General features: G+C 39.6%; 2 protein-coding genes and 1 non-coding gene across 5 annotated transcripts in view; 1 reads left to right on the top strand and 2 right to left on the bottom strand.

Annotated features, from left to right (window-relative positions):
- Nucleotides 1–378: 378 nt before the first annotated feature.
- Nucleotides 379–69,560, bottom strand: FANCC (FA complementation group C). The gene is made up of 14 exons (XM_051642958.1): nucleotides 69,396–69,560; nucleotides 67,737–67,821; nucleotides 62,101–62,195; nucleotides 29,224–29,343; nucleotides 28,364–28,428; nucleotides 27,110–27,274; nucleotides 24,170–24,326; nucleotides 20,893–20,945; nucleotides 17,923–18,022; nucleotides 12,101–12,176; nucleotides 11,218–11,299; nucleotides 4,965–5,133; nucleotides 1,708–1,908; nucleotides 379–883 (listed from the first exon to the last, which is right to left on the bottom strand). Exons 1-14 carry the CDS (start codon nucleotides 69,558–69,560, stop codon nucleotides 740–742), a joined length of 1,677 nt encoding a protein of 558 aa, XP_051498918.1. The 3' UTR covers nucleotides 379–739.
- TRNAC-GCA (transfer RNA cysteine (anticodon GCA)) lies at nucleotides 49,738–49,809 on the top strand. Its single transcript has one exon. It is a non-coding gene; the product is annotated as a tRNA-Cys (tRNA).
- Nucleotides 69,561–114,314: 44,754 nt separating the features above from the next.
- The window catches only part of PTCH1 (patched 1), a 71,423-nt gene continuing 63,841 nt past the window's right edge, over nucleotides 114,315–121,896 (bottom strand). For all 3 annotated transcript variants that reach the window (XM_051642938.1, XM_051642940.1, XM_051642941.1), the window contains 3 exons: nucleotides 120,649–120,903; nucleotides 119,128–119,653; nucleotides 114,315–117,482 (listed from right to left, as the gene is read on the bottom strand). In XM_051642938.1, the coding sequence (XP_051498898.1) occupies nucleotides 119,129–119,653; nucleotides 120,649–120,903 (780 nt within the window). In that variant the 3' untranslated portion in view covers nucleotides 114,315–117,482; nucleotide 119,128. The remainder of the gene's footprint in view (nucleotides 117,483–119,127; nucleotides 119,654–120,648; nucleotides 120,904–121,896) is intronic.

Below are 121,896 nucleotides of genomic sequence, written 5' to 3'. Positions count from 1 at the left end.
ACCTGTGTTATGCTTCCCCTATTTTGCCTGAATGAAAAAATATTTCTTAAATTAATAATGAGTAGCATCAGTCACAGACTGAAAATAGCTTGCATTGCAAACAACCTTCTACCTGCAGTATCTTTTGACAGAGATCAGCTATTGGTACAACATTCTGCAGATTAAACTGTCCTGTGAAAAAAATTAATTTAGAAAATCTAAGAAGAGTTTCATTTTGGAAATATTTTCAAATAGAACTAAAGAGCTCAAGAAATACTGTGGATTTCCTGAGAACACAGAGTGCCTTCACCATGAATCACTAACTCTCACTTGAGATCATTTTTATTTTCATAAAAGCAGAATTATAGAACAAAACATTTTAGGAATAACTTAGCAACCAAGAAATTGAGTATAATTTACTAATAAGACTATGTGTAACTTGAGAGGAAAATCGATCCTCAGCCAGATAATCAACAAGGAGATGAGTGAACTACTTTAAATGATGTAGGTCTCTTGTTAAAGAAGGTGCTTGGAGCAAAATTTTCAACCGTCTTTAGTATTTAATGTTATGTTCTAAAAGGTTAACATTTCCAAACAAAGGATTATTTTCAAATATATATGAGGGAACACAAAGTTGTGGGATATCTGTAAGTAGGCATTTTTCTACCCTTGGCAACCTGCAGTGCAAGACATGCATTAAAGTCTGACACTTGGATAAAGATCTGATTTGTTGGCTTGATAAATACATGATATTAACAATCTAAATGTTCAGTGTCAGTTTTTTAACAAGTTCATTCAGCAGCTTCACAGTCCTTTGGTTTTCTTCTCCATTCTGGTTAATTCTGTATGCTGTACGGATAAGAAGGCTATGAACTTCTTTGCTTGTATCAGTTGCCTCAGCAATCTGAAAGGAAACAGAGAAGATAGAAAATAAATACATATAAACCCCTTAATATTCTTCTTACATTCTTATACTAAGAAGAAATAGATAATTTATGAACTTTCACCTAAAATGCTAGAAATATCTTAGCCCTTCTTAAAAAAAAAAGTTATGTTTGTTTAGTCAGTCAAAAGGAATAACCACTAAAATAGGTTTCCAGTTTGCTGTGTCATAAAGTCAAGAGTCTTTTTACATGCCATATACCCTAGACAAATGGAAGGACACACTCCGCTGAAAGGAGAAACCTCTGAAGTGCTAAAACCCTCTCCAGTCTGTTTTTTTCCTCTCAGTTATCACAACATCTTCCTATCTGGCTTTGCTGAAGCACCAAGCTTCTGCCTCATCCATGCCAATGTTTAGTGACTACCTGTTTCACCTAATGGAAAACAGAGAGAAGACAGTTCCATCATCTCTGCAGAAGCTGGATAATTAAGGGAGTGATTTATAACTTGGAAAAGCAAAATGTCTGCACTTGCTATCTATGCCAGGTGACAACATACTGTAAATATCCTTTACTTGTAAGCTACTACTCAAAATATTTCTGCCACTGTATAGTCAGAATAGCAACCTTTTCAATGAGACCTTGTCAAGAAGTATCAAGAAGGAAAATATTTTTACTGTAGCTGAAATAGATATGTTGCTGGTTAAGTGTAGTTGCTGTTGAAGTGTATTCATTATCTTCTTTAATTGTTTTTTATGTGTTCACTTTATTAAGAGGTAGGAACTTAAGTCCAAAACAGTAAAAAAAAATATTTTACTTAAACTGAAAAAACAGAAGAAACACTTACATGGTAAATCAATTCCTGGGCAACAGTACGTCCACAAGAAGAAAAGAGCAAAAAGTTGGTAAGAAGATGTGTGGCAAGATGCAGGTTACAACACTGCTCTATATCCTTTACACATTGTACAGCAGCCTCCAGATCTTTGACAGAAAGGACTTCACAGCTGAAGAGCATCATTAGATCTTTGTAGACTGCTTGAGCCTCTACCTGTAGAAAACAATTTCAAAGGATGCAGGATCAAAGAAGAGTATGGCATTTTTCCTTTGGATGTATTCATTAACAGGAAAGTGAATCCTTGGCAGAAACTACCCAAACACGAAAAGAGTTTGAATTTAAGCAGCAGGGAGAAGAGGGAAGGAAGGGCTGTACACGTTTCTCTTTATAGAGATTCACACACACTGAAGTGGACAGAATGGATTTTTTTGCCTTTCTTTGCTCTTGCAAATTAAGTAGGCAGGGAACCAAGCCAGGATTTGACCTTTTTTAATAATAAAAGGAAATGGAGAAAGTCCCTCAGCAGAACATGGTCAGATTTTTGCATTGTGAGAAAAAGAACAGAGGTTCCTCATGCGCTCATTTCAGTATTGCTGCTACAAATCAATTAAATCCCCATGCAACCTGACCTCAGCTGATAAAATGTTCTGATAAGAATAGAGGTTTTTTTCCTTCTTCCTGTGTTGTTTGCAACTTATGTTTTTACCTTTTAAGTTAGCCAATAAAACCTAATTTTTACTGGGAGTAGAAAACAGAAGACTTTGGCACATAAACAATGGAAAAAGAACTATAAGCAACTATTGCAAAAAACCCTAACAATAATTCTGTTCACTATACTAAAAATAAGCTTAACAAACAGGCAGGAAAAACCCAAGTGAGTAAGTGCAGGAACAGTGGAAAAATATTCCACTGCAGACCCAAAGGAAAACAACATTTATCAACCATGTTCATTAGGACAATCTGTTTCAGTCATTTATCTGACGTCACGTTTCTCATCCATGCCCTGTTAACAATTGCACATAAAATAAACTGAAAAATATGCTATTCTTGAATTTTGTCCACCATCACATGGGAGGCAAGAAATTATACCAGAACCTAAAGAAAGGTAACTGGAATTCAACAAGATCCTTTTTCCCTCTGTGCATCCTGTTCTTGGTCTGCCTCCAGACCGGAGACTGATAGCAGCAGGCTCTGCTCCATGAGATCATGTACCCTAGGAGGCCCATTCTTAGTGTGAAATTTTCTGTGACCAACCTCCAAGTTTTGTGTTTTAAAGTCTAAAGGCATGACAGGTCTCCAACAAATAAATACTGAGGAGAATAATATTCAGTCTTGTACATAGGAGTGAAGTCTAGTGAACAGCAAAAATAGCTTTTTTCTTCTTTAAATAATTTTAACCTTATGTATTCCATTCTAGCTGATATATAAGCTGCTATCTTAAGTCAGTAGCAAGAAGGCAAAATCTTAAGTCATGAGTTCACACCTTTCCACACAAAAAAATGCTGAATGAAAAGTCCTAGAGCTTGGCATCTGCCAGAAGCTCCTGTCCCACCTTAATTCTTAATTGGTGAAAGGTGGAAAGGTTGAGGAAGAAACCCTTCCATATGACAGAGCTGAGAGCTAACCTGCCAAAGGACAAATCAAAAGAAAAAACAAAAATGTAACTAAAGGCAGAAGATCAGCATGAACTATATGAATGCTCTTTGGTGGGAAATGTTTAGTTTGCCGGGAATGTTTAGTTTGAGGAAGAGGAGGCTGAGGGGAGACCTCATCAGTCGCTCTACAACTCCCTGAAAGGTCATTGTAGAGAGGCTGGTGCTGGTCTCTTCTCACAGGTAAATAGCAATAGAACAAGAGGGAATGGCTTCAAGCTGCAACAGGGCAGGTTTAAACTGGACATTACGAAAAAAAAATTTCACAGAAAGAGTGGTTAGACACTGGAATAGGTTGCCCAGGGAGGTGGTTGAATCACCATCCCTGGATGTGTTTATAGGTCATTTGGATATGGTGTTGGTGGATATGGTTTAGGGGAGAACTTTGTAGAGTAGGGATGATGGTTGGACTCAGTGATCCCAAGGGTCTTTTCCAACCTGAATAGTTCTATGATTCTATGATTTTATATATGGGACAATATGATTTCATTCTGTGGTGCTGGAGTTAAGAACAATATTCCATACATAGATTTGCTCCTATAGTCTTTCAGTTTCATTCACTCGTGTCTATTGCTTGGGTACTGCCTTCTGTCCCCAAATAGCATTCTAACACCAACTCCTCTTTCCTTACTCCACTGCAGTTCTAAGCTAACTCTTCTCAGCCAACATCCCACCCCTCACCTCCTCAGGACTATAAGAAATTAGAGAGAAAAAAAAATTTAAAGGGATTGGGATGTGAGCTTGCTTTTGTAGTGCTATTTAAGTAGCAGGAGGGGAAGGGAAGGAAATAAAATATTGCACAACACACTGTTGTAGATGGTCTATTAAACAAAAAATGAAAGCATGAAGTTTTACTAGCATGGTATATACTGAGCTGCATTTTTGAAAGCAAACAGAATCCATTTACAAATTAAGGAAAAATACAGATGTTAAAGCCAGATTTTTAATCTGGGCTTTGTGTGGTTTTGATGGCCTAGTTCAAACTTGCTCAATAGGTCTTAATTAGGGGCTTTCATGTATTGTAGACATACACAGACACACTGCACTATTCATGAAGTTCAGTGCATGAAATTAGAACATTGCCCCCTTCTGTTAGAAACCTAGTATGTGGGAATATAATGTTACAATCTCATATGTGCCAAAAATCAGTAAAGATACATAAGAGAAATCAGAATAGATAGGCAAGGTTCAGATTCAGGGCTGTGTCTGGTAAGTGTCTTAAATGCTTGGACTGATGTTGCGATTTCTCTTTCGTTTCCTTCTCTGAAGATTCCGTAACAGAGGAATGCTGAATTCTGCCACAGTGATTTTAAAAATACTAGAGTAGTTTTCTGATTAAAAGCATTCAAGTTATCCAAAAGAAAGCCAAGAAGGTTCTAATCTATATAATATACTTTAAAAACAGGAAAAATGTTTTCTAAATGTCACTAAGAAAATCCACAAAACTTAGTTTTTAACTTCTCCACTGCAACACACTTCCCAGGAGACCCAGTAAAGCCAATTCTTTCTCCAGCATAGACCTTCCATTTTCCTGGTATGCACTATTTGTTTTATAGCAATATGGTATAAACAGACTATTGACCGATTATTGTTGCTTACTATCGGTACATTACCCACCATTGTTTGAGTCCTTTGATTTCCACTATGAGGACTATAGTAAAATGCCAGCAGCCACAGCAAGGCATTTGGTTCTGCAGCAGCCTTCAGCAATTGTTCTGCTGCAATATCCAGCCATTCTCCAAAACGACCAACCAAAAACCAGATTTCAAAAAGGTCACCAAGAGACCTGGAAAATAACAAAGATACAATTAAATATTTGTTTTTATTTAGCATTTTTAAATGTCTTAACTGCAAAGGATGCTGGCATGAAAATGTAAGTCATTAAACTGCTCCTCAACAGATAGTGCCTTACTTGCTAAGCTTACAGCCATGTCTTACTCTATTATCTGAAGTCACAATCAAGTGAGACACACCCAGTGCTACTGACAGATTCCTTTTGTCAGTAGAACAGATGATCCTTCCAGAACACAGGCAGAGAGTTGGGTATCTTGTTTTCCATGTCTATCTGGCCTAGGCATTCTGTATTTCTATTGAAATATTTCAGATTTTAAATAAAAATGAAATTGGTTTCTTTGAATTACAAAGCTGTGCAAACTCTCTTGGAAAGCTCACTCTCCAAGCAGAACCACCAATGTGCTAGTGCAGCCCAGAAGGCCAACTGCATCCTGCACTGCATCAAATCAAGTGTGGCCAGCAGATAGAGAGAGGTGATTCTGCCCCTCTACTCTGCCCTGGTGAGACCTCACCTGGCATCCTGCATCAGCCCTTGGAGCCCCCAACACAAGAAGGATGTGGACCTGTTGGAGCGTGTCCACAGGAGTGCAACAAAAATGATCCGAGGGCCGGAGCACCTGTCTTATGAAGACAAGCTAAGGAAGTTGGGGTTTTTCAGCTTGGAGAAGACTCTTGGGGGACATTATCGTGACCTTCCAATACCTAAAAGGGGCCTATAAGAAGGCTGGGGAATATCTGTTCACAAGGGCACATAATGATAGGACAAGGGGTAATGGTTTTAAAGCTAGAGAAGGATAGATTTAGGCTGGACATTAGGAAAAAGTTCTTTAATATGAGGGTGTTGGATCACTGGAACAGGTTGCCTAGAGAGGTGATGGAGACCCCATCCCTGGAGACATTCATGGTCAGGCTTGATGGGGCCCTGAGCAATCTGTTCTAGGTGGAGACATCCCTGCTTATTGTAGGGGGGTTGGACTAGATGACCTTTAGAGGGCCCTTCTAACCCAATACATTCTATGCTTCTATGATCTAACCAGATTCCTATCCAAGCTTTAGCCAAGCCAAGTCTCATTGCACACCTGGAAGGAAAGAATTACCGAGGAGCAGCAGGTAAAGACAGAACTTTCTTCCTTCTTCTCATATAGTCCCAGAGGATGTGCTACCAAAGCAGAATTCATGTAGACAAACACTAGCACTATAGCAACTATCTGGACAACAAAAGCTAAGGACAACAGGTCAGAAACCTGGGGTGTCAACTCAATGAGCAATAATCATAGAATCATACAATCATACGGGTTGGAAGGGACCTCGAAAGATCATCTAGTCCAACCCCCCTGCCAGAGCAGGGTCATTTAGAGCACGTCACACAGGAAGGCGTCCAGGCGGGTTTTGAATGTCTCCAGAGAAGGAGACTCCACAACCTCTCTGGGCAGCCTGTTCCAGTGCTCTGTCACTCTCACAGTAAAAAAACTTTTTCTGATATTCACCTTAAACCTCCTGTGCTCCAATTTGTATCCATTACTCCTTGTCCTATCACCTGTCATCACCGAAAAAAGCTTAACTCCAACTTCTTGACACTCACCCTTTAAGTATTTGTAAACATTGATGAGGTCACCCCTCAGTCTCCTTTTCTCCAGAGAGACCCAGCTCCCTCAGCCTCTCCTCATAAGGGAGATGTTCCACTCCCTTAATCATCTTTATGGCTCTGCGCTGGACTCTTTCAAGCACTTCCCTGTCCTTCTTGAACTGAGGGGCCCAGAACTGGACACAATACTCCAGATGTGGCCTCACCAATGCAGAATAGAGGGGGAGGAGAACCTCTCTTGACCTACTAACCACACCCTTTCTAATACACCCCAGGATGCCATTGGCCTTCTTAGCCACAAGGGCACACTGCTGGCTCATGGTCATCCTCCTGTCTACCAGGACCCCCAGATCCCTTTCACCCACACTGCTCTCCAGCAGGTCAGCCCCCAACCTGTACTGGTGCATGACATTTTTCTTCCCCAAATGCAAAACTCTACACTTGCCCTTGTTAAACTTCATCAGGTTTTTCCCCGCCCAAGTCTCCAGCCTGTCTAGGTCTCTCTGAATGGCAGCACAGCCTTCTGGTGTGTCAGCCACTCCTCCCAGCTTGGTGTCATCAGCAAACTTGCTGAGGGTACATTCTGTACCCTCATCCAGGTCGTTGATGAAGATGTTGAACAACACTGGTCCCAGTACCGACCCCTGAGGGACTCCAATAGTCACAGGCCTCCAACTAGATTCTGCCCCATTGACTACAAGTCTCTGACTTCTTCCTTGCAACCAGTTCTTGATCCACCTCACTGCCTGATCATCAAACCCATACTTGATCAACTTATCTACAAGGATGCTGTGGGAGACGGTGTCAAATGCTTTACTGAAATCAAGATAGACCACATCCACCGCTCTACCATCATCTATCCACCTAGTAATTTCCTCATAGAAGGCTATGAGGTTAGTCAAACATGACTTGCCCTTGGTAAAACCATGTTGACTGCTCTTGATGACCCCCATCTCCTTGATATGTCTAGAGATAGTGCCAAGGACAAGTTGTTCCATCACCTTTCCAGGGATGGAGGTGAGGCTGACCGGTCTATAGTTACCCGGGTCCTCCTTCTTGCCCTTCTTGTAAACTGGAGTGACATTTGCTATCCTCCAGTCCTCAGGCACCTCTCCTGTTACCCATGACTTACCGAAGATGATGGAGAGTGGACTAGCAATGACCTCTGCCAGCTCCCTCAGCACCCTTGGATGCATTTCATCTGGACCCATCGATTTATGGATGTCCAGATTACGCAACTGATCCCTAACCCAATCCTCATCTACCTGGGCAAACTCCTCCTTTATCTTGACTTCTACTGGGGCTATATGAAACTGGGGCTCATGGGGAAAGCCTGCAGGAGTAAAGACAGAGGCAAAGAAGGCATTCAGCACCTCTGCCTTCTTTATATCCTCTGTCACCAGGGCCCCCACCTCATTCAGCAGTGGGCCTATATTGCCTCTGGTATTAGTTTTGTTGGCTATGTATTTGAAAAAGCCCTTTCTATTGTCCTTAACCCAACTTGCAAGGTTAAGTTCCAAGGAGGCCTTAGCTTTCCTAGTTGCCTCTCTGCATTTTCTGAGAACAGTCCTATATTCCTCCCAAGTAACCAGCCCCTCCTTTCATGGATTTTCCTTTTCCATTTGAGTTTGCCCAGCAGTTCCTTTTTTAACCACGCTGGTCTCCTAGCTCCCTTACTAGATTTTCTACCCATTGGGACACACTGATCCTGTGCTTGCAAGAAGTGGTCCTTGAATGTTGACCAGCTATCTTGAGCCCCTTTACCTTCTAGCACTCTGTCCCATGGGACTTCCCTTAACAATTGATTGAGGAGGCCGAAGTTTGCTCTGTGGAAGTCCAGGGTTCTGGTCCTGCTGGGTATTCTGTTCCTCCCACACAGGATCCTGAACTCCACCATCTCGTGGTCACTGCAGCCAAGGCTGCCATTGACCACCACTGCTTCAACAAGGCCCTCCTTGTTGGTGAGCACAAGATCCAGTAGCGCTCCTCTTCTAGTCGGCTTGTCCACCATTTGCATTAAGAAGTTGTCATCAATGCACTGGAGGAACCTCCTAGACTGTAAAAGGCTGGCTGTGTAAGTCTTCCAGCAGATATCGGGGTAGTTAAAATCTCCCATGAGGACCAAGGACTGTAGTTGTGAGGCTGCTTTCAGCTGCCTGTAGAAAGCCTCATCAACTTCCTCATCTTGATCAGGAGGTCTGCAGTAGACCCCCACAACTGCATCACCCATACCACCCTGCCCTTTAATTCTTACCCACAGACTTTCAACTTGTCCCTCATCAGCCCCTGCACAAAACTCAATACATTCTAGCTGCTCTCTCACATAAAGAGCAACTCCACCACCTCGCTTCACCAACCGATCTTTCCTAAAAAGCACACAGCCATCCATGGCCACATTCCAGTCGTGTGAGCTGTCCCACCATGTCTCTGTTATTGCTACCAGATCATAACCCTTAGACGGCACACAGACCTCTAACTCTTCCTGTTTATTGCCCATGCTGCGTGCATTGGTGTACAGGCATTTCAGGAAGCAAGCAGAGCACACTGGTGGGACCAAATCCTCCTTAGACCACCCCCCTTCAGGCCCTGGTATGTTTATCTTGGGCTTGTCCCTAACAGACCCAGTTTTCTCCCCTTCCCCCTTCACATCTAGTTTAAAGCTCTCTCAATGAGGCCTGCTAAGTCCTGCCCCAAAAGCCTTTTCCCCCTCTGGGACAGGTGCATCCCACCTGCCACCATCAGGCCAGGTGTCTCATAGAGCAGCCCATGATCAAAAAAACCAAAGCCCTGCCTTTGGCACCAGTCTCGTAGCCATTCATTGATAAGTAAACTCTTCCTGTTTATCTCTCCACCCATTCTTGCAGGAGGTATGGAGGCAAACACGACTTGTGCTCCAGACCCCCTAACTAGCCGTCCCAGGGCCTTGAAGTCTCTTCATTGCCCTTACATTTCTTGTAATAATTTTGTCACTACCAACCTGAAAAATCAGCAGTGGGTAGTAATCAGATGGATTTACCATACTAGAGAGTTTCCTTTTAACATCTCTAATGCGAGCCCCAGGGAGGCAGCAGACCTCCCTGTGGAATGGGTCTGCTTGACAGATGGGCCCTTCAGTTCCCCTCAGAAGGGAGTCTCCCACCACAATTACCCTCCTTTCCTTTTTAGTTGAAGAAGTCCTAATTCGTGGAGCTGAGCGACAAATCCTAGGTGGTTCACTAGACAAATCTGTCACTCCAGCTTCATTTTCCTGTCCCTGAAGTACCAAGGCTTCATACCTATTCTTCAAGGGCAATTCGGAGGGTGGAGGGGGTTGGGAGGGTTTTTTCTTGCCTCTCCGAGGACGGACCTCCCTCCATTCCTCCATGTCCCTAACGTTCTCTCCTTCTGTCTGAGGACAGGAGGGGAGGGGATCCGTCACTTCTTCTAGCACCTCTTCCTTCTGCCCTTGCCTCAGGGTTTGGCTCCACCAATCTATTTCGCTCTCACATTCTCTGATGATTCTAAGTCTTTCAACCTCCTCTGTCAGTCTAACCACCTGCCTGAGGAGATCATTGATTTGCTCACACCGCACACACGCGGTGCCACTGGCTCCCTCTGGTACCAGTGCCAGGCTCAGGCACTCGCTGCAGCCAGAGACCTGCACAGCTGCGTGCCTGCTCAGAACCTCCGTCTGAGTTCCCATATCCTTTTTCAATACGGTTTTAGGGCGTGTTGTCACCATGCTAGAGAAAGCTACCGGTGTTCTCTGCTTCCTGCCTGCCCTCGCGCCACTCCCTGCTCCTGCCGCTGCCGCTCTCCGCTCTGCGCTGCCGCGCGCTCTGAGGGAGCTGCCGAGATGGCCGCTGTTAAACCTGCCGCCGTTCTCAGCCACACCCCTGCACGTCAGCCTTCCTGTTCCTCTCAGGATTCCCGCTCAGACTCGGGTCTCCTAGCTCTGCACCGGCTTCGCCGTCTCCGGGAAGCCCGGCCCCTTCTCTAATCCTCAGTAATTAAAGGAGCAGCTCTCACCGCTGCCGGTGCCGCTGCCGCTCTCCGCTCTGCGCTGCCACGTGATACTGCAGTCTAGCAGTCGTATCTTTATGAAAAAAATATAGAAGTTTGGATGTTTGCACAAGCCTGCAGAAAGCCAGCACAATCCCCTTCATAAAACAGTACTGGTCACAACAGAATCTTTCCAATACCAGTTGCTTTTCTGGTTGGAAAAGCTCTCTAACTATTCAATTTATAATCAGCTTTTAAGGTTTTGTGTGAGAAAACTGAGAGTAGACAAGTAAACATTTTCTATTATACAGTTAGCTATTTGCTGAAAATAAAAGAATTACAAGAGTTTGCTTTCTCAGATGCTTACTGACCAGGTCTCTAAGTGCTACTAAGTTCAGTATCATCCTTCTAAAGAGACAATGATGAAATGTAGGCACTAAAGACCTCAAGTGGCAGGAATTTTCACAAAGTAACATATGCAAAGGACAAGTTAGCAAATATACTACTGACCTGATGTTTGTATCTTCTACTAATGCTTTGAGCATGTCCGAAATGTTTTTCAAGTGTTGAGACCAGTGTGCAGCTGGCAGTTCTGCGGAAGGAGGATGAAAATAGAACTCTTAGAAGTCTAGTCTGTCCGACCAGAACAGAACAGTGAAATTAGCAATATAAAGCTAGCATTAAGGATTTTGCAATTTGATTCAATTATCACAATTTAAAAGTTGTTTTTCAATTTTCCGAGCTTTCAACAATACCTATTAACTGTGTTTCTTCGAAGAGTTAATGGACAAAGCCATGTAAGGAAGTATAGCTATGAATATTCAAATGAGGCTGATGTATCCTTGTGTAAATGGTACCTCAATATTATATATTAATTAGCGGAATAATGTTCTCAGAGGATCCTGTACTGAGCTGCAATGAAAAGCTACATATTGAGCAGTAGTTTCTTGATCTATAAAAATGGGAAAGCTGAAAAACAGTATTAGGTTTGCAATCTAAAAGATCATCAGAATTCAACCTTCAGAGACAAACAGTAAGGCTGTTTCTTGTCATATACAGGTGAAAATGTTCATAATGGCAATTTCTAATATTGTAATATAATAGATAATATTTTTTCAATCTCAGTAACCTGTCTGAATTCCTCCAAAACTATGCAATCTTTCTTTGTTATGCACTTCCAGTTTTATTTAAAGTTACATGTGTATTATTGTTACATAAGAATTATATGTTACTGCAAGAAATACATTAGAAGAATATTATGAACATTGTTAAGACAGCACACCCTGTTTAGGAAATAGCAGCATTTTTTCTTCATCCTTTAAAAAAATATTTTAAGACAAATACAGACCATACAGGTTGGCTAATGCTGCAAATATTTAATGAAGAAACTTACCAAAAGGACGTGTGAGTAAAGCTGTTACAAGAGGCTGGTGATGGCAGGGGAAGTAGGCCTTCAGTGAAAATGTAAGCTAAGATACAAAATCATTATTTTAAAAGTTTTACGGTCAGTTTTCAAAACAAACCCACACTGAACCATCTCATCTGAGGTAAAGTTAACAATACAGAGTGAAGCAAGAGAAAACAAAAATAACTCTACACTTAATATTAGGATTTTGCATAAGGAAAGAAGGGGATATTTAGAAAAAGCTTGCTTAGAAAAAGTAATTATTTATGGATTTTAAAATACATGCATTAAAAAAGATTCAGAGTCTGAAGAAAATTGTATCTTTTCCTCTTTTGTCCTCTCGTTTATCTGTGATTTGTATGTGATTTTTATGTACTGTGAACATTGCTCTTTGTGTAATCCAGACTAGCAGGAGCATTCCCTTTTATCTTTTTATTTTGTAAACATGTACTACAGGCACCTCTAATGGGTAGAATGCCTGTGCAAATGCAATAGGAACTCCCTTTGAGTGGGACTGAAAACTGGCTGAATGGCAAGGAAGTCAAGCTGGAGGCCATTAAATAGTGGTGTACCCAGTGGTGCCAATACTGGGTCCAGTCCTGTTCAACATCTTCATTAATGATCTGAATGAACGGCTGAAGAGTTCCTTCAGCAAGTTCGCTGATGACACCTAACTGGGAGGAGGAGCTGGTATGCTGGAGGGCAGTGCTGCCATCAGAGAGGCCTTCACAGGCTGGAGAAATCCAGCAAGAAGAAAATATTAATTCCTCAGCCTGGGAAAAAAACACAACACCAGGCACTAGTACATGCTGGGAGCCAACCAGCAGTTTTGCAGAAAATGACCCAGAGATCCTGGTGGACAGCAAGTTGAATGTCAGCCGGAGAAGAGCCCTCACCACAAAGGCAGTGAATGCTATGCTGAGCTCCATTAGGCAAAGATAATTAGACATGAAAAACCTCAGCTAGAACTTAAACTAGCCATCTCTGCAAAGGATAATAAAAAATGCTTTTATAAATACATAAATAACAAAAGGAGGGTCAGGGAAAATCTTCATTCCTTATTGGATGAGAGGGAGAACTTAGTAACAGAGGACAAGGAAAAGGCTGAGGAACTTAACACCTTCTTTGCCTCAGTCTTTAGCAAAAAGAATACCTACCCTCAGGACAACTGGGCTCCTGAGCTGCTAGACAGGGAACAGAATTCCCCTCCTGTAATCCAGGAGGAATTAGTTAGGGACCTGCTGTGCCACTTAGATCCCAACAAGACCATGGGTCGGGGTGGGACTCATCCTAGGGTGCTGAGGGAGCCGGCAGAAGAACTGGCCAAGCCACTCTCCATCATTTATCACTGATCCTGGCTGAATGGGGAGGTCCCAGAGGACTGGAGGTTGGCCAGTGTGACCCCATCCACAGAAGGGCTGGAAGGAGGATCTGGGAAACTATAGGCCTGGCAGCCTGACCTCGGTGCCTGGTAAGATTATGGAACAGATCATCCTGAGTGCCATCAAGTGGCATGTAGAGGACAACCAGGGGATCAGGTCCAGGCAACATGGGTTTAAGAAAGGAAGGTCCTTCCTGGCAAATCTCATCTCCTTCTATGACTGGGTGACCTGCCCAGTAGATATGGGGAAGGCTGTGGATGTGGTCTACCTCAACTTCAGCAAGGCCTTTGACACATTCTCCTATAGCATCCTCCTGGAGAAGCAATCCTTGGCTTGGACAGGTGCGCCCTTCGCTGGGTCAAAAACTCACTGGATGACCAGATCCAGAGAGTGATGGTGAATGGAGCTCCATCCAGTTGGTGTCCAGTGACCAGCGGTGTCCCCCAGGGATCAGTGCTGGGCCCAGTCCTATTCAACATCTTTACTGATGACCTGGATGTGGGGATTGAGTCCACCCTCAGTAAATTCACAGATGACACCAAGTTGAGGGGGAGTGTTGATCTGCCAGAGGGTAGGAAGAAGCTGCAGGAGGACCTGGACAGGCTGGGTCGATGGGCCAAGACCAATGGTATGAAATTCAACAAGACCAAGTGCAGGGTCCTGCTCTTTGGCCACAATAACCCCAGGCAGTGCTACAGACTGGGGGAAGAGTGGCTGGAGAGCGGCTCAGCAGAGAGGGACCTGGGAGTTCTGGTTGACAACCAGTTGAACATGAGCCAGCAGTGTGCCCAGGTGGCCAATGGCATCCTAGCTTGTGTCAGGAATAGTCTGGCCAGCAGGAGTAGGGATGTAATTCTCCCCCTGTACACAGCACTGGTGAGGCCTCACCTCAAGCACTGTGTCCAGTTCTGGGCCCCTCAGTTCAAGAAGGATATTGAGGTGCTGGAGCAGGTCCAGAGGAGAGCAACAAGGCTGATGAAGGGACTACGAGGGAAAGTCTTATAGGGATAGGCTGAGGGAGCTGGGGGTGTTTAGCCTGGAGAAGAGGAGACTCAGGGGGAATCTTATCACTCTCTACAACTACCTGAAGGCAGGTTGTAGTCAGATGGGGGCTGGGCTCTTTTTCCAGGCAACTAGCAACAAGACAAGAGGGCATGGCCTCAAGCTGCTCCAGGGGAGGTTTAGATTGGATATTAGGAAGCACTTCCTCACAGAGAGGGTGATTAGACATCGGAATGGACTTCCTGGGCAAGTGGTGGAGGCACCTTCCCTGGATGTGTTCAAGGAAAGGCTGGATGAGGCATTTAGTGCCATGGTCTGGCTGATGTGGTGGTGTTATTCATAGGCTGGACTGGATGATCTTAAGGGTCTTTTTCAGCCTTGGAGATTCTGTGATGTGCTGATTCTGCAATTGCCCACATGTTGAGGGAGGTGATCTTTCCCCTCTTCTTAGTACTCGTGAGCTGTCACTCCAGCAGCCAAACCTGGATTACTATGTCTGATTCTAGGCTCCTTAGTACAAGAGAGACATGGACAAATTGGAGAGAATTCAACAAGGGCCACAAGGATGATTAAGTGAATGGAATGTCTCTCCTATGAAGAGAGGCTGTGAGAACCTGGAGAAGGCCCAAGAAGGATCTTAACAATGTATATAAATACCTGAAGGGAGGGTGTAAAGAAGATGGAGTCAGGCTCTCTTCAGTGGTGGCCAGGTGTTTTTGTGGTTTTTTTAAATGCTTACAGGGTCACCAAGCACTGGCTAAGGTTGCCCAGAGGGGTTGTAGTCTCAGTCCCTGGAGATACTCAAAAGCCACCTGGACATGGTCCTGGACAATTGGGTAGGGAGCTGTACAAGATGACCTCCAGAGGTCCCTTCCATTTCTTTTAATTTTCTGTCGTGTCAGTCTCCAAGTCTCCATAACAGTGATCTTAGAATTCTTCTGTCTCCTTTCTTTAGGAATAAGAGACTATATAGTAAATAGATAATCTCTTGAATCATAGACTGGGAACACAGACTCTAGAAAACGTGATACATTTCTAAATTCAATGAAGACCACATTTAGTAACTAATTTATTTTAGGATATACATGTATCTTGTAAACAAATTTAATGACTTATTCTCTCTCTCTACTATTTTTTTTTAATTCTGTAAACAACAGTTAATTTAAATTAAAGCACACTAACATATACAGTATTCTCAGAAAGTCTATATATCACAGGTGTGGTAAGACTCCAAAAGTCTACTTGTCAGGTAGAATTAGGTTAATTAAAAATTAATAATCCCTATAGTAAAGCATTTATGTAGCCAATTACCTTGCACCAAAATCCCAATGAAAAAGTAGCCCTTGACACAGTTAGTAGTATCCAAGATGACCCACAGCATGAAAACAGTATTGCAAAGCAAGTAAAAACCTGTTTTGAGTATACTGCTAATGCAAGGCAAAAAAAATTGCTTCCTTTCACACAAACACAGTATTTTAAGACAGTTATTCCTTGCATAAACCATCACAAAGTAAAAAAGAAGGTAAAAGAGGCAGAATTAATTTGGAAGTTGCTGGTTATAATTGCCATGATATGTAACAGGAAATAAAAATGGAACACCAGTTTAAACTATTTATACAGTAATCTAAAACAAAATTCCTAGGGAAAAATCACTGACAATTCTGAAATTATCAATGGAAAATAATGCCGGAGGAAATAATAATTTTTATCAAATAGAACTATGAACTTTAAGCTCATATACATTTACATGTAGCATGACCCAAATATCCTTAGATCAGCTTTTACTACCATCACAGACTCAAAGGAAATCTGCTTGTAGAAAACATGGAAAGGTTTATTCCAGCAGTACATCCTTTCTTACCTTTCTTATTTGATCACTACACAAATGGTCTTTTTTTCTAAGTAGGTTTAACCCCATGTTCCATTTATACCTTTTTCAGTTTCCCAAAACATGGAGAAAACAAAATTATTCCTAAACCTGGTAGCAGTGTTTTTTCACACTCTGCAGCTTTTTTTATGCTAAACCTTGTTCTCTCTAAATGGTCTACAAAGTTATTAGAAAAGGCAGCCATTTCCTACAACTGACACACTGCAATAGAGAATCATTATCCTCCTGCCTTGCTGTGGGTCTCCATTTGGCCATCGAGGTGTTGACCACAACTGTTTGACTGTAACCATCCAGCCAATTCCTTATTCACCATGTGGCCTATCCATCCAATCCACATCTTTCCAATTTAGAGATCAGGATGTCATGTGGGACAGTGTTAAACGTTAAACGTTTTGCACAAATCCAGGTAGATGATGTCAGTTGCTCTCCCCTTGTCCACTGTTGCTGTGACCCCATTGTAGAAGGCCACCAAATTTGTGAGGCATGATTTGCCATGAAACCATGTTGGTTGCCACCAACCACCTCTTTATTATCCATGGACCCTAACAGAGCCTGCAGGAGGATCTGCTCCATGATCTTTCTAGGCAGAGGTGAGACTGTCTGGCCTGTATTTAAGCAAGACAGCTGCAGTTTCATCCTTAATTCATACTGCCTGAAGCTAGAAGACAGTTTTGATCACACTGCTAATTAAAAGCCAGTACGTCACAAGTTCAGAGAAGTCCTGAAATTACTGTATCCCCAAAAAGATGCAAAAATCAAAGGAACTGGACATTTTCTTAAGTATACATTGCACAAACTGGAGCTAACCAAATAAAATTATAAGGATGCAAAATGACAATACTTTTTCATATAATCATTTTGAAATTTAAAAATGAGAAAATTATCCTGTTCTTGTTTAAATGAATAGATACAAAAGTAATTCTATTTAATTCAGTTCAGTAAGACCCATATATAAATCTGTGCAGAAGAAGAGACACTATGCTGGGAAATTTGAAGCTTTAGACTGAGGGCAATGTTGAAGACCAGAAACTTGAACCAGTATGTATTCTGTGTCTTCTACATTTTGAACAGAGAAATCTGACTATTCAGTGTCCTGCTTACAATTATTTGGAGGGAATGCGGATAGGTCTATTATGACAGTTTCATTTATTATCAGAAACCCTGCTACCGCAAAAGAAAAAGGCATCTACATTTTTCATCCTTTCTATCAAAGATGGATGATCGTGATCATGTTCACTATACAAGCAGACACTTCAGCACCAGGGGAATTGCTCCTGTGAAAATCACAGTTTAAGCTGCAGGATTACTCCAGGTTTAAGGCTAGGTAAATTGCTCTTACATACTGGTTTCACACTACAATGCTATTCACAGGTGAAAATATTCCAACTGAAATTTGGCATGCATATACAAGTGTAGAGAGATGGTATTATTCAGCTCAGTATATTCAGTCAGCATTTTTATTGGTAGCATTGTTATTTTCTTGTGAAATTTGTATCTTCTCACTGAAAAGAAACACTATGAAATAGATCTTGACTAACCTGTTTGTTTTCATTCTGATGAGCCTGAAGAAAGAGCTGCGTAAACACCTGTATTATGGTCATAACTTCTGGAGATCCATCAGTTTCCAGCACTGCATACCTAAGCATTGAAAAGTTAGATTATGGCAGATGAGATAAATAGTCTGCCTGTCACACCAGTGATAATTGAAATTAAGAAGTACATTCTTTGTATGCTTTAGATTCAAGTTGTGTTTGAGCTCATTATGCTCATTATGCTTAGAAATTTTATTTTCACTTTAAAAAAAACATACTCAGATCCAAGAAAAAACTAGATTTAGTAAGTATATACAATATACATTCACACACATGATTTACCCAATCAATAGGAGAAAAAAAAGTAAAATTGAAAAAGAGACTACCACAACTTCATTAGGCAAATCGAGCAGCTGAACAGTCTTACTGGATTCAGAGCAACTACTCCCTTGCGTACAGTTAAGCATACTTTAGAGTTCTGTGGGACTGCATCCCACAGGCCACTTCAAATTAGAGATGAAGTACAACCTAGTACAATCTCCTGGGATATTGTCACACTCCTACTGGAGCCAGTGAAAGAAACAAAAAAAAAGTTGTTGATCAAATTTAAAAGTTACATATTTTAAAAACTACACACTGAGACTGAACTGAAATAATATAGCTGCTATTCAGTCATTGTGATGCCTTAGTGATCTTGAAGCAATTAATCAGCAGCACAAACAGATATTACTGTATACCAAAGGACTACCTTAGATCAGTAACTGCTACAGATTTAATTAGGGACCAATGCATTCCAGTGTGCTTCCAGTGGTGAAATCATAAAGTCCACTCGGAAGGTTCAGGAACAGGTATGCTTTAACTGGCCTTCTATAAGGCACAAAGTAATCTTGAGCAAACAGAGCAGAAAAACATATGGGCAGCAACAAGTAATTTTCATTCTCTCATTTGAAAAACATGTGATCATAAGGAGAAAACAAGTTCAAAGTAAGCTGCCACTGAGATACTATTTTTTAGTATTTCATTCTTCCTGTAATGATTTTAAAGATAAGAACACATTATTGTAACAAAGAAATTTCACAAAACTACAGGCAAATATAATCACTAACACAAACACAAGAAGTAGCACATAGAAATTCAAGACAGTGTAGGCATGTGGACTTCCATTTAGCTACACACAGGAGCAAAATAAATTTGTACTTGGGAAATAAAAACACAAGTTAACATCCCTGAGCTAAAATAATTTAGCACAATCAACCTCAATAAAAAGAATGTAATAGCAGGCAAAGTTATTCCTGAAAGAGACACAATCATTAGGTCTGTGCTTCTAACAGAATATTAACCCCCAAAACAAAAGTTTTCTGCCAAGTGTAGAAACATAACAGAGTTCCCAAGCAATAAAGTACAAGCTATTTTTCAGCAGCTCTCTAAAATCTCACATGACTGTATCTGACATGGTATCTTAACCTCTGCACAAAACTCAATCATAGTTGGAGAGATCAGAGAAATTCAACAAAAATGAACACAAAGCTGCAGAAACCAAGTAGTCTGCAAAAGCCAGCTAACACATGCAACTTCATTCAATACCAACAGGACCTGAAATATAGTATTTTTAAAAGATATTAAGGGTTTAATAACAACAACGTAGAGGAACAAGCATACTAAGTAGAAATAATGGAAAGCAAAAAAAGGGAGCAGAAGTGTAGGCTGAGCAACAGGAAAACATGATGAATTTCTAATGTGATTTGTAACATTAATGCAAGGGTGAAATTTTATTAGGCAATACTCTCCTGGGCAAATTCCTGCATTATCTGAGAAACACTATATCTTCCAATCTACTGTCTACCAAATGTAAAGAGTGCAAAAGTGTTACGCAGTGTCCATCTTATTTTTAGAAAATATTTTACATATCATGACCCTAAATAAGCCAAGAAGCTTGAGCAAATTTTGTCTCCGTATATCATGACAATATACAGCTTCCAGTCTATGACATCAGCACAGGTCTGTAAAGTCACATCAATTTTCAAGTGCAGTTTGCTTTGGGAAAGTAACTTGTCTTGACTATTCAGAAAATACTAGCTGTGCTCAGACACTGGACCACAGCCACAGAAAGGACTGCCACAGCAGTAGCTGCCAACTGGTTCCCCACTCTCAGTACAGCCTATACAGTCTGTAGTTCCTCTTCTGTTAGTGCCTGCACAAACCTAAACATGCACACAGACACACAAATGCCCCCAAACACATGCACCTTGGAGCTCTTTTTTCTTAAAAAGGAAAACACTTGATGAATCATAGCGTCAATCATTAAATACACTATTTTTGTACAGAAGCTGTAATACTGATAACCCCAGCAGCCGACCTACTTAAAAAAACAATGCAATAATATGTCAAGTGAAGTGAAGAAAAAATCCCCCGAAAACTTAAGTACAAAGAACTGGAAGCCCTCATGTGGTAAATAATATCTATTTCTTCATAATAATCCTAATGCATTCAGAAACAAATTCATTACTAACAAACATATCAACAGTTTAATGCAATTAAGACCTTATCTGATATCAATCCTGAAGACTATTAGCATAATGTAAAAGAGGCTACACTGTTAAGTGCAAATGTTTTAGCTAAATTCAATCTTCACACTGGCATGGGCCAAGCCTTTTTTCAGCATTTATAATTTTCACCTCAAAATCAGATTTCAACCATAAATGCCTACTGGAGTACAAAATAAATTAAAAATTTTCATGGCTAAGATACTGTGTAGTCAACTGTATAAATGATAACAACAATATAACTTTTATGCAACATTCACAAGATTTTAAATGTTCTTCATTACTTACAGTACATTACACAGAAGGGGACACTAAGGCATATAGCTAAAGGAAAGGACATCCTGACATTATTATTTATCATTATGCTCCTTCTCATTAAGAAAACCTCAAAACTGATAATTTGAAGTACCTTCCACTATATTTCAAAACTTACTTGAAAATTTCATCCATAATTCTGAAAATGGCAGGATGGCTTGCTGCTTGTGGCTGTTGATAAACAAATGAAATAAAATTTACCATTTATAAGAAAAAACACAAACAACTGCCACAGTATAATTCACGTCTTATCTCATGGATGCTATTACACTGCAGTTATTAAACTTTAAATCTCAGATCAAGTCTTATGAAAGCATCAAATTTTCTCAGATTTAAGTTCTTCAAAATAACTACATCTAACTGATGGCAGGAGATCCACAGGAATACCAAGCAGGCTAAGCAGCTGATAAAGGCAAACAACTGGGATTCCAAACTGTTTATGACAATGATCCTTAAAAGTATTAAAGGTGTCAGAAAGAACAGGCTGTTGCATGCAATTGCTTGAGGCAAGCGGCACAGGGCAGATTTACAAAAAAAGGTTTTCTCTTCACAGACAATCCCTTTTGGATGCGCTTCAAAGTTAAAGTACAGAAATTAAATTTACTTCATCACTTTTGTCTTTAATACTACCAAACATATTTTGGTCCAAGACATTTTTTCACAGTATTACCTTCTGTGAATTTTGGAGTTGGTAGTACAAGCTGAGTATCTCAGTGAATAAAAATATATTTTTTTAAAAACTTATTAAGGTTTTTATCATGCTCCCATGCAAAATACTGTTTTAAGAAAGCTGTTATATTAAATGTGAACTAGTAAACACACTACTTTCTAATCCTGTATTATTAAATTCTAAAACTTATTAGGCTTCTATTGAGCACAAAGAATAAATAACTACTTATATATTCCTCAAAGTATGTTTGTCTAAGTTAAAAAATAAACTAATGCTTTGTGTTTCTCAAGTTAGCTCCTGATGATGAAAATACAGTTCTTGAACAATCCAGAGTAATGCATGTTTAATAAAATGCATTCTATAAAGTTCAAGATGGAAGGAATAGCATTTATAAAAGGCATTTATTGTAGCAGCTTTAAGTGCCTGATGCACTATTCCAAAGAAAACTTGTACGTATTTGTTTCATCCTAAAAAGTACCAAGAGGAATAGAATTTTTTTCTTTTTAATTGTACAGAGGCAGAATGAAGACTTTAGCCTTTATGGTCCCTCTATGATAATCTCATAAACCAGAGACAACCTTTAATACAAACTGTCTGAAAAAGCTCCTTGTTTCTCAAAGTTGCCATACTGGCAGGATTAGGTGGCACCTCATTTTCATGTTCTAGCAAACTTTCTCTCTGTCACACGGCTCTAGCTAAGCTGTGCTTAGAACGTGTGCCATCTAGTGTTGAGAGTGCTGACAGCCGCTGGTTTGGACGTGTGAAGATGAGCATGCAGCACCTTCCAACCCCGAGCGTTCTGCACTGCTGTGAAAACAGTGGAAAGTGAGAACACTGTACTTTAGTCCTCTGGGCTGTATGGTTGAATTCAGTAATTTCTCCGCTGCCTCTTCAGATACTCTACCTACCTCTGCACACATACTTCTATGACGACTTAGCAATCCACTGTTAACAGGTGTAAACTACAAAGGCACACTGCCACATGTATCAAGATCAAATTGCATTTATTTTGAACAAGGCCAAAATAAATGTGCTGTATGCAACAATGAAAAACACTCCACCCTTTCCTGCCAGACAGCAGCAATCTACAGTACTCACTACAATAAACCACAGTTAATAGCCCATAGTAATCTACACTGCTGAAATCAATATGAATTTCATGATTGGTATTCAAAGGAAAAACAACAAAAAAAACCCAAACCCCACCATTGTGAGCAGGAACTGAACAGGAAGCTTAGTTCTGCTGTGGCCAGCAGCCATTCTGGAGTTTGGGAGGGATTACCAATTTCAGCAGGAATTCCCATAGGGTTTTCATACCTTTAACATTATTGTCCTTTTTTAAATAAAAGGCATTTAAATACAAAGGCATTTTACATTTTATTAATCTCATCTGTGATGATGCAATATTTTTCACAGAAAGCTCAGAAATTCAAACTTGCTGTCTACCAGGAGCTTGTTCCATCACCTTTGAAACCTGCACAATATTTATGGCACAGCACACACTAAACCAAAAAGATCCCAACACTGGGAACAGGAGCTGCATGTGTGATATCACAATTAAACATTTCAAGAACGTATGCCTGTTGAGAAAAAGCCTCATATAAAAACACTGGGATTTTTTAAAGAAATAAAATGGAAAAAATACACTATAACATAGAGAATAACAAGTTGCATAGAATTACATTACTTTTGTTACTGTATTATCTGAAAGAAGAATTCCAAACAACTAATTTATAATAAAAAGCCAGAACTGAATAAAGAAATAAGAAAAATACTTTTTTTTTATCCACAGTTATGTAAAAAATGTATTTTTATCTGTATCTACAGATACAGATTTCTAATAAAAGAAATTAGGAACAGACTGTGTATATAGACTTGCCTTCTGAAATACCTAGACCCCCAGATGATATAGAAATGGTGGTAATGACAAGCACTTAGGAGATCTGCAAGTGTTAAAAAGGATCCCTAAAGTAGAAATCTGCAGATTCAATTAAAAAGGAAGAATATTTAAAGGTATGATTCTTTTTCTATTTAAAATACATACTCTATAAGCAGCTTCGTAGCCTGAAAATAAGATACGATGTGCCATTTTTTCGTTCTATCTATTTTATGAAATACAGACTTTAAGGATGTATCACACATGCTATTTCACATTGTAATTAACCAATTTACATCTAGTGTTACAAACTAGCTCATTATTTTAGAAACCCTATTGTGTCATATTTTCTCATAGGAAAGATTTTTGGTGCACTGCATAACACAGCATTTAAAAACAAACTTTCATTACAGTTCAGCAAATATTTTGTATTAAGGATTTTGTTCAGGCTTGCAAACAAAACCAACTAACTAAGCAATCCATAATAAAATATCTTATAAGATGTTTCAGTTGTTTAAACTGATAAACTTCCAAGGGTCCAGAGATTGAAGGAAAAACAAATTAAAATAATCTTAGCCAAAGTTCATAATTTTTTAAGACAGAGGTAGTATTCAGCACCCCCACCAGTCATATTCTCATCTCTTCATCCATTCTTCATCACCTAATGTTTTTTTTCTCTTCTATCAATTCAGTGTAAAAATTAGTGACATTTGTAAGACTCAAGATTTACCTTTGCATTAGCAAGTTACATGACAGCCATTTGGTCAAAGATGCTGAGGTATTTGAAAACCCTCTGTCACTTCTGAAGCAGGAAAGCACAGTATCACATGTACTACATGTTGCACATACCAATAATGAATCTTTTATGACACGAGCCACTTCTTCCAGTGAATTTAACTGAAGGGAAACCAACTGGTCTAAAAGATGTAATGTAGCTTTTTCAAGGCTTGGTAAGTGACGAAGCCAGAGGCTAAAGACAGCTGAATCAGAGAGAGAGATCTTCTTCCTGGTTTAGAGAGAAAAATACTTACTGTTGTCCCTAAGAAACTGGACAGAAAACAAAAACGTACCTTTTTTTAAAAAGAAAATAAAAATAAATTAAAAAATAGAAAAAAACCAAGCAGTCTGGAGAGAAAAAGACAAAAATGGTGAAGAATAACAGGGAATTACCATCATCTACAAATGAAACCTTACCATATGTCTTTAAAACCTACAAATTTGGTTATGATTGATCCCAGCAATTGGAAATGGAAGGTTTAATACTGGAGCTCCCATCTTCCTTAGAGAAAGGCCCTGCCTCACACTTCTGTTTTCTAAAACCCAAATGCTCTCTGCACACCTGTCTGTACACAAAATGTCAGCAACTCACAGATGTGCAGGAAAGTCCTCTGGGTAATTTTGTTGCTGGCTAAATCAAACCAATACCTGTCTTTGCAGACAAACATGAGAAAAAAAAATCCAAACAGAAAACCAAGGTAGAGGTAGGTAAGTCCTCAGCCCACCAACACTGACCAGAGCCTTTTGAAAGATAAATGGTTAAGAATGCAATTATCTCTTCGCCTGAACTTTTCAGCTATAGCTCAGCTGAGGTATAATTTTGCATCAGTAGGAAATAACAGGCACAGTTTATTTTGAGACAACACCATAATTTGTGTGGACCAGCACAAATAAAAAAATACTAAAGTAACCCCCCGCCCAAGAGGGAAATCACAGCACAAATCATTTTGGAGTATTCTTGCAGCTATCGTGACAGTCACAAATTAAAAGGTCAAAACCAACAAAAAATACATAAATAACAAGAAATATATGTCTTGGTCCTGAACAAATTCAAGTGTAAAAAGCCTAAAATTAGGCATGAGAGTACAGGCAAAATAAAGCTACTGTTAAGAAAGAAAACTATGAGCAGAAAGGAAGATCTAACACCATTTTAGGATCTATTTTCAACATGCCTATTCTACTATATGTTCATTTAAATACCAGCTTTCCAAAGTTTGATTTCCATTGGAAAAAAACCTTTTTTTTTTCCATTCAAAACTATGTAACAGCTTAATTTAAAAGAGCACATCCCTAGACAAGAAACACATTGAAGTACATGGAATTTAAACATTATAAAGCTGTGCTTCATTTCAATATGCTGTTTAATTAAGTATCACTATGAAAACACTATGCCCATCAGTAAATGAAGAATTACGGGAGATTATTTAATTTTGCCACAATCCTCTTTTTTCTTTTATTTTTTGTGGTAGCATGGCAGGTATTAAATACACCAGAAAAATAAATCTAATAAGCTTGCTTAGAGCTGTTCCAACTCTGAGATTTAAAAAACACATAGGAAGTAAACTGTACTTATTATCCTTCTGCAACTGAGCTTGCAAATAGTCCCCTGGCACAGTGCTGAATTCCATGGAGCACTCCAAATCACAGTACTTAGTAACCCTGTTTTCTGGAGCAGGCTTCACTCGTGTTCAGAAGGAAAAAAAGTGTTCAGAACACAGTGACAGGGCTAGGAAACACAGAATTCAGTTGTTAAAGTGGGAGAAAAAATACAAGCACACTCCTGTTAAGATCATCTGAGGCTGAGTGACAGGCCAGAAGTATACCATGCAAAGCACGTGTGGGCCTAAATCTGCTCTCAGGGAAACTATACGCTTTTGTCCAGGGCACTTCAAGAGTCATTTAGTCAAGAGCCACATGAACTGCATTATTTTTGCTCACTGTGATAAAAAATAGCTCAAAAGTTAAACAAAAGGATGTTTGTTTCAGTCAGAAGAGTATTTTATGACAATCTAAAAGATTCACACTCACAATTTGTACATCAGCAATTTAAAATTCTGCTTTTGCCTGCAGTCTGAGCTCTGCTATTCAAATGCAAGAGAAATATCTTACTAGATACTACCTAATGAGGTTCAACAAGAGCAACTGCAGAGTCCTGCACCTGGGAAGGAACAACAATGTGTACCAGTACAGGTAAGGAGGTGATCTGCTAGAGAGCAGCTCTGTGCAGAAGGACTTTAGAGTCCTGGTAGACAACAAGTTTATCCATGGGACAACAATGTGCCCTTGTGGCCAAGAAGGCCAATGGTATCTTGGGGTGCATTAAGAGGAGTGTCTCCAGCAGATCAAGGGAGGTTCTCCTCCCCCTCTACTCGGCCCTGGTGAGATCTCACTTGGAGTATTGTGTCCAGCTCTAGGCTCCCCAGGGCTCCCCAGTTCCAGAGGGACAGGGATCTACTTGAGAGAGTCCAACAGAGGGCTACGAGGATGATGAAGGGTCTGGAACACCTGTCTTATGAGAAAAGGCTAAGAGACCTGGGGCTTTGCAGTCTAGAGAGGAGAAGGCTGAGGGGGGATCTAATTAATGTCTATAAATTCATGAGGGCTGGGTATCAAGAAGGCAGGGACAACCTCTTTTCACTTATGCCCTGTGATAGGATGAGGGGCAATGAATTCAAACTCAAGCACAGGAAGGTCCAACTCAACGTGAGAAAGAACTTCATTACTGTGAGGGTTACAGAGCACTGGAACAGGGTCCCCAAGGAGGGTCTGGAGTCTCCTTCTCTGGAGATTTTCAAGACTTGTCTGGATGCCTTTCTGAGTGATCTGCTCTAGTTTTTGGTCCTGCTCTGGCAGGGGGTTGGACTCAATGATCTTCAGAGGACCCTTCCAACCCCTAACATTCTGTGATTCAGTGATAGTGTATTTAGCATACAAATCCAGAGAAAAGACATCTAATTGCATAAATAATCTTTATGAAAAGAGCACAAAAATCATACAGACAATACTACTTACTTTAAAAAGGCCTCATTCACAGCCTCCAGAAACTGTGAACTAAGAATTTCTTCTGATGCACCTCCATGGTAAAGAAGGAGAGTTTCCAACAATGGAGTTAGATCAGGCAAAGTAACGAGAGGGAGACAGAAAAGGGATACAGCATTCACACGACTGGCTGAAACTCTGAGGGAAAAGTAAATACAGTTCATATTTCAGAAAAGTCAAAATTTTAATTTCTAAACTGATACGGTAAAAGAAGATAAATTTATTGCAGAAGGTTAAAGGTAAGAAATGCATAATTATTGGCATCTGATAGTCTGGATTGGGCCAGAGAGCAGCCCACCCTTCCCACCCAGTTTATCAAACTTTAATCCACAGAAAACCAGGCCAAAGAAACAGTTAAAAGGTAGTACTTGGGTACATTTAAAATAGTTGTATATGAATGTGCAGTATTGCCACAATACTGTTTGGTACCAGATGAAGGAATTAATGGAAGGAAAATGAGAGGTTTTTTAAAATAAGCATGGACAAATTTTATCATTAATTACAAGTGGAAAGTAACTACTATTCTGTCATATTAAACTATCACTCACACAAATGGGGGGAAAAAAAAAATTGAACTTTTTTTGCTTTCTCTTATATTAACTGCCAGTTAACTTTGGTGATAAAGATGCATATAGCAGCCAACATTAAGATTATGAAGTTCACGAGGTTCGAAAAGGCCACGTGCAAGGTCCTGCACCTGGATCATGGCAATCCTCAGTATCAATACAGGCTGGGGACAAAGGGACTGAGAGCCTCCTTGTCAGGAATAACTTGGGGATACTGATAGATGAAAAATTGGACATAAACTGGCAATGTTTTAAGTTGAAAGAGAGTAAATTTAGATAAGATATAAGGAAGAAATTCTTCACTATGAGGGTGGTGAGACACTGGGACAGGTTGCTCAGAAAAGATGTGGATGTCACTTCTCTGGAAGAGTTCAAGGTTGGAAGGGGCTTTAAGCAACCTGGTCTAATGGGAGGTGTCCCTGCCTACAGCATGGGGGTTGGACTATTTGAAAGTCTCTTCCAACCCAAACCATTCTATGACTCTCAGGTTAAGTATAAACTCTTACGTGAAGCCCAGCTTAACAAGATTCCCCACATAGCTACATATATAACCCACAATTTCCAACTGAGGCCTAAGTTGGCCAAGACTGTATGAAGGTCCTCACTGAACTGTAAAGATCCAAACTAAAATATATCAAAATTATGGTTAGGTAAAACCTACCTGCCTTGAATGTTAAGTCCATTGAACTGGTTCCCTTTGAGTTCTGTAACTAACGAAAAAACCATCTGTTGAATAAAGTAAAATAAAATAAAAAATAAAATTAAATAGATTTCATAAGCTGCAAATAAGCAGACATTAGTTACATGGTTCTCTGTGTAATTGACATATTGTGGAGGTTAATAGCTTTCTTGGCTCATTCAGTTTGATTTTTTAATTTTTTTATTTACTGGTGTCAAATTAAATCTGTCTAGATCACTGAATAAACAATGCTGCAAAACATTTTTGAACACACATTATATGCCTTCCACACTTTAATACTGAGAAGATATTTAATGTAGCTCTGCTTCCCCAAGAGTTGTGGCAAAACTTTCAGAAGAACACTACTAATAATTTTTATATGCATTATCTAATTTAAGTCAATATACTATGAAATATTAATCCTATTCTTATATTTTAAATGTAGAAGACACTTTTCTAAGATTTAAGGCTCATCTACCATTTTAAATGCAGCAGTGCATACAGTTAAATAGAAGATTCCAAAAGTTAATTTTAATACACAAAATAATATATAAAATCTAAACTTCACAGGGAAAATAATGATAGAACAGGCATCTTTGTTATAACACAACAGCAACAGGAATTTTGTTTTTATGAACATCTATTACAGTATAATCTAATAATTTTTTTTCTCAGTTGCTCAGAGATCTCCCACTTCATTTTTTCCTTAAAATGCTGTAAAAGTAGCTGATGTAAGAAAAGATAAACAAAGTTCCATTCATGCCCCTTATAACAATGACAACTCCATGCTTAGAAACTGTTGATTTAATATTAACAAAATCTCAGTTGCACAAACTACTTACATTTTTAACTAAGTGACAATAATAATCTGCTGATGTGTAGCCAAGAGTTGATATGAATGTACTGGTTTCAGCTTCATTACTTTCACACTCAGAGGAAGAAACAAGGTGGCACAGCAAACTCTGCGAGTAATCAAAAGAAGAACAAATCAAAGTATTAGGCTACAACAGGCTGCGTAAAAAGAACTGACTGCTATTGAACTACATTTGGGATAAGATTTTTTGATTGGTTGTGGCCATTTTTACTCCATCAACACAGAACAGCAGGCAGCTCCCATCAACCAAAAGGTAAATGCTGCAGCTGCTACAATCAAACGTGGGTTCACATATTACACCATTTCAGTAACTGTGCAATAGCAATGGAAGCCATTCGTGTCAAAACCAGACAGATGATAGGTAGGTTTCGGTCTGGTATCCTCTGTACAGCAGTCATTATGTTGCTACACAGCAAAACCTCACCTGCAGTCTTGATCACTACCATGATCAAGAATAGACAAGACCAAGTTAACTTTCAGTTTTTCTTATCGCTCCCACAAGAGGCTCCAGTATTTTTTACAGGATTCATAATTGGATTCATAATTGAATTTGCTTAATATCCTCATTATCTTGAAAAGATAAAGTATTAAGTTTGACATTTACTTCTGTACCAATTTCACTGTGGAATGTTTTAAGTCACATTTAATAAAACCTTTAAAATATATCATATAAAAAAAATTGAAAGAATCCTTTGATGATAGATTCAGAGTAAAGACAGATTACCACATTTGATACACTGGTTCTGCAGGGAAGTACAGAGGGCTCTGAATATAGAATCATAGAATGATTCAAACATAGGGGTTGGAAGGGACCCCTGAAGATTGAGTCCAACCCCTCCTGATGCAGCAGGAATACCTAGGGCAGATCACACAGGAACACATTCAGACAAGTCTCCAGAGAAGGAGTGTCCTCAACCTCCCTGGACAACCTGTTCCAGTCCTCTGTCACCCTCACAGTAAAGAAGTTTTTCCTCATGTTGAGGTGGAAATTCCTGTGTTGTAACTTGGTGCTGTTCCCCCTCATCATATTACAGGGCACCACTGAAAAGAGACTGGCCCATTCATTACATCCACCCTTCAGATATTATAGACCTTAATAAGGTCCCCCAATCTTCTTTTCTCAAGACTAAACAGCCCCAGGTCTCTTTGCCTTTTCTCATATGATAGATGTCCCTTAATCATCCTTGTAGCCCTACTCTGGTTTTTTACTTTCCCAGTTCTTGAGTGCTATACTAGAGCTCTGCTGTCTTTTGGACAGATCTTACACTTCAGCACCTTTCCAAATGTATTAATTTATGAAAACTGCTGTGTGATATCTTGAGCAGGTTTTCACATCCTGCTGCCATAATTGAGCACAGGTAGTTTCATGTTTCTTAAAAAGTTATCTGCTCTGGCTTTGTGAAAAGTTTCTTTCCTTCCTGTCTTTTATTTCTACATGCTGATACAACAACTACATTCCCTTTCCAGAGCTTCATTTCAGGGCTTTATACAACATTAATGCTTAAATTACTAACCAAATTACACTTGGTGTGGCAGTAAAAGTATAAAAAGCCTTGAAACAGAGGGTCAGGATTAGCAAACACTGAAAATACATTCATTTTAAAAATACGTAATTAAAAGGAAAGTTCAGATGAAAGCTCTGTGACTTCCATTGTCTTAGGGGGTCTCACTCTATGTAGTCTTTTTAAAATAGGAAATGAAGAAAGATTTGAGACTAAAAAAATAAAAATCAGTTAGCTCGTTTTTTTGCTTTCAGAAATCTAGACAAAATATTTATGCACACTTTTTTTTAACATCTCTAAGCATGTCCTGCAGAACTCCTGGAATTAGATATGTTCTATGTTTAACTCATGTGAGAGAGAAGATACAATCAGCAGAAGCACACCAGAGGTCTAAGAAAATTCATTACTGTCAATATAATTACAAGCAGTTGGGACTCTATTTATTGTGCTTTTGTTTAGGATTAGGTTACTACGTAGCAGACTTAAGTTAAATGCCTAAATGCCCTTTTCATTCACTGCAAACCGTTTCCTGAAGAGCCTTCAGCAGGAGAAACCGCTGTTTTACCGCCATCTAGTGACTTCCCCAAAACTAACGAGGAAGGAAAATGCTGTTTCAGAGTAGTAATTTACATGCAACTTTTGCAATCTTAAGAAAAAGACATTTAAAGGTGGATTTTCAAAATGTACAAGCATCTAAATACGTCAAAAGTGAAGGGTAAAATCCTTTTAAATTGTACAATCTCTAAACACCCCTTAATCAATTTATTAATATGGAACCATAAATACATTTATTGCCCTTTGCAACTATTACTGAAGTTAAAATTTATTTTCAGAATACTGTCAAGGGTTCTGACAAGTAGCTCCTATAATATAGAATGGTTTGCAAAGCAGAACGAGATAAGGGATCAGATTGCAAGTTAAAAACAGAATGAAGAAGGAGTAAACAATAGCAAACCTGGGATGCCCATTTTGGTAGAAGGAGAGGTGCTTGAGAAATACAAAATTTGTTGAAAGTTTGCTGTGTTTGTTGCTCAGTGAAAGAACTGCACTAAGCTTCACCCATAACAAGAACATAAAAATCTCTGAAAAGGATTTGACAGGTTGACATGGAAGCTAATGACACATAAATGACAAAGCAGCCTAAAATCTCATATATTTACCTGTAACACTACAAAATACATTATCTAATCATCTTGCCTGTAATCAGAATTTTCCTAAGGACAAAACAAGTCAAATGCTCTTACTGTGAAGACTAATCTCAAAAGGACTTTCTCCTATCCTTGTTTAACAGTCACTGTTAACCAATCAAGAGAGAAAAATAGAAGACAAAATCACTACACACCAGCAAAAGTCTGCATATGGCCTGCAACACTTACCTGGGTGTTTCGGGGTGGGGGGTTTTTTGGTTGTTTTGTTGCTGTTGTTGTTTTTGTGAGTGTTTTAGTTCATTAGTGTTTTGTTTGTTTTTTCCTTTTCTGAGCACCTTACTATATCCGTGCTAGAACTGTATGGATCATTGATTTTTTGGAACACAAAAAAACTCTAAACAGCCAGAAGGGGGCAAGGGGAACAAGGAATAAGGAGATACTGCCATCAAGATGAAAGGAGGTATTAGGTATGCATGAAAGAAGGGTACTTATTAAAGGTGAAAACCATTTATAATTCAGCTCTTTCTTATGTATTTCATTTTACAGATGCTATTGCCAGTGGAAAGCCTGAGGCATAACTACATGCAACAAAGATAAGAAACTTGGTAACAATAATTTAAACACTTACCTTGTAAGGAAAGTTCTCCCTCTCTCTAGAAAATGTAAGTCCTTTACTGCATATAATTCTGGTTAAGGAACTGGCTAGATGGCTGTGTCCAAAGAGTTACAATAGCTCAATGCCCAAGTGGGAAACAGTAATGAGTGGTATCCCTCAGGGGTTCGCTATTTATTATCTTCACCAATGGGATGGGATTAAGTGGAACATGCACCCTCAGCATGTTTGCAGATGACACCAAACTATGTGTTGCTTAAGAAAAGGAAGGGATGGTATCCAAAGCAACCCTGATTGGCTTGAGGAATAGGCCTGTGCAAAGCTCACAAAGTTCAACAAGGCCAAGTGCAAGGTCCTGCATCTGAGTCAGGGCAATCCCTAGACTGGGGAATGAATGGATTGAGAGCAGCCCTGCAGAGGACTTGGGGATACTGGTGGATGGAAAACTGGACATGAGCCAGCAATGTGCACTTGTAACCAGGAAAGACAGAGACACTGGCACAGATTGCCCAGAGAAGCTGTGAATGCCCCCTGCCTGGAAGTGCTCAGAGCCAGGTTGGATGGGGCTCTGAGCAAGCTGGTCTACTGGGAGGTGCCCCTGCCCACGGCACAGGGTTGGACTAGACTGTAGTAGTTGAAGGTTCCTTCCAACCCAAACCATTCCATGATTCTATTATCTGTATAAGTTGAACAGTTTCTTGGGGAAAAAAAAAAAAGCTTTCAGCATAATCCTCTTATAATAGTACACTCTGTGTAAGTACACAAATGGTGTGGAAGGGAAAGCATAATTGCTAGAAATAAAGTTTATGCCTAATAAGCTCCAACTAAAGACAATTATTTTTTCATATGATTTTTTTCTGCCATTTAGCAGGTAAGCTGTGTAAGGCAAAAAACTGTTGCAAGATTCAGTTAGAACATGGAAAGGTAAAGCAAGCAAACCGTTCCAAGTTACACTCTCTAAAGAGACAAACTATGAACAAAAAGATCATCAGATAATTATTTTCCTTCCTCTTTCATTCTATACATCATTAACTTGATTATTGAAAATATAGTGAAAACCCAGAATGGCTAATTTTTAACCAAATGGCAGTGGAAACAGTTGTTTTTACCTCAAGCTTCAAAGTTCACAATGTTTAAATTCCAGTAGTTCTTACATATAAAGGGATTATATCAGTAGTTACTTCACATCATACTGCTGAACTTTGTTAGAACCAGCTCTGAGACCTAGTGTCAAACAATGTTTTCTTATATGTAAGTTTCTCCTTTTACTTTGGAATCAACTGTTTCAGAAAATACTGTAGAGAAATCTAGGTTTCAGGAGATTTTCTCACAGACATTATAGAGATATTCAAAACTAGAGAGAGATTCCATTATTGCATCATGAAGCCCCCACAAAGCATTGTGGACATGAAAAACCCATAATATTTTATATAGCCACAGTGTGGGTTCTAAGGGTCAGAGAGACCACTGATTTGAGACTTACGGCTTTTAAGGATCAAACCCAGCAGAAAGCATTCAAGAACATGATGAGAAAGTTGTAAATACTAAATATATTACATACATACTGTAATGATTATTTCAGTCATGAATCCTGGCAGTAAATCAATTACCACTCACTGTCTAATCCATTAGTGCCATATTCTACAAGACAGAAAGATGGGTAAGTCTGTGGACAAAGTGCTGAAATCAGAATGGAAAATAGCAAGGTGTAATGATTTTGGAAAATGAGCAGTAGTCAGGACTACTGTGATACCAGCAATTACATCTTTATTGATTTCCCTCACCATTGTTTAACTAGGAAGCATGAAGGAAACCACATTGGTTCTAATTGCAAGAGAATACATCCATCCCCATGGCCTTGAATTAAAGTTCTACGACATGGTCTCTTTTGCCCCGAAACTTTTCATAAACCTCTCACAATGACAAACTTCCTTGAACAATCTTGTCAGTAGTCATATTTTGTTGATGCAATTCATACTGAGGAATATTCTATTTAAGTCAAATTAAAATTCAATGCTACACAGAGGTTTCTAGCACCCTTAACAGACATATAATCCTGGCAGAATTTGCATGAAGCCATAAAATCATTTATTTTAGCAGCACAAACAGTAGTTTGTATCTATCAGGCTTTATAGTGAATGAGGCCTGACTGAACATTTACTTACTTGGCTTACAGATTGGCTATAAAGCTGTCCCTTGTTCATTCATTCAGGGAAAGTGGAAGGAATGAAAATGGTCTTGAAACTAAAAACTTTTGAGAATACAAATGGAGAAAACAAATAATTTTGTTTCCTGGTCACCATCCACCTGTATCTAAAGAGGACTAAGCAAATGAAAAACACTTCCTATATAAGTGAGGGACCAGCCCTCAGGACCAATACTTGCTGGAATTTGTGTCAAAACCCCATTGTAATCCCTAAACAAAGTCTCTTTTGCATCCCAAAAGGCCTGCTTGAGATGATGGAGACAAAACTGATGTCCTGCATATGGCCTGTGGCTGCATGTACAGAGATTGAGATAAGGATGGAGGGGTGGAGGTCCACTCCAGCTGCTCAGGCTTATGGCTCAATCAGCCTTACTCAGCCTAAAGAGCAGGCAGCTGCAATGGTGGGCTTCGAGAGCCTCACTGACACTAACTCTCCCCCATTGGCTGGCCCAACACTGGATCCAGAACTGGTGATTCTCTATTATCTATCTCTCTAAATTTTTATTCTCATATTCTCTCTCTCTCTCCCTCCCTATTATCATTAAGTAATGCAAGGCCTAACCACGATTTTTTTTCAGGTTATGCAGCTTAAACATATATGTATTGTAGTCCTGTGATCTAATTGTCAGCCTTTATGATCGTGCAGCCTAAGATTATAACTGATGTAACCGTATTCCTTATATCCTATAGATTTAATTAAACCTAATATTCAAATACAGACCTTGAGTGTTGTTTTACCTTAATCTGATCAAGGGATATTGGATGGTCGAGCATTTCCTTGAACCATGATATTTGAATCACTCTCAGTGGAAGGGCCAGGTCTGAGACAAAGGATGGATCCAGCTGCACCAAGGCTGTTCTCTGAGAAGGAGTTTAGAAAGCAAGGAGGTCTGATCTGAATATCCCTGGGTTGACCTACTTGAGTCGTGACAACATACCACCTTTCAGTTAAACTAAGCCAACTCATTTGATAATCCTCTTTAAATAATAAAGGTTGATTTTCATGTGTTACAAGGGATTTGTTGAGTTACTCCATGAAGTTTGTTTATCAGGGACAACCATCTTTCGAACCACATGCATCTATGAAAGCCTGGAAGTTATCTTCCTGGAGCAGAATTTGTCCTCCCACTGACATAAGAAGCACAGCACTGGGCAGATACATACTCAGCTAGTGTTCACAACTCCAGAAAGGAGAAAAAGGTGCTTTATTTGTTTTATATGGCCTTTACTAAGTAGGGATCCAAAAGCTCTAAGGCCTTTTTCCCCTTCTTTCTGTGGTAGGAAATACACTCCCACTCATGTCAATGGGGAAAAGTACAGAAGACTGAACTGAAGGTTCTGAAATTAGACATCAACACAGAAATAGCACCTGATTTTTATTACAGGACCACATGGCAAGCTTTATACTAGTAATGTATTTGTGTAGCAACTGCCCTGGAATTTATGACACAGTTTCAAAGACATTCCAGGGCATCCAGATAAACCAATTTGTTTCTGGGAACTTCTCAACACACTCTCTCCAAAGTACTTAAGATTCTGAATGTCCTCAGAAGCATATGTGAAAATCAACAGAGGCAATATATTTTGGAGAGAGGAGACAGATGGTTTTGCTGAGATGAACCTCTCAAAGCTGATACTGATTAAGACTTCCCAGTGACATTACTGAGCTCTTTTTCCAACTTGGATGAGTCAGTCAAAGAGACAGGTAGAGCAGGATGGAACAGAAGGATATATCATTCCTCCGAAACATTTCCCTTTAGTATATTCTTGAAATGCAGAGTGCTGTTATTTATTTGAGGAGATATCATTAATGACACTTTACTGAAAATTATTATCTATGTGAAGTGGTTGGAATTCATACAACACAGATACCCACGGGTAAATTTCTGATACCTGGTCAAGTTAACAGATTTATTTCTGATCTTTGCATTTGCTTCAATGGGAACTAGATTTCCTCAGCTCTAAGAAAAAGTAGGTTTAATAAAAAAGCTAAATCTTATTCAGAGAAAGCATTAGAAGTAAGTGCTATTTCCTCTTTCCATTTTATTAGATTTTGGAATTAGTATTTCTTGTATGGGGATTATTGCAAGAGTCTGTATGTTAATTTTGTTCTTAGGTGTTCCATGTGGTCATATAGCCCATTGCTTTCAACACAGGTCTAGAAGACAAGAGATCAAATTCTATTTCCAACCTAGCTTTAAAAAAATACTATGTAATCAATTACAACATTAATGAGGAATTAGATAATATTATTTCCAATCATTATTTTAAAAATAAAAATGCTACACCAAAGGTATTATTTCTTTCTTTAAATAGGCAGCACTCTAACATCCCAAATTACTTCATACATTATTCAAACAGAGTCCTCAGGAAGCAAGGTATGACCATTGCTCTGATTTGTTCAAATGTAAGTTAGTTTCCTAGCTTTCAGCAGCTCACTCCAAAACAAATTCTTGCAGGTATTTTTTAGTAATATTTTCTTTAAAATACTGCCTCTTTTACTGAGTTTTATTGTGTCCTATACTCTCCAGATTAAGTGATTGCAAATAAAACACCAGGTCTGGTATTTTTAGAACCTTTTTACTATGAAATAAACGGCCAGTTCTGGAGAACCCTAGCGGATAAGTTTGTAATGACAAGGCAGTACACTCATTCTGAGACTCAACACCAATTGTTTATGAAAGCAATACTGGAGTAGAATGCTGACACAATACCACTCATATAATTTCCACTCAGTTATCCAATCATTATTGTCCTGGTTTGAGCCAGGATTAAGCCAATTTTTCTTTTCACTGATTTTTTTTTCCTTCAGTAAGCTTTCTTTTAACTAGCAACTATGTGTTCTGCTAGGCTGATAAGACAGTGGAATGTCTTTCCAACTACTGAGGTTTCAAGGTTACACCTTCACTCTGCCGGCTCAGACACTATGGGGAGATCTCTGACCCCCCCGTGGGAGGCTGAGTTAGACAGACAGCAAAATTGGCCAAAGATATTCCATTCCATATATCTACGTAAGCTCAAAGGAAGGACAGAGATCATAGAGGACAACTTCCTTCCTTCTTCTTCTTCGCTTCTCTTCCGTCCATGGCCGGCATCCGGGGAGGACTCTGCTCATCCATCACCGTCGACCCTTAGGCTCGAGCTCTCCTGACCCTCATAACTCTCTGTTTTCTCCAGCAGCAGCTCCGGGATTCCTCGGGACTCTTCCCAGTTCAGGGGAGTGCTGTGGGAGTTGCTGGGGGTGGGGGGAGGTGAGAGGCTTTTGCCCATATCTGAATATATCTGTATATAATTGTATATATTTTCTGGTATGATTCATTAGTGTTTTAATTAAAGCTGTGTAGTTTAGTTTTCAATCCAGCCAAGTCTCTCTCTCTTTTTCTCTCTCTCCTTCCCTACCTGGGTGGGGGGGGGAGGGGATCGAGAGCATTGTTGTCAGACCTGAGTCAAACGGTGACAATTATAAAGTCTGTGACTTTAGATTTTGCTTATAAGACCTCTTCCTCACTTGCTGCTTAGTTCCAGGAAAAGACAGAAAATTAGTTTTCCACAAACAAAAACGAAAATGTAAAAAAAATGTAAGGTAGTAAAGCATCATATAGATTCAAGCATAGTGTAGTTTTCAAAGTACTGCTTTAGTCCAATTTTGTTTTCTCGACATTTTATTAAAATCTCAGGATATAAATTAGGGGAAATAAGATGGTGTCTATTTGTTAACAACTTAATTATTATCAATATGTGAGAGTGTATTTTATAAGCTAGTAAAAATATTTCTTTAACTACTTACCACTGATAACCTAAAGTCTCCAGTTTCTGCTTTAAAATTAAATGCATTTCAAATAGACAAAACATTAGACTACACACACACATATATTTCAGTGATTAGTTAGTCAAGACAATCTTCCACTTTACCAAATGATGTCTATTCCAGCAATCACTCAGAGGTTTTGCACAAAGGAATAATTTCAGTTTCCATTTAACTTTAAGCAAGCTTAGAATATTCTTCAGTAGTTCACTGGATCATTGCCAAAGTGCCCAAGTATAGTGTAGGGAAGCATTTTCCTCCTACATTTCTTTCTGACATTTACTGTCAGGAAATTTTTTTGTTTCAGCACAGTTTATGGATATATGCATTTATGGGATGGTTTTCATTAGCTAAATTCTATACCAGCACACTAAATGAAATTGTTGGCCACAAGTACATGTTTAGGATTTATTGAAGCGTCTCATTCTTCTTATTATTCACTTGGAATGACAATCTGACATCTGCCCCCATTTAAATCCCCACTGATAACCATGAAAGATGAGCTGATCATAAACAAATTGTTCTGCTAAACACTCCTACAAAGACAAGGGTCTTGCCATTTAAGCATGTGATCAAATTACAGAACATCTGTGGACAAATTACTAGAACGAGTTAATATTACCTTAAAGTTAAAAAGAATACCCGGGAATCATAGAGTCATAGAATCATAGAATCCTAGGGGTTGGAAGGGACCTCAAAAGATCATCTAGTCCAACCCCCCTGCCAGAGCAGGGTCATTTAGAGCACATCACACAGGAAGGCGTCCAGGCAGGTTTTGAATGTCTCCAGTGAAGGAGACTCCACAACCTCTCTGGGCAGCCTGTTCCAGTGCTCTGTCACTCTCACAGTAAAAAAATTTTTTCTAATATGCACCTTAAACCTCCTATGCTCCAATTTGTATCCATTACTCCTTGTCCTATCACCGGTCATCACTCAAAAAAACTTAACTCCACCTTCCTGACACTCACCCTTCACGTATTTGTAAACATTGATGAGGTCACCCCTCAGTCTCCTTTTCTCCAAACTAAAGAGACCCAGCTCCCTCAGCCTTTCCTCATAAGGGAGATGTTCCACTCCCTTAATCATCTTTGTGGCTCTGCACTGGACTCTTTCAAGCAGTTCCCTGTACTTGAACTGAGGGGCCCAGAACTGGACACAATACTCCAGATGTGGCCTCACCAATGCAGAATAGAGGGGGAGGAGAACCTCTCTTGACCTACTAACCACACCCTTTCTAATGCACCCCAGGATGTCATTGGCCTTCTTAGCCACAAGGGCACACTGCTGGCTCATGGTCACCCTCCTGTCTACCAGGACCCCCAGGTCCCTTTCACCTACACTGCTCTCCAGCAGGTCAGCCCCCAACGTGTACTGGTACATGGTGTTTTTCTTCCCCAAATGCAAAACTCTACACTTGCCCTTGTTAAACTTCATCAGGATTTTCCCCGCCCAAGTCTCCAGCCTGTCTAGGTCTCTCTGAATGGCAGCACAGCCTTCTGGTGTGTCAGCCACTCCTCCCAGCTTGGTGTCATCAGCAAACTTGCTGAGGGTACATTCTGTACCCTCATCCAGGTCGTTGATGAAGATGTTGAACAACACTGGTCCCAGTACCGACCCCTGAGGGACTCCACTAGTCACAGGCCTCCAACTAGATTCTGCCCCATTGACTACAAGTCTCTGACTTCTTCCTTGCAACCAGTTCTTGATCCACCTCACTGCCTGATCATCAAACCCATACTTGATCAACTTATCTACAAGGATGCTGTGGGAGACGGTGTCAAATGCTTTACTGAAATCAAGATAGACCACATCCACCGCTCTACCATCATCTATCCACCTAGTAATTTCCTCATAGAAGGCTGTAAGGTTAGTCAAACATGACTTGCCCTTGGTAAAACCATGTTGACTGCTCTTGATGACCCCCATCTCCTTGATATGCCTAGAGATAGTGCCAAGGACAAGTTGTTCCATCACCTTTCCAGGGATGGAGGTGAGGCTGACCGGTCTATAGTTACCCGGGTCCTCCTTCTTGCCCTTCTTGTAAACTGGAGTGACATTTGCTATCCTCCAGTCCTCAGGCACCTCTCCTGTTGCTCATGACTTACCGAAGATGATGGAGAGTGGACTAGCAATGACCTCTGCCAGCTCCCTCAGCACCCTTGGATGCATTTCATCTGGACCCATCGATTTATGGATATCCAGATTATGCAACTGATCCCTAACCCAATCCTCATCTACCTGGGCAAACTCCTCCTTTATCTTGACTTCTACTGGGGCTATATGAAACTGGGGCTCATGGGGAAAGCCTGCAGGAGTAAAGACAGAGGCAAAGAAGGCATTCAGCACCTCTGCCTTCTTTATATCCTCTGTCACCAGGGCACCCACTTCATTCAGCAGTGGGCCTATATTGCCTCTGGTGTTAGTTTTGTCGGCCATGTATTTGAAAAAGCCCTTTGTATTATCCTTAACCCAACTTGCAAGGTTAAGTTCCAAGGAGGCCTTAGCTTTCCTAGTTGCCTCCCTGTATCCTCTGACAACAGTCCTATATTCCTCCCAAGTAACCAGCCCCTCCTTCCATGATCTATAGATTTTCCTTGTCCACTTGAGTTTGCCCAGCAGTTCCTTTTTTAACCACGCAGGTCTCCTAGCTCCCTTACTAGATTTTCTACCCATTGGGACACACTGATCCTGTGCTTGCAAGAAGTCATCCTTGAATGTTGTCCAGCTATCTTGAGCCCCTTTACCTTCTAGCACCCTGTCCCATGGGACTTCCCTTAACAATTGATAGAGGAGGCCAAAGTTTGCTCTGTGGAAGTCCAGGGTTCTGGTCCTGCTGGGTATTCTGTTCCTCCCACACAGGATCCTGAAGTCCACTATCTCGTGGTCACTGCAGCCAAGGCTGCCATTGACCACCACTGCTTCAACAAGGCCCTCCTTGTTGGTGAGCACAAGATCCAGCAGCGCTCCTCTTCTAGTCGGCTTGTCCACCATTTGCATTAAGAAGTTGTCATCAATGCACTGGAGGAACCTCCTAGACTGTAAAAGGCTGGCTGTGTAAGTCTTCCAGCAGATATCGGGGTAGTTAAAATCTCCCATGAGGACCAAGGACTGTAATTGTGAGGCTGCTTTCAGCTGCCTGTAGAAAGCCTCATCAACTTCCTCATCTTGATCAGGAGGTCTGTAGTAGACCCCCACAGCGGTATCACCCATACCACCCCGCCCTTTAATTCTTACCCACAGACTTTCAACTTGCCCCTCATCAGCCTTTTTACAAAACTAATGTTCCCAGATGCACAGGTTTCATTGCTTTTCACATATTCCCAGACAGGAAAACATAGATTGTACAAAGTTCTCCACACTGTACCTGATGCAACACTGTTCTGTCCTCGAAGCATGTAAGCAGGCTTACCTTCAGTCACTGCTAGCAGTGCTCAAATGCTCTTATTAAGTCAAATTTCCTTAATTTTGCTGCAAATATCACAACTCCAAATTGCTTTTGAAAAGTAAAAAAAAAAAAAGAAAAAAAAAAAGAAAAAAAAGTAATAATGCCAAAAATACACAAAAGGACCAGGAAAACCCGCTAGAAAAACTTAACCAAAAGAACCTCAAATACCCATTCAGAGATATAGGCTTTTTCTTTAGAAATTAATGTATAATAGGAACTGCATTCATCTTGCTGATAAATGTAGCTTATTAAAAAGACTAGGTTCATATGCTACCTGTTTCTTAAAATGGAAGAAAAATGTTACATGCTTGAATACAATTCAAAATTAACCTGATTCTAGTTTCTAAATGATATGCAGGAAAGAAAATCATGGGAAGGGATGGGAGGGGGAAGCTGCATTGTTGTTCCCTCATCAATACAAGCTCAGTTAACTTCTGTGAAACTAGTATAGGAAAAATATGTTGCACTACTACTGTGGCTAAGACCACAAAACTTTTGAACGGATGAGTTTCAAAGCCTAAGCTCCATCTGCAAATCACTAACAAAACCCTAGGAAACTGTAAGAAAGAAGCTAAGGAATTGTGAGGCTGGCAAGCTTTGAGCCTACTCTTGGCTCACACAGGAAAAGCCATTTAAAATTTTCTTCTCTTTTCTTTCTTCTGTCTCTTTAAGAAACACCCACCTAGAAAGTGCCATTACTCTTTGTATTACAAAAGGGGAGACTTTTGGTGCTGAAGTAAAACACACATTTACACTAACTTACAAAAGGAAATTCAATAGCTTTACCAGACTCAATGGTTATTTATTTATTTATTTATTTATTTATTTATTTATTTATTAAAGTCCTCTGGTTTAGCTGGCCAGAGTGTTAGAATTAATTTTCCTCTTCTCTCCACAATTTTTAAAGGTCAAAATGTGAGTTTCTCACATCCTTCCTTAAATCCACAAAAAAAACCAAACACCACAAAAAAACCCCTACAACAACAACAACAACAACAACAAAAACAAAAACCAATAACAACAACAACAAAAAACCCACAAAAAACTAAACAAAAAAATAGAAAAAGTGGAAAAGAGGGATGAATAAATTTAACTTCAGAAACCGTGGATGCATCATAAAATTGTTTCACTGCTAGCTTAAATCTGGGAGTTCAGTAGTTTCTAGCAAAAAGTTAATCCCAAACTCAAGCTTTTTTCAATAAATGTACATGGCCAGTGTCACATGTTTATACTTCCAATTGGTACACATTGCAAATACACAAAGATCACCCAAACTAGAATGATATTCAGGAGATGTAACTTAATCACTTGGTTTTGGACTTCATAAGCATCAAGCTGCTAAAAGTTTAAGGGGAGAAAAATGTTCACTGCACTTCTTGGCAAAAAAGCACAAAATGCACCTATAATGGTGATGCAACAACTGCTGGGTCACTAATGATATTAGGCTGAGCAAAAATACCCAATGCCAGTAGAATTTCTTCTGCTTGTTTGTCAGTAACAAATCATTATTCTTTTCTAGAGCCACCTGGCACTACTAAAATGCTCTGAGAAATGTCAGCTGGCTAGCAAATTGTGACACTTGCTGTTAAAGCTCAAGTAGCCTTGCAGGAAAGCAGAATCCTTAGCTCCTCATTTTGTTCTTTGAGATGCTTAGCTTTTGTTTATTTTGGCCAAGCAGACAATAAATTATTTATATTCATGTTAGGTTGGCATTGTTAAAGAATCATCAATTTGAAGAAGACAGGTCTGTTTTCCCTTCAACCCTTTAATATTATCATACTACTATTAACCAGACAAATATGGTAATCTTTGCAAATTTGCAGACATTACAAATTCTCTTACATCCTACCAATGCAATTACCTATAGCTAGCTAGAGAAGGTCCAAATCAGCTTAGAAAATTGATTCAGAAAGGGGTTACTAAGAAGGCTAACAGCTTTGATGTATAATCTTCAATATATTAGAAATTACCAAAAACTTCCTCAGGCTGACCTTCCAAAAACTGATAGAAAAATACACTGTCAGTGAACTCAGTAAAACTTCAAGAAAATAAGCAACAGAAAATGAGTGCTGTGTTTGAAAACTCATCTTCATTTTTAAAGATTCTCTCACTACATTAAAAAGAGCTAGCCCTATTCTCTTCTTGTATGAAAGTCTCTTAACATCTTCAATTACCCTCCTTTCCTTTATGAATAAACTTGCATTAGAACATATTTTATTGGAATTCTTAAGTATATACTATTATCACTGTATGAACTACTTATTCCTCTTTGCTTCACTGGTCAATTCCAATTTTTGCTACAATCCTTCCTCTCCCACAGCAGTGACCCACACTAACCACACCTAAGAATCTTGCTTTTTAACCTACTAGAGACAGACCTGTACATTTAGAAGTTTAAGAGGCTGATACGTCACATCTTGAGCAAGTATTGCTGGGAGAAATGGGTTTCTGTGCTGTGTGTACCCAGCATAGTCACACACACTTCAACAGCTGGTGCAGCTGAACAAATGATTAAACAATGGTTCTGAAATCACTCCATCTCTGGCCCATATTCTGCATATGCACAGGGCATACACACCAAGGACTGGAATAAACATAGCCAGCAACTCTGAGAAGACCATTCCCCTTTCCAGGTTGGTATCTGGGAAACAAACAAATCACACATAGGATGGAGAAAATGCCTTTATCACTCATTACTCCCTTGGGAAACACTGCAAAGCAACAGGCTTGATTCTCGAAACTGAATTTCAACCAGTAGTTTAGAAGTTGAAAGTTCCCATATCACATAAGGAGTTCATTAAATCGTTGAGCTCTAATTAGTGATGTCAGATCTAAAATATACGTCTGATTAAACAGTCTTAGAAACTTTCTGTTTTGATTCAAAGGAAATTTGACTTTCAACTATCAACTACCCAATGAAAGTTAAGCTTAATTTACATAATTAATTATACATATGCTTAAATACAATGTAAAAACTCATCTATCAAAATCTATCCTTTCATGCGCATACACTTATGTAATTGAATTATGGTATCTGTCCTCACTGCAGGTGATTTATACATACTTCAAAAAGGTCTGTAAGTGCTGCCAGGTAAAAAAAATTGTAAGTTCTTCTTGATTTTAGTTGAGTAAAAGTGCCTTGCTAATGGCTAGAGTGAAAATACAACTTTTTAGAAAAAAAACTAAAACAACACTGAGAGTTGAAGCAAAAAATTGGAAGAATGAAAACAACAAAGATTAAAGGATTTTTTAAAAGGATTAAACATAATACAGTACTTAATGTAAGTGCAGAGGTTACTTCTTACTGCGAAAAAAACAATGAAACATTCACATTTTAAAGTAATATATATTTTAATAGAACAAAACAAAACAACTTCTTGAAGTCTCTCTATATATCACATTATATATACTTTAGTTCAAGCAGAACTAATTTGGTAGGAAACATGACTTTTATGGCTACGGCTATCAGACACAAGCAGCCAGAATGAGGAAAGAAGGGAAGCTACAGTTTCTCAAAATTAAAACCCCCTGAAATTCTGTGGAATGCTGTTTACTTCAGCTCTGTTTTACAACCATCACTGCAGGGAGAAGGGACTGACTGAAATGTCTGCAGTCCGTGGCCACCCACACTATGGGAAGCTCTATGATTAAAGAGATTGCTACATTCTTGTATCTGCCAGCAAAGTCTGCTCCATGCTGTAATTATTATACTTGCAGTCTTGTAATCTATTGCATCTGTTGCAGCAAGTTCCCTTATATTGTCCAACAAGAAAACCATTGAACATGAATAGCAAGTTATTATTAATGTGCACTAAAGGCTCAAAAGTGGATACTTTAAATACTTCTCTTTTAAGTTTATGAAAACATTTTGCCTTATAGTATAGCCAGTGCCATAGTGAAAGGAGATCTATCACTGGAACATTCACTTTAACCTATTTATCAAGATATAGCCTGACACACCACCCTTTTACCCCACATCTTTATAATGAAGTAATTGCTTTAGCCCTTTAAAGAACAAAAACTACACAAAGTGTGGATCAGACATTGTGGGAAACTGTTCTGCTTCTTCCCCACATAAGTCTAAACAAAATGTCTTTTAAGTCAGCAAGGGCCTTCTGCTGATTATACCCAGCTAACAGAAAAAAAAAAGGCTTGCTGCTCAAGGACAAACGAAAGCAAAACAACAGGTGTGGTACAAGGCAGGAAGGATGGGCAACAAGTTATGAATTGCCCCCAATAGTTACCACCGTAACTTGGGGCTCACAGATGCCAATTGGCTCTGGACATCAGTATGTTCATGCATTGCAGCAGTGACACTGACTGGACAGGGGGTCACTGGGGTATAAAAGGTGATGGGTTTGGCAGGTGAGAGGGGCCTGCTCAGACGCTTCTTGCATGGGACACCTCTCTGCTGCTCATCGGACTTGCTCGCTGAGGCTGGTGCCTGGACTCTGCCGGGCGTGCCTGCTGACCTGCCTGCCCTGGGGATGGAGCCTGAGACGTGACGGTGAGCGCCGGGTTCTGGCCCTGGGAACGCCGGGTCCTTCCCGCAGCCGTCGAGGCCGGGACCGGAGCCCCCCACTCCCGTTTTGCTGCGGGTTGCCGGGGAAACCAAACTGCTGCAGCTGCCCCCGTCCCCCGAAACCACAGACTTGGGGACCCTGCCGTAGCTGCCTGCCCAGGAGCGCAACCGCGGGGAGACGGGGGGCATCCACAGGCTGCCACCGCTGGGGAAGGCACCGGGGGCACACACACCCCACGCCCCAAGCCAGCCGCCGGGGGGAACCGCCTCGCCGCGGTAACGACTCCATACAGCCCCTCTTCCTCTCTCCATTCTTGCACCCACATCGCGACCTCTTTAAGGTCGGGCTTGCCCTCCTCCCTCCCTTTCCTTTGATCCACAACCCTCTCGGAGAGAACAACTTAAGGGCACAGCACTTGTGCATTACTTCCCTGAAGGGCACAGTACTACTACTGCATAGCATAGATACAGATTAGATACAGATCTCTGGTAGCCATTTGATTTTCCCTAAACCTCACCCCTCAGTTTGTGCTGACCCTTAATAAACCGGTTAATTCGCAAACTAACGCTGGTCTCAGCAGCAATGTGTGGGCGCGGTGGGGCTGCATTCTAACCTCCCCTCTAAGACACGGTCCCGCAGCGGCCGCTCCTCTGTGGGAGGCAGCGCCACGTGTGACCCTCGGGCTCATCCAACAGCCCCTCCAGACTGGGGGAAGTCGCGGAAGCACCTGACAGCCGGTAGCCCCCCGGAATCGGCTCGCGACAGACATGTATCTAGATGTTACCATAAAATTTGTTTGCCGAAAGAACCCTCTGACACTTGTCTTTTAAGTTTTATAAGGCAGGCATTCTTTATTACATGCAGTTCTGGACGCACGAGAGGTAGTTCTCGAGGTCGTGCATGCCGCAAGTGACAACACTTCCAATGGCCCTATGATTTAAATACATTCCTTCTCCCTTTCTCTTTAAGAATGTTTAATACTTCATAGTAACAGTAACTCTGAAAATTACAAAATAAGCCCTTAACATCAAGTAGCAGTCCTAGCAGAAAATTTTGTTTTAAATGTTTATTTCTCCAATAAGTTGTAAACAAGTTCAAAATTTACATGCAATGCATTCTCCTGATGTTGTTTGGTGCTCTATCATCAGGTGAAGCAGTACAACACTGTTGCTGGAAACAACACATAGCTGTTATTACCCTCTTCCCCACCAAATTCATGAGGCAGTCTGTACCTTTTCAACAACTTTGCCAGGAGTTGGCTGCACTGACACTACTGTGAAAAGCACAGATTGTCTACTGGCTATAAATATGAAGTGTTAAACTGACCAGTGTGCCACCACTGAGGAAATAAGAGGGAACTACCAAGACCAAGGCTGAATTAAAAAAATCAAGGACTGGGCAAAAGCCTACTGATCTCCACCCACTGCAGGCCACTTCTTGAGGAAATGTCTTTAGATCCTCTTTGATATAAACCTTTTATTAGAGCCAAGGATAAATTCCACATACAATGACTGAGGAAAAGTGTCACAATTACTTCTGAAGGACAAGAGAAACATTAAAAAAAAAATTAATAGGAGAGGTATAAGATACATACTTTAATCACCATCATATGTTTTTAATCTGAAGGAATACGCTGTGGTCTTTGCAGTGTTCAAAATTCCTGATGATAAACACTGATCTCACTCTTCCCACAACTTCTAGGCAAAACCAGATCCCCTGGTACATGCCCCACCCCTCCCCCTTACCTTGCCCCTTAAACTAGTGTTCCCTTCTAATTGTTTTGTATTTTATTTATGGTATAATATTATAGTTATATTATTAGAAAGATAAGAAATAGTTTAACATAAACACTTATCTTAGTCTGAATATTACTCAAGTGTTTTTCCCTTAGAAGGAAAAAAAGGAAAAAATTCAAATGTTGTATTTATAATAAAACCATGCTAAAACTTCTGCTCTGTGACACACATTCTTTCTCCTCTAACTTGCTCAATAATAAATAGCAGGTGAAGTATGTTCATAATTTTAACTGAAATATCTCAGTTTAGCTCTTAATCTCCCTCTTTCAAAACTGTCTAGATAAGAAGGGAAAAACACGTTTCTTGGTATGACCTTTAGCAACTGTTAAGCCTTTTCATAGACACATTACCCGTATCTGTCATTACTATAATATTCTTATGTCACAGAGACATCATTTATTGTAAATCCAACATTATTTTAATATTTTTCTGCATCACGTGGTCTTGGGAATCATATGCCCCTGTGGAATGACAAATGAAAATTTATTTAGGCTCTTCGTAACCTAATAAGCCAGATTGAAGAACAGATCTTGAGGTTCACTATAATTTGTGCACTAAATATCTGCTTTGTGTTACCTTAAATTCCCATCTTCCAGAAAAATGTGAACTTGTAGATTTGCTTTTATAAATACTGGAGAATACTTCATAACAAAAAACAAAAACAAAAACAAAGCTTTTTAAGTTATATTTGGATGATCCTTAGCATAGCATGTTCTTGCAAATAATTAATCCCATAAATTTCCTATTAAGGTCCAGTCATTTTTTCAACCTTGGAAATGTACATTTAGCCCTAGATTAATATCTGACAAAGTGTGCACACAAATAAAAATAGTATGTAGTGAGCTTTATTAAAATATGTCAAATATATTGGTCACAAATCAAATCAATGCCCTTAACCTAAGAATAGATTATTAAAATTTCAATGTACAACCTACATCTTTGTTGATCAATTAATCAGTATGAAAGTTGGTGATGTTAGAGAGAGAATAAAGAGATGGAACACTGTCTCCTTAAATCACAAAGATTAATTTGTATTAAACCAAGATTATAAGCAACAATACCAAGAGGTCCCTAGTTCAACTCCAGGTGCCCCATTCTTTTCTTCTCCCTCAACCTTCCTTTTACCAAAATTCAACTCAGAAAGAAGACAGAGAGAGCTCTTTGGGTCTGTGAGCTTCTGTCATTCAGTGAAGGTTTCTGAGCTTCAGCATCGAGGGTTCTGAGGCCCTGGCCACTAGGAATCTGGAAGGGTGTGAGAGGAACTACTCACTCTGTGTGCACTTCTGCCTGTTCTTGCTTCTCTGTAGCAATTCTCTGTATGGCCTTTGGCAGGGACACTGAAGTGTGCAGAGGGCTGTCAAGGAAAAGAATCTAACCAGTGGATATAGAAACTTGTTCTCTATATAAGTGTTTTAAAATACCCTTCAGAAAGCCAAACAGTGTGGGGGGTATAGCTCAGTGGCAGAGCATTTGACTGCAGATCAAGAGGTCCCTGGTTCAACTCCAGGTGCCCCCTGTTTTCTTCACTCCAAGCTTCCTTTTGCCAAAATTCATTTCAGAAAGAAGATGGAGATCTCTCCTGGGGTCTGTGAGAATGTTCTGTGCAGTGAGGGTTGATTTCTGAGCTTCAGAATAGAAGGTTCTGATGCTCTGACTACAAGAAACTGCAGGGCTTGTGCACTCACTTATCTGTTTTAACTCTCTGTGCAACCTTTGGCAGGGACACTGAGGTGTGCAGTGGGCTCTCAAGGAACCTAACCAGTGGATACGGAAACTTGAATGTTTTTCAATACTCTTCAGAAAAAGTGGAGCACCAGTGAGTATAGCTCAGTGGTAGAGCTTTTGACATCAAATGAAGAGGCACTTTGTTAAACTCCAGGTGCCACGTCTTTAGCTGCTTTTTCATCCTTTCTTCCATAATCCCCTCACAGATAGCAGAGAGGCTTTTTTACCTCTGAGTTGTGGAAACCACTCGGTGATCTGTAACCAAGCAATATTTCCCCCTCCCTTCTTCTGAATACTGTTTGTACATAGAAGTCAACAGGCTTACCAGAGGTGCTGCTGGTCTAGTTTTTCCTGTTTGAGTAATTGCCATTGATTTAAGCAGTGACCAAAAGGTGTGCTTAAGTCTCTCTCTAGAGAGTGGATTAAAAACAGTCTGGAGGAGAAGGACCTCAGTGATGGTGGACAAAAAGCTCAACATGAGTTGCCAACATGAACTAGCAGCCTGGAAACCAACTGTGTCCTGGGCTGCATCAAAAGCAGTGTAGACAGCAGGGCCAGAGAGTGGATTCTCCCCCTTTACTAAGCTCTCACGAGACCTCACCTGGAGTAATGTGCCCAGTTCTGAGGTCCTCAACACAAGAACACAAAGCTGTTGGAGCAAGTTCAGAGGAGGCCAATAAGATGATCCAAGGGCTTGAGCAGCTCTGCTCTGGAGACAGGCTGAGAGAGTTGGGGTTGTTCAGCCTGGAGAAGCAAAGGCTCTGGGGAGACCTTAGAGCACATTCCAGTGCCTGAAGTGGCTACAGGAAAGCTGGGATGGGGCTTTTACAAGGGCAGGGAGTGATGGGACAAGGGGTAATGGCTTTGAAAAGGATGAGGGGAGATACAGGTTAGACATTAGGAAGAAATTCTTTACTGTGACAGTGGTATAACACTGGAACAGGTTGTCCAGAGAAGCTGTGGCTGCCCAACCCTGGAAATGTTCAAGGCCAGGTTGGATGGGGCTTGGAGCCACCTGGTCCAGTGGGAGGTGTCCATGCCCATGCAGGGGGTTGGATCTAGATGATCATTAAGGTCCCTTCCAACCCAAATCATTCTATAATTCTATGATATTAAAAAAAAGGCAAATTCCTTTATCATGTTCATGCTCTCCGTTAATGTAATTTCTTCCAAAGAACATAGAACACAGTGCAGTTGCATCTATTTTAGATGTGCTGGCATGCAGACATCTATTCCATTAAAAAGGAATTTAAAAAAAAGGGAATGTTCTGCAAGAAAGTCATATCATAACCTGCCCTGTCTTGTGGCAGATGTGTGACCTCAGAGGATCACATGCCAATAAATGAAATTCCTACTAAAAAGAAGTTGTAACAAAGTTAATAAGTGTTTAACAGACAACAGCTCTTCAGATTGTAAAGAGAAAATCATCTCACTTTTCAGTACTTCCCTGTATGCAAATTCATACTGTGGGCAATTTCAGTCTAGCAGAAGATACTTGGAGTTATCTTAGAGAAAGACATTCTGCCAGGGATGGTTTTGTTTCAAGGAGCCCCCAAGATGACCAGTCGTTGGTGAAGGTATGAACAGAAATTCAGGTAAACACCCCACACATACTGGAAAGAAGTTCAACTTCTGGTGGAGTATGCCTGGAACCCTTGAATAATTTTGCACTTCTACAGTACATTCTAACAGATCTCACAATCTTTATGGATATTTTCATCAGATACACAGTATGCCATGTTTATTTCAGCAACTGAAATAAAACAAATGGGGAGAATAACAGAAGTGCTTCTTTTTTAAAAAAATCTAAATGTGTAGAAATAGTGAATGTGAGTTTTGGAGAGGAAAAGAGCTAAGTGAATCTGAGCCAAATATACAGACAGGAACTACAGCTGGACCCAAAGAGACCAAGGTATACAAACACTAAACAACCACTGACCCTGGGGAAAAAGAAGAGCAGTGTGGGAAGAAGGAATAATGGTTTGTGAGCAGCAGATGAGAACAGGAACAGTAAAAAAACACAAAATGTGGACAAGTCTTGGGCAAAACAATCTTTTGTTCATTATCGAAGCAAAGTATTTCACATCAGGTAATCCAGCCCGAGTTCATAATCTTAAAGATAACCTTCCTACAGTCAAGGAGAATTGAGAGAAAAGTGGGTTTGATGATTTACAGTATGAACTGCTTCTCACCTAAGACAAGATGGTGGTTTTTTTTTACTTAAACAAAATACTTAAAAATATTCCCCACTATCATCTGGTTAGGATAATCAACAGACACGGATTACAAACAGTATTGAACTCTCAAAAGTTAATATGCAAAGTTATTTTGGCAGGAGAACAAAAACATTAAACCTGACTAAAAGCAAGTCTCTATAACAACTATCAAGATTAAAGAGACAAAAAGTGACACAAGCTCCCTTGACAGATGTTAAAGGAATCACCAATACAGGAGAACAGATATTCACATAAGCAGAAAACCTAACTGGAGTGGATTAGACACTGGGAAACCAATTGTTTATTGAGGCTTAAAGGACCCCAGGGTGAAGTCTTGTATAAGAAGCATCATCTGTAAATCCAGGGGCCCCGATTGGATGCATCCGTGAGTTCTGAGTGAGCTGGCAGTTGTTATTCCTAGGCCACTCTCCATTATCTTTGAGAGGTCCTAGAGAACAGGAGAGGTGCCTGAAGACCGGAGAAGGGCCAATGTCACTCCAGTCTTCAAAAAGGGCAAGAAGGAGGACTCAGGGGACTACAGGCCAGTTAGTTTCACCTGTCCCTGGGAAGGTGTTGGAACAAATAGTTCTGGATGTCATCAAAAACATGTGAAAGCCAAGAATCTCAGCATGGAGAATTCAGCATGGATTCACCAAAGGGAAGTCATGCTTGACCACTATGCTAACCTTCTATGATGACATAACTGGTCGGCTAGATGAGGGGACAGCAGCAGATGTCATCTACCTTGACTTCAGCGAGGATTTTGACACTGTCTTCCATAGCATCCTCCTTAGGAAACTGAGGGAGCTTGCTGTGTGACAGAACTCAGAGGGTAGTGATCAACAGATCAGGGTTGAGTTGGAGGCTTGTAAACAGTGGTGTCCCTAAGGGGCCAAGATGCAGTCCAGTCTTATTCAACACATTCATCAATGACCTGGACGAGGAGATAGAGTGTATCCTCAGCAAGTTCACAAAACTGGGAGAAGTGGCTGACACTCCAGAGGGCTGTGCTGCCATCCAGTGTGACCTGGGCAGGCTGGAGAGCCGACCAGAGAGGAACCTAATGAGGTTCAACAAGGACAAGTGTAGGGTCCTGCACCTGGGGAGGAAAAACCCCATGCACCAATTTAGTTTAGGGGTGGACCTGCTGGAAGGCAGTTCTGAGGAGAAGGATCTAGGAGTCCTGGTAGACTGCACGTGATCCATGAGCCAGTAATGGCTCTTGCTGCCATGAGGGCCAACAGAATCCTGGGGCGCATAAGAAAGAGTGTGGCCAGGAGGTTGAAAGAGGTCATTCTGCCCCTCTACTCTGCCCTGGTGAGGCCACATCTGGAACACTGCATCCATCCAGTTCTGGGCTCCCCAGTTCTGGAGGGAGTCCAGAAGAGGGTGATGAAGATGACTGGGGGACTGAAGCATCTCTCTTATGAGGAAAGGCTATCTTTCAGGTAGTTGTAGAGGGTGATGAGGTCTACCCTTAGCCTCCCTTTCTTCCAGTGTCTTAAAGGAACTACCATGACAAGTTTTAAAGAAATCACCAGAGTGCTGCAATGCCCTCCCTTTGCTCTCTCAAACTGACAGCAAAAGCCATAACTATATTGTTGTGAGTCTCTGAACTAGTATTCCTGAATTACATTCTTTACTTTTAAATTACATTCCCTAATGCTGCTACTATGTAGCATTATGTGGTATGTTTGAAATTTGGTATGTTTGAAATGAGACAAGTTTAATTACACAGGAACAGAAATACCATAAAAACCAGCTTTCTATCCAGGTAGCATCCTACCTCTGACAAAAGTCAAATGCAGAAGCATTCAGGAAACCTGTATGAACAGAGCAGTTGTATCTTCCTTATCTCTCCTTTCTAGGGGTTTGGCTGCCAGTGCTGAAGGCCAGCTCTCATACAGTGCTGTGTGAGCACAAGCTGTATGAAGCTGAGTCCTTGACAGTTCACTTGAGAGTTGAGTCAGGAGCAAACCAGGCTTTTGGGCCTCACCTGAGCTATGTTGCAGCCGTGCCTGTGGCTGGTCATGCACTTTGCTGCTTTGGAGGCTGACCATGGCCAGGACTCCCAAGCTTGACCTCGGGCCACCTTCAGCACTGTGAACCTGGTCTGGACATCAATGGACACATGGCTGACCCTAGCGATTGTCACTGGCTTTGCTCTTCCTGAGTGACTGTGTCATTTATGTGCAAAGCAACAGCCTCACCTGCCTTCTAGTCCCTTGCGGATCCTGGCTCACCTTCTGCCATGGAGCCGCCTGCCCTCGGAGCTCCCTCACACCAGGTGTGCCAGTATCCATTTATCTACCCTCATCTTCCTCTATCATGTAATGGCCTCAATGTTCATCCCCACAAGGTGCCACTAACAAGTCTTTCTATCTAGCCTCTGTCTTTAATACTCTCAGATCTTACACAAATTAAAATAGTTGATCTATAGCTAAGTTTTGCCTCACTGAGGTTTTCCCAAATGCTTGCTGGATTTTCCAGTAATCTACAATTTTGTCCCAGGTCTGAATTTATCTTTGCAAATGTCACATTTAGAGGTGAAAAGTGTTTGATTACTAAATTATTCTCAGACAGTTTCCAGAATGGCCACAGTTATTTCATTATTATTTCGGCTGGAGCTCATCTTCCACAAAAAAAAAAAACCTCAAACTGAACTAAGACAAGTGAAAGAGCAGTTCTTCCTCTGGCTTTTGTTAGGCCCATGATACAAACAGCAGCATTTTCCTCTTTTAACTGACATGACTGCAATCATTCCATCTCTGCTTTTTTGCCGAGATGGTTACAAGAACTGAGGACTCCTTTCTTAAATTAAGCCATTCTGTTTCTCAAACTCTTTTCATGAACTGCACAGAATGCTTATTAAAGCTCTGCATAAAGACACACTCATAAAGGTGGTTCAGGTAGCTTGATTAAGTGCATAAACTGTATTCTGATTACTTTTTATACAGTCCATCCTTACATACGATACTCTTCAGTACAATCTGTCTTGCTATATTCTTCCCCATGGTACGTTGCATCAAGGCAAGGGCATTTTTGGTATTACTATTTTCTCCCAGACTCACAGAACTTTTAGAGTTTTAAACACATGTTGCTGCATTCTGAATGACAACCAAGGAAATAAAAGTTTTCCCTATGGAGAGGGCTGAACTTGAAAACATAAATTCTGTTTTTCTAAAAACAACTATTAAGCCCTGATATTACAGCAAGCTTAATATCTGGCACCAATCAGAGATGTCTCTCCTTGTGTGTCTTTATCAGATATTCTCTTAAAATATTGAATCCAGTAGTTCTTCAGTGGTTTTGGTTTGGATTGGTTTTGTACATGTCCAACAAATTATGCATATTTATTTAATAATTGCTCTTAGTTTTAACTAAGAACAGAAGATTTTTTTAACATAGAACAGCTTAAGTGAAATTATAATGCACAACAACTAATTCCTAGTTTTTATTTCTCATTACCTATTCCACTGAAAGGCTGTTCACACTTACTTGGTAACAGTTATTATTTTATACCCATTAATTTGGTTGCAGAAGTTCAACATGGTCCTTCTTTAGAAGAAGCACTCATCTTTACTTGTCATGCTCATGACAAATTTGAAAAAGGCAAACTACCACAGAATACTGTTTTTCAAAAAAACATCCAGATAGAACCACAAAAAGGCTGCATGTTACCGCCATTGGTTTAATCCCTAACATGTAAATAACCCCTACTCTTTGAAAAAAGTATGTGAGAATGCCTGTTCCCGTGTGTAGGCATGTTTGGGCGAGGTATGCACTGGCGACCACTTCATACAGAGAGTGCCATCTACTGCTATTTCCTGGTATAATTTTTTGCAGCTTGCCACACTTGCTAGAGTTGCTGTGCTAGCGCACGCTGCAAAAGGCTTACTCTTAACAAGACACCAGAAATAAAAGAATGGATGCTTTGTTGTACCTGATATTGTGGGGGGAGCCTCATGCCTACAGTAAATACACTTTTGAAACCATGCAACAGTGAAAAAGGAGGCAGAATAAATTCAAACATGGAAGCAGCAAACCAAGAGATACGATGACAGACATACTAAACAAACTCTGAAATGCATAGATTTCTCCTAAAAAATGTAGTGCATGACCATACATAAATCAATCACCATGAAACCATGTAATAATGTTTGCCTAGGGAAAACCAGAGGAAGGCCAATACACAAACACAGTTCTGAATACTACTTGTAATTTTTTTTTATTAGTGAGAAAGGAGGATTCTTGAGGAAAGGTATGGTTATTTCTTTTTGATTCTTTCTTCCAACTAATGAATCTTTCTTTGTAACCACTTTAGAACAAGAAATGTTTTTCAAACGGTTTGTGTACAGTGTTTAACACAACAGATCCTCACATACAAGGCCCCTATATACTTATAAAATATAACTATGAATAATTAGTCATTATCACAACAACAAGAGAAAACACAGGAAGAGTTCTTCCACATCTTTGGAGTAACTATGTGCAAGAAAATACAAAAATCCATTCAACTGCATACACTGTGCATACAGGAAATAGGAAGATTATTAAATTAATTTTCCTATTAGTGAGTATCCTAAATTGTTGTCAAAAATTTCAGGAATCTTAACTCAGAACTCTCACTAGTGCAAACATTATTAGACAGCTAAAACTCAAAATAATGTCACACAACCAAGGCAGCAGTGAAGATGTCTTCTAATTTAGAGACTATTCTTAAAATACAATGTTCATCCTCCCTATGAAGTGTATGCATTAGAATGATGTGAAATGGAAAGCTGTGTTCATATTAATATAAACCAAACATACATATACTTATATATTCTATGAAACATGCCATCTACTAGTATGTGAGAATACAAACCACTGTTAGTAAACAGCTATCATAATAAGCTATGAAGTTGTCATTACTGTGTACCACAAACAGCTGTGTGCAGTTTCAAGCTCATCCTCAGATACTCAGATGTGAGTCATATATCCTGCAAAATTAGCTTCTTTCCATAAAATAGACATGGGAAGAAAATATAATAAGAATTGCAGAGTCTACCTCCATTTTTCAACTTTCATTGCATATAAAAGTGATCTGGGTTACTTTACAAAGATAATCTGGTCCCTCTCAGTTCCTTTATGTGATGCCTCATTACAACAGAAATATTGAAACTGCTGTGGTAACTCATTCCAAATAAAGCCAAAGTACCTGGAAGCATGCACACTCTGAACTTTTCTTAACATGTCTTCTTTCATTTTTTTTCCCCAGCTATTCTCCACAACTTTCCTGTAGTTCCATCAATACCTATTTTCTTTTTTCCTTGTAATACTTATATTTTAATTTGTATGAGACTTCTTCAGAAGCAACTCTTTCCTGATGATAAAGTGGTAAGTCCATTTAAAACCTAAAATTTTGAGAAATTTCATTTTTATGAACTCCTGTTTTTATAGAAGTGTTGTTTTTCTTCTATTCCTGAATATTTTTGCCTAACCAAAGTATACATAAAAAATTCAAACTATTAAGAATGACAAATATGGTAACACCTGAGCAGACAGCTCAAAATACAAGTGAAGTGATTCAAAATAGAAGCGAAGAAGCACTGAACATCCAAGGAGGAAAGGAAAACAACACAAAAGTGCAAGTGTATAGTGAGGGGTAACTAAGCCTTGTAATGCAGGTGCATCTGTTCCAAGAAGTAAATCACAAACATTTCCATTTTGACCCATCACTTAGAGACCATCCTTTCAATGTTAATTTATCACAAAGCAAACATCTTCAAAACCCATTTTGCTGAATATTCTAACACAGATTCAGAAGTAGGGGTGCAAGGTCAGTGCTTCATTAACTGAACCAACTCAATTAAAATTGTAGTTTAATTAAAAAGTCAAGATGATAATGAAAAAAACAGGCCATCTGGAAAACATCACTGTAAGTCTCAAACAACCTGTGTTTAATTGGCAGTAAATTTCTTGATCTGGCCTATTTCAGGAGCAGCAATCCTCTGCAAAACACTTTAATACAATAGACAGAACTCCATTAAATTTTTTCTACAAGAATACAACTTCAGGGTACATCAAAAGGCTGGCAAGAGGAGGAAAGGTATATGCCTTTCATTCTCCTGGAAGTCAAGACTTCAGTTTAGGTATTTTAATTTGTCTTCCACAGGAGGCAAGTGTAGAACACTAAAGGGAAACCTCCCACATAAAGAGCCTTGACATTATATTTGTGGATTTATAACTCAGACTAAAACAAAACAGAAACAAAATAAACAAACATACACACAACAAAACAACCAAAAAACCCCACAAAACTCTTTTTGACCAGAAACATTCAAGCATCACTGTAGAAGGGGGGGTTCTATTAAACATGCACCATATTAAAATTAGCTGTTAAGAAAATAACAAGATGACACTGAAGTTCTGGTATACCTCTTAATTCCCTAAAAAGAAGAGAAACCCCAGCAAGCAAATGCTGCAGCTTTACTTCAAACACTAAATTTTACAAAATGGAAATCCTTTACCTGAAAAGACTAAGTTTGCATTCTCAAAGAACAGTTTTTGAAACAAAATCCAAATCCATAAATAATTAATAAACAGTTTACAAACTGAGAGCAGAGGAGGTATGGCTAAGCTAATAAAATTGAAATCTACTTCAGAAAGTAACATTCATTGAATAATGTAATTTTCCCATCAGACATAACTTTGCATTTTCAGAAGAAAATTTTCATGTAAGCCATATTTAAAACCATCAAATGAAGAAGCAATTTTAAAAAGGGTTGTTTTTGTTGTTGTTAAAATTAAACAGTTAATAGTAAGCAGACATAATTGTTTATCTCCATTACACACTAGTCTTCCCTCTTGGTTGGTTGACTGGTGTTTTTTGTGGTTTTTTTTTGTTTGGTTTACCTCTTTTACATTTTGTTTTTTCTACTGTCAACTAAATGTACACCCAAAGATCACAGTTCATAGGATGAATGCTGGCTTACACAGTGAACTACTTTACCTTTTATAAAACTAGAGTATTCCTCCTCAATGCATGCTGAAGCATTGAGCTGAGCAGATAACTCAGCTGCAGGACCAAAGGTCCTACTGTAAAGGTCACTTCAGCCAAAGCTGAACAGCAGTTCCTACATGTAAATCCCTTCTCCACGGCTTCTGTGTCAGTGTGCATCGACTTGACAGCCCTACCTATGTGGTCATGGATGGCTTTCCATGTGCACTGCCTACAGAGACCTTAAATAAGCTATGATTTCATTTCAAGTACAGGCAAGTTTTCCAGGATACTAATAAACTTTCTAATTAGCAAAGTTCAGAGCATTCTTTAGAGTTAACTTCTGGATTTCAATTCCCTTTACATCATATAGCCACAGAATTACCTTTCTTCCCACCCCCAAGAATTTGTTTCAACTACGTATTTTAGAATTTTGGCCATTTTTTCCATAGTGTATCACAATCTGCTTGGCACCTTAGTACCAGAGAGTGAATCTCAACTGCTATAAAGAGCTCCCACTGTATCACAAACAATTCTGAGGTCAGATCAAACCACCAGAGGGGGTGATCATTCACTCTGTATGAAAACAACCAATGCAGACTTCAAATTAGGGCTTTCATAGCAAATACGTCTTGATCCTTTTTTGTGACAGTCTTTTGACATACATATAATTCAGAAAACAAAGCTGTTCGGGGGAACAATAATAAGTATGCACTAGGTGGGTCAACTGACTTAATTGTATGTTTGGTTTTTTTCAAGTATAAATCATTATCACACATAGCAAAAGAAAGCCTCCAAGAGTAGCAAACCTATTTTACTTAGGTTGTTCCGTACAAACAAGCATGATAGTCCCTATTATGTCACAGCTGTTGGTGATCAAAATTACCATGCTGACTAGGAAAAAGAGATAAATTCACTCTCTTCAAAAGTTTTGTGATGATGCACACTGAATAGTAAGAAACTGAGAAAAAATTCTAATGAATATAGAAAAAAAATCAGTAATACCCTATTAATCTCAATTTCTGGATCCTTATAGTGTGAAATTTACCACTCCCTTACCTATCTTTCTAAATTTTCTTTTTTAATTCCAAGAGCTGATTGTTTCCCTCCAATCAAGATATCAATATATTAAGTTTCAGATCATATTATGCTACACCCACTTTAAGCAACGGAGGAAGTGCTGAATGATAAAAAAAAGGTAGTAAGATATGTTTGTGCTTTGAAATTCTCCATATCCTTTTCCTTATCACTTTTAGGTTAACTCTTGATCTGTCAAGTCACAATGACTATTAAGGTTGATTAAAACACACAATGTGTGGAGAAATTCCTGCAGTTTACAGTAAGGCTTAAATCAAATGCTTATATGTTAGTCCCAGTGCTGCCAAAAGCAGCAGTCCCACCTTCATCTATCCCCAGTTGTTTGTTACTGTTTACTTGATACTTTTCTTACATCAGCACCATCAGTTCAGTTATATCAATCAGATAAGGCAATTGATCTACACTAAATCAACTGTTTTTTCCCTCCCAGAAATGGAAGCTACCTGTGAAAGACTGGCTAAAATTCTCCCTCACCACTTAACATCACTAACACATATGCTGCTGCTAATAACAAATAACATAACAAATTTTGCTCTGTTTGATAACTAAATGCATGCTATTGCACATCTCCTGTGTCATTAGAAGAATATATCCAACCAGCAAGACTACAATAGAAAAAGCAGAAAAAAAATTTTATATCACTTTACTTCAGTATTCAAAGCATTGCTGCATCATGAATTCCAAGTACATTGATCTCAGGAAAAGCCTCTTGGAAAAGGATAAAGACACAAAGAAAATAAGGTTGATTTTAGTTAGAAAAGTTTAGATTGAAAACTTCATGGTGCATGGTTCAACCCACCAAATAGGTACACACAGGCACCCAAAGGCATCTGAATGTTTGTGAAAACTTACTGCTGAGAATTCCTGCATACACAGTTAAATATAGTTATTTCCCAACATAAACATCTGCAGTATCAATACCTATATTATAATAATTTATACATCCTAATATTACCTGCATACTCAGATAAACTGAGATGTACAAAGTAAAAGAGTAAGAAATAATTATCAGGTTGCTATATTCTCACTAGTGGTGTGGACAAGATATTTTAAAAATACATTAAACATTCAATTAATAATTTAAGCTATATTTTGATATGGACCCATGGAGAGTACAAGGATGCAAAATCAACAACACTGCACCCTCAAATTGCTATGCAGCAATATAGAGCATTAAGCATGAATGTGCTGCAAGTTATTAACATGCTAATGTGCTTTGCTAGTTCAGTGTGGAAATATATGAAGTGTGAACAGATGTGCCATACAAAACCCTATATTTGAGATTAAAGTTAAGGGCTCATTATTCCTTAAGTCACTAAATATAAATCCACATACAAGCACTATCCCTCCCCTCTCTGACTGTGTTTGCACGAAGTTTGGATACAATTAAATTCTTGAATAAAGAATAAAACTAAAGAGCAATCATAAACTGTTGTCAAAACAAACTATGATTGATATTATCCTAACTGAAAGGTTCTTCTTTTTTAATAACACTTGCTTCCCTTCCGGTTTGTGGTCATTGCTCACTATTCATAGTTACTAGGCTTAGTGAACTTATGAAGCTATGAAAACTATCTACATTAAGATGCTGCATCTTTTTTATATATAAAATTACAGACTAGTACTGCCTGTGTTATAATTAGAGTGATATATACTTCAACACAGTATGTATGCAACTTGTGTTTGGAGTAGTTTCCTAAATGACAGTGTCTTTATGCTACAGATGTAGCACCTTTAAATAATCAATTTAATTCAAAGCAGTCCTGGGAAAGATTCAGTCACTTACCCGTATCCAGCTGTTGGCCTTCAATTCCACAGGGTTCTGTGGTTCACTGCTGTATAGACAACATAAGCACCACATCAGAGTCTTCTGGCTTTCATCTGCAGGTGAAAAAAAAAAAAAAAAGAAAAAAAAAAAAAGAAAAAAAGGATACAGTTAGAGGGAAAAAAAAAAAGAAAAATCAAAACACAGAATTACACACCACAATCCCTATCCATCCACAAAACTAAAGCCCCAAATATCAGTCTCAAGTCATAATGCTTCTATTCTACCAGATTCACACTACACATTAAATATTATTCATATGAGTTTTTATGTAATCATTTCCTTCAATTGCAATTTAAAAGGTATCAGAGTTCAAAATCTGTACAACATTTAGATAGTCTTAGAAACATTCGTTAACATAAGTAACACTTGAACATATCATCAAGAAACTTTCAAATATGTATATAATTAATATAATTAATAATAAACAATAATCAACAATAGTCAAATAGTTCTTACATTGTGTGCAAAGCTTACACAACTAAAGAATGGCCACTTCTGAAAAATTTAAGTTTGTGAAGTATGAAATAATTAAAAAAAGAATGTAAACCGGTGAGTTTTCTGTAAGAATATATTAAGATTCTCCATGCTTCAGCAAAATGCCATTTCTGCAGACAGCAGAATAGCTACATGCTGATGGAAAAAAAAAACTACTGGGATCTTATGATCAGGATCATATCAGGTTTTACTTAATTCTAATCCAGTGTTGGAAATTACTTGCCTTCTCTAAAAATCTACCATACTGAGAAATACTGTCTCTGCTCAGATGCTCAGATAATATAGAGGAGCTAATCATCTGGAGTAAGTAGTTGAAGAACCATTTAGCTCATTATTATTTCCACAACTTTGTTTTGGAAAAAAATAGGCTGGTTTGTTTTTTTTTTCCCCAATGTCCTTTGGCAGATATCAAGAGTCTCTACACTACACTTCATCCCAGAATAAAATCACAATATTGTAATAAAAATTAAGAAAACTGGGCATAGTATTATAGCTGTGATATAATATTTACTTAGTAAGTTATACTATTCTTGTTTAAAATAATACAAATTAGTAAATACCACATGAGTTTCAGAAATTATATTAGAAGACTATTTGATTATCAAGCTCAACAAGTGATATCTTCTGTTTTCTGTGCATTTGTTATCCAGGAAGTAATAAACATTATTATTTAGAAGTGCTTTGTTGGAGAAGCCTGAATTAAAAATAAAAGCTCCATTAAGTAATGCCTCAATTTTCACTAGGTGATCAGAGAAGTGAATATTGATTTAAACCAGTATTCCTCAATAAATGTCCAACAAGCCTGTAGGCCATTACTGGCCTCCCACTGACTAACATCTCTGCACACAAATGGTTTCTCAAACATACACATTTAACTGACCGCAATTTGGGGTATTCTGCCATTGTGTGTTTGGGGATTATTTTTTTTTAATATGGATTTTTACAAGGCTAATAATTTCCTAGGCTGTTTAAGACTGGAGTTAAAGGAGACATCTTGCATACTCCTCAGCAGAAACTCAAACCTTATACTTTGATTGTAACAATATCCTACTAGCATTCAGATATCAGCACTAAGAGTCAACTCTATCTTCTAAAAAAGAACATTTCACCTAAACTCTGATACGAAAGTATATGGGAGGAAAAAAACCCACAAATACTGGTTTATTTATTTAAATTACTAAATGATCGCCATTTTCTTCTTGGAAAATTAATATTTTAAACTTTATTAATTACTAGTATTAAAATACTGTCTCTCCATAAAGTCTGGCTTTTGAGATAATTTTCAATGATATGTATTACATTTTTGAAAAAAATTTAATTATACAGAAAGACACAGGGAAAAAAAAGAAAAATCACATCCAAATCACCTATCCCTAAAAAAGTATACATAGTTCAGGTTCCTTCTTTTGACTCACCCTGCTTATAATGTATAACTACTATATATAATTTTGTAATTTTATTTGTTATAGTTTTCTTTTGACGAAAATATAAAGGAAAGAGTGAAAAAAATGCATGTAACTGCTTAACTAAACTTATAGATGGGAAGACTTTTTAGTAGAAGACTATACATGATGACTTGATGCTTAATATAAAGTAACCTACATATGTTTTTGCCTATCAGAAACATAGACCAGTATGATGAAAGCTAAAATAATGAAAACAAAGCTTAGATAAATGACATACAGGTGCATTTTGCTAGCATACTGAGTTTTCAGAGATTTTGCTAGATACATTCAATGCTCAACCTAAATGAAACCAACTTTTATTTGTGTATTAGCTACGCCAACAGCTCCCTAAAAATAAGGGAAGCTAAAATAAGCTTCACAATTTTGCCAGTTAAAATTATGTTTTGGCTACAACCAAAACCAAAGTAGCCTCCCAATAGATGTGTAAAAAGCAGGAATAGGGACCATACAGTCCTCTTGCTGAAGTACCCAAAGACACTCTGAGGGACACTCTCAGGTTCATATTCCTTTTAAAAATGCTTTGAACAGGGGATGAAAGATGAGAAGATTAAGAATAAGGAGGGACAGATCTTAAAATAATTATGGCAGCTGCAAAAGATAATCACATGAAAAGACCAAACACAGGCACAGAAAACTTGCTGGTGGGTTTTTTCCTCCCATTTTTCTAGTAACTGTGATACCCATGGGAAACATGCCATGATGGTATGCACTGAAAACTACCATCAGGATACGAACAAAGGCATTTGATCTTATTATGGCATGAAAGAATGTTTGCTGACGAAATAAATACCAAATTAATACATCCAGAGGACACAATTAGTAACTAAAAGGTGGAAATTACATCTCAAAAAAGGTCATAAACTATCTACTGTGCTTCTTAAGTAAATTAATGTTGTAACTCCAAGAAACAGAATTAAAATCTTCTGTATGAAATTTGAGACAGCTTGGAAGATGTTTTGAAAAATAATAATAATAAAAAACCTCACAACAACAAATAAAAACCAAACAAACCAAAGCCCTAACTTTTATGATTAATCAGATTGCCCCTCTTCCCTGTCAGTCACACATAATTTTTTTATTTTTTTTTTAAAAAGGCAATGTTTTCCTCATAACACAGTGTGGTCTCAGTCATCCTACAATACAGTTAATTTATAAATACCCTGCCATGAATGGGGTCAAATACAAGGAACTAATAAGAAAACCCTAATCTTACCTAATCTTACAGCAAGAAATTTCTTTTTAGAGCTTCTTGCAAAGTTTTATTGAAATATATCTGAAAATGTTATTAGCTAAAACAGAACTTTCTGTGGAAATGAATGCATATATAAGTATGCATGCTCACACACATACATTGACATACAGAGCTACCAAGAAATTTCCCAGCATTTATAGTATTAGTTTGGGATTGAAGCCATTGGGCTCAAAACTCAAACCAGGAGGGTCCTACTGAGCAGATAATCCTCCAGCCCACAGAAAAATCATTGGAATGTCTACCAAAACTGAATTCCTCATGTATCCCTCGTGGTTTAGGACCACAAGTACAGCCATGAGATTTTCTTAGGTCATGCTTCCTCCATGTAAGTGTTCTAAATAAGGCTAAGTTGGTCACCTCCTGCTCTGGAGTGTTTATGAGGAGATTATTTTCCCTTGGAGACCATGCTTCCTGCACTGAGTGATCAGCCATGTCAACTTCCAGCACCAGCTGACATTCATCTAATGTGACAGGTATTGTGGTTTGGCCATGATGCAAAAGTATCATGTTTTGCCCTCTCCATTTATTAGTATTAAAACCTGAATTGAACAAAATTAGTTCCTTCTACTGTGCGGGTGGCCTGATATCAGACACATGCCTGAATGAGCGATTTATGCAAACAAGAAATTACATCAAACCAACTTGAGAGTCAGCATCTGCTACAGCCAGTGCTATCTTAACCAGTATCTTAAGAAGCAGTGCCAAAAAAATTTAAATCTGCTGAATCTAAAATGCCAGCAGTCCAAAGAGCTCTCTGGTTGCTCTAAAAAGAGGAATTGGTGGGAATGTATAAGCAGACATCATCAGGTGTACTGATGTCGGAAAATCTCCTTGACTCATCTGTAAGCATGAAAGTGAAGAATTCCAATTTGAGCAAATGAAGTTCTTTGAATTGGCTTGCTTGCAACTTTGAGAAAAAAAAAAAAACAACCCTGTAGTAAAACTCCATACTTTTGCAGTCTTTGGAGGTAATGATCAACTTGAAGAAAAAATACTTTCCTTGTTTAGAAAATGCTGAGGGATAAGAAAGAAGAGGAAAGAAGTAGAGGAAACCAAGAACGTATTGGTGGGGTTATTGTAAAAAGGAGTGAAAACCAGAAACAGATGGCTTTCAACTTTGATGAAAAATATAGATGAAGTTACTTTCTATACCACAAAATATTCTCAGCTCAGAAAAACTGATGGTCTAAAGATCTGTACATTCCAAACAAAAACTCTGAAGCAAAGCATGTGTGTAATTGTAAATATCAACAGGTACCATTATTCTCAAAAACTGTAATTATGACTAAAAAGGGAACCATTGTAAAAATAAGGCTATAAAGTATGAAAAGTCCTTTCTCAAAAGGAACCACAAAAGCACACCTTTGCTGCTCTGTGAAGAAGATAAAGTCAAACCAAAAGAAACGTATGATCACTTGAGCTTAACTAATCAGAGTCACATGCTGTGCTTGCCTTATTAAGGCCCTCCAGTTCAACACAAAAATGTTTCACTCCTTTATTTCCCCAAAAAGAAGCATAAAGCACAAGAGAAAAAAAGTGACCTTTTTTGTTGTAGTAGTAGCAGAAGACTGCAAAAGGGTATTTTAAGGGGTCACAGAGAAACTCAGAATTAGTTTTCTGCTTAAAAGTAGATCCCCAGTCATATATCAACATATCAACATCTCAGCTGAAAAACATCCTGGAACTGCTGGTGAGGTAACACAATTACAGTATTCTCCATCCCAAGAGTTCTGTCCTCGGTTTTGTTGCTCTTTATTCTCACCACCAGATATACACACTACCAGCTAGAGGCTACATTTTTTTCCTGTGTCACTACTTCACAGTTTTGCTTTTGATTCTACGTTCATTTTCACTTTTTTGTAAGATGGGGAAAACACACATTCAGAATAAACTCAATAAAAACAACTTAGCACAGCTTTACACCAAGCAAGAAACAAACCAAGTATCAGAAAAATTAATTCCTCTATATTACCACATAGAATAGAATATTCTGATGTAGGACTGGAAGAAACATGTTGAAAGTAATCGGAAACATTACATTTTGTACATTTTGAGAACCTAACAAAAATGTAATTAATACAACACAAAAATAAGAGAAACAGAATCATAATGCATATGAGCACTCACTAGGTTTAAAACTTACTGCTCCCAAGTCAAGATTTTGTGACTAATCCATTAAATTAGCTCCAAAAAACAGATTTCTCAATGCCACATACTTTATATGACTTGGCTAACCTTTTCATCTTAAAATTTTCCTTAAGTAAAAAGAATGTTATGTTTTTATGGAAAAAAAATCACAGTACATAACAAGTTGTATTTTCCTAATTCCTATAGAATAAAGTTTATTGGGCTGCTGCAGAAATACCATTACATGTTCTTACCATATCCTATAACAAAAGGATTCCAGCAAAGCCGTCCTAGAAGTTGGCCAATTAAAGGGAATTGCTGAATTGCTACAATTGAATCCTGTTAAAACATTAGAAAAAAAACAAACAAAAAATTAATATACTGTACATCAAAAGTAGGTTAGGATAACTATTAATGTTACAGGTTGTTGTGAATTATAATCTCAATGGTTTTGCTCTGAAATGCTCTGGAAGCAAAATACCTGCAGGTATATAATAAAAGCAGAACTTCCTGAAATTTGCTATAATGTCATAATTCAAAAAAGTTAATATAAGTAATGTCCTCACATAATAATTATGGTAGAAAATGTGTTCATTTGCCTCATATCTAGTAATCAGAAAAATTTATTCCTAACCAAGATTTCATAATAATAAAAGTGCAATCAAACTATATTGCTTTACTATACGGTCTCATTAAGTTTCTGAGGAAATTAATACCTACTATGGCATAAAACTAAGTATCTGTCACTTTCACTTGCTTTCTTTAGATTAAATTACATCATGACTAGTCAGTAACAAACTCCAATTTAACTCCTAAACAAACAGAAAGCAGTTTCACTATAAAAGTAATAGACAATGTAGTTTATATACAATCCTGTGCAACTGGTCTTATTTTTCCATTTTTGTAACTTTACTGTCTCATAAATGAAGGCTTTTAAAAATTGTGCTGTGCTGAGATAACATGCAAGTAGCAGCAACAATAACCACCTCCTGCTGTTGCAATAAATTCCTTACATTTGCCTCACATTTGGGGCTAGCCCTAGACTTTCTGGGGCCATATTCACAAGGTCCATTTCAGGCCAAGCCTCAAATTACTTGAAGTAGCAAGTAATAATGTTGGGGTTTTTTCCCCTCTCTTAAAAAAAAGACACATATATAAATACGGGAAGAAACACCACCACCTAGAAATCTTTTATCTAAAAGTCAAATTCAGTTCAGAAGAAAATAACAACTCTGTAATCTTCATTTAATAAGAATATTTAAAAATAAGTACTTCCATAAGAATTCAGACTCATAATGCAATATTTCTAAAGCTAATTATTCTGAATGCATATACTGAAAATGCCACACTCAGAAAGACATTTACACAGCTAACCATATAAAAACCTGACTTTTTTAAAAAGCACTCTAATGAGTGCAGACAATAACGAAATTACTAAACAGAACAGCAATCAGCATATGCCAACAAGCTGACCATGCTGCTAGAATTCACTGTGTGCCACAACACTGGGGTTAACATGTCAACAGACTCTCTAAGATTTAAAGGATCAGTTACAGTTTTGCATGTTAAGGCCCTTAAATAATCCAATTTATGACCTGACAACCAGAATCAAATTCTTGTTTATTTTAAAGAGTTTTTTAAGAGGCTAGGCCTTTGGCTGGGAAATCTCACATGACAGCAACCAATCAAGATGAAAAAGCTCCTTTCACAATAAATCAGGGAAACAGGAAGCACACTCCTGTTTGCATTACCTGTGACTGTTCCCCCAATTTGCTTCTCTGATCCAGCAATACATAAGGTCAATAACACAAACCTCTTTGCTACTGTTAGCTTCTGGTTTTGTCAAAACATGGTACAGATTGTTTCTGATGGTGTCTTCAAAACAGGTCACTCTTCCTTTTAAAGTCACTTACTGTATGTTTTAAAGTTTCACAAATCTGACGTAGAAACTCCTGGAGCTGGGGCAAGTGAAGGCACACATCCTTCTGGGATTCCAGTGTGGTGGCTTGGCCCCATTTAATAGCTTTATCCAACCAATACTCAAAGTTCAGTTTGGGCACCATAGTGTCCTGAGCCATTCCACAACCCTGAAAAAAATAAGTTCTCATGAGGCAGCACTAAGCACTGGCTTCAAATCACGAACAAAAATGGGAAGAAGGATTTCCGCTAACTTTTTGTGTGTTCACATGTGAAAGGGATGTGGGGAGGTGTCTTTATATTTACATCTCATAAGGGTGCCAATTTCCTTTGTAGTAGTGAGAGAGTAAAATAAAAACCCTATTGTGACAAAGCAGCAAAGCACATTAATCAGTAAATTACCACCCACCTGTATCTCAGGCTTTTATTATCTGAATTTGTCATCACCAATATTTCACTCAAAAAATATTAGACTAACGTGAGAGTGCATTTCTTTAGAAAGCTTCACATGATGAAAACCTGAAAATGCCCATTTCAAAATAAACAAAAACATTAAGTTGCGCCAGGGGAGGTTTAGGTTAGATATTAGGAAGCATTTATTCACTGGAAGGGTTGTCAAGTATTGGAATAGTTTGCTCAGGGCAGTAGTGGAGTCACCATCTCTGGAGGCATTTAAACAGCATGTGGACCTGGTGCTTGGGGACATGGTTTAGAGGTGAGCTCGTGGTGTTAGGTCTAAAGCTGGACTGGATCATCTTAGAAGTCTCTTCCAGCCAGAGACATCCTGTGACTCTGTGATTAACATAAGACTCAATCAAAACAAAAGGGGCTAGGATCTTTGTTCGTTACAAGTCCTACATTTGTAATTCATCATTCGTTTTAAATGCAAAAAGAATACTCTCCTTAAAGGAAACCAATACATTTTGTTATTATAACTAATTATAACTAATAAACTTCATTATTATACAAAGGAGAGAGGAAAAATATGACCACATGCAGTCTTACATATAACTCAGTTCTGTATAAAAGTTGTACCATATATAATGTATATCCAATGGTATACTTCACTGTAAAAACTGGGTCTTAAATGAGCATGACTGTCAAGCCCGAATGTTAAAATCTAACCAAATTGCCCAAGTAAAAAACAACAAAAAAAATCCCACATTTTTCTCTGCTCAGCTATTATATTTTTTGTTGGCAGAAGGACAGAGGATAGCACAGCAGGCACTACACCAACCTTAAAACTATCTGAAAGAATCACTTGATAGACTGAAAGAGCAAATGAGCTCTTGCAGCCATTCAATCATTGCTCCTTCTGTCAAGACTGTAAAGACAACTGTCAACATAAATGTGGTGGCAGTTTGCAGAAATGAACTGTTGCCCACTTGGAGATAAATTCAAGACACTCATAGAAGCAACAGAAATTAGTGAATATTTATTTACCTTTGTAAACTACAGACATGGAGCTACAGATTAAAAAAAAACCCAAAAACTCTGAATCTGTGCAGCAGCCCTGCAAATCAAGCTTTTATTATACAGCTAACCCTTACAATCACATTTGGTATATATCATGATAATCTGAGCCAGATAAAACTTTGCAGACCATTAATAAACTTGTTTAATTTCTATGAGTAATAGATAAACAAATATCCCATAGTGAATCACAATTATTTGACTTTGAACCCTTTCCAATTTAAAAAAAAAAAAAAGGGCAAAGCTGTTGGCTTGCCAGAGTTCAATGCTTATTTGCCCTAAACATGTTCAAAGTAATATAAAGCAAAGCCAACGCTTTTATGTTCTTTACTACACTTCCATTTATACCTGGATCTGTTGCTGTCAGCAGAACTTGTAATGGACCTTTGCAGTGCAAAGATCTTGATCTCCTGTGAGAACCAAAAACAGGCTTTAAGAATTCATCATCATAGTGACATAGGTTAAGCACCCAGCAGTAAAAAACATCAAACATTCTTACCATCACTGCAACACAATGAAGACTTTAAGAACAAAGCAAAGCCAGAAACTGAATTTACATATTTAGTAAATTAATGAGCCTCTTTGATGTTCCCAGGTGAGCTTATTCCTCCCAAAAACCTGAAAATTAGCCCCCTAACAAAATGGTTCCTCAATCACACAGACACTCCAGCATTTTGGAGTCAGTCACGTGAGTTGACTATCTGCTAACAGAGGATTCAAGGTAAGAAAATCAAGCAGGCTGATGACCTCTACCAGGTACCTGTAACTACTGTTCTGGGATGCAGAATGGCACAGTCATCACAGTGTGAGAAAGGACTTCTTACAGAAGTGTGAAAACCCAGCTCCATCACAAGAAAGGTATTTTATCTCTCTTCTCATTAACAGCTAAATAAACAGGCTGGCTGCTTCAGAGAGAATCCTTAATTGATCCAGAGCCATTGCCATACACAAAAACTGTCAAAAGCTGAGATGCACATTCTTTTTATAAGTACCAAAAAAACAAACAAACAAACAAACAAAAAAACACAAAAAAAGGAAAAGAAAAAAAAAGCACAAATAATAAAATCATATGGGAAACGAAATCTTAATAGTATATCTATTCTACACACCTGCTGACTATATGCATGTGTGCATTTTTTAGTTTCTGATAGATAATTCACTTAAGATACCAGTCCTGAGTATCTTGGATATGATCAAAGTACTGTCTGTCAACAGCACTTTTTGTCAAAAAAATTGTGTTAGCCACAGGAATTAAGTTGTCTCTCCTACACCAAGGAAACCCAAAGAAATGAGGTGGTTTTGTGTTCAGCACTATTCAAAATCCTCACCTCAAATGTAGTATATTTTCCACAGTTGTCTTGTTGTATGAAAGCATGATCATAGAATGGTTTTGGCTGGAAGGGACCCTTACAGGTCACATATTTCCAATCCCTCTGAATGGGAAGGGACACCTCCCATTAGACCAGGTGGCTCAAAGTCCTGTCCAACCTGGCTTTGAACCCTCCCAGGAAGGGGGAATGCCTGGGACAGGGAAGAATTTCTTCCTTATATCTAATCTAAATCTACCCTCTTCCAGCTGAAAAGCATTCCCTGTTATCCTATCTCTACACACCCTCGTAAAAAGCCCCTCCGCAGCTTTCCTGTAGGTCCCCCTCAGATACTGAAAGGCTGCTACAATGTCTCCCTGGAGCCCAAGCAAATGTCTTGTACCTAAAAAACCCAACTACACATTCTACAGTTCAGAGTCTGTCTTCAGAAGGATCTATCCTGGACTTGCTCTTTTGGCATAATTTTCCAATTAAAAGGAAACAGAGTTCAGCTTCTGCAACAGAGTTAAGAAATTTTAGCTGCAACCTACTGCTCATTCACGGACAAGTTTATGGGCAAAAATGGGGCAGTCAATATTGCATCCCATTTCTAAAGTGGATTAAGGGACAAATAAATGTATTTTTTGGTGCAATTACTTCTCTGAAACTGCCCAAAATACTATACCAGAAATAAGGACTTTGTTATATACACTGAAGGAAAAAAAAAAAAACCAAAAAACCAAAACCCTAGAAGAGAGATATGAATAGCAAACTCTTTGTTTGCACTCTTTTTGGGGCAGGAGGCAGGGTTGGCCACTTCTGTTATACAAGATCTACTCTTGTTAATTCAATGGTAGAAGAATCCCTTACAGCAGCTACTAGGAACTGAATGTAGATTTTCAAAAATCATCATCACAAAAATGTTTTAAGTGCTAAAAGTACTGCTTTTATCTGGATGGGGATATAGTAACTTTATGTTCTTACAAAAATTATGCTGACATCTACAGAAGAGTATGCTAAAGTGACATTTCAAGACCTGCTGCATTGTTTGTATAGGTCTTGTTTAGCATTCAGTACATGCTTCAATGCATTCTTTAGCAATAGCATACTTAATTTAATATGCACTAATATTTTGCTGCATCACAACCCTGCTGTTGCCACACTAAAAGAAAAACAGAAAAGAACAATTATCCCAAGCACCTGTTCTATTTGCAATAGCATCATTTTTAAGGTTTACTTATGTGTTTGCTTTCTTGAGAAGCCTCCAATGAAACAGTCATTTTATTCATTGTCTATTTCAGCTACAGCATCTTGTCCTTAAAAGAGCAATTTTATTAATATAGCTTACTCATCTTTATCTCAACATTACTGGAAAGCATAGAGTAAAATTAACGAATGTATAAATAACACAATTAAAAAGTAAAAAATACCAACAAACCTGAGACGCAGATTTCATATCAAAAACTGTTACAAGATATACAGTTTATTAAAAAGAAAAATATAAACCTATTAGTTATTAAATGTAATTTAAACATTCATATCCCAGTAAGATACAGAACATATTAAAAGACCTATAGAAATTATAGGTAATAAAGACTTTATTAATAATCTGACTTGACATGCTGTCAAGTATATTCCTAAAGTCTCTCAGGTTCATTTCCACTCTCTTCAGTTAGTTGGGACTCCTTTTATTTCAGCTCCAAAAATTAAAAACTGCTTCTTATTTATGACAATTTATTCCATCATATGAGAAATTCAGAAGCTAGATTTGCTGCAAATCACCTTAAATATCCTTTGGCCCTAGAAAGAAGCAATAGAAATAGTCTTTAGTCCTCCTCTCTCTGAGTCAAACCCAGTCAAACCCTCCTGGTCGTGTTACTTTCAAGCTCAGGGAACCCTGTGGAGCTCAGGCATGAGGGTACTTGTTATATCTTTCAGAAGCTGAAGGCAGCATTTCTGACAAGGAATGGATTAGCTTTCTTCTGTCAAGTGAACTATCTGGATCAGTGTCTGAAATGTAACACTTCAGTCAGTAACTTTTGTTACCAGATCTTGAGGAGAAGCCCTACAGTGTAACAGGGCACTCCACTTAACAACAGTTACTTCGACATCCTCCGGAGCACACACACACAAACACTACCCTGTCAGAGCCTTCCACGTTAAGGCATACCCGAGTTCTTTTCATCCGTAATAGACAGTGAACTATTTCCAAGGGTGGAAGAGACATCAACAATACTTTCAGAAAACTTGTCACAGCTATCTCCTTGCCTCTACTCTGAAATATTTGTGCGTTCAACATGGAAGGTAGTAAAAGCATGGAGATTTTCTTTTCAATAGAACTGTAGAAATGAAATCTTTTTGAAGTAAAATCACAAATGAAAGCAAAGTAACTATTACAAATTCTGAAACTCAGGACTCAGCTATGAGAACATGCAATTCCTAAAACATTAAATCTCCTCAGACAGGATTCTGTCAATCATAGAAAATTCGGTAACAAACTGTCAGCTTTCAATGTATTTCCTCAGTAAGGCAACAACTTACATACTTTGTCTTGCACAATGTAAATAGCAAACCTTTCAAGATTATTTTGGTAACACTCATGTCACTGTAATGTGCCAATCTCTCCTACTGCTTGAGGGATAAAGATTTTTTCCCATAGTTCTACTGAAGATGAATGTTAAAATATGCTTGGATTTCATTTGCTGGACACAGCCTTTTCACTCCGCCCAGCTCATTTTCAGCTGACTTCTGTGACAACAGGTCCATAAAGACCACATGAATTAAAATGCAGCCAAGAAGACAATGAAAACAAAGAATAAATGCAACTCTGGAAAGAGGTGTTAGGTCTGATTCAGCCTCTGAACTAAAGGAGGCAGAACTGCTTCTGTAGAATATCTGGTAACGTAAAAATATAAGTATATTAGTATATAAGTATACATAAGTATATATATTAGTATATAAGTATATATATAAGAACACACTTCACATAAAGTACAATCATTGCCAACACCAGTTTAGCTTCACTACAGCTAGTAACATCACACATCAATTGTGCCTGGGCCTCTGATATCAATAGTCTAATCACTACATATATTATACCTTCTTTTGCAGGTTACAGGAAAAGGAACAAAAATCTTATTCTGTTTACATCAGTGGCAAATTTTTTTTGTCTCAGTGGAGCCTTAGGCTCCACTTTCACATGGTGCATTCAAGACACTGAGAAGCTTATCCATGTAAGAGCTCACCTAGTCTCTGCACCAGGAAAGTTGGACCTATTACCAATGATGGCAAATTTTTGTTGGATGTAATTTGTTGTGCCCCTTCTCCTATACCAAATCTGTCAGCTACTGTGTCACTTGGTACCTCATGGGCATCAGCATCAGTGAATAAGGCCCTTAATATCATGCTTTAACTTTTTCAGGCCTGAACTGGCCAAGCAGTTGGACTGGATGATTGCTCTAGCAAAATCATCTATTCTATTCTATTCTATTCTATTCTATTCTATTCTATTCTATTCTATTCTATTCTATTCTATTCTATTCTATTCTATTCTATTCTATACATAAAACCAATTACCCAATCTTCCCTTACCATTGAACCTCCTCTCCAATTAACTTGTATTTGTATACTGCTTCAGTAGAATACAGATAAATTTATTTCCTTCAATTCAGTTCCTCTGAAGAAAAACTTTAACCAGAGATTATTCTGAAGTCTCACCATGGAATAAAGAGCATTTTTTTCTTTCCAGAGTTACAATAATTTGAGCTACCAGTGAGGGTGAGGGGCAGACAGAATTGCATATACACCAATCCTCAGCTTTTTTTTTTTCTTTTTACACCCTTCACTCAAAGTCCTGCAATTAAAAATACGTGGTAAATGCTTAGTTTCCACACATAAGCAGAAAAACATACATTAAATTGTACACAGGAAGTTAGAACACTAATCTCTTCAGAGTCATATATGACCTGTAACGTAAAAGAAAAAAGTATATTCCTTTGTATTAGTATAGGAAGGAAGAGCATTCATTTCTACCTGTACATACTAAAATTACAAGGAGGCAGGAGGGGAAGCCTAAAAATGTTCCTGCCCAAATATTATCTTCATCCAACCGAGCTGTGGAGAAGTTCTGCAAATGGGTAGCACCTTCATTTCACCATTAAAAAAAAAACCAAAAACAGAAACAAAAAATGGGCAGAGGTGGGCAGAGACAGGGACACAATCTATTTAGATGTAGAGAAGAATGACTAGCCTTTCTTTCTTCAATTACACTGTAAGTTACCACCAAAGGACTTTGTATTTCCAACAATTACACTTCTTTAATACCCATGCAACTTTGATAAAGTCAAGCTTTACCCATGACTTACACAGATACAAGAAAAGAAGACACAAGTATTTGAACATCAGTTAAAATACTGCCTATAGTATTGATGACTAGGGCTACTGATACAGTGTATAGAGTTGTCTTGCTTAAGTGAATTCCTTTTATCCAAAAATATCTAGAACCCTTTTATTAAGAACCTCTAATATTTACTGCAGAAATGAAGCACATACCTTTAATTGAAATTTTTCTGCTTTACACAGTTAAAGCATTTCTACACAAGCCTGAGGAAACAGAGAGACAAACAGAAAATTACTTGTTGGAAGTCGCTGAGGAAACAAATGACAGAAAAGCTTAAAAGACACAAATCTTCTACAGTCTAGCCCATTAGACAACACTGCTTCTCAAGGATTTCCTCAAAGATAATCTATTATTCAACTTCTCAAGCATGACACAATGGTTTATGCAGTGGTGAAGAGCAATATTCCGCCAAAAAAAAAATTACAACACATCATAGGAACCTATTTTGAGTTTTTATTGTACATACTTACTTTCATATAAACTTTAGTGACAGCACAGTAAGCAAAAACTATACATATTTATTCTAACATCAGTTGAGGCTACTGAAATTCTGTGAAAGGCCTACATACAATGAAAGCACGTTTGAAAATTATATAATGTATTTCTCTTTGACATAACAAAAAAAATTCACCAAAGAGTCTCATACATTTCTCCTCTCTCTCCCTGACCATGCACACCCAGAAACAGTCACAGAATAAAATCTTCTAAATAAAGATGTATTTGTAGCACTAAGTACACCTGACAGAGAAAGAAAAATGTATTATTTGGAAGACCAAAAATAACTTCATGACAGCCACATCAACACTTCAACCTTTTTTTTGTACACTATTTTAACACACTCACACACACACTTGTCCCTGGAGTCCGTTGACAAGGTTTCATGCTATTCACAGGCATTAAATTAGGCTATTCATTCCTTGCAAACAAGAGATAAGTTTCCTCAGAAACATCTAGAGCAAAGACTTTCAGTGGTTTACTCAAACACATACTGCAGCAACAATTAGTTATGTGGGCATTTAGACTGGAGACAGGGTACTGACACTGAAAGCCACAAGGCTTTGATTTGGAGAATTCTCAGTCAATTTTTCCTGTATCATCTATGTGCATGTACTTTTTAACGGGTCAATAGTGGATTCTGTGTTTTGTCAGTAAGATTTTTGTTACATCTGTTCATGAAAAAAAATCACAATTTAGCAATACTACTCTTTGCGTGACATTAAAGCTATATAGTCCTGGTATTCTATAGGAATGGAGTTCCTTACAAATTTGGTACAGTTGATAATAGATGAGAATTTTTAATGTACAACATAGGAAAATAGTATTACCTAGAGGTATGTCTCTTGGCCTCTTCTCCTTGGATACTCATATATGTCAATTTAGTTGTATATTATGCTTTATTACAGACACTGTTTGGAATACTTCAATACTGTCACGTAGTTAATCAAGATTTATAAAATCAACATGTCTAGTCAATCTACTAGAAGGGAGGAAGGACTGCCTTGCAGTTTGGCTCCAGGAGCCAAAAGCCTAAGAGTCTGATTCTCGCTTCTGACATACCTCACCTGTAGCACTGAAGAAGTAATTTAAGATTACCAGGCCTGTTCTACTTCATCTCTACAGAAGCATGATTAGTACTGTTCTAATTTTAAAGTTTAATAATACAGTGTACATTTTAGCCATGAAAAAAGATATCTATATATATTTTTTTTTATATATATATATATATAAACAAAAAAAACCCTGTCTGATAACATGGGATTTTACTTTCCATGTGCAAGTAAAAATAATTAATTTATTTCAGGAGAAGTCCCAGATGACTGGAAGAAGGCTAATGTCATCCCCACCTACAAGAAGGGTTCAAAAGAGGACCCTGCTAATTATAGGCCTACCAGTCTTATATCTGTCACTGGGAAAGTTAGGGAAAGAAACCTCCCTGGCACTGTCAAGAGCCAACTGAAGCATATGGTTGGGAAAAGCCAGCATGGATTCACCATGGGCAAACCATGCTTGGCAAAGCCAATCGCCTCCTATGACAAAGTAATGTGCTTGGTTGATGGAGAGCAAGCAGTGCCTATTGTCTAACTGGACTTCTCCAAGGCTTCCAGTAGAGTCCCCCACAGCCTCCTCTTAGAGAAACTGCTGCATTATGGTCTAGTCAAGTGGACTGTGCGGTGGGTGGGGAGCTGGGTGACAGTCCACACTCAGAGGGTGGTGGTAAAGCTCTTTTTCAAACTAGCAAGGTGTCACGAGCAGGGTTCTGATATTGGGCCCAATGCTGTTTAGTATCTTCATAAGTGATCTGGATGTTGGGATCCACATTAAGTTTGTGGATGAGGCAAAAATGATTGGTGGAGTAGATACTCTAGAAGGGAGAGCCACCCTCCAGGAAGACCTGGGCAGGCTGGAGGAGTGGGCTTGCAGGACCTTATGAAGTTCAACCCAGACACACTTAAGGTCTTGCACCTGGGACCACATAACCAAGGAGTGCAGTACAGACTGGGATTCACCTGGCTGGAGGGCAGAGCTCTAAGGAAAGGGATCTGGGGATCCTGGTGGACAACAAGCTCAACATGAGTGAACAGAGTGCTGCAGTAGCAAAGAAAGCCAACAGGATGATGGGTTGCATCAACAAGGGCATCACGAGCAGAGATAAAGGAGTCATCATCCCACTCTACTCGGCACTTGTCAGACCACATCTGCAATACTGTGTTCTGGTCACCACTATACAAAAACATGTGGAAAGGCTGGAAAGGGTCCAGAGAAGAGCCACAAAGATCACTGGATGACTGGAAAAAATGAGAGCACTGGGTCTGTTGAACCTGGAAAAGGAAGGCTTTGGGGAGACCTTACTGCCATGTTCCAGTACTTTGAGGGCAGCTAAAAGGAAGACGGAGACTCCCTTTTATAAGAAGTCACATGAAAAAGATGAGGGATAAAGGCTGTAAGATACTCCTGTGGAGATCCCAAATGGACATCAAAAGAAATGTTTTCACTATGAGAAGAGTCTGACATTGGCATAATCTCCCCAGGAAAGTGGTGGATTCCCCAACACTGGATGTTAAGACTTGGTTTTAAAAGGTGCTGGTCTGTCTTATCTAAATTATGTTTCAGTCTAGAAAGGTTGGGCCAGATAAATCTTAAGGTCCCTTCCAACCTGGCATTACAGAGCTACGAAACAAAATGAGATTTTAAATGACAATTACCAGTGTCTTAATTTTAGCAACATTAATAACAATGACAGTTATCTATGATAACAGTCACCAGAAAATTTGGTCTGACCCGTCTAACCAGAATACCCTTCTTGGTGAAAGTTAAATTGTTTCACTCAAGATCTTACTTGATTTTTGAGAGCTGTTCTGCTGTTTATATACATAATAAGAACTTTGCAACTTGGCATACTTTCATGTACATTTTAGATCAGGTTGGCACAAAATACACTGTATTAATAAAAAACAAAACCTAATAAATCTGATAAGTCAAAGACTGAAGGTTTTTCTTTAGGATTAATCTCATGCAATACATGCATCTCTCTGTAAATGTGAAAAATTGTTCAATATATATCAAAGGACTCTAACATTTTCATAATTATTATTTCAGGAAAAAATTGTTTCACTCATCGTTCACCCTTCACAGGATTCTTCACCCATCTTTTGAAAGACATCTTTGTGAAAAGCAGCACCTTCGCAACTGTAGGTCAGTTTACCGAAATATGGCTTAGAGAAAAATAAGTTATGGTTTAAAAGTACACTGGAGAGCACAAGGCTGCTCTATTAACAAGAGAACAATTGTGTCTAGTACCTCAGATGGGTATCCTTTGTTCCCTTAACTCTCCATACATCATTCTTAAAACCCCAACTCTCACTGGTGTCCCTTATGACACTTTCATTCATGGTACACTGTGGTTAATTTCTCATGCATACCATCCACATGGCCTGTATGCATGTGCTGACTAGACAGAGGACTACTGACAAAATGTGGAACAACAGTCTCTCTGTTTGACTCTGCATTGTATTTTTAGAAAATACATAGGGATAGAATTGTTGCTTGTAAGTGAAAAGATAACCTTCAGGACCTCTTTCCGACTCTTACAGTCTCACTGCCATGTTCTCTGAAGACAAGTCTCCATTGAGGGAAAAGTATAGCTGCATTTATATTCTTACAAACCAGTCACAGGACAACCACCACAAACGTCCCGCAGGCCTGTTTCTATCCAAGAGATGGCACTAGTGAACAAACATCCACACAGAGAGAAAAGAAGACTGCAACAGGGAGGAAAACCAGACAAACAAGTGGAGGGCTTTCCAGCAACACCAAAATTCTAGACATAAAATCTGCACAGACCTGTCACTAGCTCTCAACATACTTCGATAAATACCTCAATTTCTGTTTCAAGTGTCATATGATGATGTTGGATTCTTACAACACAACTTTTAAACCTTGAGAAGGGAAGATGAACATAAAACCAAGTAAAATAGCAAATAATCCATCTAACTCAAAAACTAAATTTAATGGCCACAGACACTAAAGCTTTCTTTTTACAAAAAAAAAAAAAAAAGATACATAGAGTTTGCTGTGGGTGAAAAAAAAATAAATAAAAGGGGCTTCAGATCTTTATAATTACGTAGTGGGAAAAAATCCCACGTTCTTAAGATTCTCCTGGTTTTCAAACGCCTGTCACTAGAATGTTATGTTCCACAAATTGTACCTACAGGATTCTTCACTGTGACATAGAGCAGTAACCATTACCCCATAATTTTAGTTATTCTTCCACATCAGAAATTACAATCTGAAATTTGAGAGGCGTGGAAGATACTGCTTTAATTACCTACATTTGTGAACCAAATGGCAAAGTCTCCCAACAATTTCGAGGCACTGATCTTCTCTAATCTTTAGTTTAAACAAAAGGTCAGCTACACTGACAGCTCTCTGTGCAGCACACTGTTGGGGAGTTCCTCCACTAGAGCAGAGATGTCTTCGCCTGTCACATTGCTCAGTGTAAAAGCAGGTACATCTGCTAAACAGAGCTGTACAAGAAACAAAGGTGTAAATTTTTACTCCCTCTCACTGTAAACCATTTAGGATGGTATCTATGTATAAGAGTTGCACTGATCAGGTTCACATATCACGAGATGATGTTTTATTGCTCAGTTTCCAAAGTTCCTAGAACATATGGGAGTAGCAAGATGAAGACAGCACAGATGTGAAAATCTCTCTTTCCAGATGTTTTCAGTACCAGGCGATATTGACCCAGTACTAGCTGTTAACTGGGAGGCGGATGAGGCCCCAGGCATTTCCTTTGTCACCAGCCATCCCCACCTTTGACACGCCGTGACCCAGCTGGCACTCTCACTAAATAACTCAGCCCTCGTTTGGGGAAGTATAACACCACATATCATCCCCCTGCGTGAGGGCAAGAACGAGGCAGTATCAGCAAGGCACGCAATAATAAAACCGGGCCCCCAGAAGGGAGGCAGCAGTAACTCGGGAAGCAGCTGGGGGAACTCCCGGAGCGGGACGCAGGGCAGGAACCTCACGGCACGTACCACCGGGTCTCAGCGCCGCAGCCAGAGCCTTCAGGCAGCGCAGCAAACTCCGGGGAGAGCCGGGACGACTCGTATCGCCCCCTCCCCCGGCCGGTTCTCGGCCTCTTCCCCGCCGCCAGCCCTTGCAGCAGGAGCGCCGAGCGTGGCGAGGGGACGCCGGTACCGCTCCCCGCCCCACGGCAGCCCCCACATGCGCCGACCTTCGTGCCCCTGTCCCCTCCTTCGCCGGGGCGCCCGCGACCACCGAGGCGAGGCCACTGGGGGCGGGACGGGCGGGAAAAGCCACTCCCCGTTCTGACACTGGGAAGGGCCCCGCCGCAGCGGCGGCGCCGGAGGCCGCCCCCGAGTCCCCCGCTCCCAGAGGAGAGGAGGGGAGGGGGCAGCCGCACCGCACCCCCTCCCAGACCCCGCACCGGCTGGGCGCGCACGGCCTGCGCCCCCCGCCCCGCCCCGCGCACCTACCCGCGGTCCGCTCGCGCCGCCGGTTCGGAATTGCCGCGCGCTCTGTGATGGCGGGCCGTGCGCCTGCGCGGCTACTGCGCCTGCGCGGGACGGGGCCGCGGGGCCCCCGCCGGCCGGGCCGGGCTGTCCGTGTGTCCGTCTGTCCGTCTGTCTGCGGCTGCGTGGCGGCTGCTGCGCTCGCGGGACCCTGGCGTGAGCGGAAGCTGGAACAGAAGCGTCGCTGGTCTTCACGGCTGATAGGCTCAAAAAGCACCTAAGGGCTGGAAACCAAGGTCTTGATCAACGGTTCAGAGTCCAGCTGGAAACGTGTCGCTCCTGGAGTTCCCCAGGGGTCAGTACTGGGTCCAGTCCTGTTCAACATCTTCATCGATGACCTGGACAAGGGGACAGTGTATCCTCAGCAAGTTTGCCGGTGATACTAAACTGGGAGCAGTGGCTGATACACTGGAAGGCCGTTCAGCGAGACCTGGACAGGCTGGAGAGCTGGGCAGAGGAAAACCTAAAGAGGTTCAACAGGAGTAAGTGTAGAGTCCTGCCCCTGAGGAGGAAGAACACTATGCACCAGTACAGATTAGCAGTTGACCTGCTGGAAAGCAGCTCCATGGAGAAGGAGCTTGGAGTCTGGTGGACAACGAGTTATCTGTGAGACAGCAATGTGCCCTTGTGGCCAAAAAGGCCAGTGATGTCCTGAGGTGCTGTTAGAGACTGTTCAGTGACCTGCAAGGGTATGTGGAACATCCCTTGGGCCTCAAACAACTCAGGACAGATCCTGTGGCAAATGTTAACAGTGCAGGTGCGATGGCAGGCTGTCCCACTTCCCCCAGGTCCTCTCTGGCTTGCCTCCTCTGGTAAATTTCCAGATGTTGCTTGCACATGTGCTGACCACCAGGGCTCACCTTGGAAGAAACCCCTTCTCCAGCCCTGTTCCAGACACCTCTGCAGTGTCTGTGCAGCTGACCCCAGAACCTTCTAGAAGGACAAAATATGCAAGTGCAGAAGTTCAACTACATGTTGCTGCCAGGAGGGTAGTCTTTGGGGGACAGGACGTTATAAAAGGGGTGAAAGCCACCATACACTTGTCAACCCTCCACGGGCGGACCAGGACCTGAGGCTGCAGGCTAGCAGAGCAAGACAACACACTGAAAAATACCTTGCTGGAATGAAGGGAAGCACTATCTGTCCTATCTTCGTGTCTCCATCGCTCCTTTCTTCTAGTTCACTCCCTGCACCAGTTGCAGGAGTAGTCACTGTCAGTCAGCATTTTTGCAATTGCCCACCATTAGCATCTAAGTGGTGAGCTCTTTAATAAAGAATTTGTTGTGGTTTCTCTAGGCCATTTACCATGGCTTATTTTTTCACCGTGCACTGCTATGGAAATGGCACTCATGTAGTTTTTGGGATATAAAAAAGATTCACCTCCCGCAAAAACCACCGAATAGGATTAGGTGGGTTTAAGGTGCATTAAGAAGACCGTGTCCAGCAGGTCAGGGAAGGTTCTCCTCCCCCTCTACTCTGCCCTAGTGAGACCACATCTGGAGTATTGTGTCCAGTTCTGGGCTCCCCAGTTTAAGAGGCATAGGGATATACTAGAGAGGGTCCAATGGGGGGCTATGAGGATGATTAAGGGCCTGGAACACCTTTCTTACGAGGAAAGGCTGAGAGACCTGGGGCAGTATAGCTGGGAGAAGAGAAGACTGAGAGGGAATCTTATTAATATTTGCAAATATCTGAAGGGTGGGTGTCAAGAAGAGAGGGCCAGTCTCTTTTCAGTAGTGCCCTGTGATAGGATGGGGGAAAAACAGACACAGACACAGGAAGCTCCACCTCAACATGAGGAAAAACTACTGTAAGGGTGACAGAGCACTGGAACAGACTGCCAAAGAAAGAAGTGGAGTCTCTTTCTCTAGAGACTTTAAGGACTCATCTGGATGCATTTTTTGTAATCTGCCTAGGTGATCCTGCTCTTTCAGGGGGGTTGGACTCAATGATCTTCAGAGCTCCCTTCTAACCCCTACCATTCTGTGAGTCTATGATTCTATGATTCTGTATTTGTGTTACCTACCTATCTGAAAATTTACTAGGTAAAACAGTGAGATGTGTAACGCCAGTTTTGATCCCATCTGTACAGCTAAGGTAACAAATTCACAGGAAAATCAAAATGGTGGTGACATTGTGTCCCATGTGAATGCTGTGGTGAGTTGCCAGGGAGTGTTTGGTGGTGGTGGTCACGTAGAGGTACCAGCCCATGACCCACCATCCTGATCCCTGGCCATGAACAAGTCAAATCCTTCATTTTTCCCCCTTCTGATAAGACTAATTGCAAAGCCTGTTAAACTTTTGCTTGTTTTCAGTTTTGTCAAAATTGACAGGCCTTTTCACTCACTTGAAAAAAATGCAAGCAGTATGAGTACAGACATACAGTAGATAAGAAACTTTGCTTTGAGTAAACTCATAGCGTTTAAAAATACCTGATTTCTCAAACTGAAATCTGTGCTGGTGCTAAAATGAGAAATACACACCTGGTGCACCTTACAAGCATCAGTAGTAAAACTACCAAGAACCACATTCTGCCACTACTGAATTATGCTCTTTGTGGTGGGTTGACTGGCTGGCTGCCAGGTTCCCACCAAAGCCTCTCTATCACTCTACTCTTCATGTGACAGGGGAGAGAAAAGACAGCAAAAGGCTTGTGGGTCGAGGTGAGGACAGGGAGATCACTCACCAGTTACTGTCACTGGCAAAACAGACTCAACTTGGGGAAATTACTTTAATGTATTACCAATTACAGAGTGGGGTAATTAGAGATAAAGTTGAATCTTAAAACACCTTCCTCCATTCCTCCCTTCTTCCTGGGCTTAACTTGTTTCCCAGTTTCTCTTACTTCCTTCCCCCAGGCAGCACAGTGGGTTGGGTAATGGGGGTTGCAGTCCATTGATCACACATTGTCTCTGCCACTCCTTTATCCTCTTTTCCCCTGCTCCAGCATGGGGTCACACCTATGGAAGACAGTCCTGCCAGCAAACCTGCTCCAGTATGAGCTCCTCTCTCCACAGGGACAAAAGCCATCAGCACTTAAAATTTCTTTTCTAGCATCTTTGTCCTTCCAAATATGTGTGCTTTCACCACTGTGTCCTTACTTCCTCCATGAAGAAACTGTCAATAGTGAGACACTCATTGTGACCCCACTTAAAGAAAAATAAAGCAAATTATTTGAAAGAGCAAAGTGGCTATGGGACATGCTCTTTAGCTTGAACCTAGGTCGGAATGTATCTTTTCAGATGGGTTTTGAATTAAATCCCACTGACACAATTAGTCTGAATTAACAGACTAGTTTATATTAATTAGTATTCAATATTTGTATTCTGCATAAATATCAGACTACCACTGGTGCTAGAACTGAAGTTGCTGCTCTTCTCTTTATGATTTAGGCAGTTCAGCTAAGGTCCAAACTCCTTATTCTCGTTCAGCTTTCATATTCTTCTGTTTAGATTTTGTGCCATGTGTCATCTGTTCTGATCACCACTGTTTACGATTTTCTGTAAAATGAGACAAAATACCCATCAGTACAAAGGCAAACTCAACCTACCCTGTATAGGTAAATCCCCACGTGTTCATGCTTACATTATTTTTTTTCATTTCATCCTATCAAATCAGCAACACCTGATGAATTATAGGCATGTCTGTGGAAGTCTCAAAGTACTTTCTTGGGAAACAGCAATTGCTCATAAGACAACCCAACAAGATAAACTGGTAGGGCAGTTTCCCATCCATCCAGCACATCTGCAGAGCACAACTCAGAGCTTTGGGTTTAATGCTTATATTTGCACTGTGAGTCCCATTCATAATGCATTTAAATGTTTAATCATTCTGCTCCTTCACTTTCTTGTCAAATGAAAACACAGGATAATTCATATTTGTTTTGTACCGTCAGTGGTGTTAACACTTACTTAATGTCAGCATTATTAATTATTTCATTGCTGAAACATGTAACTGTTCTGCTACAATGGAAGAAGCTGGAATAGAAGAATTTTGATATCATTTTTCATGTTGTCTAATGTCTGTTTCTACCCCAGAGTCACAGAGTAGCAAAAAATCTAGTTTTGTTAGTTGGTTTATGTTTATACCATCAGCAGAGCCATTTTTCTTTTTGCTATGCAAGAAACTATATCCTAGTTATGATGCACACCCTGACATATGGCAAAAGGTCATTGTAATGTACCTGAAACTGTGAAAAATAAACCCAGGAATTAAAAAAAAAAAAAAAAAAAAAAAAAAAAAAAAAAGGCCCTTAAGAAAATAATGGGAAAGGGTATAATGTCATGGTTTAGGCCCGGCCAACACAAAGAACCACAAGGCCACTCACTCACCCCTCCCCCCCACTGTGGGATGAGGAGGAGAAAATCCAACTAGAAACTTGTGGGTAGAGACAAGGACAAGAAGGGGTCACTCACCAACCATCGTCCTGGGCAAAACAGACTCAAACTTGGGGAAAAAATTCAGTTTGATTTATCACTAATCAGATGCAAACAGGACAAAGAGAAAACAAAGACTGGAGCTTACATACCTCACCTCACACCTCCCTTCTTCCTGGCACCGAATTACTTTGTTCCCTATTTCTCTACCTCCTTTCCCCCAGAGGCACAGGGAGACAAGGAACTTGGCTTATGACCATTTCGTCACTCACTGTTTTCTGCTGCTCTTCCAACCCCAGGGAGAAGGATTCCTCACAGTCTTCCCCTGCTCCACCATGGGATTCCTCCTATGGCAGAGTTCTTCATGATTCCCTCACAGTCTTCCCCTGCTCCACCATGGGATTCCTCCTATGGCAGAGTTCTTCATGATTCCCTCCTTCCCACGAGGTGCAGTCCATCAGGAACAGACTGCTCCAGTGCAGGCTTCACACAGAGTCACAGCCTGGTTTGGGTGCAGTCACCTCCCCTGATGCAGAGTCCTCCACAGCTGCAGGTCCACACCTGCTTCACCGTGCTCCTCCGTGCGTTGTGGGGGACATGGGTTGTGGGGTGTCATCTCACCATGACCCACAAGGGGAACCTCTGCTTGGATACCTCCTCTCCCTCCTTCCTCACAGGCTTTGGTATCTCAGCACAAGAAAGATATAGACCTGCCAGAAAGGGTCCAGAGAAGGGCCACCAAGATGATCAAAGGCCTGGAGCACCTCTGCTATGATGACTGGCTGAGAGAGTTGGGGCTGTTCAGCCTGGAGAAGAGAAGGCTCCAGGGAGACCTTGTAGAGGCCTTTCAGTTCTTGAAAGGGGCCTACAGGAAAGCTGGGAAGGGGCTTTTCACCAGAGAAGATAGTGATAGAACAAGGGGTAATGCTTGTAAACTGAGAGAGGGGAGATTTAGGTTAGATATTAGGAAGAAATTCTTCACTATAAGGGTGGTGAGGAATCAGAATGGGTTGCCCAAGGAGGTTGTTGATGCCCCATCCCTGGAGGCTTTTAAGGCCAGGTTGGAGGAGGTTTTGTGCAACCTGATCTAGTGGTAGGGGTCCCTGATCATGGCAGGGGGGTTGGAACTTGATGATCTTTAAGGTCCCTTTCAACCTTAATGATTCTATGATCTCTGCTCCAGCACTGCTCTCCTCAGCTGTACAGTCTTACAGCAGTTGTTTCCCCTTCTATAATATGTTCATAGCTGAGGTGCATCCGTTGCAGCCAATGTGCTCAGCCTCAGCCAGAGGTTGGGTTGCATTTTTGCAGCTGGGAGAACTTCCAGCAGCTTCTCACAGGAGCCATGCCTGGGGCCTCTCCCTTGCTACCACTGCACCACACCAACCCAACACAGTACAGTAGGCAGGTGTATAAAAATAGGAATAAATATAATAGCAAAGATGAAAGCAAATTACTAATATGCATACACTCCAGTGGGTAGAAAGAACACCTACCTAGTAGTATTACCTTCAAATGGCCATAGTTTTTAATAGTCACAAAATAAGTGTAAATTGTATGAATAATTAATTAGGAACTACAACTCAAGCAAATGCCAATACAAATTGCCCTCCCTGGGCAACCCACTCCGATTCCTCACCACCCTTATAGTGAATAATTTCTTCCTAATATCTAGCCTAAATCTCCCCTCTCTCAGTTTAAAACCATTACCCCTTGTCCTATCACTATATTCTCTGATTAAACTACTTCAGATATTCTGTGTGCAGTTTGCCACTCTACTACATTTAATAAATGCAAAACATTTGAGTGTTAAAAAATCTTATTTGGACTGGTTTTTGTATCTTTGATCTTTAACAGTAGTTAGTACTACACATAGAGCTAATTCAGCTGCCTAGTCTCAAACAGATAATTACTCTGAAATCTCTGGAAATGCAGTACATTTCTGAAACTTATAAAAAATGTTTCAAACTGTTAAAAGTTACCAGGAATAATACTGTTGTAGATAAGAACACCATGACTTCAAAACCTGAATATTTAGGAAAGGATCTTCCAAACACCAGGGAATTGCTGGCTGCTCTCTGAGAGCCCTAGCAATTTCCTCCTCCCCGAAGTATGTTGAAAAGCCCTTGTTAAAATTTGTGCTTTGATGAGACACTGCACATAGGACACCTTGGTTCAGGGCAAAATATCACCATTTTGTCTTTAGTCCAGTATTAATTTGATAGGAAGAAATCCTCAGTTGTGGGAATAGAGGGAAAAAAAAAAAAAAGAAATAGTAAAAGAGAGAAAAAGTTCTAGCTGTTAGAATCTTCTCAGAGATTTGGAATGTTAAGAGTAAATACTTGGGGAGACAGACTGATGGGATGAACTGCAGGTGAGGCACACAAAGGTGCATAGGAAACATAATTTATCAGTACACGACTGCCACGTATGTAACATATTTTATACACATTATAGTGATTAGCTAAAGAGCACATACTGCTTTAAGCAACACAACAGCTTCTGATTAAGCAAACAAATGGACAGTACTGAGCAAACTGCCCTCAGACTCCTTAGCTGAAGTGAACATGAAGTGTATCAAGTCCCCAGTACATTTCAGTTAACTGCTGTTTGCTAGACACTTTGGCGGATTTCTGAATAGGGATGTGTGTCAGTTCTAGCTGTTGATGATATCTTTGAAAATTTCACTACTAAAATCCTCTGTTTTGGTGGACTGCTGGTGTAGTAGCTAAGCATACTGATATCCTTGAGCTCCAGGTGTTTATTGTCTCCAATATCTCACATTCACTTTCCAGTATAATTCAATGGTTCAGCATTGCTTATGCTTTCTGTGCTGTTCTATGAAACAAATAAAGAACCATCTTCAGTAAGGAGAAGTGGAATTTCTTCTTGGACGCACCAGGCTCTGCAAATCTGGTTGATGGTCTTTGTGTGCAGTGTGTGTCACACAGTAATTATGTTGCCACTAGAGCGATTTTTCTTCTCCTTTTGATTGCTGATTTCCTTGTTATTCCTTTTGATTGGACATCCTGAGGAGATTTACTTGCTCCAGAGAGGGGCAGGAACATTTGCTGCTGTGGGAAACAGTATCTCTGTCTCACAAGTGATAGATTAATATTTGGTTTCTTCATAACACAAATACTATCAAGTCTTTAGCTGGGGAGCCTCTGTGGGGTTCTAAAAAGTTAGCCCTGAATAAGCCAGTGGAATTGAATGCTTCTTAAACCAGACCTTTGGAGTTGTTCTAATGTCTGTTAAAGCTGTGCCCTTGGTATTTTTCAGTCTTGTATAAAACATGTTCACAAGGATAAAAATTGGAAATTATACCATTTAACAATTAATTAGCTAATCTTGACGCAGTGAAGGTTTTCCTAATTTGCTTTGTTGCATATATTTCCAATATGTTCATTATTAGAGAAGCTGAAGTATTTAGCTTGGTGATTGATTAAATGTCTGTCTATAATTTATACACTTCCTTTGTGCAAAATAATCCTGAAAACCATTCCTTTCCCTGTATATATCTGCACTCTAGGCAGGTGCTATGGGAAAACAAACAAACAAACAAACAACAAACAAAAACAATCCATGAGTGAAGTCAGTCATTCCCAAAGACATTGAGTCAGCAAAGCTATAAAAATGTTTCATGATGTCCTGCTGCTGTTGTGGGATAGCTGGACACTTGATGAATATTGGAGAGTATTTTCAAAGCTTGGTTCACAGGAAGTAAGCAGAGTGCATAGGAGCAGAGAGTGTACTCATTTATATGGTATTGCCTGTTGACACTCTGAGAAGTTTCTATGGCATATACAGAAAGAGCATCAAACAGTTCCTACATAATGGAAAGTTAATGACTTCTCCTTGACCTTTCTCTTACTTACAGCTGTTAACAGTATGAAATACTTTAGTGAGGATTTCAGTTTAATCTGTGTGACTGTTTCCTTCTTGCTTTATATAAAGTACTCTCCTTAACTATAAGAGGTATTTACACATTCTAAAACCTGAAAAAAACTATCAAAATTTAAGATAATAAAAAGGGAAGTGCTGTCAATTTATGAAGCATTACATCTTAGACAATTAAGTCACCATCGTAAATTACAATATATTAGTGAACTCAAAGATGTCAGACACTGAAAGTTTTCAGGTTTTCTCCTTTGTAAACTTAATTATTACAAATGAAATTTTCAAATTAAGAAACTGAATTTCAGTAAGTTCCTTTTTCTTCAAAATTTAAAAGTATGAGAAAGCTGATCACTACTTGAAACTAAGAGCAAGCCCACAATACTGTAATATGTTGCAAGTAAAACAGTTTATAAGTCGTTATTCCATTAAATACAGCAATTTTGAAATAAACCAAAAAGCAAAATTCACATGCCCAAAAGGTATGCCTCAACTTTTCAGTACATCCTACAAATCATAAACTGAGGTAAAGCAGAATGTTGCTTTATAATACCCCGCTGTACTAAGAAAGCAGCAAAACAGTTGCTGTCCACGGAGACGAAGAAGTGTGTGAGAATACTAGGAGAAAATGTAAGCATATAACTTGATATATTTCTCTTAAACTGCCTTTTACCATCTGAATTAATTGCTTTTTTTAAAAAAAGGAAGCAGTTGCCAAACTGACATAGTTTCATTTGAAACATGAGACTTCCTTTTCATCTATAAGCTTTCCCAAGCATATGTCTCCATCAAAACCAAACAAATCCAAAGTGTAAACATCAAGACTCATATCAGATGAAAAATTAAGAAAATCTGGATAATATTTTCTCAGTGCATGAATTTCCACCTTTTACTGATAGTATTCCGAATGCTGACTACCATGATGCATATTAAAAATAATAATAATTAAAAATTTTATATATATATATATATATATATATATAAAAGAAGAATATTCAATGGAGAGACAGCAAGAAAATACCTCTCTTTGGCTTTAACTCTATCTCATGCAGGCATCTTTAACCAATCCATTTTAGAAGTTGTCTTCACAGTCTGTATTTTCAACATTTGCTGAATGTTGTATATTTTCCTTTTTTTCACAGCAAGATAGGTCAGTCTGGTGGAATACCGTTCTTGTCTTTGCAAATTGCCTGTTTTTTCAGTGCTGCAGGCCCCTGCCTCACAAAGTTCCTAAGTAGGTATACCCTTCAAAATGGAAAAGAGCTTCACTTGCTGAGTATTAAACAGTTGGACTTGAAGACCTTAAAGGTCTTTTCCAACCAAAATTATTCTATAATTCTATGATTATAAAGTAGCTACCAAAATAGTATACAAGTCTGTAGAATCACAGTCATTCCAGTGTTAGCCGAAACAAGGATGAAACAATAAAGCTCTGTGACAGAAAACAAGAACTGCAATAGATGAATCGCCAGCTTTGCCCCCACATGCTCTATACATTAACCGAAAACCTCATATTTCTCATTCCATCATTTAGTTTATTGGACTCTACAAGATGGTGCTTCTTTGACCTCCCAAAGGAAATATAACTCAAATATTCTAGTGCCTTCACTGCTTCTTTAAACAGTTTGTCATCCACACCCCTATGCCTGCAATACTCACAGTTGCAAATCTGTGGAATGCACTCCTTCATAAATCTCCTCTCAGTTATTTTAGCAATCCTTCTTCCTTTATTGGCATTAACCTTTCTTTAACCTTGTCTGTCTTCAGATTTAGTCCCTTCCTTGTGACATCCTAGACAAAGTATCAATTTGTTTTCTATCATTCTCTCATTAAAACCATGTTCCTTTGTTTCCTTAATTTCCTTGCTGCATTAACTGAATATTTACATTGGATCACCCTTAAATGATCTATAATTTAATATGGTGAATCTGATTCACCACAGATAATCATTTAGGTGCATATAATGCATACAGTTCAAAACTGCTTTCTTTATACAGCTTTGTACAGACCATGTAAAGCCTGGTTTAATGGCATTGTTTCAGGTATCTCTAGAAAAGAAAAGGTGTATATGCATGTACACAATACATAGTAAAATAACACACATTGTATTATTATGGAGATAAGGTTGAGAAAATGTATCTGTAAATTATAAATAAATTCAACACAAGTTGTGTTGAATTATCCCAAAACTGAGCATGACAATGCCAAGTTATTAAGATCACATAGAAAATAACTCTAAATGTATTAAGAAAAACAGAGTAAAAGCCAAAGATCTCATAAGACTCTTCGTGCAATAATCACAAGTTTAAGGCATAGAGTTTGCTGTGCTTTGTACAAGATTTTATTACTTTTGGAAATAGTTGCCTGTTTCTCTTGTCATCCACCATGTCACACCCCTTGTTTTGTCTCAGTGGTGTTCCTGAAAGTGTGCTCAAGAGCTTTAGCTTTTAGCTTTAGCTTTAGACTTTGTGCAATTCCTTAGAGTTATGTCTTTCTTTCATTTCATAAGACATAAAATAACTCCGGGGGCAGCTGCCAGGTCATTATAGATTATTTTGTATTTGATCTTATAAAATAGTCTTTGTCATGTAATAATATGATATAAAACAAGTCTAAAAGCTTAATCCCTACCACACTAAGTACTACCTTGTGGAGCTCATAGTGACCTGAAAATCAGTGCAAGCAACCTTCTTGTGCATTAAACTTGTATCTGAAATTCACTGTTCTGGACAAAGTATTAAAAAAAAATTGTGTAAGGAACCCCATATATTAAGCTTTGATGTGTCCATGCTTTAAGTGCTCCTCAGTTCTCTTGTGTTAGTCTGCCCAGCTGTGAGGTAGGACCGTAAAGAGGGAGTCTTTCAGTTACTGATACCTGAGCTGGTGCAAGACTGCAGAATCTGCAGTGAACAATAAAGCCAGTGTAAACAATTCTGCATCCATGAATAACAGTTCACAGTTATGTACCTAGGGACTACTGCTGCAGACAGTGAATACCAGTGCTTGATCCACTATGATGATTTCTTTGCTCCTAAACTACTGTTCATACAAATGAAAGCAGAAGAATAAGTAGTAGATCCCATCTTAAACATTTAGAAATACTAGCTATTGTTTCCTAATCATTTCTCAGTAACTAGGCTCTTACTTGAGATTGCTGGATTGTACAAATAGACCAAAATGGCCAACAGCATCTGGAAAAATCTCAGGGACAGGCAGTATCTCACTGTAAGAGAACAGAGGTTTTTCCCCATGAGTTTCAAATATGCTGAAAGTAAAATACATCCAGTCTGACCTTAGCAAAAAGCTAACAAACTCAACATCCATTTCTATCTTATCTAGAAATGTTACTCTTTCTCCTTGAAGGCACAGTGCCTTGTGTACAAGCATATTACAGGCAGGAAAGAGGTATTCAAAATCCAGCTAGAGAGTAATGGATTTTGTGGAGAGTGCACTGGATTAACCTTGAGTCTTCTTGGTGGCTGAAAGCATTTTATTTCCTTCCTCCAAGTGGCAATTTTTCCCCATCTGGTAAATGAGGAAAATTATGCTGGCATTGTAAAATGCTCTAGGAATAGGACAAAGGAATACAATGCAAAGAAGTAAGTCTAATAATTATTTTAGAGGAAAAGACATTCAAACAATATGAGTCAAGAAGCCTGGTTCCTCAGTGTCTTCATTAGTTGGTTTTATGATTTCTAGGCAGTCATTAATCTTAGCCTTTTCCATACACTGATTAAATAGCATAAGGCCATAATTTAAAGTTAAAAAAAAAAAAAAAAAATTATTAAATTAAAACATCAGTAGCTTTAGTAACTGAGTAGGAAAATTACAACATCACTGGGAAAGTATCTAGAATGCGAAAAGCCTTCTGAGTGGTTTCCCAGTAAGCATATTTACTAGAAAGACGTGGGATACAGTACTAAAATGTTCTAAACATGTTAATACATATCTGTACACGCAGCTTATGATATGTTGTGAACAAGTAACTGAACTAGTTAAGGAGATACCATCTATATTCACTGGTATCAACTTCTTAAATATTCAGTGTCTGTGTAGGGCTGCAGCATTACTTATCACATCCCCAAAAAAACCTTTTATGTGACACAAGGTGAGAACCAAGCTGTTGGTGGGAACACATGGCCAAAAGGACAAAGAAACTGGGAGCTTGACCCCTGTCTGGAACGTTTCTCAGGCTGTAACAACGGTTGAGCAAAAACGCCACCAGTGAGACCTTGTGCCTCTGTTGTCAGATCTACCCTAGTGCTGCTGCTGACATCTTGATGATTCCCACTTTACCAGGCACTCTGTTGATGTTAATGATGAGTGATGGCTTCTCTGTAGCTTGGAGAGGAATAAAAAATGGAACATATCTAAATACTGCCCTGAGTTGAGCCTGTACATTAATGGGAATGGGAAAGACATGTGAAGACTGATCTGTAACTGTATAATGGTGTGATACAGTTTGTCATGGAATAAAGAAAGCCTAATTAAGAAACAGCAGGGAGAAAACACAAGAGGTCTATTATTTTAAGAAAGTCTGAAACCAGTGAATAAAAGGTTTTATAATGCCATTTAGCTAGCTTCAACAGCACACTATTTAAAATTATAATGAAATCTATTAATACTTGTTCAGAGAACTTGTAACCAGGTTAAATCTAGAAATCATAGTAGGCCAGTTCCAGATACTGATAAAATAAAAAGATCAGTGCTGAGAAATATTCTCTATCAGAAAACCACTATTTTTTCTGTAAGCTGTGGATTTGAGGTTGTGAAGTCTCTGCTAGCTTTATGCTCATTACCAGTTTTCATTCATAACCTCAACAGAACTCCTTAACCAACATGTGTCAAAAGGAATTTGTCATATTGTATTTAGCATGGTTACAAATCTGTAGTATCAATCTCCCTGTCATTCATAATTTTAAAACAGGCAGGTTACACAGTGGCTATTATGAATTCCTTTCAAGCTTCAGAAACTCTGTGTTTCTGTATAGTGCAGCTGTGTGTCTAGCAAAACTTTCTGTACAGCCTATGCTGATAGCCTAGCAAAGTTCCTCATCCTGTGATTAGGGTGAGGCAGAGCTTTGTGGCAGGTGACAATGCAACTGATGTGTACACTACTAAACACAAGCTAACACAGTTTCTCAGCATCAGGGCTAACTTCCTCGGCACATCACTAATACCTGTGGTTGAATGGTGGCCCAAATGCGCTCCCTTTGAGCACACCAGTGGCACAGAACAAGCCAGAAAATCTGGTTTTCAGCCATATGATTCTTCTAGTTTATCAGTCACTGGGTCTGTCTCTTCATCTTTCTGGTTCTTAATGTCACTCTGGATGTCCTTGAAGGCATGACAGAAATTCCTTACCTGGCTCATCCCTTTCAGTAATCAAATTTTCTCCTCCTAAGTCCCTTGCAACATGCAGCCATTGCAGATAAAGCTGTACTGCCTTAGATTTTTTAAGATTTAACACAAACTACTTACATAAACATCATTTTTTAAAATTGTTTTTTTATTTGTCTGGTTTAATTTGCTCTGGTGGCAGACATTTGCAGACTTTTAATGTTTCCCCAAAAGACTGGTAAATGTCCACAAAATTCAGATCTTCTTGGCCAAGAGCCAGGGCTAGAAGAAGGTAATGCTAATGCTTCTCTAGGCTACAGGCAGAAACATCAGCAATGAGACACCCTAGGGGTGTCTAATTTCTCAGAGGCATACTAAGAATATATGTCTTCTTAGCCCTTTCTGTTACTAAGTAGTCTATTTTCCCAGAAACAAAAATCATCTTTGCTTACTTTTTTACAGAGCCCTCAGCTTGTAAATATTTTTGAGCGTCCTCTGAAGGAGGGTACTGTGTGCATTTAAGAATAATAGTATTTTCACTGCTAACAGCTGTTTACAGTCTAGGTTGTCATGCCACTAAGCAGTAATAATCAAGGAACAGAGCATTTCCTAGGAATTAATAGCTGGCTGGACGGAGTTTAAAGCCTGAGGTTCAGCTAGAGGCTATTAACTCCAGCTGGTCATTAAAAACCCTTCGGAAATACCTTGCTCTAAAGTCTGTATTACTGTTAAAACAAATGTAGGCAGATGGATTTATTTCATGGGTTGCGTTTTCAGTTGGTATGCACAGGGCTCTTCTGGAGAATTTGCACATTTGTAACATTAACCAGCCAATTATCCAAGTCACCTCTCAGCATTCCAGTCATACAGTTTTAATTATACTTACTGTAAAAAAAAGCAGAAGCAGAGCATGCTGACAACTTTCAGATCAGTTTATCTGATTATCATTTCAGATCTGCTGGCATACATGGGATGTTGGGTTTTTTTCCCCTACCAAACCAAGAAACAAAACTCCTGAAATGTGCATATATTCACCAAGAACTATGTGTTTCATCTTCTTCTCCTTGTTATCTAGTATGATTGCACAAAGACCCTGTCATTCAGAATACCAACTGGCCAACAGACCAAAATTAAAATTTAATACAGGCAGGATTTTATAGGCTTTAACATGAGCCTATAAAAAATAAACAGTTCCATTTAACATATCTTCTGGGAAGACAGTGTAGTAGTGAAAGAAGAATTCAAGAGAATGCATTTGGAATTGATTTGCTCAAACAGAAAAAGAGCACTCGGTGGAAATATTCCTGCTCATAAGTGGAGATGGCCATAGTTCTGAATAAAACAGGAATTGATTTAAATTCTACAAACCACTGAATCTTGAAACCTACATGTCCAACAGGTCAGTTATCCTTCAAAAAAGCCATTCACATGTGACTTTATATTTTTGTAATATTCTGATTTCAAAAAACAAGAGCAAAACACAGTAAAAAGATTGTCATTGAAATATTTATATTGCCGTCGGTGGGGAAAAAAAAAAAAGAAAAAAAAGAAAAAAAAAAGGAAATTTGGGAACTTTAGTAGAAAGCATTATTTTTTACTGTTATATGTGTTTGTACTGTGATAACACAAATCAGCCGAGGTAGATAAAGCTGAAGGTACTGACTGTCATTTCCATAATACCTGAGTCTTTTATCTCACTACTGATTTTCAGACTAAAATTCAGATGATGTCCATGAAGCTTCTGAACTCGATCAGTGCATAAAACCACTTGTGGTCTTGTCAGATGACACGTTTTTATTTCACCAGAATTTAACTTCCTAAGGCCCTGAGTGAGTATCTTTAGGAGGAGACAGCAGAGCTGTAGGATTTGACATCACAACTTTTAATAACATGAACATAAATTTCAACACATCCGTTTCAGATACTGTTAGAAACACTATCAGCAAATGGGAAGTTTCTGAAGCCAGTCATCCTGCAGGGCAAACTGTGCTTCAGCAGTGAAAGTAATATTTTCTTTAAGTACTCAGAGCTGTATAGCAAAAGATTATTTCAGTGATCCTGTCAATGTCCAGTTGCACTACAAAATCTTGTATCACTTCTGCTGAAATACTTTTGTAGCTATTTTCTTGCTTTCCATATCATATACATACATACACATTTTATATAGAATAGCTGTTCCAATCTATTTTAAGATTATTTCCACGGGGACATGGGTTCCTTCTTTAAAAAATGTTTCAACACCTCAAGAATGTGTTTAAGTGTTACCTTAAGGCTTCAGAATGTCCCAAACCTGACCTCCATTGAGCTTGGTGGGATACAGAGCAAATCCTAAGGTACAAATCCTACAGCCACACATCTGGTTAATTTTACAGACTTAAGATGCTCTGAGAGCTAAGTGCTTAGTAAACAATTGCAGGATTGAAGCTTAAGGTTTTTTTATTATAACATTTTATTGTGCATGTATAAGTGTGCTTATATCCCATTATCTGTCTGCATGTAAATTTTTCCTCTCAGCCACCCCATTCTGATAGCAATAGCCAAATGCAATCTGTGAAGTCAGACTCCCAACTTTAATTCAAGGCAGTCTAAGAAATGCAGGATTCTCCAACAAAAATAAGGTGCTTTCCCAGTTTAGGCTGAAATAGTTGCAAATGCTGCCTATGACTGAGTATGAATTATAGCCTTTTGTAGATTGTTTGAAATTCTGTGCTTTTAGTGTAAGAGACAGTGTGTATGAAACCAAATTTTGTCCTTCTAAACATGCTTTCAAGATGAAACATCCACCGCTCTGACATTAGCTAGATAAGAGGCAGCAGTCAGAGTGAAAGGATGCCAAGACTAAACTATTTACTTAAAGGATTCCAATTTGTCCAAGTACCAAACGGTTTAAGTCTCTCAAACAGACAATTAATAATAAAACCACCATTCCAAAACACAATTTAGCACCCCACATATATACCTGAGTTTAGCAGAATATGATTGTTGAACATGTTGCCTGTTGCTCTGAAAAAAATTTTCTCACCAAATGTGTAGCTGTCCTTGTGAGGACAGCTAGATGACACTCAACTGGGTAGAAAGTGGATTTTTCCTGTACTGAATAGATTGCATCAAAATAAAAGAAAACCTTCTTGCAGCACTACACCTTATAATTTATTTTTTTATATTACCTGACACCTGTTTAGAAGGCTAGACTTAAATGTCTCAGTTTTTTATGTGGACAGAAGGGGGAAATCTGGGGAAAAATAAGTAAAATGCATAAATTATTGAAAATGAAAAATCCATACATAAATGAACATATATAACTCCTTAAATGTGTGTAAATCATTATATGTATCAGCATACAAAGTTGTACATTTCATAGAGGTGATGTCTTTTTTCAGCAGCTTGCAAAGAACATGTAATTTCAGATTTCATATGCTCTGGAGCACTGTAAATCTTTGTGCCCTGGCTATGACAATAAACTGCTTAAACGTGTGTGTACCTAGACATACCATTATAATCAGAGGGCGTGGGAATGAGGACCAATATTGTGGCTATGTTTCTACTGACCCAGTGAACATACTTTTTCAGCAACATGTTTTGCAACACATATGAAGCTCAAGAAGTAAATACCTGACCAGACTACATGATCTAAAGACTTTGAATTAGCATAAATCCGGGTATCAGAAACCCACATTCACTTCAACTCATTTCATCTCAACTAGTTAAAGAAAAATCTTTTCTTCAGTGCCTCCTTCTGAGCTGCTAAACATGAAACTTTTGCTTCACGGAAAAGCACAGAGAATTATGACCCTGATAAAATATGGAAGAGAATTTAAATCAATTTTAATTGATGTGTGAAGCTGTAAATGACACACTTTTTAGTAATCTTAAAGATCACACTGCTGGTTCATTTATTGATTTCCTACTTAGAGGACCACTCAAAATCCATCTGTATTAAATAATCAAAAAGCCATTTAGAAAAATGTAATGATAACAAGCTAATCTCTGAAAGCAGTGAGGTAATTAATCCCGCAATTATAGTATTTTTTTTGTTTAATATCCTGTAGCAGACAGATCACAAATCTATGTTTTCCATTAGAGTGGCAGAACAGATCTTAATAAAAGGACCTCAAGAAATATGCTTCAGCTCAAAACTCTCTGGGGAAAATCCTCTGACTCTGTAGCGTCATTTAAGACCATATTGAATCAAAGGCCCACTGGGATATGGAGAGTCTGTGGTGGATGAAAGGCTTAGATTTTATCAGTTATTGTAACATATAATCATAAAAGAATGGGAAACTATTAATGGCACACAATAAATAAGATGTGTATCCACTTTTAATTTTAAAACAGAGATTAAAGAACTCTTCAATATCAGTTTGTTATGGTTTGGGAGACCCCGGCACAGTGTTGGGCACCTACAGAGAGAGAGAGTCCTTTGGCCCCTGACAGACTGGAAGGGTCAGTATTCCCGCCACTTCTCTGGCACCGCCTTTTAATGGCTATCAAAAGCAGATATCCCTATAGAGAGGACATTAAATGCCGACCCAGTAGGTGGAACACTGTAGATAGATTGCTTATCTGAGAGAGCTGGCAGTCGGGGAAGTAATCTATGGTGATGGGGACACACCCTGAAAGCCCTGATGCGCTGCCATGCAGTAAGATTATGGTAAAGAAGCTCGCACAGTGTGCTTCTCCTATGTACTCCACCAATTTGGGAGGAAGGGTGTGAAGGACTAGACTTTTCCTCACATGAACATAACGTCCTTTAGGTCAGCAGTCATAACTGATTTTAAATGGCTGCTCCGTCAGGCACTTTAAACCCTCTCCTGTCTGATTACCTCCTCTGCCAGAAAACAACAACTTAGATGCCAGGCAGGAGCAATGGTGGGAAAACCGCAACAGTATTGCGAGCAGCGACCCTGCCCAGGGATGGTGCAGCAGGATGGGAAGAAAGTCCCTGCTTGATTGGCAGGGAAGACCCAGGAACATGAGGCTGGCCAACCGGGGAAGAAGGAGCGAGTCGCCAAGACTCATAAAGAAACTGGTTGCCTGCTGCTCGCCGCCGCTCTTTGGACAGACACTGAAGCTGCTGCTGCATGCTTTTGGGCGTTTGCCTGCTCTTTAGGGGCTCCTCCTTGCCTGCAGTCCCTGTGTGCCTGCAGTCCCTGCCTGCCTGCAGTCCCTGCCTGCTGCCAACCACCTACAGTTAAGTGTTTTGTCTCTAGGAGAACACTGTGGTGCCCAAGAAGAACCTGCTGAAGAAGAGCATGAACTCCAACGAGCCCTGCGACACCTCCTCTGCCCTGAGAGACTGCCATGGTTGATGAATAGCCAGAGTCCAGACCCAAGGAACTATATTGCACAAGGACAGTTGACAACCTGGTGAATGATTATGACGGGAAGTGTTTCGGGATAAGGGCTGGAATGTTACGGTTTGGGAGACCCTGGCACAATGTTGGGAACCTACTGAGAGAGAGGGTCCTTCGGCCCCTGACAGACTGGAAGGGTCAGTATTCCCGCCACTTCCTGTCACACATTATAAAAGCCAGGAGAGCTTGAAGCCGGGCCCTTCTCCCTTCCTGCTCCTTTCTCTCTGTGCTGCTGCTGGTTCCTTCGGTTTCCCATGTGCTCGCTCCAGAATCCAACTGCATCGGGTGCTGGGGGGAGCCATGGACCTCTCCCCTGGAGCTGCCCTGCCTTTCCCATATCCCTGCCATCCTCGAGATCGGTTTTGTATATGGATACTTACCTGTTCTTCCCCCACGTTTTACCTTTTATCTTGTGTTATAGTAAATTTGTTTCTAATTTCAATTTCCAGAGTTTAAGTCTCTCTTCCTTGTTCCACTTCTGTCTTCCTTGGACAGGATGGAGGTGGGGAGGTAATACAGGGCAATTCTGTCCTCTGTTTTTTGGGATTCACCTTTAATATTTAAACCAGGAGACAGTTTTTTAATGTAAATTACTACTATCAATTATTATTTTCATATGTTTTCAAATGACAATACAGCTACCTCTGTTCTCCTGACTATGCAGCACTGTGTGAGAGTCTGAAAACACAGAGCAGCAGTTGAGCAGATGAAGAAGTATCAAATTTAAGCCATGATTTACAATGGTGAATGTTTCCAGAACCCATTTCCTTTGGAACAAAGTACAGTGAGAAAAAAAGACAAAAAAAGCTTTGACAGTTCTTTCTTACCCCTGTATGGTGGAACAAAGGGGTCAACATCCAACAGAGATGCTGAGTTCTCAGCACTGCTGACAATTTTGTGGCCTAGTTTGTTGCCTATATAAAATAATATGATCCCAGAAAGGGCCACATGCTAAACCAAAACCAAAAGGGACTTTTGGAAGGCAGAATTCGCTATCTGCTTGTCACAGTTCCACAGTGTCACTTCTTTCTGTCATGGCTCTACCCTCCTTGTTTTTCAGTGGTGTTTTGTTCTGAAGGCTTTAGAGAAACAAATGTTCTCAATGCTAACTTGGTGAGAAGTGTTCTCTGACTGTAGATGTGCATCTACGAATTTGCAAGCAGAATTTCTGAAGTTCAGGAATATCTTTAATTATCTGGGTCTTCTTTGTAAGGATATACTCTTACTGACAGCCTATCACAAAATCTCATTTCTCTTTTAAGTCTGTATAAAAACTATAAAAATTATAAAATTCATTTAAAAAGGATCTGCTTGTAACCAAAACGGGGGGGGGGAAAAATCATTCTTCCCTGTGGATGATTTTAGTGTAGCACGATTTTGAAATAAAAGGTTCTAGGACATTAGTGGCCCCTCTTGTTTTTTTGTTTTGTTTTGTTTTTTTTTAGAAGATAAAACCACCTCAAGTCTGCCTATCCTTCTCTCAGTTCTGTGGACTGCAAGTGCATTAGTTACCCCTATGATTGTGGTGCCTCCAAACAAGTCCTTAATCTTATGGAACATTTGTTGTTATCATTATTATTATTGTAAGGTAGGACTCTTAAATATATAATATTTGGACTGATCAGATCATAACTATTCCATGCATTTAACAAGTATTTAACCAGAGGTAATTTATTGTTATTAAAAGATAACAATGTTGATTCTATATTATACTTAAATGATAATTGCATTGTTTTCTCACTGTTTTGTGCAGTATTAAATTAGTTTCTCTCACAGTTCTATGAATATTTTGGGTTTTAATATTTTAAACTGCAGAAGCCGGATTTCTTTCTCAACTCTGTGGTTTTAATTCACTTTTCTGTAAATTTTCATTCAAAAAGTTCCCATTTCCCAAACTGATGCCAGCTTCTTGCTTTCTCCAAGCCACCAGCCCACGCTGCCATCTCAGAAGTCCCCTACTCCTTGTAACAAATCCTCTCCTGGCTCAAGCCCCTTTTACCCTTCCCCTGCCAAATATCCAGCTTCCTAACACCTCTCAAATCTTCCCTGTCGTTGCCTGAACACAAAGATGGACTTTCTTCCCCAGCTTCTATGGCTGTTCAAGGGAACACTGCTGCTGCTTTACACAATCGAGACCCAGACAATGCCCTTTCTGGCACTCTTCTCCCCATATGCCACTCTCTTATTGGCTTTCATGGCTAGCCAAGTTCATTCACTCTTTCGTTTCTTTTTGACCGCAGTGCAGGGACTGAAAAACACACACCAAGATGCACTTAACCACAAATCCCTACAAAAAAGCCAGGAGAAGCCAACACGGCAGCCAGACTCCCAGCTGCCCCATAGGCGATGGCTTCCTATACAGTCTTACTGCAGAGCTTCTTCACAAGGGCTTCTGGAGTCTTTGCTTTTTCACATGCTTAGCCTGTTGGTGGCATGTGAGGAAAAATACGGTGGTTATTAGGGGAATGTGTGTTCTCTGGAACAGGAAAAAAGTATCTGCTTGGCCACAGATGACTTCTGGGTCTGACACACAGTTTCACTGGGATAAAATTAAGCGCAAGTCCAAGTATTCATGCAGAGAAGACCTTAAAGGGAAAGGTACTCTGAGGCCAGAAAAAATAATTTAAAATTACACAAAGAAGTGTCTTCAATTAAAAGCTTTTTTTCTTCTATTACATGTACATTAAGGAAGCTAACAAGACCACTTCCAGTAAGTCAGTACCCTTCCATTCTGCTTAATCCTACTTGTACTCTGAGCAGGAGTGTGGGAAGGAGATCTATAGGCTCCCATAGTCTGTAGGCCAGTGCAGAATAAAATTTTTTAGGAAGCTTCTGTGAAGCCAGTCCCAGACTGAGAAAAAACATTTGTCTAGAGCCTGTTCTTCTAAGCTTCCCTTCAGGAGTTTGCTAAACAACAAAACTTAAAGCAGAAATAGAAAATGAAGTGATGTACACTGGGAACACCAGCCCCCAAAAAACTGTGAAGCTGCAGGTGCAACTTTCTGCATTTTGGAAGACTTTTGAAACATTTCAGGACAAAAAAGCACATGAAAAAATATAAGCTTACCTGGTATTTATCTTGGACTCAGTGCTAAAATAACTTGCCAGTAGCAAATTCCACACACTGAAACCACAGTTCTTTCTACATGCTTGCATGTTTCCCATCATGCACACTCACACACACAGACACACACACATCGCATAGAAAAACATTTAAAAAGCCAGCATCAACATTATAAAAAAATATCCGTCAAAGCAAGTTACCACCTCCCCTATGAGTAGGAACACTGGTCTCTTATGCTCAGCATCCAGGCACAGCTACTCCTCCCTTATCCAGCAGAATGATACCCCTAATCATTTATACACAAATTCCAAATGCACCTTTTAAAGAAACTTTTGTGAGTCCTCCCACATGGGTTCAGATATAGTTCTCATTTCTTTTTCTGTTGTTTCCTTTAACTTTCTACTCTATGGATACTGGCTTTTTCACTACTGTGTGTCTCAGTAACCCCTCACATTACATCTATGAAGGCAAACAAACCAGCACCACAGCATGTGTGTGTACTTCTGCATGCAAAATATCCAAGTTTATTCTTGACAAGCTGAACCCAGCCTCATAACAGTAGCAAAAGTCAAACTGTATTATGTGTTTTTTTATCAGTTGCAGAACTTGTTATCTCACTTCTGCGACTACTTCAGTACCTACTTATTGTTTCTGGTTTGAATAGTGTCCCAGCAGTCATTGTGATTGTGAAACAAAGGACTCAAATGTTCAAAGGATCAGAACCCATGTCAGTTATTGTTAGGAGAATCTTGAATTTTCTGTACAAGTATTTTTTCTGCTAAACATATCTGATAAATTGATTGGATTTTCAAAAATATAAAACTCCCGATTAGAATAATGCAAAGCCTGAACCATAAAACAATTTGTGAAACATATGCACAATGCAGAGAAAGAAAAGAAAGAAACACAGCTAATAATTTCCCAGAAAACGTACTTAGAGAGACTTGTTAAGGAAAGGTAAACATGGATTTACCAGGGGCCAGCCATGCTTGCAGACCTGATCGCCTTCTACAACAAAGTAACCTGTTCAGTTGATACGTGGTCAGTGATGGACATCATCTGCGTGGACTTCTCCAAGGCTCTTGATACAGTTCCCCACAGCGTGCTCCTGGAGAAACTGACTCATTACAGCTTTGACAAGTGGTCTGGGTGGTGGGTGGGGAACTGGCTGATGGACCATACTCAGAGGGTGACAGTAAATAGTTCCTCCTCAAACTGGCAACCTGTCACAAGGGGGTCCCCCAGGGATTGATATTGGACCCAATGCTGTTTAACATCTTCATAAGGGACTGGGATATTGAGATCAAGAGCACCCTGATGAACTTTGCCGATGACACCAAGATGAGTGGAGAGGTTGACACTCCAGAAGGGACAGCCACCCTCCAGTATGACCTAGACGGGCAGGAGGAGTGGGCTAGCAGGAACCTTATGAAGTTCAGCGGGGAGAAATATCAGGTCTTGCACCTGGGAACACGTAACCCAAAAGTGCAGTTCAGACTGGGATCTACCTGTCTGGAGAGCGGTGCTGTGGAAGGGGAGCTGGGGGTCTTGGTGGATGACAGGCTCAACATCAGTTAACAGAAAGCCAACAGGATGCTGGGCTGCATCAACAAGGGCATCACCAGCAGAGATAAAGAAGTCATTGTCCCGCTCTACTCAGCACTTGTCAGATCACACCTGAAGTATTGTGTTCAGTTCTGGTCCCCGCTCTACAAAAAGGATGTGAACGGGCTGAAGAGTGTCCAGAGAAGGGCCACAGGGATGATCAGAGGACTGGAGGACCTGCCATGTGAGGAGAGGTTGAGAAAACTGGGTTTGTTCAGCCTTGAGAAAAGAAGGCTTTGGGGAGACCTTGTTACAATGTTCCAGTACTGAAAGGGTGGCTACAAAGAAGACGCAGACTCCCAATTTACAAGAAGTCATATGGAAAAGACAAGGGGTAATGGGCACAAGTTACTCCTGGGGAGATTCTGATTGGACACAAGAGGTAAATTTTTTACCATTAGGACAGTCAAACATCTCCCAAGGGAAGTGGTGGATTCCCCCACACTGGACAGTTTTAAATCTCAGCTTGACAGGGTGCTGAGCCATCTTATATCAACTATAGTAGTATCTAGAAAGATTGGACCAGATGATCCTTGAGGTCCCTTCCAACCTGGCATTCCATAATTCTATGAAATTTCTTTTCTGGGATTTCTCAGGCCTGTCCAGCTCCAAATTTGTACTATGTTACTGGCACACTAGAGATCCTGTGTTTCTTCACCAGCTCTTCTCTTTGGCTTTTTGGAACATTTCAATTCAAACTGCATACCACAGATATCTAGGCATAGCTGCATTCATCAGGTAACTGTAGTGGATGCCACACGGACATCTCCATGAGGAACTGCAAGCGGGACAGCAAGGAAGAGGAAGGGCAAATAGAGGACTAAGTGTCATGGTTGCAAATGAAATCATACTTAAGTGAAGAAAAAGAAAAATAAAAAGAAAAAAGCTGGTTTTCTGCAGAGATCCACTTTCACAAAGATAAAGGATGCAATTTGGGTAATTGAATTTAGGTTACAGCAGTTTTCTTGACACAGAAGGTTTTCTAAGGTTTTATCAAATGGAAAATATAAAGGTGGTAATTTAATACAGAATAGCCAAACCAGAATACAATTACAAAATATCACAATAATGAGAGAAAGACTGGATGCAGTGGCAGTGACCTGGAGGCCTAGGATTTAAATTCACAAGCATATTCCAGTATAGCTCTTCTGTATTTCTTGCATGGGTGTGAGACAGGTCACTTCCACAAACACAACCATTTGCTTGCTGGTTTTCATTGTGCAACTTTCTGTTTAAGACATAGCTCAAAAGGACTCCTAAAGTATGCAAATCCATTCAAGAAGTTCCAGAGTACCACTGACAATAGCAGTATTATGACTTACAATCTGAGGGGGAAGAAAAACCCTGTTGTTTGTTTTTTTTTACTTGCCCCTTAGCTTTAGACCTGTAGTTCAAGGATGAGCTGGAGCCTTTATGGTCAGTAAGCCATGTACCTTTTGTAGTCAGTGACAACAGAATGACACCTCCATAAGGATGCCTTGGTTTGCCAAAATTACATACCATGGATTAAAGGAAGGGTATGAATACCATAACAAGTATCACACTTTTCATTATACACTCCTCACAGACCATAGCATGAAAGGATTAATACAACTGCAGATTTACCTATAAGTAATTCCACCAAAGACAATATAAAAGCAATATTTCCTTAAGGCTTTTAAGCAGAGTTGCTGACTCATGTCTTATTCCCCTTGGATTTTATAGGAATTTGCAGGCTCCATCTATGTTGACGTCAATTTAAAAATGTTCCATTTTTTACAAGTTCAGAATATACTAGGTTAGACTAGACTGGACTAGATGAGTTGCAGTTGGAAGAGACCTACAACAATCATCTAGTCCAACTACCTGACTACTTAGGCTGACCAAAAGCGTGTAGTTAAGGCAGCTGTCCAAATGGCTCTTTTTAAGGCATAGGTCACTGACCACCTCTCTAGAAAGCCTGTCCCAGTGTTTGACCAGCCTCTCAGTAAATAAATGCTTCCTAATGCTCAGGCTGAACCTCCCCAGGTGCAGCTTTGAGCCGTTCTCATGTGTCCTGTCACTGATCCCAGGGAGAAGAGCTCAGCCCCTTCCCTCTCCCTTTCCTCTCCTCAGGAAGCTGCAGGGAGCAATGAGGTTGTTCCTCAGCCTCCTTCTCTCCAAACTAGCCAACCCCAGACTCCTCAGCTGCTCCTCAGAGGACATGTCTTCCAGCCCTTTCTCCAGCTTTGGTGCCCTCCTCTAGACACACTGAAGAACCTTCATTTTCTCCTTAAATTGTGGGCCCAGAGCTGAACACAGTGCTGGAGGTGAGGCCACACCAGTGCTGGATACAGCAGGATAATCCCCTCTCCTGACTGGCTGGCCATGCTGTGTGGGATGCACCCCAGGATGTGAGTTGCCCTGGTGGCTGCCAGGGCACAGGGCTGACTCACACTGAGCCTGTGACCAGTACCTCCATTTTTTTTCTGAAGTGTAGAGAAGAGGTTGAAGAAAGGTTGTAGGCATGTGAAGTGACATTGTCCTTCAGTGAGTTTTTCACCCAGCGCACCATGTACCTGCTTATCTCATATGCTCATCCCTCATGTACAGAGGGATGCTGTGAGGTACAGTATCAAAAAGCCTTGATAGAATCCAGAAAAACAACAACCACTGCCTCCCCTGCATCCACAAAGCAGGTGACCTCAGCACAGAATGATATCAGGTTAGGCAGCACCTTCCCTGTGTGAACCCATGCTGACTGTGCCCGATGATTGCATTCTCCTGGAAATGACTTTCAATAGCACCCAGTATGATTGTCTCCATCATTTTTCCAAGTACAGAGGTTCCAGATAACAGCAGGTCTGTAGTTTCCTGGGCCTTCCCTCACATGCTTCTGGAAAATTGGAATGCCATTGTCCAGCTTCCAGTCAACGGGGACCTCCCAGGGCTCTCAAGACCTTTGGTAGATGATTGAAAGGGGTCCTGCTGTAACATCTGCTGGCTCCCTCAGTACTTGGTTGAATCCCACCAGTCCCCACGGATTTACGAATATTCAACAGATAATGCTTGTTGATTACAATTTCAGGATCCACAAGTAGAAAGTCACTGTTGCTATACTCATGGTCCTCCAGCTCAGAGGAGAGGGCAGCCCAAGGTCTATTATTAGTATTAAAGACAGAAGCATAAAAAACACTGAATGCCTCTGCTTCTTCTATATCCTAGCTTGCCAGGCAACCATTTTCAACATGTCGGTCCAATATTTTCCTTAGACCTCCTCTTGCTATTAAATAATTTCAAAAGGCCTATCAAGACATTCTTTCAGAATATGGGGGAAGAAGCTAACTATTTGCTTGTTTTGTTTTGCTTATAAAACAATTTTATGCAGCTAAAAAAAATATGCATTTGGTGGACTGCTTAGATCAAACAGATAATTTTAAAAGTCACAAAAGTGATTAAAGTTGAATTCTTCCATCATTTGTTCATTCACTGGAGTTAGTATGAACTTTCCCACAGGGAAGGGAACAACTGGACAGTGGGTCTGCAAAAACCCAAAACCTGGAGGGAAATAAATGGGGGGGGAAAAACCCTCAAAAAGCAGGTGTTGATTTGCCTCGGACTGCTGAAGCAGAGTGAATCTGAATTCCTCCTGAGCCTGAGGAGTGAAGGGAGACCCCATGAGATGTCCCTGAAGGCGGCTGCAGTCTCCAGAGAGAGCCCATGTCTTGCAGCTTGGTTCTCCTCCCGAGGCAGCTCTCTGGCCCCTCTGCAGCCCCTGTGCAGTGAGGCCTGCCCTGCTCTCACTGCATTCTGCCTGCCCGCAGAGCCTCACGCCCCTCTGCTTTTACTCAGGTTCCTGCTGCGTGCTCCTCTGGATGCATTCAAGCACCTTAATATCCTTCTTAAATATGATGTGCTTAGATTCCAAAACCAACTAATGAGTAAAACCTTGTCAATTCATGGGCTGCTGATTCAATGGACTGTAATGGTTACTTTGGAGAGTTAGTCTATTGCATCAGAGGACATCCATTGATATTTATTTAAATTCATATACTATCTAATTAATTGGGAAACCTAATTATGAATGAAATTAGAGCTTTCACAGGTAATGTGCTTAAAAGCTCTTTTTGTCCGCATACATACTTTTTCTCCAAGTTATGCTGAAATGCCTGACAACAGCATAGAGATACAGAGTGAAAACTAAATTAACTGGAGCAATGTTAAGCAACTTAGAGGAGTTGGACACCACAGCTTGTGTATTGGTTAGTATTTTCACCAGTTATATGCTTAATAATTAGTTATAGTCATACACAGATTTTTTTAGGGACTAAAAATAAGTTATCTTAATTAATAGTATAGTTTCCTCATTTATATATAAGCCAGACTGAACGTAACTATAAATTCACAAAGCTCATGCTATGGATATTTTGTTCCATTCAACTTTGTTGGCAATTTTTTTGCAAATTCTGAGAATATAAAAGTGAACAAAAAAGCCTCCCCTGCCATTTTATGAGGTAGAAAGCTCTGTATTACCAAAAAGAAAAGTTTTAGGCTTTTAGATGTCATCTGACAATTTGCATAAGGTGTGTGATGCTGTGCAATAACACCCTCCCTTAGTACTTACAATCATTAAGGTTGAACATGCGTTAGTCTTCTAAAATCTTGTAAAATGGTACAGAAGTATATTACATTGGCTACAAAAGTAAATGCTCTTACGTTAAAATAAATACCCTATTTAAAATGATTGAATAATGGGTAAGCAACAAAGTGAAAGAGGGTTTGAATTCTCTTACAATTAATGGTAGTTATTTGGAGAGAAAGTTGTTCCATATTTATCCCAGCTAGATAATATATAATATAAAATATTTTACCTTTATTAGTATTAGCTACTAATAAAATATCCAGTCCCTTGTTTAATGAGAAGAAATAACCCATTTGGCTTAGACAGGTAAACTGTAATTAGAGATGGGTTATATATTTGGTAACCATGAAAGGGCAAATCGGCATTCTAACCTAAAGATTATTAGTTTAAATCCAGCCATCTCCAAGGTAATTTGTGACCCATGTTTGGTGACTTACAGGGTCACATATACTTTCAGTTAGGCCCCCTTAGAGAGGCACTCTGTGATGACAGGCTCCCCACTTAAAACCCTACCAAGATCTGGCAGACCACAGTTACAACTGCTTGTCTTCTGGGCATGACACATCTGTCACAAGGGAGAGAAAGATTATAGATTTCCCTTCATCAAAGTAACAAAAGCTGGGGGGGGGGAAAGCATACTGCTACTCTTCCTTTGAGTCCTTTTTAGTTACCAGATAATTCTTGTGTAATTCCTTTCCCTTCCCCTCCCTTTCAAAAGGCTAGCCAGACATTCCTGCTAGCAAGACTACTCCCCAAAGTAAATTTCAGAACAAAAAATCCAGGGTTGCTAAACTGAGCACAACCTGGAAGGGAAAAACCAGTCTTACCTACGCTTTTATTGCATTTGCAGTACCATTTTGGGTCTCCTAAATTAGATGGTGGAGCTCTTCCTCTTCCAGAGTACCCACAGTCTCTCACTGCTGTCATAAATCACTTTCCAAACACTTCAATGGTCTTTCCTCCTCAACAGATGGGGAAACCCACCTAATTCATTCACCCGTGAATGAAGCCTGGGCCCTATTTCCCAGCCCTTCCTCTTCAACCAAGGCAGAGACCTCCCTTGCCTGGGAAGCAGTTTCCAACCTCCAGGTTCTAACCCCCTGCCTTCCCAGCTGCTGTGGCTTACAGCCTTGCTACCCAGCAGTTTCACAAGTCTGTGGTGTCTACATATTGCTAGGAACCTGCAAAGGCAGCCCCACTGCGAGGCTCTGAGCTCAAGCAGTGGTAAGACCAGACAGAAGACGCACACATTTTTGTCCTAATTCAAATTAGCTGACTAAAAAAGTCAGGAACTCATAGCTGGCAGCCTGAATTAAGCCCAGAGAAGAACCTGGGAGCATGCTCTGGTTATCAAAACAAATTAAAACGCATGCTGCCCTCTGTTCGGTGCTTCTTAGGGCAAGCAGAGTTATAGAATGCTCACTAACCCAAGGGAGATAGAGTTTTCTCCATTGCAGCCTTACCCTACCTTAGTGGCAAGTAAGTATAGCTGCCACGGCAGCAGAAAGACTTAGTGACATGTGAGCTTACAGATGTTAAAATGAGGGTGGAAATGGTCCAAAGCAAAGCTATTGCAGGGCACTGAGGGGCCTGGACGCTACTGCAGACAACTAAAAATCTGAAGTAAATATTCCCTTTTTGTATGTAGTATCCACAGAGGCAGAATGATTTCTGCACTACCAAATATATATATGTGTATATATATAATTCTTAAATTTTTTTGTCAGTGCAGCAGTACTGCTTCATTTTTGTGTTTAATTAGCTGCAATTAACCATGTAAAGTTAAACTGGGCATGTATTTTTTTAAGCCACTCAGGCTGGCTAGTGCAGTTTCCTGGCATGCATCCTGTTGTAGCAGTAAGGTTGAACACATCTGCAACAAAAAGGACAAGAATGATTAAACGGAGTAGGGAAATAGTAATTGTTCTCATTACTTGAGCAGCTATTAAAAGTAATTACAATTTGGCAACAGCGGTTTTCAGGTATAAACAGTCAGTGTCTCAATTGCTGAGTGAAAGTTAACAAAAATGAAACACCTGTTCATACATCAGTGCTGCTGCAGCTTAGCAGCATGCAGCATTCCTGAAGCTGTTAAATACATGCTTTATGCCAACAAAAATGTGGCCACATGTTTACTTAAGGCCTGAATAAATATGGCCAATCTCAGACAAAAATCTGATTAAGGTCTTACCTGGGGTTAGTAAGACTGACAGCAAGAAGAGATATTTATAAGAAATCTAAACATGACAAACAATGTAAATAGCTATAGCTATATCTATATGCAAAATGGAACTTATAAAGAAAAATCCTGCGTTCTGACGGGCAGAATGTATTGATTTATTCATATGGTTTCCAGTCCTGCGAATGGAGCTGCTCCCATGAATGGCTGGGACACAAAAGGCAGTCAGTAAGTTGAGCTAATGCAAGAAGACTTTAGTGGCCACTGTTCTCACAAGCTGTCGCCAACTAGGGCCAAATCTACAACCTAACTCAGTCTGGCTAGTCCTGAGGATCTGAAGGAGAATATTTTGAGTAGCAAAAAAACCCAAAACACCCATGCGTAGGAGGTTTGCGGTCCAAGTCCTTTAACTGTATTTTTCTTTCTTCTGGTTAAACTTCCAGAAAACATAAAAGTTGTGTTTGTATTTCCTCTGACAATGAAAAGTAGAGGCTGAATTATAAATTATCCCACGACATGTAGGGGCTTTATAAGAAATTTAGAAGGCTCATGAAAAAATCACTGAAGGATGATAGGACAAAGTAAAGGATTGCTATCTATGTGGCACTTTGATGAATGTTCAGGAGAGTGTGTTTGCACAGGACAAACCACACCAAGGTTTATGAAGCAATGGCCTTCGCACAGGTACTGCTCTGTACAACATCACCCTACCTCCTGCAGTAACCTCTTCTCCTTCCCAAGCAGGGCTTGTGCAGGGCATGGGACCTGCCCCCCTGGCTTGCACAGTTCCCAGAAGTTGTTTTATCAAGAAGCTTTCTTTTTATGGAGCGCTGCAGTTTTCAGAACTCTATTCCACAAAATGGGAAAACTAGACTATTTCTCTAATCCAATTTAGGGAGCAACCACAGAGACAGAAAAAGACAAAGAACTACCTCCCATTTCTATGCAGAAGCAACCTGTACATAAACTGCTTTATTCAAGGGATCAAAGTCTACATAAAATACTTTGTTCAGAGGGAGAATGAAAGGTATAATATGATCCCAAACCTATCACCTGAGACATAACCAGGGCAACAAAATCAACACCAGCATGTCAGAGTTTAGATGGGATATTAGAATCAGCTCCTGCTCCATAACAGGCAAATCTGAATCTCCCAAATATCCTGATTACTGAAACATCAAAGTTCAGGCTCCAAATAAAGATGATCGCACAGTCATACCTGCACTGCTGACAAACAGCACATAAAGAATCATTCTATTAACAACCAAATCAGTAACCAATAAGTTATAATATTTTTATTCATGTTAGAGTTTCTATCAGTGTTTGAACATTAATATTTAGAGAGTTTGTACAATTTCCATTGAAAGTTTAAAATAAGAACCACACTAGATCACAAATGGTAACTAAAACAGTTCAGAATTGTATGAAGATTCACACTCTCTTTCTTTCTTAACACTGTTAAACACTTTCTTTTCTGCCAGAGTGTGCACTGTAATCATATCTCAGCAGTGTTCCAAAACATAATGGTATCATCATTACATATAAACTCTTTAAAAATATACTTCTGTCAAAAGACTTGATGACTACTATGTACACTACAAAAATAAATTTTCATTTAAATAAATTATATGGCATAATTTTATCTTTGTAAATGAAATGACACAAACCCACTCCTATTGGAACAGGCAGGCAATGAGACCCAGTTTGAATTTTTTCTTCCTTTTAACTCCTTATGCTAAGAGCTACAATGAGTCCTTAATGTAAATGTTATATACTCTTTCCTATTTAACATTAGTAAGCACTCTATACAGATAAAAATCCATTAAACAGTAAAAACATAGCTGTTATAGTGTTTCCAATAGAAATAAAATCCCTGCATCTTGTTTGTTATAAACTGGCATGACAAGTACTGTAAGAAAACATTCTTATGATACAAAAATATAAATATATCACCCATTATTAAAAACGTTAAAAAACGACACCAAGAGAAAATAAATGTTGCCAGCCACCAAGTTCTCCCCTTGCCAATGTGACTGTCAGAAAAGATCTACATGGTGCACGAAGCAGCAGGCAGCTCACCCCCACAGAAGCAGGAGGACTTGGGCAGGTGGGAGGCACGGTCGCCGGCCCTGGCGCCCTCCCCTCCCGAGGCAGCCAGGGGAGCCGGGCAGCCGGCCGCGGCGCTGGTGTCACCGAGAGCCCTGCCGACCTCCGGCAGTGGCAGTGCACACGCTTGGCAGCTGAAGGTAGCTTCCAATTAACATCATACAGTTCTGTTGCAGAGTGTGTGTGATCTGAGGTCACTGTGCTGCTTGTGCTAAACTGGGGCCCCTCCTCTTTTAGTCGGAGGGAGTGTTCACCTTCAACAGTGAACTGGACTAGCAGGCAGTTGCGACATTAACCCTTAGTGTGCATTGAAACAGTAGCTTATGTATCACGGGAACGACACCCGGCTCTCGCCACCTGCTTTTCGAGCGTTCACATTGGAGATCTGTAAACAAGTGCCTCATATCAAAGTGTTTTCAAGTGAGCAAAAAAGGCATGGAAATTTGTGCATTCTAATTATCCCCATTTATTATGCTGGCAAGGTCTGTCGGCAAAGATAGACTCCCTGAAGCCACTGGAAAAAAACCACTTCCTATCGAAGAACTGGCCGCTGCTATTCAGGCATTATACTTAAAGAAAAGCCCCACCAGTGCTGTGCTTAGAAACTGAATATTTGTCATGGTTGTTTGGCTCTCAGTACACAACTGAACATCTATTTGCTCTAAAAAACAGCCAGGAGAAGGGCAGAAAAAAATTAAGAAACAGTAAGGCAGGTAATGAAAATTTCTCTTATTTTAAATCAAGCCTTTCCATTCTTAGTGTTTGTATCCAACTGGAACACAGATTGTAGTGTTTTTTTCAGACCCTTCACCTGCAGTAATCCCCCTTTAGTTTAAAAATAATACAAAAAGCTAAATTAGTTTCACAAATAGATCCCAGTTTAGCTGTTTTAATTAAAAGTGCCAATGCAACATGGGAAAACACAAACAATAGAGAAAAGAACACTCCAGGCCTTATGTGTCATTACAGTCCTGGTCCTATCAGAAAGCCATTCATATTTAAAAAGTAAGAACAGAATTCTTTTATCCTTCCATTTGATTTTTATCACTTACTATTAACTCCCTTCCTGCCATGAAAACAAGGTGACCAAAGATACTGCTTTCAATGCTGCACGGATACAGCTGAGCTGTGGCTCACCACCAAACAGCTCAATTACTCAGCTTCTAATGCCACTCATAGTTACAGTTATCAATAGCAAAATAAGGCATATGCTCATTGAACTTCTATAACCACCAGCACCTCTCAATATCCAGCACCTTTGGAAGTGAAAAATAATGGTTATAGTGTTTGCACTTACCTGGCACCCTTTGCAAGTAAAAACAAAATAGAAAGAAGGGGGGGGGGGGGAAGCGCACTACATGAACAGAAATTAAGCCTTACAACATTTCTGGGAGGTAGGTAAGGGTAATTATGTCCATTTTACAGAATGAAAAACTGAGGCATGGGACAGTTAAGTGACTTGACCAAAGTAATGTGAACCAAGTCGTTTAAGAATGTAGGAAACTGAAAAACAACCCCAAACCCTGACTCCCTGTCTTCTCTCCTATTTTAGTTGGGCCTCTGATGACAGCAGCCTGTGGTATACGTTGGTAAACATCAATGCAGTTTTCACTAGTGTGTCTTAACAGGGAAAGCCAGACTCACATCAGCATCAGTGGGCTTATAAGCCCACTAAGCGTTACCGTACAGTAAAAGAGAAACTACAATACACCAGGACATACACACAAAAGCATGCACACTTCCAGATGCACAAATGGATACACACAGCAAAACAAAACCTGCACAGAGCTAAATCTATTTTAAGCCTCCCAGATTAACTTGCTTTTCTTCATATCTGCTTATTTTAAAAATTATCACGCATAGCGTGTTTGAAAGTTAACAGTAACATTTCATACTACCACAGGGTTGTGATATGCAAATTTAAAATATTTTAAACAGACATTACTAAGCAATATTTGCATAGAATTATACAAGTAAATTATACAATATTTAAGCAGCAGCAACTTATGCTGGAATTTAGAACTAGATTAAGCTTAGTTGTGGCACAGAGATCCACGTACAGAAAGTACGAAGCGCACACAAATTGTCCCCATTCTATTGCCCAGAGGCAAATTACTCCAGATTATACTACTTTACATTGTTCTTTTGTATATTACATATGTGTACATCTTTTAAATACTTAAAGAAATATTCAACAAAATAATACAATAGGTTACAGTAACAGTGAACTGTTGTCCTGATGCAGCATGTCCTGTTCTACAACTTCAAGCAGTTCTTCTCTTCAAGCAGTTCTGGAAATACAGTTTTCCATCTTTGGCCTCTTCTTTGCTTCAGTTACGACCCTTTAGAAAAAAGAGAGAAGAGAAACATTAATTTAAGTTCAAGAAAAACTAACAAATCAAACTAATCCATTACTCATTTCATTATTCTTGTGGTTACAATTAGCAGTCAGGAAATGTGAGCTCTGCTTTCATCTCAGTCATGAATTTCCTGGTAAAGAAATACCGATGCCAATTAAAAAAAAAAAAAAAAAAAAAAAAAAAAAAAAAGCAGATGCTTTAATTTCGAAGTTCCCAGTTTTGGATACCAGCGACAAATTCAGTCCAACCCAATGAACACTTCAAGGGGAAATATGCTACACTGAATACTGCACACAGTTAAGAATCTCATATTACACTATGCAGTTCAGCTTGAAAAAGCTGATCCCAAGTATTTCCTTTTTCTGAGGATACTATTACTTGCCATATTTCTAGACTGCAGGGCTAAAGGCATTCATGTCTATTTGCAGTTTGAGATGTTTGGAGAGACGTTTTATAAATCAGAAGGTGATTTGATTGTGGGTCATCAAAAATTTTCCATCAAAACTCTCCATGTGTGTGTGAGTGCATATCTGTGTGTTCATGCAAAACAGTTCTACAACCAGCCCGCAATGTCTTGCTCTGGTCAAACTAGTCACTGTCACTGAAAAGCTCTGAAAGGCAAAGAGAGAAAACAGGGATCCACAGATAAGCAAGTATTTTAATATTTTTTCTTTCCTCCAAAAGTGAAAAACAGAGTCAAACGAGTGAAAAATGTTTTTTCAGGCACAAGCCCCAGAAAGCTTTCAGGGTAAAAACTCACTTGATTTCTCCCCTTCAAAGCACTCCCTATAAAATTAATGGAAAATTTTCAAGAAAATTAACAGCCTTATTCTTCTCCAATCACCTGCTAAAATATCTGGTCTGTTCTAAACAGGACAGTTTTCAGTAACCTCCTCTTACCAGCTTACAGACAATGATTTAAGGATCAAGTCTCACAGGAACACATTATATGCCCTCATATAGGTCAGATCTACCCTAGGCAAATCTGCAATTGCACTGCAGCAGCCCCTGGCCAGGGAGAGACTGGCCCAAGGACTCCTCCAGTGTGTGAGTTCTGTGGGTGGGTCTTTGAATGCCCCCAAAGTACAGGCAATGCCTCACCATGCAACAGTGCATTAGGCATGGCGGGGCTCCCTACCTCACACTCGGCCATCTTCCAGAGGGATTCAGTCCTCACTGCTGACTTCAAATTCTTCCACAGAACTATATTCAAGAGAGGACAGCTCTAAAAGTAGCTGGCAATTTTACACTCTCCTAGACAACGTCATTTTGTATGATGTTTTAGAATGTGCCTGATTCAGGGATCAGGAGACAGGACCCATCAACAGTAAATGCAGTTGCACAACTTTGAAAACATTACACAACACCTCTGTCTGATTTTCCTCATCTGGTAAGCTTGGACTCCATGATGTACTTACCCACTTTGCAAAGCCCTTGGAAACTGTTCATGTCTGAACCCACTGTAACTATTTCTACTGCAAATTGTACTGTATTCACAGTCCACAGATTTAAGATGATCACAGACCAGCAAGTAAACCTACTTAAAGGAAAGGTGCCTCAGAGAAATTTCTTCTTTCCCCTTTCCTTCACTCTCCCCATTGCCTCCCATTCCAACCCCTGGACCTACCTTACTGTGGGCTGTTGCTGGGTATCCTTTCCTCGCATTCGACATCTTGCAGTTCTATAACTTCTACTTTAGAATTTCCTCTTTCACATCGCACATTAAAAGGCACATGAGGGTCCTCAAATGGCCCATGGTCAGCTTCGTGGTATCCCCCACAGGTCGGAAAGTCCCCTCCCCGAGAGCTGTGGCTGTGCACCGCAGAGTGGACAGCAACAGTCACTGAAGCCGAGGCGGTCACCGTAGTGATCGGCTGGCAGTACGCTGGTCCTGCGGCGCCCAGGGCGCCGAACGCCGGGCTCCTCAGGCTGTGAGAGCGAGCCTTGTGCCCCGAGCGATCTCTATTGCTAGGTCCTGAATGCCCTTCAGTAGAAATTTCAAAAGCGTCCCTGCGGGGGCGGTAAGGAGGTGGTCGCAGCCCCTCCCTCGCTTCCTGTTTGGCTTGTCTGCTCTGACGCCACGCCTGCTGCGTGCCAGACTCTGGATTCTGTAATCTGGGACTCAGCTGATGCGTCGTCTCTGGCTGAACCACCTGGAAGAGACATACAGGCTAATGACTCTGACAAAGTGAAGCAAACAAATACTATGCAGAGAACAAGTATAAGAATGCTGTCCTGGATCTAACCAGAAGGGTAATGTTCTAGAGTCTGGTAATTGCTGTTTTTTCCAGATAGTTTTTGTCTGAAGTTGTTGAAACCTGGAAAACATACGTTCAGAGAAATACAGGATGACAGCTGAAAACATTATTGTAAGCTTCCTACACAATGCTTCATCTTTGCAAAGGGATGAGTGGCAAGCACTGATCTTAACTCGTTCAACAAGCAGAATTGCAGGCATTTGGAAAAAGCTCTGTTCCACGCAGGGTGCATGCACAGGATGTTAGTTGGCTAGTTTGTATAGGCTGTAGGAATCTGTTCTCTGATTTCCATAAAAAGCATGAAGCGCAGCGGCCACATCAGTCAATAAACCATGACCAACTTCAAATGTGGCTGCGCTTGTACCTATTTCTAGGCCTCTGCTGAACAAAACCAGATCCGCATTGCAGCTCAGCAGGCAGCATCAGCAGGGGTAGGAGACAGAGCTTTTCTGCTTTCCTTTGAAATTGCAGTTATGCCAACCCAGTATCAAGATGCAACAGGCTCAAGTTTTGTTACAACACTAAAACTGTTTTCTTACGGCTCTATGGTCTTTTTCCCCAAAACATGCTGTCAGAGAGAGGCATACGAGATGGTGATCTGCAAGGAGCTCTGTGGAAGGGGTCTGGATCTTTTAATCTCTCCCCACTCTCTCTGAAAACAGTCATCAAAAAGAGTGAGAGCTCTCTCTTGTGGCTGGTGCCAATATGATGTAACAGCATTTCTGCATGCCAAAGCCCTCTGCTTTCACTCCGTGCTTACAAATTTTGGCACAACGCCACAAAGCATAATCAGCCAGAAATATGAAAGAGCTTTCCACAAAACCAAATAAATAAAAAAGAACCCAAATGCTTTTCTTCCCCTTCTGTCAGTCAATATGTGAGCTACTCACAGTGGATCTTGCAAAGACAGGATTCTCGGTGGCTTCCACTATTACTTGATGGACTGGTGCCCCAGCGCGTTGGGTGGCCTCGTACTGATGAAGCTCTTCACTGATGCCGGACACTGTGGTTTGAGAGCTGTACTCTGAATCAGAGGTATCTGAGGCATTGTTTGCATGCCCAGGTGGCAGTGCAAACCTCACAATGCTGGGGGGTGGCTCAGGAGATGGTGTGGGCAACCTGTTCCGTCCGTTGGCTGGAGAAACCTGACAATGTGTTCAGTGACATTCAGTCAGCGCTACCCTTTTCATCCTTAGTGCTTGACATAAATGTTCTCCCAAATACACCTTCCCATGCCACAAGAACCTTAGTGCCAGTTTTCTGATGAACATTTACACAGAACTGAAAAAATTAATGAGACGTAGGATCTCTTTCTGTGGATATGTATGTAAACAGGATTACACAGATTTTTCTTGGTGTCATTGTCTCAGGAATTGCATGTATGTGTGTCTGTGCAAGCACCTGCACTTATAAAATAAAATAAAAATGTGGACTTCCCTCCCTGTTCAGCGTACACTATCAGTGATTTAATAAAATCACTTCAAATGCATGTGTATAGTACAGTTCACTGTTTATTTGCAAAGAGAGATGGACTCATGCATAATAGCAACATACGTGGTAACAACATAAGCACACATATATCGCTTGAGTAAGGGACATGTAATGGTTACTGTTTAGAATAGAAGAGATCACACACTTATTTTACACATTACACATTTTACTAATACTAAAAAAATAAATACTTCTGAAATATTACTAGTGCTGGATACCTACCTTGTGTTTTATTATTGTACACTCACATATATAGAGACATGTGAAGCAGAGCACATTGGTTCTATTAATATTTGATAAGGGTAGCTCTACGAAATACAGTAATTGGGATAACTATAGAATGGATAATAAATAATCAACAACCATCTACAAATTTGGTATCTATTAATCCTTTTTTTGCTGAACTTGGACTTCATACTGTAAAGTCATCAACATTTAAGCGAAGCCTTCCACCATCAGAAGTGTTGCTTGGGCCAAGAGCACACCACAGGGAAGGGTGGCTGGACAGGAGGGGACCTTCTGGCAGACTGGTCATGGTTATCAAGGTGTGGTCTGTGGACCACCACTAGTGTATGTTGGTCCACACAGGCCTTCTGGGTGGTCTGCTCAGTTAAATATTTTGAGGAAAGCAACAGAGGCAGTGAGGT

The sequence above is a fragment of the Apus apus genome, chromosome Z (assembly GCF_020740795.1).
Source record: "Apus apus isolate bApuApu2 chromosome Z, bApuApu2.pri.cur, whole genome shotgun sequence".
Classification (NCBI taxonomy): domain Eukaryota; kingdom Metazoa; phylum Chordata; class Aves; order Apodiformes; family Apodidae; genus Apus; species Apus apus.
The sequence above is the reverse complement of the archived record's forward strand: the minus strand, read 5'-3'. Positions and strand labels throughout refer to the sequence as shown.

What these genes read in the sequence shown, in the direction of transcription:
- FANCC (XM_051642958.1), bottom strand. Translation starts at nt 69,560, where the DNA reads ATGGCTCAGGACACTATGGTGCCCAAACTGAACTTTGAGTATTGGTTG. An exon ending in GTGAATGAGGCCTTTTTAAA is followed by an intron (nt 24,327 to 27,109) that starts GTAAGTAGTATT and finishes TCTCTAAACCAG; the next exon opens with GAAGAAGATCTCTCTCTCTG. An exon ending in TTTACTCACACGTCCTTTTG is followed by an intron (nt 11,300 to 12,100) that starts GTAAGTTTCTTC and finishes CTCCTTCCGCAG; the next exon opens with AACTGCCAGCTGCACACTGG.